At 41.1% G+C, this 125,866-nt stretch overlaps 9 protein-coding genes across 13 annotated transcripts; 3 read left to right on the top strand and 6 right to left on the bottom strand.

Moving 5' to 3' along the window:
- Positions 1–7,673: 7,673 nt before the first annotated feature.
- faf2 (Fas associated factor family member 2) lies at positions 7,674–15,838 on the bottom strand. Its single transcript, XM_078260960.1, has 11 exons — positions 15,731–15,838; positions 14,095–14,163; positions 13,766–13,900; positions 13,361–13,437; positions 13,134–13,272; positions 12,936–13,021; positions 12,605–12,696; positions 9,937–10,114; positions 9,059–9,230; positions 8,762–8,905; positions 7,674–8,394 (listed from the first exon to the last, which is right to left on the bottom strand). Exons 1-11 carry the CDS (start codon positions 15,791–15,793, stop codon positions 8,212–8,214), a joined length of 1,338 nt encoding a protein of 445 aa, XP_078117086.1. The 5' UTR covers positions 15,794–15,838; the 3' UTR covers positions 7,674–8,211.
- Positions 15,839–16,600: 762 nt separating this feature from the next.
- On the bottom strand, positions 16,601–20,800 carry pin4 (protein (peptidylprolyl cis/trans isomerase) NIMA-interacting, 4 (parvulin)). The gene is made up of 4 exons (XM_078260961.1): positions 20,637–20,800; positions 20,329–20,399; positions 18,201–18,320; positions 16,601–16,907 (listed from the first exon to the last, which is right to left on the bottom strand). The coding sequence occupies exons 1-4, from the start codon at positions 20,731–20,733 to the stop codon at positions 16,749–16,751; spliced, it is 447 nt and encodes a 148-aa protein (XP_078117087.1). The 5' UTR covers positions 20,734–20,800; the 3' UTR covers positions 16,601–16,748.
- A 769-nt stretch (positions 20,801–21,569) lies between these two features.
- nek12 (NIMA-related kinase 12) lies at positions 21,570–23,690 on the top strand. Its single transcript, XM_078260411.1, has 2 exons — positions 21,570–22,674; positions 23,491–23,690. Exons 1-2 carry the CDS (start codon positions 21,570–21,572, stop codon positions 23,688–23,690), a joined length of 1,305 nt encoding a protein of 434 aa, XP_078116537.1.
- Positions 23,691–50,582: 26,892 nt separating this feature from the next.
- LOC144525005 (uncharacterized) lies at positions 50,583–52,201 on the top strand. The gene is made up of 4 exons (XM_078261507.1): positions 50,583–50,788; positions 50,934–50,975; positions 51,115–51,243; positions 51,364–52,201. The coding sequence occupies exons 1-4, from the start codon at positions 50,645–50,647 to the stop codon at positions 51,472–51,474; spliced, it is 426 nt and encodes a 141-aa protein (XP_078117633.1). The 5' UTR covers positions 50,583–50,644; the 3' UTR covers positions 51,475–52,201.
- A 2,237-nt stretch (positions 52,202–54,438) lies between these two features.
- LOC144525006 (D(1) dopamine receptor-like) lies at positions 54,439–57,553 on the top strand. The gene is made up of 2 exons (XM_078261508.1): positions 54,439–54,714; positions 55,010–57,553. Exon 2 carries the CDS (start codon positions 55,379–55,381, stop codon positions 56,495–56,497), a length of 1,119 nt encoding a protein of 372 aa, XP_078117634.1. The 5' UTR covers positions 54,439–54,714; positions 55,010–55,378; the 3' UTR covers positions 56,498–57,553.
- A 19,989-nt stretch (positions 57,554–77,542) lies between these two features.
- LOC144524595 (homeobox protein MSX-2-like) lies at positions 77,543–80,022 on the bottom strand. The gene is given in 3 exon segments (XM_078260962.1): positions 77,543–78,729; positions 78,731–78,885; positions 79,513–80,022. Coding segments are annotated over 3 exon segments (762 nt in total). The 5' UTR covers positions 79,826–80,022; the 3' UTR covers positions 77,543–78,435.
- Positions 80,023–97,916: 17,894 nt separating this feature from the next.
- Positions 97,917–99,516, bottom strand: LOC144525007 (uncharacterized). The gene is made up of 3 exons (XM_078261509.1): positions 99,162–99,516; positions 98,701–98,789; positions 97,917–98,356 (listed from the first exon to the last, which is right to left on the bottom strand). Exons 1-3 carry the CDS (start codon positions 99,448–99,450, stop codon positions 98,264–98,266), a joined length of 471 nt encoding a protein of 156 aa, XP_078117635.1. The 5' UTR covers positions 99,451–99,516; the 3' UTR covers positions 97,917–98,263.
- Positions 99,517–102,626: 3,110 nt separating this feature from the next.
- Positions 102,627–112,293, bottom strand: LOC144524596 (cytoplasmic polyadenylation element-binding protein 4-like). Of its 5 annotated transcripts, XM_078260964.1 has the most exons (13): positions 112,166–112,293; positions 111,705–111,826; positions 110,107–111,229; positions 109,880–109,978; positions 109,003–109,096; positions 106,923–106,973; positions 105,823–105,846; positions 105,212–105,388; positions 104,848–104,937; positions 104,618–104,736; positions 103,805–103,919; positions 103,540–103,721; positions 102,627–103,394 (listed from the first exon to the last, which is right to left on the bottom strand). In XM_078260964.1, the coding sequence occupies exons 3-13, from the start codon at positions 111,172–111,174 to the stop codon at positions 103,167–103,169; spliced, it is 2,247 nt and encodes a 748-aa protein (XP_078117090.1). In that variant the 5' UTR covers positions 111,175–111,229; positions 111,705–111,826; positions 112,166–112,293; the 3' UTR covers positions 102,627–103,166. The 5 variants fall into 5 exon arrangements, with proteins under 5 accessions (XP_078117090.1, XP_078117091.1, XP_078117089.1 ...); XM_078260965.1 differs by lacking the exon at positions 111,705–111,826 and having other exon boundaries at positions 109,003–109,093; XM_078260963.1 differs by lacking the exon at positions 111,705–111,826.
- Positions 112,294–118,736: 6,443 nt separating this feature from the next.
- On the bottom strand, positions 118,737–125,539 carry stc2a (stanniocalcin 2a). The gene is made up of 4 exons (XM_078260970.1): positions 125,014–125,539; positions 122,794–122,936; positions 121,906–122,117; positions 118,737–121,666 (listed from the first exon to the last, which is right to left on the bottom strand). The coding sequence occupies exons 1-4, from the start codon at positions 125,150–125,152 to the stop codon at positions 121,303–121,305; spliced, it is 858 nt and encodes a 285-aa protein (XP_078117096.1). The 5' UTR covers positions 125,153–125,539; the 3' UTR covers positions 118,737–121,302.
- Positions 125,540–125,866: the final 327 nt, after the last annotated feature.

A 125,866-nucleotide genomic window follows, 5' to 3' on the forward strand; every position in this document is an offset into this window, starting at 1 on the left:
TTTAAGGGATTTAAAAAAATAAATAAAAAAAGACTAAAGTGTTGTCATACTTATTTCAGTGTAGTATTGTACCTGCATATCAGGCTCTTGCTCTCAGTGTATCAATATCTTAAAAATATATTGTTCACATATAGATACCTTCATGTTAATGTTAGCACTCTTATTTTGGAGTTAATATTTAACAATATCCAGATACCCTATTAAATAAAAAGAACCTCCCATTAAGGCCTAGGTAATGAGGTAACTTTTAATGACAACTGAGAATAGAGTCTTGTAGTCTTTCTGTTAAGAGTCATTGAATAATCTCACAGCTTGTGTGGTGCAAAAATGTGTTCCGATAAGCAGCTAAAATGTATTTAGGATTTGTGATTGATTGCTCCGTAGATGCCATTTATTGTTTACCAATGACTTTTGCTGTGGTGGGATAGTGGTTTACTGTTCTTACTCTCCCTGGCCTCTAGGGGTCCTTGCCTGAACACCAGACTACCCACCCGCCAACAGAGCCTGGGGCATGTGTTCTGTGTTAGGCAGATATTTTGCTTTGGTACTTGCACATTTACAGTTACCTCATTTTTTCCATGTTTGTATTTGGGGGGTGGGGGGGAGAAAACAACTAATATATATTATATATAGGAAATGGTTCTTATTAATGTTATAATTTTTCATTCCATTGGAATCATATTGTTTGTAGCATTTAACATAACTAGTTACTGTATTATATATACATCTGTATACTGTTTGAAATTTTTAAGATTTGTACTTTTTTTAAATGAAAGTTGCTAGTTATGCTTTACCAAGTAGTGCAATCATATTTTTTTTTTTAACTGTTGTGGCTGATTTGAAAGGGTTGTTCACTAATAAATGTATGACGTATACCAATATCACATTTGACTTACTTGACTCAAACTATTAAAGGTTAAATATAAAAGGTTTCTTCGATACTTAGAATCATAGATAACATAATCTGTGACCTTATTTTTGTATAATAATATATGAGCTGAACAGCGAAGTGGCGCTGGGTCCGAGGGGTGCCTATGCTCTGCGAATAGAAGTAAACTGCTGACACAAGCTTCCACCCATATCTCAAGCTATCACGAGAAATTCACACGACGACGACTCCCAAAAATGCCATGAAAAAGTCATGGTATAGTATGTTATAAAAGGTCGTAGTATAGTATGTCATAAAAAGGTCATGGTGTAGTATGTCATAAAAAAATGCCATAAAAAAGTAATAGTATAGTATGTAATCAACAATGTCATAAAAAGTCATACTATAACGTTTTTATGACTTATGACATTGCTATGCCTTTGTTATGACATACTATACTATTCTAGACTTTTTTTATCGTTAAACTTCGTTGATTTATGAGGACTATTCACTACTCAGATCTCTGCAGGGTAAATCCAGACAGCTAGCTAGACTTTCTGTCGAATCATCTGAGTTTTCTGTTGCACGACTAAAACAAACTTGGAACGTACACACGTTCCACGAAGAGAAGTTCCTTCCCGAGGCTATTTTGTAGCATGTCTCCGTCCGGTGCTTAGCGCCGCCCAAGACGATTGGGATTGGTTTAAAGAAATGCCAATAAACCAGAGCACGTTTTTCTCCCATCCCGGAATGCTGTGTGGACTAGCCAGACGGTCTGGCAATGCAAGACTAACTTTTTTAAAAGTCATGGAATGGTTTGTCATCAACAATGTCATGAAAAGCCATAATATAGTATGTTATAAAAATGTCCTAAAAAGTCATAGTATAGTTGGTCATTGAAAATGTCATAAAAGGTTATTGAGTAGTGTGTCAGAAAAAAATGCCATAAAAAAAGGTCATAGTACAGTATGTTATCAATGTCATATAAAGAGTCATAGTATAGTATGTCAAAAAAAATCTCATAAAAAGTCATAGTATGTCATAACAATCTCATAAAAAGTCATAGTATAGTATAATGTATAGAAAAATGAAAATAAAATAAAAACTAAACAAAATAAAATGTCAAAGTCATAGTATAGAATGTCATCAATAATGTCATATAAAAAGTCATAGTATTGTATGTCATAAAATATAAAAAGTCATAGTATATGTCATATAAAGGCCATAAAAAGTCATATTATAGTATTGTTAAGGAAACACTCAGGAGTACCACAACTCATTTTACATACGTGAAGAATGTTCGGGAGACCTTGATGAATATTATTTAATGAACACTCAATTGAGGAGAGTTTAGGATCACAGTGTAGGTGCCGTCCCAACTTCTGAAGCTCCTGTCTTCCTGAAGGTGTATTTAAACTCAGGCTGGAGGCGTTAAGAATAGGGTAAATAAAACCTTAAAGGTAAAGAAAGATATTGCGGGCACCCAAATATCTCAGCACTGTCAAAATGTGTTGTGTTTACTTTCTTTATGGCATTGGCAGGGTGAAGAGTACTGTGTTATCATTCAGGTGCTATGTCTCCCCTCATCTATAGAGGCACAAAGTTAAACAACTCATCTGCCTGGAAAGGTTATGAGGTTAAGGTAAAGAAATGCCATAAAAAAGCCCTAGTATAGTATGTCATCAACAATGCCATAAAAAGTCAGTATAGTGTGTCATAATAAATCATAAAATAGTATGTTATAAAAAGTCATAGTATAGTAAGTCATAAAAATCTCACAAAAAAGTCATAATATAGTATGTTATAAAATACCCTTAAAAGTCATAATATAGTATGTCCAAAACATGTCATGAAAAGTCATTGTATAGTATGTCATGAACATTATAATAATATATATGTATATAATACAAAAGTAATAGTTTAACATTTTATGAAAATGTCATAAGTAATAGTATAGTATGTTATAAAATGTCATAAAAATCCATAGTATAGTATGTCGTAACAATGTCCTAAAAGTTATAGTATAGTATGTGATAAAAATGTCATGAGTCCAAAAAAATTTATAAAAAGTCATGTCATTAAAATGTCATAAGAAAGTCATAGTTTAGTATGTCATGGAAATCTAATTAAAAAGTCATAGTATAATATGTCATAAAAAATGTTATAAAAAAGTCATAGTATAGTATGTCATAAAAATGTCCTTAGTCATAGTATAGTATGTCCTAAAAATATTTTTAAAGTCATCCTATAGTATCTCCTAAAATGGTCATGAAGTTATAGTATAGTATGTCATAAAAAATGTCATAAAAAAGTCATAGTATATATTTTTTCGATGTAGTATGCTATGACTTTTTGTTTGACATACTAAACTATGACTTTTTTTTAATCACTTTTTTGGACTTTTTTTATCACTTTTTCGACATACTATCACTTTTTTGGACATATACTAAGACTTTTTATACATTTTTCGACTTACTATACTATGACTTTTTTATCACTTTTTTGAACATGCTATAATATGACTTTCTATAATTTGTTTTGACATACTATGATATAAATTTTTCGCCATGCTATACTATGACTTTTCGACATACTATACTATGACTTTTTTATGACCTTTTTTTGATATACTAAAGACTTTTTATATTTTTTTTCGAAATACTATACTGTGACTTTTTATACTTTTTTTCGACATTTTATACTATGACTTTATCACTTTTTCGACATACTATACTATGACTTTTATCAACGTACTATATTATGACTTTTTCATCACTTTTATCAACGTACTATATTCTGACTTTTTCATCACTTTTTCGACATACTATACTATGACTTCTTTATCACTTTTTTGAACATGCTATGATATGACTTTCTATAATTTGTTTTGACATACTATGATATAAATTTTTCGCCATGCTATACTATGACTTTTCGACATACTATACTATGACTTTTTATCACTCTTTTCGACATACTATACTGACTTATCAACATACTATACTGTGACTTTTTTATCACTTTTTTTTCGACATACTATACTTTGACTTTTTTTTATCACTTTTTTGAACATGCTATAATATGACTTTCTATCATTTCGCCATGCTTTCTATCATTTCGCCATGCTATACTATGACTTTTCGACATACTATACTATGACTTTTTATCACTCTTTTCGACATACTATACTGACTTTTCAACATACTATACTGTGACTTTTTTATCACTTTTTTTGACATACTATACTATGACTTTTTCGACATACTATACTTTGACTTTTTTTTATCACTTTTTTGACATTCTATACCATGACTTTTTTCCACATGCTATACTGTGACTTTTTAATCACTTTTTTCGACATACTATACTATGACCTTTTTTTGACATACTAAAGACTTTTAGAAGCATGGCGACTTTTTTTATCACTTTTTCGACACACTATACTATGACTTTTTGACATACTATACTATGACTTCTTTATCACTTTTTTTCGACACACTATACTATGACTTTTTGACATACTATACTATGACTTCTTTATCACTTTTTTTCGACACACTATACTATGACTTTTATCAACGTACTATACCATGACTTTTTCATCACTTTTTCGACATACTATACTATGATTTTTTTTTGATATACTATATTATGACTTTTTCATCGCTTTTTCGACATACTATACTATGATTGTTTTCGACACAATATACTATGACTCTCTAAAATGTTTTTCGACATACTATACTATGAATTTTTCGACACACTATACTATGACTTTTCGACCTACTATACTATGACTTCTTTATCACTTTTTTTTGACACACTATACTATGACTTTTATCAACATACTAATACCATGACTTTTTTATCACTTTTTTGACATACAATACTATTACTTTTTTTTAACATACTATACTAAAACTTTTTTCGACATACTAAACTATGACTTTTTTCGACACACTATACTATGACTTTTTTATACTTTTTTTCATGACTTTTTATTTTTTTGACATACTATAATATGACTTTTTTATGACTTTTTTTCGACATACTATACTATAACTTTTTTATCACTTTGACATACAATACTATGACTATTTTTTGACATACTATACTATGACTTTTTTCAACATACTATAATATGACTTTTTTATGACTTTTTTTCGACATACTAAAGACTTTTTATACTTTTTTTCGACATAATATGCTATGACTTTTTATACTTTTTTCGACATACTGTACTATGACTTTATCACTTTTTTGACATACTATACTATAACTTTTTTCAACATATTATACTATGACTTTTTTATGACTTTTTTTCGACATACTAAAGACTTTTTATACTTTTTTTTGACATACTATACTATGACTTTTTTCGACACACTATACTATGACTTTTATCAACGTACTACATTATGACTTTTTCATCGCTTTTTCGACATACTATACTATGGTTTTTTTCAATACAATATACTATGACTTTCTATAATGTTTTTCGACCTACTATACTATGAATTCTTCGACACACTATACTATGACTTTTCGACATTCTATACTATGACTTCTTTATCACTTTTGTTTCGACACACTATACTATGACTTTTATCAACGTACTATACTCTGACTTTTTTATCACTTTTTTGACATACTATACTATGACTTTTATCACTTTGACATACTATACTATGACTTTTTATCAACATACTATACTATGACTTTTTTCGACAAACTATACTATGACTTTTATCAACATACTATATTATGACTTTTTCATCACTTTTTCGACATACTATACTATGACTTTTTTCGACACACTATACTATGACTTTTATCGACATACTATACTATGACTTTTTTATCACTTTTTTTCAACATACTATACTATGACTTTTTCAACATACTATACTATGACTTTTTATCACTTTTATCAACTTACTATACTATGACTTTTCATCACTTTTTTGACATACTATAACTTTTTATACTTTTTTTTTCAACGTACTATACCGTGACTTTTTTATCACTTTTTTGACATACTATACTATAACTTTTTATACTTTTTTTTCAACATACTATACCATGACTTTTTTATCACTTTTTTCGACATACTATACTATGATTTTTTTTCAATACAATATACTATGACTTTCTATAATTTTTTTCGCCCTACTATACTACGAATTTTTCGACACACTATACTATGACTTTTCAACATACTATACTATGATTTTTTATCACTTTTTTCGACACAATATACTATGACTTTATCACTTTTTCGACATACTATACTATGACTATTTTTGACATACTGTACTGACTTTTTTATCACTTTTGTTGACATATGTCTTTTTTCAACATGCTATACTATGACTTTTTCGACATAATATACTAATACTTTTTATCATTTTTTTTGCCATAGTATACTATGACTTTTTTTGACATACTATATACCATGACTTTTTCAAACATAGGCTACTATACTATGTCTTTTTCAACTTTTTTTCGACATACTATATGACTTTTTCCAACATACTATACTATGAATTTTTTCATCACTTTTTTGACTTATTTTAACATACTATTCAGACTTTTTATACTTTATTTCAACATACTATACTATGACTTTTTTTGACATACTATACTATGACTTTTCATCACTTTTTTTCGACATACTATACTATGACTTTTTATCACTTTTTTCGACCCAATATGACTTTTTTCGACATACTATACTATGGCTTTTTCCAACATACTATACTATGACTTATTTATAATTGTTTTGACGTTATACTATTACTTTTTTTCGACATACTATACTGTGACTTTTTATACTTTTTTTTCAACATACTATACCATGACTTTTTTATCACTTTTTTCGACATACTATACTATGACTTTTTATACTTTTTTCAACATACTATATAACTTTTTTCGACTAACTATACTATGACTTTTCATCACTTTTTCGAAATGCTATACTGACTTTTTATACTTTTCGACATGCTATACAATTACTTTTTTCGACACTATTCTATGACTTTTTTTTGACATACTATGATTTTTTTCCCAACATAGTATGTTAAATAGGTGATTACAGCTGTGCCTCAGTGTAGTTTTAATGTCATCATAGTCAAAATAATGTTATTCTAAAACTATCTACCACCTATAATAATAACAAAATTACAGTCTCTTTTCCGTGTTTTCTCACTCATCAAGTCATGGCACTGTAAAGAGCTGCTAACGTGACTCCTTTACCACCAGAAAGTGTTGTACATTCTCAATAAACCCACATTTTTTAAAATGTTTTTAATTTATAGTTGGAAAATTACATCTTTACATGAGCCCATTTAGATGTTACAGGCAAAACAGGCATCTATGAGTAACCACAGGCACAATATGGGCAGACTCGTACTATACTAGATAATGCCACATGGAAAAGCTGTGGCCTCTGTTAAATATTGTATGTTTAAACTTCATGAGCTTGAGGCAGTCTGCTTCACATAGTTACCAACCTGCATTTGGTCATTTTATGACACAGGGGAGTCAAAAAAACTGTAAGGTAAATTTGGGGGTTTTAAATATCTAACTTATGTACAGGTCATGGCTCACTTAAAACAGGGATCACATAATTCCTTTATGCCCACATCCACCAACCTGCACCACGAAGTAATACATTTGCGTTCCACACTTCACAATCGTAGCAATGCCAACCCCCCATTTTAAACCAGTACTGTGCTTGACAATCAGTGGAGGAAACGTGCAAACTTAAGGGCAAAAACGATGTTGAATTAGGACACATGGATCAAACATCAGGTCTTTAACATCAAAATAGCCAAGAATACACCATCATAGAAATCCAACCTTCTCCATGCTGAATCATGTGTGAATCCATAGGTATTAATACAACCTGCCTTCCTCAGAAGTAATTTGGGATATGGTTCTGGTTTTGCACAAAGCTATGTCAGTTTCAGTACATTTCAGTAGATGATTAAATTATTTGCTGCAACAGTTACTGGTGAGGAAGGACAAGAATTAACTGGTAGCTAGTACAGACAATGGAAAACAAACTTCTTTGTCCATAAGGATACAAAGTTGAGTTCAAGAAACATTTATTTGATAAAATTCAAGACTTTCCAGGCTATTGGGAACCCTGTTAACGCAACCAAACAAGGATTGGACTGGATGCAGGGTGGTCAATTTTTCCAGGTTAGGATTTTATCTCAAATGATCCCTTGTGCATAATGGCCATTTAACAAAATAAGAAAAAGAAATTAAAAAAACGGGGGTGGGTGGGCATTGGAGGTAAAAGGGGTTTCCATGTACAGGAGGTATTTCATCTATTAATCGTCCGTAAGGTCCTGAACAAAAAGGACCTCGGATCGGCTGAGTCCTGCCTCTTTCAGTGTGGGAGGGTTGGGCTGCTCTTCAGTCGGAAGGCAGGGCAGGACTCGGCGAGGGAAGTTTGTAATTATCTGAAACTTCTCTGGGCTTTCTTTCAAAGAGAAGAGGAAGTCGTATATTACCTGTGAAAGAAAAAGTAGTCAGGTGAATTGTTAAATAACCACGAGTGGTAGTAGATATAAAGAAATGCTTTATAATGAGATTTTGTTTTTTTTATGTGCTTCATGTGAGATCCATTACAGTATCTGAAAAAAAGATTTTGTTCATATGTGGACCACGTAGCATTAGATTAACACATTTGTAATTGAGGGCAGCAGGAGGAGCTTCCAGATACTTAGCTGTACATAGGACATGGTTTGAAACGTGTGGATTCAATTTATTTGAACAAACTAGTGAATATCATTGTCAAATCTGCTCAAAACCACTGTAAGGTAAATCAGTCAGGGTCAACCGGGTGTGTACACAGGCTCTTGAAAGAGTGGTGCTTACTGTCAGAGACTGCCCAAAGAGGAATCGTCGCTCTACTCGTGTATCATTGGGCAGCTTAAACACAATTTTGACACTTTCTGGATCATCTGCAGGTGGCTCTGGGGGAAGACATTCTGACTTCCTCTCCTTCTCTTCTTCGAGTGTCTGGAGTCACAACAGAAATGGACAACATGATCAAAAAAGAAAGAATTGTAAATATGTTAAGAGACGACCGTCTCTTTAAAGTAATGTATTAGTTAAAGGTCTCCATGCATAGATGGGCATGTACAACATAATAAAGTGGAAAGTAAGACTCACTTGTCGTCTCCGCTCCTCAGCAAGAACACTCTGCCGGACCTTCTCCTCCTCTTGCCTCAGCTGCTCCTCCTCCTCCCTTTTCTTTCGGTCCTTCTCCTGGTCGGCACGAAGGGAGGCCAGGTAGGCCTCGTCCTGCTGCTGTCTTAGCACTTGGGTCTGGTTCCTCTCCTCCCTGAAACAAAGTATGATCTGTCCTTATAAACTGTGAAACTGTTGGGGTATACTAGCAGAGTGTGCCAATAAACAGAGAAAGATTTCATTTAATTGTATTTCATTTAATTGTATACTCTATTGGGGTGGGGGGGGAGTGATCTGGCTGGCATCTCTCCAGCTACCAGTCCACCTCCGTACTTCAGTCCATACGGAGATTTGAAGCAGCGACCCCTCCAGTTCCCAACCCAACTCCCTACGGACTGAGCTACTGCCACCTCACTGCCATTGATTGATTGTTGTCATAAGTGCTTTGGCTGAGTTTGTTTGCCTGGGTTTAAGAAGTGTCCTTCATAGTGCAAGTGTTTATAACTAGGATACTAGTCTGCATACAGATGTATTGTTTCTGCCAGTTGACCTCTGTCTATAGAAACAATGTAATCTGATTAGTAAATATTAACTTTAATCACAGGTGCAATGCTTATTTTGAACTAAGAATCAATGTTTTTTTTTTTTTTTTTTTTTTTTTAAATTGAACATCATTTATATATATTTACATATTTTGGACTGTAACTGTGAGACTGAAAATGAACTGAAGTGCTTAATCACTAACTCCAGGCCGTGACATTTTGAGGTTCAACAATCACAACATGGAACTTCCAGTCTACACCAAAGGAAATGTTGATGGGATGTCTTAAGTCGAGCAATCTATCTATGAATTTATTTACCGTTCAAGGCGCTCTGACATCAGATGGGTCTGGTTGGCATCCATGATGAAGGTGAGCTGAGTGATGAGGTCCTCTGGCTGAATGAGACCCTCGAGTCTGCCCACCACTGTCATCTTGCGGTCCTTCAGCATTATCATGGCCAGGAATGGGTAGGTGTTCTCTCGCAATGCTTGGGACACTAAAGCACACCCAAATATTACACATCAAATCTCCCTGTTTGAGAAACTCAACATGCATCTCTTTCCAGAAACAATCTCCCAGTTACTAAGGATAATCCACAGGACTTGCTTTCCTTTTTAATTTTTTTTTTTTTTATGATTTTCACAGCACACACATATCTCTTAAGTTCCTTCTATTAGGGTGACAGAAGTCTCAATGAGGAACTCAAAACCTGGGACTATAAACACAATAAAAGGACAATCCCTTCAGGTTAAACATAAGGAGGGGCACTTTACCACCTTTCAAATCCACCAGTTTGAGTTTCATACAGGGGATTAGGGCTGGGCTGTATATCGAACTTTTTAATTTCTATCAATATATTTATTATTTATATAACGAGATATAAGATGAGATCATTCTCATTTATATCACGATAGTCTGATGTTGCATTAATGACTAATTTCTTATGTAAAGCCATGATAGTGCATTTCTCTCGTAACCATGCCCCCACTCCCCCGCTGCGTCTGCCCGGCTCACTCACTGACAACGGGGTCCAACAATAAGGATTGCCCGATGCCCTGGAGCCAGTAAAACGTTACATTGGACCAGAAAATACAATCAAGACAGTTGCCCCATTGTGCCCGAGCTCGAAAAAGTGAGCTAGCGAGCGAGAGGCCTGGAGGTGTGCTCTACTCTCCAAGACTTCCTTACAGCAGGAAGACAGAGATAGGCTTGTTTACTTCATAGATGATTGGGTGCTCGATCCTAAAACAACATAAAAGTTGAAGCACAAGATAATATTCTTTGCATCTTGGAGGAAAAACACAACTGGGTTGAGAATGATGACTTGTGTTGTAACGTAGCTCCTTTGAGGAATAGCTCAGTGTGTAGCCTACTGTGTGAGAGAGAGAGCCAGAGAGAAATGGTGGATGTGCTCAGAGCAGACAGCTGTTGGCTATCGGAGCAGAGGAGGAATTAACAGTAAAGCTGTCCCAGTACAGTGTAGGTTTCACTGTTAAGCAGGAGACTAAAACCTGTTATTGTATTCCGTTATAGAAAACAACTGAAGAAATCTTTTTAGTGATAGGCGTGTTTTGATGGGCCGTTTACTTTGCATCGCCATTCAGCCTAAGAATACCGAGATATGATTTTTGGTCAATATGGCCCAGCCCTACAGGGGATGCATGTGTGCTTACATTTGTTAGTGATGCTAAACAGATATTGGTATTCAATCCTACAATTACAATATTGTTATTACCATTGCACTGTACTCATATTTAAATCCTAACATCTCTGTCTATTGACCGATACTGCACTATTCCTTCCCTCTCTTTTGTATATTTTTTGTAAGATTGTAAATTCTATTGTATTGTTATACTGTACACCATTTTTATATTCTTACCGTCAACTCTGTTTTTATTCTTAATACGTTAAGATAAGTTCTGCGCACGTGTTTTACGACACTGCCTGATCAGTTCTTCACTTGCGCGAACACCGGCAAACTTCACAGCTCTATGCACGCATCGGCGTTTGGACATTTCTGGTTACCAGAAGAAAACATTAGACAGTGACAGTAGACCGTTATGATGGCAGAGATGAAGTTTACAAGGTGTTTGCTGGAGTTGCCTAAAGTATCTGTTAATGATATACGGAGGGTCGTCCAGCCATCTGGATATTGAGCTACCATATTATGTAGCTCAATGCTGGACATTTCACCCCAAATTCCGGTCACTTTACTGTATTTGTATAGTATTTGGTTTAGAAGCCTTTATTGGTGATTTGTTACAGTACAAAGTCCTGCTACATACGTACATATATAGCTAGCTATATATGCTCCGCTATGTCGCGTTAGCATGCAGCTATAATAGTTAGCTATGAGTATGCTAACGTTAGATTGTAGTGGAACGAAGCAGCACTTTCTAACGTCAAATATCGCAGATAAAGGCTTCTGAACCAAACACTACACAATTGGACATGTTTCAGCAGGAATGTGACCCGGAATTGGGGAGAATTTAACAACATTGCCAGCTAAGATGACATGTTTACTGCCGTAAGCATGTAGCTACTATAGTGGTATACAGCAGTGGTGGCTGGAAGCGTTGTCATCCCGTCTTCAAAAGGACACTTATGTACGTTTACACTTCATCGCATTAATAATAGACAGTCTATGGTTATTAGTCAAGACGAAGTATTAAAAGTAAAAACATTAACAACACAACAACAACGTCGCTACACGGTTTTGGATCAGTGACAAGTCTCGATTGTTTGTAGCTATGACTATTGTATAATAAAGATTTAATAAAAAAAGTTGTGATGTTTGGTCGTAAAGTGTTTCAACGCATGTGTGGTACAAATCGCACAGGGACATTGTTAGTTTTCTACTACGTAACTATGTGCATGTGCAGAACGGATCGTACAGGTGGTACGGATCGGGTACTGACACCATGTTACATATTCATTAACAGCTTACACAAAAAATAGTGGGTTAAATAGCAATACATTTGCATACCTCTGTAGCCCTCAGGTTTGCTGGTTGAGCATGCCCAAAAGAGCATTCGTGTGTTGAGGAAGGTTACGACCTCTTCTGTACATAACGTGGAGCTAGGAAGTGACAAATCAGGAGCACAAAACAAACAATTTATAAGGGAACAAAAACACAGGTTACACATAAATATACTAATATCAAACTAGAGCTCATGTGCCTCGATAACATAACAACCAGACTGCGGCCTGAGTGAAGACAAATTCAAGCAACTGAAGGACAGAAACCACATGACACTGAGCAACAGCAGGCGCTACGTCTCAGGTGAAGTAGGCAAGTAAGGACATAAGTATCATACCGGCAAAACTGGTCAGTGTCTTGATGATCCTCCCCGTGAAGATACACTAATAAGTAGCGGAGCTCCCGTTTGGCATCATTCAGTGCCTACATGTTTCAGGATGAACACAAAGCAAAGCAACACATCGCAATTTCGCCTTGTCCACCAACTAAAGCAGAAAAAGATGCTAGTAATTGGCCGTCTGCTGTCTGAACTCACCTGGCTGTACGTTCCCTGGTAAAATACAGGGTGTGACCGACCATACTTCTCCTCAAAAATATGAATGAAGGACACAACATCTCCGACAGGGTCTGTCACACGACCACGAGGATCTGGCCTGATGAACCGCAGGGCAAACCTTGAAGAAAAAAAAAAGGAACATTGTGGCGATCAGTTACCTTGCGCTATCCAGCAGCTCAGAGTTTAAGTCAACGTGCTTGAATTACCTGAATATGTCCAGAAGTGTGTAATATGTAAATCTGAAAGGTAGCATTATCAAGTAGTAACTCCATCCTATTAATCCCTGAAAAGAAGAACCAAAACAGTCTATTATATTGAAACAGTAGAACATTCCAAGATATGTGGGCTTTCCTATGTTTTGTGTCATTAAAGTACAATTGAAAATGACGAAATCAATTAAAAAAACGAAACCCCTTAGACTGGACCTTCAAGGATTGGCTTAAAAGTAACAGTCACGCTAGAATGTGTCTTTGTGTCAAGCATTAGCAAAAGTTTTACAGAATATTGTTAGACAAATCCAGTATTTCTTTTTTTTTTTTGGTGAAAATATTTAACATCTCTGCAGACATTTCATCCTGAAACACAAACATTAAAAGAACCGGCAGACCTACCCTGGGTTGTGGCCTTGAGACGATGTAACTATATACTCTATGGTCTGCTGTATTGACCTGCAATGGTCTGGATGGTGGAGGGTTAAACACACTGGGCACTCCTTCTTGCTCATTGAGTCTGTCTTGCACTGCAGCCTGAAACATACATTTAAGCCCATCATTCTTGTGTCAAGTCCTTCAAAACAAACCTTCATAAACCAAAAAGAAAGAAATGACATAACTCAAAGCAAGACAGCACAGTTCACAGATTCTGTATAGTAATAACAATGTAAACAGAGCCATGAAAATCCAATTGTAAATCCTCTGAAACGTAAAAATGTCTGTCTTACCTCTATGTTCCAGTTATGCTGTTCTAATGTTCGACGACATTGGTCCATTGATTCCAAACCAGTTAGGTCCTGTTAGACATAAAAAGAAAGTCAGTCTAAAGGCCTTGGGTTACTCATAAAAGCACAAAGGCAAGTTTGTATAAAGTCAGGGTTTCCTTCAATAGCTTACAGTAGGGCTTGGCGATATGGAGAAAATCAGATATCGCGATATTCTTGTCCTAATACCTCGATGTCGATATTGTGGCGATATTATTGGGTTGACAATTGGTGCTTTAATTAAGAGCTAGAACAGTCTGGCAACACAAAAAATGACATAACTTTACTATAATGCAGCCTTTAAAACCAGGAAAAGACAACACTTCAGCCATTTACGATATTACGATTTCCAAAATCTAAGACGATATCTAGACTCATATCACGATATCAATATTGATATATTGCCCAGCCCTAGCTTACAGGCTACTGGTTTGCTGTGTCAAGTTCTTCATGAAACAAAAGTCAGCAAGACTTGTACTAGGGCTTTGTAATGCCATTACAATATCAACTTGCGAAATAAACACATCGCAAAAGATAATCAGGGATTTTTTTGAATTAGTTATAAGAGTATCAGTCGAAAACTGCACTTGTAACTATCATCCCATTTTTAATGGTGCCTTTTGTGTTCACTTCAATGTGTTCAATAAAATAATGTTGGAAATAAATAATTATAATTTTTTTTATTTCAACAAGCAATTTGTTGTACTTTGGCAACACAGCAGAAAGGCAGAACTCAGTAACGTTATTTGTTTATTCATTTCAAGTAATGTCGTTATCGCGATATACAAAAACGTTATCGCTATCGCATATTTTCCTCATATTGTGCAGCCCTAAATCGTACAAAACTAAACTGTCTCAGCTGTCAAAGAGTTAGAATGAAATAATTAAAGTAACAATACTATTGAGTTGAGCAGAAAAATTAACGTCAACATGCACAGAGAAAAAAAACAGTTCAACGTTATACCAAGCATGATGACGTTACATGTTAGCTAGCACCCAATATGTAACGTTATAGAAGTAAAGATAGCTGGAACAGGCTACATATTAAAGGGGGAGGAAAGTTGCATCACTCGTATCATCATAAAACCAACAATTTAATTCAGCATAGCTGAAAACAGTTGTGTCGCGGAGAAACATCAGTTCGATCATAACTGCTTTGCTAATGCTAACTCGGAGAGCTAGCTATGATGCTAACTCAGCAAGTGTTCAGTAGGGAGCGTCAGTGGACACCTTCCGTTAGCCAAGTTCCCGTAAAGCCAAAACGATATTAAAAACAAGTGATGTTGGTTAACAAAGTGGGATTTGCTATACACCTTTGAGTAAAATATAACAAACGTTAGGTTAGTTCAGTCCACCCATAGCCCTAAAAGTCTGCTAACTAGCTAGTTTGATATCTTAGCTAACGTTAGCTAGCTTTGCTTACGTTAGCTTTGACTCAAGTTGACGTTGACGTTAGCGTTAGGGGGCTGGGGTAAGTTGACTATGCAAAACGCGTTTAAACACGGACAATTCCACCTATTTACAGTGACTCTTTATCAACGAAAGTGTATTAAAATGAGGTTTCAAATGGACACATGTTAGTGTGGATTAGGCTTTCTACCTGAAACTGAAGGAGTTTTTCAGTCTGCGCCTGAGACAACTCTGGCTCCTCTGGCGCCGCCATCTTACCTCGCCAATCATCTAGCAAGGCGTAACAACGTCAGCTGTCTTTTCCTGATGCTGGCTGTGCTCTCAACCTCTGCGGGCTACTGCCGCCTAGCTCTCTGGATGTAACCCGTATGATCACCTCAGAGCTCTGGATTATTATCATGGTCCACAATAATCTATCAAATTGATTGTATTATTTGCATGGACCTTCTTTGACCCCTAACTGTAACCGGGGATGCAAACAAACAATTTGAAAAAAATCTCATGACATTTTATAGACCAAAAACTATTGTTACCTAATTGGTAAATGTCAGTTTTGTTCATATCATTGGTGTTTTATCTCATATTTACTAACTCTAACAAAAAAGTTATTTTAGTTAGCACTAACAGCTGCCTATCTCCAGAATGCAGAATAACCGAAACAGTAACTTAACACCGATTTAATTGATATTTACAGTTTTGGTTTTGCTACCAGAAACACAAGTTATATTTCTGGAATTAAGGAAAACAAGCTAAGACTGAAAGGAAAAACCTTTCTGAAAGACTTTAAAGCAAAGTTTCTAGGAGTGAGGCCAGCACTTTTTTTATTACATCTTTCCCTGTCACTCTCTCATACACACATAAACAAACCGTACGCATTTTGTACTAGTGAAAAAAAATGCATTTATTTGGCCGTTCGTGGTTTGATTCCCACAATCTTTATCAAAAAGAAAATCCAGTGAGTTGTGTAAATGTGAAAGTTAATCTTGTAAGAATATTCCCTCAGGTTGAATTGTCAGTAAGGTGGTGTACATTTGACAAAAACAAAGCTGACACACAAGGGATCATTTCATTTTCTTATTCTTAAACATTCTGTAAAATAAAAAGCAAACGTTGCATTGAAACGGTAAGATCAGGAAAAAAATTGGTTTCACAATATAGCACACTGTAGAATTTGTAGGTCCTAATTCCAAGTGTTGAGCCACCCCATGTCACTTTTTACCCTCTACCATAATGATGTGGTACCCAAACTTTGTCTTGACAGGAGGGTCTGTGTAGTTTGGTTTATCCATGGAACTGACAGGTAGGGCAAATGCTGCATCCTGGAAAGGTCCAACCATCGATCCTCGCGTCATCCACCCCAGATCACCCTATCACAAATAGAAACCTCATGAAAACACATAGTATGTACACCTAATAATGAGTGAGTGAACGTGAGCAAAACAAGGCTAAATGGTTCGATATGATGTTGATATCGTGATATGAGACTAGATATCATCTTAGATTTTGGATATCGTAATATGACATAAGTGTTGTCTTTTCCTGGTTTTAAAGGCTGCATTACAGTAGAGTGATGTCATTTTCTGAACACACCAGACTGTTCTAGCTGTTCTGTGATTTGCCTTTACCCACTTAGTTATTATATCCACATTACTGATGATTATTTATCAAAAATCTCATTGTGTAAATATTTTGTGAAAGCATCAACAGTCAACACTACAATATCGTTGCGGTATCGATATCGAGGTATTTGGTCAAAAATATCGTGATATTTGATTTTCTCCATATCGCCCAGCCCTAGTTCACGGTACTGAAAATAGTAACAACTGCTAGCAATGCAGGAACTTGAAACACTTATTTTTTTATGGCTTCAGTCATCAGGCACAATTAGCAGTGATGTAACGTGGTGTGCTGAGGCTTCGGAGTTTGTGAAGGGCGTATCGAGGCTTGTATCATTTTAGACAAATGACATCATTGATGACGCCCAAAGCCCTAACACAGTTGAGAAATTATTGTTCATGAATAAAATTAATAAAGTCTCTCCTCTACGCCATTTCCCTAGTTACACAAGCAAATTCACTGCCCTCTGACCGGTTAAACCACTGCCACTTTCCGGTTTTAGAACACTAATATTGCCCCTCCTGCCATTATTTTATTACTCACAAGACACAGTTAAGTTATACAATCATAGGCCTACTTATCAGAAAATACACTATTTTGACTATAAATGCTTTACATTGACTTTTTTTTTTTTTTCAGTGTTCAGTCGTTGGCAGTCATTTTTCCCAAGCTTTTACTGGCGCAAAATACAGTAAATCAAAGATGGTTTAGATCATCTGTAAAATATCTGACTGTTTCATACACTCTTTGACCACCAGGTGGTTTTGTGAGCATAAGTCCTTGAGAAATCAACCCTATTGCTTAAAAGCTTCAATGCTTCATGAAGCTTCATCTCACCTTCACTAAAAATTAAGTCACACATAAGGATTAGCCATAAACAGACAGGAAACAATAGAGACAGTTAGGGCTTACAGTCAATACTATGGGATAATTCAAATCGAGAAATAAAAGCCAACACAGGCTTTTTTATAGCTTGATTCAGTTGAGTCAGTAAAAAAAGGGCAGCACAAAAGTAATAACTGATCATGGGTGCATGTTCTTACTCCTTGTCTCGCTTTGTCTTCACTGTATTGTGACGCTACTTCACTGAAACGGACTCCAGCTTTCAGTTTCTCCATTGCCTCCATGCATTTCCCATGTTTTTCACAGAGGATGTGTCGAACCTGGTGAAAAACACAGATGATAAAGGCAGTTAGAATTCAAGGAATAAACAGTGGTTGGGATGCGACCGGTGGTTAAATTGGGCCGGGGCTCTCCGGGGCTCAGCCGGATGTGCCTGCTTGCATCAGTTGCCTACTGGAAATATGTCACATAAAATTTGATGAAAGTGATGCTTTTGAAAACATGATATTTCTGACAATAAATGAAAGATTTTTGAAATGGCATGTCTATTTTGTCTCGGCGGAGCCGAAATGAGAACAACCCGTGCAGCTACCCGGTCAACTAAATAACGCCTAAAGGCCGAGACACACCGACCAAACGGCCGACCCTCGGCAGAAAAGGCAGTTGGGCTGATCAGTCTCCCCAAATTGGTCAAAAAAGTGCCTCGGAACACACCAAAGTGACAAGACGTAATACGTCTCCATAACAGCAGGCGGCGCTAATCTGTATTATTCTACTTCATTTAAGAATGCTTGATTCTGATTGGCTGGGAGGACATTAACCCAGCAGGTTGCCCGCTGACTGAGCACAGCGTCATCAAATAGTAGATCAATACGCCGCTTGTATTTTTTTTCTATCACAGAAATTTCAAACATGAGGTCCACTGTAAAAATAAACCTTGTGTCTAAAATGTGTCGGAAATCTATCGGAGGGTCAGTCGATACATAGTTTCGCAAGCGAGATACAATGTAGCAACTACGTTATTAAACTAACGTTAGTGATCAGATGCAGCCTTGTGTGGTTGCTATAGAAACTAATTAACGTTAGCTACAGTTGAGCTAACGTTATTCGCTGTAGTTCTAAACATTACAGTGTTTTAAAAATGGACGAATTCATTGTCAATTTTAATATATTTGGAGTAGGGAAGACATTTGAGGACTGGTTAAAGAGCGACGAGGACGACGGAATGACAACAGAAAAAGACAAGGCTCCTAAAACTAAAAACCCCGTTAGCAGCGGTGGAAGCCCGGTGCTCGGAAGCTCCAATGGCCGCTACGAGTTCATGTCGCTGACCAAGCAATTGAACTGGTCCTCACCGCCGCATCTCCTCCAGCGACAGGGCTCCGAGCCGGCCACGGCTCGCCTCCAAGCATCAGAGAGCCCCACTCTGCGCTGTGTGTGTGTGTGTGTGTGTGTGTGTGTGTTTGGGTGTGTGTGTTGTAGTAGTAAAGAAAGAGAATGGGAGAAGGAAGTTTGTGTGAGGTGGACCTGGTCACCACAGACCCAAATCTTCTCAGCTGTTACTACTATCATATTCTGCACTCTCTTCATGTGGCACATTATGTTTGGCACATTGTATGGGTCACTTCTTATATCATAACAAGGTAATACAATGTGTAATCAAGTGATGACTGATTAACAGTAATGTAAATGCCCTAATACCTGTTGATACTACAATGATGCAAAGTATAGCCCCCCCACATAAAAAAATCCCAATTTAACCCCTGGATGCAACCTATAACTACTTAAAATCACTGTATTAGACACTGTGCTTAGCGAACATAGATAAAGCATCCCAGTAGTAGATCATGTATAAAGGTTATGAAATGTATCGCAGAGCTCCTATATTCCTTTTCCGGCACTAGCACTTCCTCTTCTCCGTGACCCAAAGCTGATGTTTATGCAGCCATAAAGCAGATTTTCCCAGTAATAGCCTAGAGATAATACAAGATGCTCGGAATATTTTATGAAAACAAACTGTAGCTCTGAATTTAACAAAATGAGTATTCAACTTTTTCACACAATTGCCAGTTGGAATGCCATGCTCATCACATAATGTCAACTGTTCAACTGTTACAGATTTCTAGTGACAAAGATGGTTTATATACTGTCTATGGTCCCAACTCAGCCACTCATCATTTCCCTCCAGCCAACTCATCCAAAAGTGGCTTTGAGGTAGGAGTGAGAGACGAGAGCAGACAACTTTTTGTTGTTGTTGTTGTAAAATCCCCGTTGTGTCACATTTGACTTTTGCAATGCAGCTTTGGATACAAGTGTGATTAAGGTTACCTTGACAGCAGTGCCTCCCTTTGGGGCTTTCTCTTGTTTTTTGTCAGCGTCAGCACTTCCTGAAGCTGCTCCTACACAGTGACGAGGTTAAGCACCAATGACATCACAACAACCGTTAAACCAATGAAAAAGCATAACATACAATGACATTGTAGCGAAGCAATATAATGTAATCGAGTGAATCATAATCACATTTGAAGTGTGTATTAACAGTTGTTTGCTACAGGCTAACGTTAGTTAACGTGGCTGACTTTAAGCTAACAGTTCACAACACGTAATTAACAATTGGCAACTGATGGACCACTGACCTTTACCACCCTTGCCACCTTTTCCCTTTGGTGGCATTTTAGATGAACGTTTACTAAAATTTATGTAGCGATGAAAAGGAAAAAACTGCAATAGCATGCGCTCATGCTATCTTATGGTTAACATGCGCAGAAACCTGCGCTGACGGCTCAAGTGTTTGTTCTTCTTTAGCTAGTTAATGGCAGATTGCACCCACTCAACGTCCATACCGCCACCCAGTGGGAAGTACCAGAGTGTGCAGTCTCAAATGATACAGTCATGCTGCAGTATATAAAATATTGGGTAGTCTAATGTACCTTCGATGTACATGTATTTTTTTTAAAGAAGAAAAAATGGGTCCTACTTTTCTCGCTCTCCTTCCTTTTACGGGCATTTCAAAGTTCAATCTAAGTCTATAATATTGCCCACGCAGCATATTCTAGACCCTGTCATTAAAGTGTATTTCTGTAATGACTTATTTAACATGTTATTTATTTAGCAGCGACATGATATTAATGGCCATCCATCGCTGTAAATGACTAAAATTGTTATCTGTAGTTACTGGACTGATGTTATAATCAGGGTGCCACCATTCACTAGCCAAATGCAAATGCATATGGTAAAATATGCAAGTGGCTGGTACATTTGCTTCACACACCAGCCAAAAAACAAACAAACAATGGTATATTGAATGGCTGGTAAAATTGGACAATTCATTTTGAACCCTGCTACTAAACCTAACAAATAAAGTCAAAACTGTTATTATAATAAACAAACAAACGAGGTCAGAGCGAGGTGGTTACTATGGCAACGATGCTGAACACAAACGCTCCGTGACGTGGCCTGTTAGCCTATGACAGCTGTCTTGTGCGCTCCTTACCTTGACACTGTTTTTTTTAATTTTTTTATTATTGATTTAAAAAGATCCTTTTGGGTCGGCGGCTTCAGATCAAAACATGGAGAAGTACGAGAAGGTGTTGTGTTTGGGCAGGGGAGGAGCAGCGGACGTGTTCCTGATGAGGCACGTAGAGAGCAAGAGCCTGCACGCGGTGAAGAGGATAAAAATAGAGGACACAAGAACAACAAAAACCCAAAGCGCAATTCTCCAAGAGGCTAAGATCATTAGAAGGTTGGAGCACCCTCACGTAGTAAAATGCAGCGACGCCTTTGTGAACTCTGATGGATTCATTTACATTGTGATGAACTACTGCGACGGAGGGACATTAGATGACAAAGTAAAACAGAGGAACCCCGAGGAGTTTTTCACCGAGGATACTGTGATGGGGTGGTTTGTACAGGTCGCTATGGCTTTGAATTACATACACATGGCTAAAATACTACACAGGGACATCAAAACATCAAATGTACTGCTAACAAAGCAAGGCGTGGTGAAGTTAGCGGACTTTGGGATATCCAGAGTAATGACCAACACAGCTGACATGGCCTCCACATGTGTTGGGACACCGAGCTACCTCAGTCCTGAGCTGTGTCAGGATGTCCCATACAGTTCCAAGTCTGATATCTGGGCTCTTGGCTGTCTGCTGTATGAGCTCTGTGCTCTCAGGCCTCCGTTTGCAGCCACAAACCTCCTGAGTCTGTTCTACAAGATCACCAAAGGAGAGTATGATCCCGTGCCCAACATCTACTCTGACAACATCTCCTCTTTGATCCAGAGAATGCTCCGCCTCAACCCAGAAAACAGGCCAAGGGCTGCCTGTATACTTGACAGTGCATATGTGCAATATCACCTCAAGTCCACCAAACACACAGAGACCGACCGTGTTCCTGTGAAAAGCTGTGACATTACAGAAGAAAAAATCACAGACACCACACTACACCCAGATGTTCTAAGTCAGCCCCACCCATGGGAAGAAAACGAACACAACATGTGTTCCAGTGATATGGAGGAGGAACATCATGGTGCTTTGTGTGTTGGAGGACAAAGCCACTGTGACTGCCACTATCCTGAGGACTTTGATGAAGATGAAAGTGTGTCCTCTCTTGAGGAGTGCAGTGAGCACTCTGGGTCGCCACTGAGCAGCGATTCTGCTGAGCCAATTGGTAACTCACGTAAAGTGAAACACCTTCTTATCAGTGATGAAAGAAGCACATAGAGCCTTTACTTAAGTAAAAGTACTCACAACACAGTGTAAAAATACTCAAGTCCTTCGTTCAAAATCCTACTTATTGAAAGGTATAAATGACTCATTCTGCAGACAAATAGAATGCTATTTTATCATACGCATCACTGCACACGTGTAATTTTACTGTTGCAACTGGTCGAGATGGAGCTAGTTTTACCTACCTTACACACTGTACATTTTACAATATATCTTTTAAAAGATGTGGTCGATATACTACTCATTTGCGAAGATTTCAGGTCCATGCTGATGATAAACAGCTAGCTGTGATATGCTCAAAATGATCTTGCAGAATTCAAATATTGGATGCCTCAAAATGTCCTACCGAGAAAGTAATTTTCTTTCTTTTTAGACTTGGGTTAGATTGAACATTTCCTACCAGCATTCAATTCAATTCAATTCAATTTTATGTATAGTATCAAATCATAACTTTAACATAAGTTATCTCAAGACACTTTACAGATAAAGTAGGTCTAGACCCAACAATTCTAGTAATTCCCCCAAGAGCAAGCATTTAGTACGACAGTGGCGAGGAAAAACTCCCTTTTAGGAAGAAACCTCAGACAGACCCAGGCTCTTGGTAGGCGGTGTCTGAAGGTGCCGGTTGGGGGTGTGATGAATAGTGGCAATAATCAAAACTATACAACTTTATAGTGAGAAATCAAGGTTCTTAATAAGTTGTAGCCTATAGGAATTATCAAAACAAAAGCTTTCAATCCCTCTTTCTCTCTTACAGTGTTTCCAGAGGCTCCTAATGTCTTAGAACAAGTTGAGTATCCAGATGACTTTGAGGAAGAAGATTATGAGGATGAAGCGGCCTCAGTTCACACAGTTGCTCCTCCGCAGCCACATGATGATGCAGTGGAGGAGGAGTTTCAGCTCTGCGATGCTGGAGGATTGACAATCACCCTGAAAGCATTGAAAGAAAAGGGCTAAAAACGAATATAAAAACCTTACATTGCAATGGGCCACAATGTGAATAAAGGGACCATAGCAGTTGAACCACTTAAATATCTGACAAGTGCCTTGATCGTGAAGTGTTTTATGCAATTGCTGTTAATAAGGACACCAGGCCTTCCATGTTTGAGAGACATCGTACTGCTGAAATAAGATGTTTTACTGCTAGATGATATTAAAAACACTTGGTGGGGCTAGAGAGAATGAATGTAGTCCTGCTCAGCGTGTGCTGCAAGTGCAGCTGTTCAGTGACCTTAATATTCCTGAACGAGGTTTCTGATTAGCGTCATAAGAAGCGATGGTAATGTTGAATGAATAAAGTGACTGTACCTTTCTATAAATAGAAATTTCTTTTAACAAATTGTATATTCAACACAACGCTTGTACGGTATTTCGAATCACTTTGATTATTTTATTCTTACAGTAAAAAATCAGTAGCCAGGGTCTTAACTGCATATAACATGTCACATCATCATGACTTTCAAAAGATCTAAAATCATCAGCAGGAGGTCCAAGGTAGTTGACATATCTATAGTATTACAGATCCTCATTCTTCATACTGTATGTATTACATCGCCTCAACTTTCTATTTATTATGTTATCACACGTTTGAAATAAGACTAAAAATGAGATAACAGCATGATTTGTCATGCAATTATGTCTTCAAAGGAAGTATGTGGTAGTATATGCAGCTTGCCACAAAGATGGTATGATAACACCTAAAACACAAGTAAAATTAAGTGGGGACATTTGCAGTATAACGGTAGCAAAGGAGATAGATCAATAAGAGGCATCAGTTAACAAAATGCAAGATATAATAAATATGTTAAAAAAAAAAAAAAAAGAAAAGAAGCAGTGAACAGTTAAGGCATAATATAAATACATAAATGATAGCTTGGCCGTCATTCCCCTTTCTTCCACCACCTCCACTGGATGGAGGGGGCATCCCAGGACAGAGCTATAGTTCATAAGTTCAATTATGATAAAAACCAACAATAAGAAAACATTTAGAAACTTAAATACAAATACAAACTGAACTTTAAAGTAAAAGTACACCTACCTACAGGAACAAAGGTGTTTCTAAAATTAACCAAATAAAAAAATGAATATGAAACATTCTTATTGGTTTGCCTTAGATGCTATATTTTCTGTATATTTTGTGGATTTGGATATTGTGCTGTTTCTGATCACTTTATTCATTGCTTTACACACACACGCACGCACGCACACACACACACACACACACACACACACACACACACACACACACACACACACACACACACACACACACACACACACACACACACACACACACACACACACAGAATCTGCCCAGTACAACCTGAACTTCTGACTAATGATTCACTGGGGCTAACAGTCTTACTTTCACCTCCCAAATGTATACTGATGGGCCTGGGATCCAACCAGGTACCTGATGCACCTGTACCTCCCCGTAATGAAGTGAATGCCTCAGTCCCGCAATATGGAAATAAATATGAGTGACAAATTACTGTAAAGGATAAAAACCAACATAAAGTGTCTTGTTTCTCGTGAAACCAGTCAGTGAGCCAGGTTTAATTTGTCACCTGTGTGGATTTACTGGAGCTATTTGTTGACTCAACCAAACAACTTGAACGTGTTTCATCAAAGTTAAAGAGATGTAACAAACTATTATTGTACCTTGTTTTTTCAGTTAGCCTACCTTCTACCTGCATTAGTAACAAAAAAAGGTTCCTTTCCTTGTTTCTCTAATTTTCCTGTTGTGTTTTTTTTGTCCCAGTTCAAAAGCAAAAATTCGTTTATCCCTGTACATGCTAAATTTGAACTCATCCTTAAGCTCCTTTGATTCATGCTACCTTGACTTTCACTAGTGAAACAATTGCACAAACAAGCATGCACACTTTAAATAATGCTTAACAATTTAAACAGAGCTTTAGTCAATGTAGAGGGGCAATCATTCAAGTACAATGATACACCCCAAGGAGTCCTGACAGAGAAAACGCCATGCGGCTTCCAATCTCCCTTTGCCCATAAAAGGACACCTCATTGTTATATCATCACTTATGTAATATACTCTCATATGCTCCTTCCCTTCATTATTAAAGTAATCCTTTTTTTATCCTTAAAATGACGCTGTAGTGACATTATCATGAACAAAAAAGTTACAAAAAAGTACTCTCTGAAGGTATGCACATGCACTGCACACACATAGACGCTCTCAGGTTATTGCTTTGTCATTGTCAGGAAGTAAGCTTACTAGAATTCCCTTTGTGACACAGCAGACTGGTATGGTGTGAAGCAGACTTTACAAGAATCATGTTTTACCATTATCACATTTACAAAACTACGCTTTCAGGTACATAGCTTTATCTTTGAAGTTGATGATGACAAGTTAAGTTTTGAGAGTGGCAAGCTCAAGGTTAAGTGTCATCTCAGCGGAAACGTACAATTCACATTTTATCAGCACACAATCTCTCATGAGTTGACCAAAGTTTTTCCGCTCTCATAGTCAGCAGTCTCAGGTTCACCCACTTACATAACGTTTAGTAGCAACATACAGGTCCAACACACACACACACACACACACACACACACACACACACACACACAGACACACACACACACACACACACACACACACACACACACACACACACACACACACACACACACACACACACACACACACACTTTCCATGAGCTAATAGTGCACACATACCTTCAAAAGTAACTCAATGTTCCTTTGTGCATCTCTACCACACACAGGAGCAACCTGGGGAAATGTTTCCCATATGAGCAGGAAGTCTAACCACCTACATCAACCGTGATCAGTTTGTGACGGTGAGGTCACTGGTCAGTGTTACAGTAACAAGCACTGTGTAAGCATTTGTGTTTGTCCACAGCCATCACCATGGATGGATTAGTGAAGAGGTCCAAGGGAGGCTTTTGAAGCATCAGTGCCCAGGGACCAATTATCTCATACCATCTGTAGATTGAGCAGCCGGCTCCAAGCTTTATCAGGTCTGTGAGTAGACTTACTAACTCAATATTAACCATTAAAGCAAACAGCATTTACATGTACATATAGATAGATAGATCTTTTCTGCCATTGTTCTGCCACTATACTTCCCCTCTATGCAAAGATTTCCATCTTATGCGCGGAAGAACACTGATGTTCCCCTCAGTCCTCCTCAAATTGACACCTGCACACTCATCTGATTCTTCATCCTCTGATCGTGTTAAAGACAAAAACACCCCAACAACTTCCATGATGAGATGATAGCTATTGCAACAGCATCCCCACATTAGATACAGTATGAGTCATGAAGTTGCAGCTCCACAAAGATCTACAATAGCAAGACAAAGGTAATATTTAGGGGAAATGCATTTAGAATATTGTTTTCCTCTAATATCTTGTGTTATCACTCTATTCATCACAGCAGCACAAAAAAGAACTTATCTGACCTGATTTTCCATCCAGTGTAAGGTTATTCACCCATAAAGGTTTGTTTAACCACTACATGCCAAACTTTGGTCAGTTTATAGAGTCTCAGTCATCTCTATAAATAAATTCATTCAAACTCATTCAAACAATTAGCCATTCTTCTGGATAAATCATGGGATTTGTCTTGAGGGTCTGGACAAATGTAAACAATTAAAATAGCTAAATTGGGTTCAGGCCCGGATTGGCTAATCGGGAGCACCGGGAAAATTCCCGGTGGGCCGGTCTGTTTTTTTGGCCGCGAGGGCCGTTGTTGTCATGGCACTGGGTTGAAATATGGATGCTGTCCCTAGGCTGCCAGCACTCACAGCAGCCCCACTTTTTTATTTATTATTTTACCGCAGTCCCACTCTTTTTATTTATTATTTTACCGCAGCCCCACTCTTTTTTATTTAATATTTTCTCGCAGAGTGCAGCCTGCAGGTTAATGATGACGTGATTATCGTTTGACTCCCTGGCCCCACCCCCGACACGGCACATTACAAGTTGCTCAAAATAAAAAAAGTCAGATAAAAATGGATAACAGGAAGCGCAAAGGCGGCGCTGAAAAGGCCAGAATAAAAAAAGAAGAAAGCTTTGGAAACTGACGCGGCCAAATGTTCTAAGCTGAGCACATTTTCCCTCAAAAAAACAAATGAAGACAGCAAGGCCGTTAAGTAAGCTATATAACGTTAAGGTAGTTAGGAGCAGTGCAAGATGCTAGCGACCGTGCAAAACAACGTTGTCTGCAAACCACCGTTCATGTATCAAACCTTTTCTTGTACCTCTTCAGCAGCAGCCGCCTCTAGTCCGGTTTGCTGCTAACAGTGAAGAGCAAGGCCCAGTAACGTTACCAAGCTCCAGTCATGAGCCCAACACACCAGAATGGGCAGGTAGGATTGTCATTCAGAAGAACTAATAGTAATGAAGAGCCATGCTCAATGAAAAATGCCCTGAGATAATTAATGATACCTGATGATTCAGCAATACATTAATGAAACTGACTTGACTTGATTTGAAAGCTTTGTAAAAAGGGGATATTTGTTGTGAGAAATAAATGTAAAAAATGTCATTAGTGTCAGAAAGAGAGCCAGGACCCAGTTGTGAAGAGACTAATGCTCTCACTGTGAAAGACACAGGTAAGCTGCTGTTGTACCATAGTGTGTGAATAAGCAAACATTATCACTGAAAAAAAATGCTTTTCTTACTTAGTATCTTACTTGTTTCCAGTTCAAATAATCTAAATATTGTTAATTCAAGATACATTTACTAGACAAGTGAAATGGCATAAGAAATTATGTCTTGTTTTCTGAAAAAAAACCTAAAAATTAAGTGATTATTTTATTTATTTTTTTTTTTTTAAGCAAAACATCACTTAATTTTGAGGTGTTTTTTCATACTTGTTTAGCATCTTGATGTAAGATTTTTTTTTAGATATTTGGACTGGAAACGAGACAGAAATACTAAGTAAGAAAAGCATTTTTTTTTCACATTAGTTACAATATAACAACTTTCTATGCCCAAGTGTTACTAGTGACCCATTATGTTTTTAATCAAACAATAGTGAATATATAAAGCCCACGATTGAAAGGGAATAGGATAAAAGTAATATGAATTAAGCCTGAATATTTTGCCATTTGGAAATTTTCATTTTATTTTAATCTTTATTTTTTATTTTGTTTTATATATTTGTTTTTGTTAGATTTTTTTCTTCATTTCAATGGTTGGATATTTATGAATACTAATTCTTAAAGAAAATAGATTCTGATACTGTCCTGTTATTTACTGTTCTAATAAATCTTCACTGTGAAGCAAAACTTAGTCTACTGTTTTTGCACTGAATTGGAAATGATGATATTTTTCAAAAATACAATGAATTGCAAGGCTGTAGAGAACAGTGCGCCTATTGCAGACTTATATTCTGAGGTTTTAATTACATTATTTTAATATAGTCAGTCGTGAACTAAAGTAAGTAAACTCCAGGGCTGAAAATAAGTCCCAACCGGCCCTGATTGGGTTTCACCTGTGTCGTTGCAAACAGACAACCTGTTGGGTCTATTTGAAATTAAATACTTAAACACAACATCTGTTTGTGTCTCTTACAGAAGTCCTTAGGCAACACATTCTCACTCCCATCGCGTAAAATACGGACGCTTGGTCAGGTGCCTTTGGCGTTGTTATTGACGCTAAAACTCTCCTTTAGCGTCATATCTAAACGTGCTTTATCTAAACGCGCTAGGTCGGGATGCGTCACTTTTGACGCAGTTAGGTTAAGGAAAAGGTCGTGGGTGGGCTTATAAAAAGGTAAGTTTCCATGACATGCGGGAATAGAACGGGACGGTTGGATTCAGGAAAAGAAGAACGGGACGGTTGGGTTTAGGAATAGAAGAACGGGACAGTTGGGTTCACGAAACGTGACACACGGGACACGATCCCGCTCTCCTGAGTGAATGTCCTGTATTGTTTGACCCACCCCAACGAACCTCCCTATGCAGATTTTCGGGCTTTCATACTACTCGCTACCGTTGTCGCTCTTAATGCTACGTCATCTTCAAGCACCATGTAGCTGCTACTCTCCCCGGTGCGTTCTACACACATACAGAAGGGTGCTTTTTGAGTCGTATCTGACACTGACAGCCACTGCCCAAACGTCCGTATTTTACGAGTTCGGAGTGAGAACGGGTTGCCTTAGGAGATTTATTTCTTGCAAACAAGAGTCTCCAGGAACGACTGGGGTCTTGCACATGAGACTGAAGAGAAATATGTTACATTGCAGCTTATACTTGAAAAGCATTTGTTGTTAAAGGGTGCATGCTAATCATCAAGGTCATCGCGTGCATTGTCATCGCGGTGTGTCGTCATCGCGGTGTGTCGTCATCGCGGCCGTATCGGTGAAAGAAGGAGGAATCGTCTTTCAGTCATGTCTACACGCGTATTTGGATGTCAAGATGGATCGTCTTTTGAAAAAGAAGGTACGCATGATACAGACTCTCCCTGTACATTTGAATTGAGACTTGAACAACGAAATGGCTCATCTATTGCTGGAGAAGCTACTGCTATTACAGATAATCCATTTGCGTTGAATCGGGCTCCCCAGAAAAAAAGACCCCGTCCAGAGATGTATATGCCAAGCATGGCTGATTCCTGTACAGTTGATATGGAATATGGGGGTGATAATGGATATTGTTATTCTATTCGCTACAGTGCGGGGTATGTGACATTAGCTGTTTACACTAGCATTGTTGTGGAGCTATCTAGTAAAGCTAAAACAGAGTGCACACTCTCGGTGAAAGACTGGAAGCTTTTTCGAGGTGTTGTCTGTATGGATCTCGACAATCCAGGATTTCCTGAGGTCGTGTATGTATCGCAATGGGGTAGTTGCAGAGGGGACAATATCTACCGTGTGGAAGCAGACCGTTTCACAAGAACTGCTGAGGATTTTATTTTCCTCAATGTATGCGTAGAAAAGGAGAAGTTCATTGCGGCCAGAGGTCGTGATGATTGGTTGTTAAAGCCATATCCTGTTTCTCACGATGAATGCAACAAGTGGTTTAAAAACGGCTTCTTTATACAATGGTGTGACTGGGAGATTTTGAAGAAGCAGTTTGATACCGTCAATTATGTCATTAGAAGAGACCAGATAAGGAGCTCTTATGAGACCATAAGACAAAAGTTGATTTTCGATGACGGCGGACAACATTCTCTGTCCCTACCCCGACCGCTTTATAGACCTAAAATCGTCAGACACAAAGACTAGTAAAACGGTGGGTCTATTTGTATGTGCTGTTTAATTACAAAATAGTTAAAAATGCTTTTTTTTTGTCTTGTGTTTTATTGTGTCTGTAATGTATGGATCTGTTTTTTCTCCAGAATGTTTGGAGTGGGGGTGTTATTCACTGGAGTCTCCAACTATCCAACATGACTTATTTGCACCGGCGACTGTAACAGGATCTCCTCAATCACCGTCACCATCATCATCATGTATGACCCCCGAACGCTTCCTGGCGCCGCCACATATGTCACCTCCACTACCCCTCTCTTTTTTGATCAGGTCACCGCCACCCGCCCCCTGCCACTATGCATATCAGCTCTTTCCCCCATCGTCTGATGTCATACAACAGATGGATTTGTTGAACGTTTGTTGAAACACTGTGGGGGATGATCAACCGGACGGTCTGGTGTCAGCGTTGTTTACAGACAGTGTTAAAACAGCATCTCTACATCTGCTTAACGTGGTACTTTACAACTACTGGCAGGAGGTGTGTTATGGTTGTCAGATCAACCATCCGAGTCAGAAACATCACAAATGTTTGGGTAGTATCCCAGAGGGTTTCTAAAAATTAAAAAATTAAGTGATTTTGTTTTTTTGTTGTTTTTTGTTGTTTTGTTTGTTTTAAGCAAAACATCACTTAATTATGCATTGTCATCACGGTGTGTCGTTATCGCGGCCGTATCTGCGTGCGCCACTCGCTGGTGTATCTGCGTGCGCACATCGCGTGCGTGGTGAGGATGTCGTCGCGGGAGGGCGTACCTGCGTAGGGGGGGCGTGTGACGGTACATTATTTAGATATGTGAAGTTGTTAAAAACGGGGTGTTGGACCTATGATTAACGGCTAAAAAGATAGGGGTAGGTTTATGTAGGCAATTCGTCATAAAGGGTATGGTTTATGTGCTTTAAAAGCTTGTGTTTCATGCAATCTGGTCACTTTTTCTCCACTCATTTTTTTTAGCTAGTTAGCTAGCTAGCTCGTTTTTCTCCACAGCTGTTTCTCAACAATCAACGGTGTTTTTTCTTTTTAATTCCTTTGGTGAAAGAAGGAGGAATCGTCTTTCAGTCATGTCTACACGCGTATTTGGATGTCAAGATGGATCGTCTTTTGAAAAAGAAGGTACGCATGATACAGACTCTCCCTGTACATTTGAATTGAGACTTGAACAACGAAATGGCTCATCTATTGCTGGAGAAGCTACTGCTATTACAGATAATCCATTTGTGTTGAATCAGGCTCCCCAGAAAAAGAGACCCCGTCCAGAGATGTATATGCCAAGCATGGCTGATTCCTGTACAGTTGATATGGAATATGGGGGTGACAATGGATATTGTTATTCTATTCGCTACAGTGCGGGGTATGTGACATTAGCTGTTTACACTAGCATTGTTGTGGAGCTATCTAGTAAAGCTAAAACAGAGTGCACACTCTCGGTGAAAGACTGGAAGCTTTTTCGAGGTGTTGTCTGTATGGATCTCGACAATCCAGGATTTCCTGAGGTGGTGTATGTATCGCAATGGGTTAGTTGCAGAGGGGACAAAATCTACCGTGTGGAAGCAGACCGCTTCACAAGAACTGCTGAGGATTTTATTTTCCTCAATGTATGCGTAGAAAAGGAGAAGTTCATTGCGGCCAGAGGTCGTGATGATTGGTTGTTAAAGCCATATCCTGTTTCTCACGATGAATGCAACAAGTGGTTTAAAAACAGCTTCTTTATACAATGGTGTGACTGGGAAATTTTGAAGAAGCAGTTTGATACCGTCAATTATGTCATTAGAAGAGACCAGATAAGGAGCTCTTATGAGACCATAAGACAAAAGTTGATTTTCGATGACGGCGGACAACATTCTCTGTCCCTACCCCGACCGCTTTATAGACCTAAAATCGTCAGACACAAAGACTAGTAAAACGGTGGGTCTATTTGTATGTGCTGTTTAATTACAAAATAGTTAAAAATGCTTTTTTTTTTTTTTGTTGTCTTGTGTTTTATTGTGTCTGTAATGTATGGATCTGTTTTTTCTCCAGAATGTTTGGAGTGGGGGTGTTATTCACTGGAGTCCCCAACTATCCAACATGACTTATTTGCACCGGCGACTGTAACAGGATCTCCTCTTTTTGATCAGGTCACCGCCACCCGCCCCCCTGCCACTATGCATATCAGCTCTTTCCCCCATCGTCTGATGTCATACAACAGATGGATTTGTTGAACGTTTGTTGAAACACTGTGGGGGATGATCAACCGGACGGTCTGGTGTCAGCGTTGTTTATAGACAGTGTTAAAACAGCATCTCTACATCTGCTTAACGTGGTACTTTACAACTACTGGCAGGAGGTGTGTTATGGTTGTCAGATCAACCATCCGAGTCAGAAACATCACAAATGTTTGGGTAGTATCCCAGAGGGTTTCTAAAAATTAAAAAATTAAGTGATTTTGTTTTTTTGTTGTTTTCTGTTGTTTTGTTTGTTTTAAGCAAAACATCACTTAATTATGCATTGTCATCGTGGTGTGTCGTCATCGCGTCGTATCTGCGTGCACCACTCGCTGGTGTATCTGCATGTGCACATCGCGTGCGTGGTGAGGATGTCGTCGCGGGAGGGCGTACCTGCGTAGGGGGGGCGTGTGACGGTACATTATTTAGATATGTGAAGTTGTTAAAAACGGGGTGTTGGACCTATGATTAACGGCTAAAAAGATAGGGGTAGGTTTATGTAGGCAATTCGTCATAAAGGGTGTGGTTTATGTGCTTTAAAAGCTTGTGTTTCATGCAATCTGGTCACTTTTTTCTCCACTCATTTTTTTTAGCTAGTTAGCTAGCTAGCTCGTTTTTCTCCACAGCTGTTTCTCAACAATCAACGGTGTTTTTTCTTTTTAATTCCTTTGGTGAAAGAAGGAGGAATCGTCTTTCAGTCATGTCTACACGCGTATTTGGATGTCAAGATGGATCGTCTTTTGAAAAAGAAGGTACGCATGATACAGACTCTCCCTGTACATTTGAATTGAGACTTGAACAACGAAATGGCTCATCTATTGCTGGAGAAGCTACTGCTATTACAGATAATCCATTTGTGTTGAATCAGGCTCCCCAGAAAAAGAGACCCCGTCCAGAGATGTATATGCCAAGCATGGCTGATTCCTGTACAGTTGATATGGAATATGGGGGGTGACAATGGATATTGTTATTCTATTCGCTACAGTGCGGGGTATGTGACATTAGCTGTTTACACTAGCATTGTTGTGGAGCTATCTAGTAAAGCTAAAACAGAGTGCACACTCTTGGTGAAAGACTGGAAGCTTTTTCGAGGTGTTGTCTGTATGGATCTCGACAATCCAGGATTTCCTGAGGTGGTGTATGTATCGCAATGGGGGTAGTTGCAGAGGGGACAAAATCTACCGTGTGGAAGCAGACCGTTTCACAAGAACTGCTGAGGATTTTATTTTCCTCAATGTATGCGTAGAAAAGGAGAAGTTCATTGCGGCCAGAGGTCGTGATGATTGGTTGTTAAAGCCATATCCTGTTTCTCACGATGAATGCAACAAGTGGTTTAAAAACAGCTTCTTTATACAATGGTGTGACTGGGAAATTTTGAAGAAGCAGTTTGATACCGTCAATTATGTCATTAGAAGAGACCAGATAAGGAGCTCTTATGAGACCATAAGACAAAAGTTGATTTTCGATGACGGCGGACAACATTCTCTGTCCCTACCCCGACCGCTTTATAGACCTAAAATCGTCAGACACAAAGACTAGTAAAACGGTGGGTCTATTTGTATGTGCTGTTTAATTACAAAATAGTTAAAATGCTTTTTTTTTTTTTTGTCTTGTGTTTTATTGTGTCTGTAATGTATGGATCTGTTTTTTCTCCAGAATGTTTGGAGTGGGGGTGTTATTCACTGGAGTCTCCAACTATCCAACATGACTTATTTGCACCGGCGACTGTAACAGGATCTCCTCAATCACCGTCACCATCATCATCATGTATGACCCCCGAACGCTTCCTGGCGCCGCCACATATGTCACCTCCACTACCCCCCTCTTTTTTGATCAGGTCACCGCCACCCGCCCCCTGCCACTATGCATATCAGCTCTTTCCCCCATCGTCTGATGTCATACAACAGACAGATGGATTTGTTGAACGTTTGTTGAAACACTGTGGGGGATGATCAACCGGACGGTCTGGTGTCAGCGTTGTTTATAGACAGTGTTAAAACAGCATCTCTACATCTGCTTAACGTGGTACTTTACAACTACTGGCAGGAGGTGTGTTATGGTTGTCAGATCAACCATCCGAGTCAGAAACATCACAAATGTTTGGGTATCCCAGAGGGTTTCTATGCAAGACATTTTGAGCAACTTATGAAAAGACTGTTGACGGATAAATTCATCCCTGTAGTACACCGCTTTCTGGCGATGAAACATCTCCGTGCCGATGGTGCAAGAATCCATGGAGTAGCCGAAACTGTTTTGTACGAGTTGAAATCTGTGGAAGATGTCACAGTCAAAATACAAGAAATGATTGGTGAGGACGTCCTCAAAGTGGCTGAAATTCGCAAGATTGGAGACTGCTGGAGAGACTTATATGAGAGGAAAAAATAACAGTGTGTGGTTATGGGGAACTGTTTACGTGCAATGGGTAACCGTATCAGTGAGAGATATGTGACAGCTCGGTTATCTCGTATTTTAGATCAAACCATTGCCATCAATGTGAATGATGTTAAAAAGTACCAAAGTATGTGTAATGTAGATAGCCTTGATGTGTGTAGGCTAGAAAAACAGATGGATCTTGTTAGAAGACAGTATAGTAAGCCACATTGGTCTGAGTTGATGCAAATGTTGTTATCAGTGCTAACAACACGTGTGAGTGTTGTGGAGACATTTTGTGGAAAACGACAATGTTCGGTATATATTAACATGTATCGATGTGTTCTCTAAGTATGCATGGGTCAGTAAAAACCCAGATAATGGTGGGGTAAATCACCCAATAAATCTGGCCCCACCGTCACAAGTGCCTTTAAAGAAATATTGTGTCAGGGGAGGGTGCCTATGAAACTTCAAACAGACGAGGGAAAAGAGTTCTATAATAAGGTTTTTCAAAGATTGATGACTCAATATAAAATACAACATTTCTCTACATCAAACGAGACAAAGGCAAGTGTAGTGGAGCGTTTCAATCGATCTTTTAAGACACGTATGTGGAGATATTTAACAGCTGTTAACGCACGTAGATATATTGATGTTGTGCAAGATCTGGTGAGTGCTTACAACGATTCACGCCATAGGTCAATAAAAATGGCACCGTCTGCAGTGAATAAAGACAATGAGAAAACAGTCTTTAACAATCTATACAAACTGAAACCCGGAATGGTTGCTTTTAAATTTCAGCAGGGTGATACTGTCAGGTTGTCAAAACATAGGGGTGTATTTAGGAAAGGTTATCAGCAAAGTTTTACAGATTAATTTTTTACAGTAGCTAAATGTGTTGGAAGGACATCCCATGTTTATATGTTAAAAGACACTGACGGGGAGTCATTGACTGGAACATTTTATGAGGCAGAGTTACAACCCGTAACTGTAGACAAAAACAAAGTGTTTAAAATAGAGAAAATAATTGATAGCAAGAAGCTATTCCTGGTGAAATGGTTAGGGTGGCCTGATAAATTCAATTCATGGGTCGCTGAAAAAGACATAGTTGATGTGAGATAAAGCTAGCATGACAAACACTTAAACTAGTCATTCTGATTCGGTAGTGAAAGGATGTAGGTATAATGAATAAGAACGTTTTTTTTGTTACGCTCCCCAGCAATGCCTCAGCCCTAGTTTATCCGAACAATAAAATATGGCAGTGGATTGAAAATTGGCCAAACCGTTAATATTCCAGCAGCCCTACGAGGTAGGCCTCATAGAGATACAGTACCCCAGGATATGGAATAATTTTACCACAGATGATGCTGAGGTTGAAATTTTTGACACAAAAACTAAACAAAAACTATATATATAGAATAGAACTAGCGGTCAGTTGTTATAATTCAGTGGCTAGCATTGTTAAAAAGTATAATATGAGATGCATGTCTAGTATAGGGACAGCTGACATAACCATGAGCTACAACAATATTACAAACAGGGTTTACTTTACCGGCGGTGCGGGGTTTCATTTAGCAATTACAGGCCGTGTGGCCGAGATTCTTGGGTTCATTCCAGACACTGTGTTCGAAATAGATTCCAACCCACGTGTTAAATGAGTAGCCCCCAGACCTGCAGACATCCATGCGGGTCGCTATAATATATTTATTTATAGCGACATAGTGGACTACCAATTAGTCGGTGATAGCCATGTCCTACTACTCCGGTGTATAAATATCTCTGATGAGAGCCGTCGCATGCCCACTATGAGTTACGATACACCTCATTACACATCGCTGTCACGCTCAACTATTACGGACATTCAAATAGATTTACGCGGCGATCAGAACAAACACATTCCCTTCTCATACAGAAAAGTCATTGTCAAACTACATTTTAGACCCGTGAAGCAGCATTAAAATGATGCGCAAAGCATACACCTCAGATGATGAACCAGGCAGGTGGAGAACTCCCTGGCTACATAGGTTCCAGTACGCAATATGGGAATGGTTTAGGAGGCTTGTTCAGAAATCTGTTCCGTATGGCTGTCCCCCTTTTAAAAAAGGGGTTTAATCTAGCTAAACCGCATCTGAAAACTGCTGCCACGGGTATTATTGGGGACGTTGTGTCTAATGTTTGAAATACCATAGCAAGCAGACAGCAGGGAAATGGTCTCATGGTGTACAGTCGCAAACCGTTAAGAAGAAATCCCTCAGGATGTGGGCGTAACCAGGCTGTAGCTAGAAAACGTAAAACCACAACCAAAAACCGAAGAGTCATCAAAAAGAAGACAGCTTCCAGAAGACGCAGAGCTCCGAACCGACGCTCTCTGGTCATAGCAAAACACATATTCTAAATGAATCTTAGGAAGTAATCATGGCGTTCATTCATAATCAGTCGGAAGAGTGTGTGAAGACAGAATTGGACCTGTTTACCGTACCGTACACACAGACATCTATTGAAAAATCAACTTTCCTAGAAATACCGCCATGTCCGCTCTAACAGACAGTGGACCTATAGAATTCAGCTAGTGGAGAAGATCTCTGTACACACGTGTAAGGATTACAAATCCTGACGGCACATTGCTGGCTAATGCAGCTGATGTGGGTTTTATAAACTACCCTGGATGCAGTCTTTTTTCCCCAAGTAGATATAATGCTGGGCGATAGATTGATTACACTGTCTTCAAATACGTACCCATACAGAGGAATTATTGAATGATTGCTAAACTATGGAAAAGGTACACTAGATACACAGTTCAGCACTGGACTATTCTGTAAAGACGCGGGCGGAAAAATGGACGATACATCTATTACAGGCGATAATTTGGGGTTAGAGCAACGGGGGGCCTACAGTGGTGAAAGTCGTATTGTGGAATTAATATCGCCAGTACATGCCGACTTGTTTTTTCAAGAAAGACTGCTGCTAAATGGTGTGGACATTTCACTTAAATTCATCCGGTCAAAAGATGACTTTGCACTAATGACCCCAGGAAATGTTCAATTCACTGTGAAAATAATGTCTGCCAATCTGTTTGTAAAGAAGATATCAGGGTCACCGTCCGTGGGAGCGGGTTCCGGAAGTGTACCTCAAGTCTCACATTGCCTGTCTTAATCAGTGATACATTTCCTCCCCTGCCACCATTGGGTTCCAAATTGAAACAGAACAATGTGTAACCATCACCAAAATCTGATCGTGCTATGGCTAATGATCTGTCCTTCAAATGACGCCCTGTTGATTTCACCATCTCATAATATTCGCAACAATATTGTCCTCTTTGAAAATGTGGTTGAAAAGGTCGGGCAGGGTGAGGTTGTCCATCAGCGTATAGGCCTATAAATTCTGCATCATAGTGTCCGAAATTAAATGGGTTACGTGCATATGAACCGGTGTATAATTCATTATCAACGAAAGCTATAACTACGAATTTAGGTTTCTGCCCTATGAATAAATTCTCTTGGTTACGCACACTCGTACCTGTCGATATGGAGAATGTTTTTACACACTTGATACTTGTTTTGACAATTATGAGGACAGTGATACCCATTCTATTACAGATAGAGTTTCGGCTAAATCAGCTACACCAATTTGACTGATTATGAATATGTGTAGCTTTTGTAAATCATACAAGACATCACTACATTGTTTTTTTTTCACATACAAACACAGCATCTACAAGCATTGTGTACATTGTCAGTATATGACATACTTTCATCATCTTGAAATTGTGTGTGATGCTAGTTATAACTGCACAAAATGTCTCCACAACACTCTCACGTGTTGTTAGCACTGATAACAACATTTGCATCAACTCAGACCAATGTGGCTTACTATACTGTCTTCTAACAAGATCCATCAGTTTTTCTAGCCTACACACATCAAGGCTATCTACATTACACATACTTTGGTACTTTTTAACATCATTCACATTGATGGCAATGGTTTGATCTAAAATACGGGATAACCGAGCTGTCACATATCTCTCACTGATACAGTTACCCATTGCACGTAAACAGTTCCCCATAACCACACACTGTTATTTTTTTCCTGTCATATAAGTCTCTCCAGCAGTCTCCAATCTTGCGAATTTCAGCCACTTTGAGGACGTCCTCACCAATCATTTCTTGTATTTTGACTGTGACATCTTCCACAGATTTCAACTCGTACAAAACAGTTTCGGCTACTCCATGGATTCTTGCACCATCGGCACGGAGATGTTTCATCGTGTACTACAGGGATGAATTTATCCGTCAACAGTCTTTTCATAAGTTGCTCAAAATGTCTTGCATAGAAACCCTCTGGGATACTACCCAAACATTTGTGATGTTTCTGACTCGGATGGTTGATCTGACAACCATAACACACCTCCTGCCAGTAGTTGTAAAGTACCACGTTAAGCAGATGTAGAGATGCTGTTTTAACACTGTCTATAAACAACGCTGACACCAGACCGTCCGGTTGATCATCCCCCACAGTGTTTGAACAAACGTTCAACACATCCATCTGTCTGTTGTATGACATCAGACGATGGGGGAATGAGCTGATATGCATAGTGGCGGGGGGCGGGTGGCGGTGACCTGATCAAAAGAGAGGGGGGTAGTGGAGGCGACATATGTGGCGGCGCCAGGAAGCGTTCGGGGGTCATACATGATGATGATGGTGACGGTGATTGAGGAGATCCTGTTACAGTTGCCGGTGCAAATAAGTCATGTTGGATAGTTGGAGACTTCGGTAGATTTGTCCCCTCTGCAACTACCCCATTGCGATACATACACGACCTCAGGAAATCCTGGATTGTCGAGATCCATACAGACAACACCTCGAAAAATCTTCCAGTCTTTCACCGAGAGTGTGCACTCTGTTTTAGCTTTACTAGCTAGCTCCACAACAATGCTAGTGTAAACAGCTAATGTCACATACCCCGCACTGTAGCGAATAGAATAACAATATCCATTGTCACCCCCATATTCCATATCAACTGTACAGGAATCAGCCATGCTTGGCATATACATCTCTGGACGGAGTCTCTTTTTCTGGGGAGCCCGATTCAATGCAAATTGATTATCTGTAATAGCAGTAGCTTCTCCAGCAATAGATGAGCCATTTCGTTGTTCAAGTCTCAATTCAAATGTACAGGGAGAGTCTGTATCATGCGTACCTTCTTTTTCAAAAGACGATCCATCTTGACATCCAAATACACGTGTAGACATGACTGAAAGACGATTCCTCCTTCTTTCACCAAAGGAATTAAAAAGAAAAAGCACCGTTGATTGTTGAGAAACAGCTGTGGAGAAAAACGAGCTAGCTAGTTAACTAGCTAAAAAAAATGAGTGGAGAAAAAGTGACCAGATTGCATGAAACACAAGCTTTTACAGCACATAAACCACACCCTTTATGACGAATTGCCTACATAAACCTACCCCTATCTTTTTAGCCGTTAATCATAGGTCCAACACCCCGATTTTAACACCTTCACATATCTAAATAATGTACCGTCACACGCCCCCCTACGCAGGTACGTCCTCCCGCGACGACATCCTCACCACGCACGCAATGTGCGCACGCAGATACACCAGCGAGTGGCGCACGCAGATACGGCCGCGATGACGACACACCGCGATGACAATGCACACGATGCGTGCGCAGCTTCCCCCCGGTCGCCGAATCGCCCCCACCCCTTGAAACCAATGCGCGTATCAGTCACACGTGATTGTATCAGTGACGGGCACGCGCAAAAGTGGGGGTATTATAACTACTTGCGTGTCATCCTCTCTCACCCCCTTTAAAGGTCCCATGACATGAAAATTTCACCTTATGAGGTTTTTTAACATTAATATGAGTTCCCCTAGCCTGCCTATGGTCCCCCAGTGGCTAGAAATGGCGATAGGTATAAACCAAGCCCTGGGTATCCTGCTCTGCCTTTGAGAAAATGAAAGCTCAGATGGGCCGATCTGGAATCTTCCCTATATGACGTCATAAGGGGAAAGGTCACCTCCCCTTTCTCTGCTTTGCCCGCCCAGAGAATTTGGTCCGCCCATGAGAAAGAGAGAGACATCATGGCTTGAAAACAAGCGAAGCATGGCAGTTGGTCAAGGCCACACCCCCACCCTCCATCTTGTCCCCCCTCTCTCCTCCTCAATAGCATTTAAAGCTACAGACAGAAATGGCACAGAACAAAGCACAGAAAGCTCATTGTGGGACTGGCTCTAGTGGCTGTAATTCTGCACCAAGACTGAATTTCAGGAAAGAGACTTCAGATACATGCAAAAGGGGCCTCTTTTGCATGAATTACTGCCTCAATGGTTGTAGGGTGAATGTTTGGACATACAAAGCAATACATGCATCCAGCAACCGGAACCGGAAGGTAACGCAGTGTGAGAGTGTAGAGGGAGAGAAGACAGACGGAGGAAAACAGTATTATTTCGAGAAAAATGTTGCACTAGTTGCTTAGTTTTTTGTTTCTTATTAGCCCCCTGGTAGCCTTTAGTCTCTAGAAAGAGCCAGCATCTACGCAAATCTACGTACCTGTGCGTGGAGGACCGCACATTTTTTACGAGTAGTAAACATTAGCTTCAGGCTAACCACACCTGGCGAGTCCCCATTTCCCCACAGGATTTCCTCGTTGCTTGAAAATGCAAACAAAGAAATTTCTGACCTTAGGGAAGAAGTTCATCGGCTCTCAGAGGACTTAAAAACCAAAGATGCCTTGTTAACAGCCTACCTGGACGTTGCTCAAAATCAATCGCTCCAAATCACAACTCTCTTGGCGGCTTTCCAGGATACTGCGCTTTGGGACCCATCTGCCTGCCCACATCCATCCTCTTGCTTGACACTGACCATCAGGCCATCCTGGACTAAAGTGGTTTGCGGCCGAGAGAGAGCCTCAGGTAGGGCTCCATCGCCTCCTGCCCTCAGCCTCTCCAGTCGCTTCAATGCCCTGTCGAAGCCGAATGTCCCCCCGGTAACGGCCGACGTGGTTACCCGGGCGAGCCCCACTTCAAAGCCGACTGACCAGCTGTCGTCACGGGAGAGGACCGCTGCCTCACGGCGAAAACTTCTAAGGGATGCGGTAATCAGACGGTCCGATGGCCTCCCTTGCCTGAACCAGCCAAATGACAACGTTCCTCAAAAACAATCTCTCCCACCGAATGGTAAGCAATATTCCTCTTCTTTTTCTTGTCCATCTGAAACCGATACTGCCTGTTTTGTTCCTGCCACCGGCCATTCACGCCCCCGCACTCCTCGTCCGCTCTTCCCCCCCAACCACAATAATTATTGGTGACTCCATCACCCGGGATATACGGTTTTTTAATGCTATCACACACTGCTTTCCTGGAGGCAAAGTTGCAGACATCCTGGCTAAAGCTGTGGACCTGATACCCTCACTCCCAACCTCTATTAAACGCTTCGTGGTCCATTGTGGACATAACGACATGTCCTATCAGCAGAGTGAGCGCACAAAGAAAGACTTTGGTACTCTCATTGAAGTTTTAAAAAGCACTGGGAAGAAGATTTTTATTTCGGGCCCACTTCCATCTTGAGGTCGCGGAGTATGCCTTTTTAGCAGACTACTCACCCTCAACACCTAGCTCCAGCATACATGCAACATCCACAACATAGGTTTTATTTACAATTTTAATCTGTTTTGGGAACGTGGCTCCCTGTTCAGTAGGGACGGGATTCATCCCAATAGACGCGGCAGCCAGATGCTATGTGAGAATCTGCGGCACGCCGTGCAGACCAAGACCTGGGTGCAGACCCAGACCTTAGATTGACTGTCTGCACCCTGTAAACACACGCACAAGCGCACTTCCCAGTCTCACTCTCCCATAAGCTCTCACTCCTTTTCAAATAACTCTGCTAACCCACAGACCAGCTATATCATTCCAGTAAGAATCAGTAATATCAGTAATCACAGGTACAGCGCTACACGCTCCTCTGTGTTTCCTTTGGAGCAGCCACCCATCCATAATCCCATAACTACGGTGTCTGTCCCCCGACTGAGATCGGTAAAATCAAACGTAAACCAGTGAGGTGCTATACTTAACAACCTAATTGGAGTTAAAACAACCACTGCAACAGAATAGGAGAATCAAATGTGGACTATTAAATATTAGATCTCTGTCTTCTAAAGCAATATTGGTAAATGATTTGATATCAGATAATCAAATTGATCTATTCTGTCTTACTGAAACATGGCTGGGACATGAAGAATATGTTAGTCTAAATGAAGCCACTCCTCCCAGTCATACTAATACTCAAATTCCTCGAGGCTCAGGCCGAGGAGGGGGAGTTGCAGCCATATTTGACTCAAACCTGTTAATCAATCCTAAACCTAAACTTAATTATAACTCGTTTGAAAGCCTTGTTCTTAATCTTCAACATCCAACATGGAAAACAGTACAGCCAATTATATTTGTTGTTGTTTACCGATCGCCAGGCCCGTATTCTGAATTTTTATCTGAATTCTCAGAGTTTTTGTCATGTGTAGTCCTAAAATCAGATAAAATAATTATTGTAGGTGAGTTTAATATTCATGTGGACGTTGACAGCAATAGCCTTAGTACTGCCGTCAACTCACTACTAGATTCAATTGGTTTCAGTCAGAGTGTGCATAAGGCCACGCACTGTTTTAACTACACCCTCGACCTTGTGCTGTCATATGGCATCAAAATTGAAGATTTGATAGTATTTCCACAGAATTCCTTATTATCAGACCATTTTTTAATAACTTTTGAATTCTTACTACCCGACTATACGAAATTAAATAAAACCTTCTACACTAGATGCCTATCTGACAGTGCTATAGCTAAATTTAAGGAAAATATTCCAACAGCATTTAACTCAATGTTGTGCTTTAATATAACAGAGGAGCTTTGTGTTAAGTTTAGTCCCTCCCAAATTGATAATTTTGTAGACGGTGCTACGGCCTGCCTACGGACGACTTTAGACTCTGTTTCTCCCCTCAAAAAGAAGATGATGAAGCAAAGGAAACTACCACCTTGGTATAACTCCCAAACTTTAATTAAAACAAATCTCACAAAAACTTGAAAGTAAATGGCGTTCCTCCAAATTGGAAGAATCTTATTTAGATTGGCAAGACAGTTTGAAAACCTATAGGAAGGCCCTCAGAAATGCCAGATCAGACTATTACTCATCATTGATAGAAGAAAATAAGAACAACCCAAGGTTTCTTTTCAGCACTGTAGCCAGGCTGACAGATAGTCACAGCTCTACTGAGCCATCTATTCCCCTAGCTCTTAGTAGTGACGACTTCATGAGTTTCTTTAATGATAAAATTATAAAAATTAGGGACGGAATTCATCACCTTTTGCCCTTAACTTCTAACGGTTCACTTTTGAATGCAGGAGTGCTAGAAAGAACGACAGGACCTGACATATACTTAGACTGCTTTTTTCCGATAGACCATCAACAATTAATGCTAAAGGTCTTTTCAGCAAAGCCATCTACCTGTCTATTAGACCCCATCCCAACGCGGCTACTTAAAGAAGCGTTATCTGTGGTTAACACTTCGTTACTAGATATGATCAATATGTCTTTATTAACAGGTTATGTACCACAGTCATTTAAAGTAGCTGTGATAAAACCTCTTCTGAAAAAACACACCCTCGAACCTTCCCTTTCTCTCCAAGATCCTTGAGAAAGTAGTCGCTAATCAGTTATGTGACTTTTTACATAGGAATAGTCTATTTGAGGACTTTCAGTCAGGATTTAGAAAGCATCATAGCACAGAGACGGCACTGGTGAAAATTACTAACGACTTTCTAATTGCTGCTGACAAAGGACTTGTCTCCATACTTGTCTTGTTAGATCTTAGTGCTGCATTCGACACTATTGACCATACCATCCTTTTACAGAGACTGGAACATTTAGTTGGCATTAAAGGAATCGCACTAAGCTGGTTTAAGTCCTATTTCTCTGATCGATCTCAATTTGTCAATATCAACGATAAATCCTCCAAGTACGCTAAAGTCAGCCATAGTGTTCCTCAAGGCTCTGTGCTTGGACCAATTCTTTTCTCCTTGTATATGCTTCCTCTAGGCAATATTATTAGGAAACACTCAATTAACTTCCACTGTTATGCGGATGACACCCAATTATACTTATCAATCAAGCCAGACGAAACCAGTCAGTTAGCCAAACTTCAAGTATGCATTAGAGATATCAAATCATGGATGACCTACAATTTCCTGATGTTAAACTCAAACAAAACTGAAGTTATTGCGCTGGGCCCTAAACACCTCCGAAAATCTTTATCCCAAGATATAATTACTCTAGATGGCATTGCCATGGCCTCCAGCACTACTGTCAGAAATCTAGGAGTTATTTTTGATCAGGATATATCCTTTAATGCCCACTTAAAACAAACCTCTAGAACAGCCTTTTTTCACCTTCGTAACATTGCCAAAATTAGGAACATCCTGTCTCAAAACGATGCTGAAAAACTAGTCCATGCATTTGTTACTTCCAGGCTGGACTATTGTAACTCCCTATTATCAGGTGCCCAAATAAAACTCTTAGGACTCTCCAGCTGATCCAGAATGCTGCAGCGCGTGTTATGACAAGAACTAAGAGGGGAGATCATATTTCTCCTGTGTTGGCTTCTCTGCATTGGCTTCCTGTAAAATCCAGGATTGAATTTAAAATACTTCTCCTGACCTACAAAGCTCTAAATGGTCAAGCACCATCATATCTTGAAGAGCTCATAGTACCTTATTGTCCCACTAGAGCACTGCGCTCCCAGAATGCAGAGTTACTTGTGGTTCCTAGAGTCTCTAAAAGTAGAATGGGAGCCAGAGCATTTAGCTATCAGGCTCCTCTCCTGTGGAACCAGCTCCCAGTCTGGGTTCGGGAGGCAGACACCGTCACCACCTTTAAGAGTAAACTTAAAACTCTCCTCTTCGATAAAGCTTATAGTTAGGGAGTAAGGAGTTGCAGTGTTCGCCTAGACCGGCGAGGGAAGGTGTGTAGCAACAGTCATGATGCACCGCCACCCTATCTCTGCTTCTCCCCATAGAAAGCTTACATATACTTAGGGAGTAATGCGTTGCAGCGTTAGCCTAGAACGGCGGGGGAAGGTGTGTAGCCACAATCACGGAACACAGCCTCCCTATCTCCCCTTCTATGCAGCTCTTAGTTATGCGGTTATAGTTTTAGACTACCGGGGTACCTCCTTGGACACACTGAGCTTCTCTCTCCTCTCTCTTTCCATCTGTGTGTATTGGTGTCACAGAAATGCTTGTTACTAACAAAGCTCCGGGGAGCTTATTCCCCGGAGTCCTTATGTTCTTTTTCCGCTCAGCATCATCATCTTGGATCATGATGGCACCTACATCATGGTGGCAGCTGTCGCCGTGGTCATGCCCTACACCCTGCTGTGCCCTATTACACCCTTCTACGCACTGCAATGCCCAGCTTCGACTTGCTATGTCCGGCCAACACCCTGCCACACCCTGTTACGCCCTGCTGTGCTCTACGACACCATGAACTATTATAACTATTACAATATCTTTATTGTGACTATTATTGCCATTGTTCATCATACCCCCCAACCGACACCGTCAGACACCGCCTATCAAGAGCCTGGGTCTGTCCGAGGTTTCTTCCTAAAAGGGAGTTTTTCCTTGCCACTGTCGCACTTACGCATTCATGCATGCTCTTGGGGGAATCACTGGAATTGTTGGGTCCTTGTAAATTATAGAGTGTGGTCTAGACCGACTCTATCTGTAAAGTGTCCTGAGATAATTCCTGTTATGATTTGACACTATAAATAAAATTGAATTGAATTGAATAGATACAGTATTAGGGGACCGCTAAGGCCTATATAAAAGCATCCAAAAAGCAGCATGTCATAGGACCTTTAATATCTGTCTATACTATCTAATATAAAAGTGTAAAAAAAAATGAATCATTACAGTTTTAAGGTGGGCACCCAAGATTAGTGTCACCAATTCAGTTTCAGACCATATCACCCTCTTTCTCTCCCTGAGTTATGGTGTTGAATAATGGCCAAAAACTGTGGCCAAAAACTGAAGAACATTATGATGTCACAGTAAAGTTGACCTTTGACCTTCTGGATATAAAAAATGTCATCACTTCATCATTTTATCCCAGATATCTGTGTGAAATGTTGTCATAATTAGCATATCAATTCTTGAGTTATGGCCAAAAATCAGTTTTGTTAGGTCACACTAACATTGACCTTTGACCTCCAAATGTTTTTTTAACAAGCTTGCTAAATTTTAAATCGCATCACTATGGCACTCGCACTAGGGATTCCTTAGTCCTAAATATATACCATTTGTTAGGACAGAATTAGGCAAAACTACATTTGAATATTATGCTCCATATAAATGGAATAACCTGACGTTTCTAATGAAATTGAACAGCCTGATTTCATTTAATCACTTTAAATGTCTTCTTTATGAAGCCATGTATACTGAATGTACATGTGCACTCTGAGTTGTTTGACAATACTGTAATTGTTTTATGTGTATGTATGTATTGCAACTGTAAACTGTATATTAATTATGTTCAGTAATTTTTATATGTATTGTAATTTTATATGGCATGTAATCAGGGTGTCATTGGAAATGAGAGCTTGCTCTCAATTGGCCCTCCCTGAATAAATAATGGTGATATATATATATATGTATATATATATATATATATATATATATATATATATATATATATATGGCCTGTGAGTAGCTTCTCATGGATCAGTGTTGATTCACTTCACTAGACATAACAAAAAATCAGTACTAGTGTGCTGTGACAGTATACTGCATAAATATTACATATGACTATATATCTCATTTTCACCACTACATTTATCTTGATGTCGATCTGTGATTATGCAGATGTGCATATATATATATATATATATATATATATATATATATATATATATATATATATATATATATATATATATATAAGACTCACATTGGCATGTCTACAAACACCCGACATGTTTACACATGTTAAAAAAATAAAATAAGGTTTTCCAGTGAAACTGTACCAACATGACCAACACTGTTCTGTGTCATTAGCATCGCTAATCCACTGGACATGGGGAATGACAAACTGAACTATGAAATCACACACAGTTAATAGTTACAGTGTAGTCTGAAACATAATTATCAAAACTATTTCTAACCACAGAAACTGTGTGTGAGGGCATTTAGAGACAGGGGGAGAGAACAAGCAGAAGGGTAGCCTATCACAGTTTATTTTACTTCTCAAGAAAGTACTTCCTTTTACTCTAAGAAAGTGCTATATTTTTTTTCACCAAGATCATTTTTAACTGTTGTGGGCAGGTATCATTCGTAATCCGTTAACTGCTTCCTGTTGCCATAAGGCCACATTATGCCACTGTTCATCACACCACCAACTGGCACCGTCAGACACCACCTACCAAGAACCTGGGACTGTCTGAGATTCCTCCCTAAAAGGAAGTTTGCCTCACCACCACCCGAGGTTTCTCCCTAAAAGGAAGATTTCCTCGCCACTATCACACTAAATGCTTGCTCTTGGGGGAATAACTGGAATTGTTGGGTCTTTGTAAATTAATAAATGGTCTAGACCTACTCTATCTGTAAAGTGTATTGAGATAACTCTTGTTATGATTTGATACTATAAATAAAATTGAATTGAATTGGATCACCTCTAGTACTAACTAGTGAATGAGAGAGGATGGAACAGTAGCCTCTTGAACAGTTCACATGGTTAATAATGAGATCACTGACTATTTCTTGATATAATGTCAGCAGAGAGAGTGCCCACTCTCTTACCACACCACTTTCTACCTGGGAGAATCCAGTTGACAAAAAAAGAGTGCAACCTACAGTATCACCGAATATTTATAGATACACTGCATGCATGACTTCTGGACCACGTGCAATAAACTACAGGGGTGCTGTGAAGATGATGATGTTCAATTATTTAGTCTGAGAAGTTGTATATTGACCAGTCCTCTAAAAAATGTCTTACAATATACAGTAATACAACAAAGGAAACTGTCTTATTTTGTGTTTGTCTTATGCTCTATCACTGTGCTGCACTTTTTCATTCTTGGTGACAACAAATACACTGATCAGATTATCAATCATTTCACTGCATGAATGCAGAAATATGTGTCATTTGAGTTTCTGACGTATTCCTTTTATCAAAATAACTCACTCCCTTTATTCTGCCACATGAGGAACATGAGCTGAAGTATATTTTGTATTTGTACGGTTATTTTTTTTATTTTTTTTTTTTAGTTTATTGCACGTGGTCCAGAAGTGATGCATGCAGTGTATCTATACATATTCAGTGATACTGTAGGTTGCACTCACAAACAAACTTGTTGACACACTCACACTTTTTTTGTCAACTGGATTCTCCCAGGTTGATCAGTTTGCCGTAATTTTTGTGTGGTTTGCGTGGTAAGAGAGTGGGCGCTCTCTCTGCTGACATTATATCAAGAAATAGTCAGTGATCTCATTAGTGACCATGTGAACTGTTCAAGAAGAGGCTACTGTATATTCCATCCTGAAAAAAACTAAATTCACTGTACCATACAAATGAACACAGTAATATATTGCTAAACATAACCTCACAATTGAACATTATAAGCTTCAAAATGGCACCATCTGTGTTTTCATTTACAGGTTTAATATCTCATAACAGAATATTGAAGGCCCTCATATTTTTTCGTTCTTTATGTCTAGACCAGCAAGGACTTGCAAGGTAACAAAGTACTTCAATCTAGAGCCCTAATCAGGACTGTCTTCTTACAGAAGGCAGGAAAACAAGATTGTTGCCACACATTCAGAACAAGATTTTTTCTTTTTGAAATTGCTAACTTTTAAAATGCAGCTTGAAATTTTTTTTTTTGCATTTCCAGGTACAGTAGGAGTATGCAATGACATCAGTAACTTCCTCTCTGGCCTCTGTATATAACAAGCATGTGCAGATACCGATCACGTCAGTTCTCACACTTAACACAACGAAGACAAGCTGTTAAGGAACAGAGAAAGACAACGCTGCAGTATGATGAAGTTCGTGTTTGCCCTGGTTTTTCTGTTGCATTTCTGCTTCAGTGACAATGTAAACCTAACACTGAATGAGGAGATTATAAAAAGACTGGATGTCCTCAACGACCTCTACAAACAGAAAAAAGTCAATTTCACATCAGTAAGTATAATGCTTTAATATTATCACACTTGCCGCTTCCCATGGCTTCCCTGTCATGTGTTTCAATGACCGCTAATGTCACAATCTGACCCTTAAAATATCCAGTGCTTAATAAATTAATTAAATTAATTTTCTGTCCTTATAGCCAATGGTGCACATGCCAAAGATGGCTAAGCACACACATCCGGTAAGTATTGCATCTCTTCAAGACTGCAATCTGAATGGTCTAGACCAAGCTTGGTTGTTCTTTTTACGTGCAGCTTATTTTACGATGTTACATGACTTTGTATGACGCCTGACTAGGCCCTGTCATTTTTCCATTGTAGTCTTCCTGTGTGAGTGTCTTTGCCACAAAACTGAAGCACCTTCTTGACTATGTGACGGTACCCAAAGAGAATGAGACTATTCTCCAAGAACTTAAGGCAAACCTGCAGTTTCTGGTCCCACACCCACAGGTTAGCCAACAATGTGTGATTTGAAGTATGATACTGAGTTCTTACTGTCTACTTTGTAACCTCTGCATCAGTAGTGGTACCGAGATATAATCCTGAACCCTCTCTCTGTTTCTCTTCCAGAATGATCACAAATGCCAAAAGGTGCCGATCAACACAAGTTTGCCCGGCAGAAAGCCTTTTCAATCATACACTAATTTCCTCAGGAGTCTGAACGCCTCAAAGAAAAGATGAACTACGGTTTACCGTTTCATGTAGGGCTGTTACAATTGTTATGGATTAGAGTAATTTTAATTGAATGTATTTGATAGACATTTGTAAGCAGTTTCCAATTCAGAAACTTTCAAAAATGGCATTTATGTATTTATCAGTATTATTTATGGTTATTTATTTCACATTGTGCTTATTTATGTATTTATTTATTTATTTATTTACATACAACTGTGGATTTCCTCAGACATTTCTAACAATGTATTCAGCCAATTGGATGGCACAAAAGTAATAGTCACAATGTGAAAAACCTTGTTTCTGTTCAGATTGCGCTGCTGTCGTCAAATAAATCAACTACTTTCATAATTTGTTCTCGCTGAGTATTGTAATTCCTTCACTGCTATGTTTAAAGAACCAATGTTACGCTATTTGCATAAAAAGAGCTAATGTGAATCACTGTCTCTTTTATCTCTTCTACCCATCTGGAGAGATGACATGACATGACATGTTTACATGCCGGCCACACAAAGTTTGTTCTATTAAGGTTTTGTGTGTAATCACTGACCTCTCTGGTTGCTCTCTCAGACTCCCCATCTGTCCAAATCTTGTGTTAATGTTGGAGCGGTCGAGTTTACTGCTCAGCTTTTCTGCTCAATACACTTTTTTTTTCAAGAAAAAACATTGAATTGTATTGTCATCAACTTTCCTGGTTATATCCATTCATTGTTTTGTCTATAAAAGGTCAGAAAAAGTACAGTAAAACTTCCAAGAAACCATGGTGACGACGATCGAAGACTACAAGATATTCAGTTTACCATAACTAACAAAAAAAATGACAAAGACATAACTGCTGAATGCAGAACCTTTTTGCTTGAAAATCCCTTATTGAACAAATTGTGTCCTCTATTTGTTTGGGATCAATACTTGAAAAGCTAAAATTACATCTTAAATATTGAATAAAAAACATTTAGGTATTACTACTTTGTCATCATTTAATAAAATGCCCTATGATCATGTTACAAATATAGTGTTTACTGTCAGAGTTGTTTATTGTTGTATAATTTGGATTAAAGGACAATTCCGGCGCAAAACGAACCTAGGGGTTAATAACAGATGTGTACCCACTCTGTCGCTCTCTGGGACATGTTTTCATGCTAATCGAATGTGTTTGTAGCTTGAAACAAGCTAGTGCGGACCACTGATTAGCTTTCAACGCTAGTATTCGGGACACAGGGAAAGTAAAAACAAATTGCTATTTATACCACTAAAAAGGCTCAAAATATCACCACACTTCAACTGTAGCATAGTGAGGGTCCCTAAATGTTAACCGAAGCATTGAGAACTTTGTAAGTGTACAGACAGTTTATTAAAAAGATAGATTATAAAGACAGTCGTGTTCTCGTATACAGGCGGCCTTTCTAGTGGTATGAATAGCGATTTGTTTTTACTTTCCCTGTGCTCCGAATACTAGCGTTTTAAGTTAATCAGTGGTCCGCGCTAGCTTGTTTCAAGCTACAAACACATTCGATTAGCATGAAAACATGTCCCAGAGAGCGACAGAGTGGGTACACATCTATGCCGCGTTCTATTTACCTTGGAACTCGGTTTTAACGAGGTCAAAGTCGTAAACACGCCCCCTGACCTCGGATTTACGAGCTCGGAACTCAGACAACCTCGCAGTAGCCAGAGTTCAAAATCCAACATGGCTGCCCCCTGTATCAACAGTTGTGAAAAGCTGCAGTAACATAAAGTTATAAGCACTTCTGTCTTATTTGTGTCACTAAATCAGTCGTTTACACAGGCATGTCCAACTTCTATCTGTGGACATGTTGTTACGCGGTTTGCATGCACAAAAAATGGCGTAAGGCGTGGTTATCAACTGGTATTGCTAACAATAGCTAACCAGGCTAGAGCTAATGAAAACAATGAAAATACGACTTTTAAATAGAACGCATTCAACTCGGGTATGATGTCATTCCCAGCCCCGGCTTCCAAATTGTCCTTTAAGGAATACAGAACAGAGGGAGATATGGTAGAGAAATGGAAAAAGGAAAATTCATTTTGGGGAACATACAGTATGTTCTTTCTTATTTCATTATCACTCCTTGAGTCCCATGGCTTGAATCCATCTATTAAGCGTCTTATAGTGTGGGTGCTTGCGAAGGAAAAGGGTAAAAGCTGTTTCTTTTTTCCTCCTGTCAGAACTACTTACATCACTGTAAGGTGACAGCTGGCATGTCACGATTGTTTCTGCATCCCATGATGCTCTGCATGCAATATACCAGCTTGAACTGACTAAAACTACTATGGGCATGTTGACAGACATTGCCAGGGATTTATCGGTCAGAGCAGATAGAAATGGGGACTGTGGCTGAAGGTGACATTGGTCTGCACAGGAAAACTGCCACGGGTCAACGAAGAATGTGTTTTCAATCTAATCTTCTGTCTGGGCATAAATCACTTTTTTGATTAAATCTCATTATAATCCTGCATAGAAGTAAAATCCTTCACAGGTGTGTGTGTGTGTGTGTGTGTGTGTGTGTGTGTGTGTGGGAGGGGGCCTGCAGCTTGATTTCCCTCTCTGACGCAATTATTCTCTTTCTCCATCAGGTGGCCTCAGCGACCCACTGGCCATGCATGTTTGGCCCCTTGTCCTGATTCAGTTTTAACAACTGCATCTTAAATTAGTCAAAGTACACCCAAGTGCAGATTTTAACTTGGTCAAATTAAGAGAAAGCACTGCTGATAACAGGTGGGTTTAAAACCTCTAAACTGTGCACAAGAGGCGACTCAGGACACGCCAGGTGTTGCCTGCAGCTGTATGGTGCTGTCCACTATTGTCAGTATAGCGGGATTGGTCGCGGTCACATCTCATTCCTATGTACTTCACTTTCTCTTGAATGGGACAACGTCAGAGCGCCGGTGTGAGGCTGAAGCCGCAGGAGCGCACAGTTTTTTTTCTTTGGGATTTGGCCGCAGACGCGAGAAGAGACTGCAGGAGGACGCAGCCAGAGCGGTGATGGCTGAGTGACATTTGAGTACTGTGTTTGTGTGTGTCTGTGTGTTGTTTATTTATTAGCGGTCAGCGATGTGGAGCCCATCGAGGATATAATGGGACTGTTCCCTGGTTTGTTTTTGTCGGACACGGAGGCTGGGCGCCCTTTTGGATTGACTTTAGGCTGTGAAGTTGTCATTGAAGCGATGGGACGTTTATTTTGAAACATAAAATCAAGCTACAGCTGACCGCGTCTCTGTGAGTAAGAAGTGAGTATGATGATTAAGATAAATAGTTTGGGTATGCACGTAGGAAGGTGTGACTCGTGATTGGTCATGCCGTAATAATGACATTGCGCTCATGGGAAAATCCCTATTTATTCCGTTTGAAATCCGATCATTAACATGGCAATACACAATATATTTGGCTATGGTATACACATGTAGGATACCCTATAATCAGAACTTACATAAACAAGAAATTAAAATAAATTACTTCAACCAATGTTGCATTTTTATGACAAGAACTATTGGCGTTGTATAATTCATTTCTTTAAATCCGCAGGGCTGCTGATGACTTTTTTAAGCAGGCAGAGGATTCCTAACATTACAGCAGTTTGGGACCTACAAACTGGACAGACAGAAGAGCTCATGACAATCAATACACTGAGGAATTAAGTTACCAACACCCTTTCAGCTCCTCAACTCAAATGATGTCAAATCTAATTTACAAAGTCAGGGAGCAAATGTTCTGCCCAGAGAGGGTTTGCCTCAAACATCTCATCCCTTGTCATTTATCAGAATATACAATAATGGAGATTGTTTGCGATGCTGAAGCACGGGAGCCTCCCAGATTCTAATCCTGTGGATGTAATGTAGCAAGACTCTTCAGCATGACTTAAATGAACTCTCCCCAACCCTCACATGTTCAGGGATGGCTCTCATGAACCTCACAACTGTAATCGACAACGGGTTTTTGGATGAGGCTCCGTCGGGTCGCGTCCTAACTGGCTGTTTCCTTTCGCTGCTCATCCTCACCACCTTGCTGGGAAACACGCTTGTTTGTGCCGCCGTCACCAAGTTTCGACATCTGCGCTCCAAAGTGACCAACTTTTTTGTGATCTCGCTGGCCGTGTCAGACCTCTTGGTTGCCATCTTGGTGATGCCGTGGAAAGCGGTGACAGAGATCGCCGGTTTCTGGCCGTTCGGCTCTTTCTGTGACACCTGGGTGGCTTTTGACATTATGTGCTCCACTGCGTCTATTTTGAACCTTTGTGTGATAAGCCTGGACCGCTACTGGGCTATCTCCAGCCCCTTTCGCTATGAGAGGAAGATGACACCCCGAGTGGCCTTTGTGATGATCAGTGTGGCCTGGACGCTGTCTGTGCTAATTTCCTTCATCCCGGTGCAGCTCAACTGGCACAAGGCCCAAACTAAATCTTACACCCCTCTCACTGGGTCCTCTGGCTCTTCAGGTTTCAATGCTACATCTTACAGCACCCCAGAGAACTGTGACTCAAGCCTGAACAGGACCTACGCCATCTCCACCTCTCTCATAAGCTTTTACATCCCTGTGGCCATCATGGTGGCCACCTACACCCAGATATACCGCATTGCCCACAGACAAATCAGGAGGATCTCTGCCCTGGAGCGAGCGGCCGAAAGTGCCAAGAACAGACACGACAGCATTTGCGGAGACTCCAGCATCGCAGAGTCCGAGAGCTCTTTCAAAATGACGTTCAACAGGGAGACCAAGGTGCTGAAGACACTGTCGGTCATCATGGGGGTGTTTGTGTGCTGCTGGCTCCCATTCTTCATCCTCAACTGCATGGTGCCATTCTGTGAGCAGTCGAGCGGAGGGGAGGCTTTCCCCTGCATCAGCCCCACCACGTTTGACGTGTTCGTGTGGTTCGGTTGGGCTAATTCCTCCCTCAACCCCATCATCTATGCCTTCAATGCAGATTTCCGTAAGGCCTTCTCCATCCTGCTGGGCTGCCACAGACTGTATCCAGGAGGCCACAACATAGAGGAGGTCAGTCTAAACAAGAAATGACTCATGACTCTCTCATAGCACTGACTCATCCTTAATGCTAAGAGTCCTAGCATTCCTGTAGAGGCCGGTCTGATCGACGAGGACGCTGCTCTCTGTGCTGACTCTTAGTGTGACTGAAAGATACGGTGACCCCCACATGTACCCATGTTTGCGTTTGGCGAGTGGCCCGTCCGTGTGCAGACTGTCAGAGTGAGCTTGCCGTGCTCATCGTGGTCGCTGCACTGTCTTGAAGCGGAAGACGCTCCTGAAAGAGGAGAGGGGACTTGGGGATTGAGATAAAGACTCTCCGCTGTTGTGCCGGGGAGCTGGGAGTGCAGTGGTGCTGACCCTCCCCTGGGATAGATAATCCCATGACTGGGCAGCACACACCCTAATGCTGTCAGACACCGCTCTCTTCAATACCATCAAACACACATACACAAACACAACCACTGTCAAAACATGCTCCTCCAAATTCAGTGTAAATGCAGCACCCAGCATGCACTCTACGACAAATTACATGACAGCACACGGAAATACTGTTACTCATTACGTTCACATCCTGTGCTCTGCAAGGAGTCCAGCGTTAAAGCGTCAAACCAAATCATGTTTCTGCATAGATGAGCACGAAGGTAAAGTACATCCACATGTGACTTAATATTAAAGCAAGAATGAAAGCAGATTTGATTTTACATCCGGCTTAATCCATGAATGTTGGGATTTAAAAGGGAAGTGGACACAAATGAAAATGTGATCCGAATTTCTTTTGGAAGTGAAGGTACACAGAATCAAATCATTATAACTTGAAACCAAATTTACTCAACAGACACCTCGTAAATTATTTCTTTCACTGCTTGAAAGTGTTTTCTGGATGAGTGTCTCATATTACTTTGTGTCCTGATTTTTTCCTAAACAACAGCTGATGACCTAATTTAGGGAGAAGGCAATATCTTAACAAAGGATTTGACTATTGTGCATATTTAGGAGCTGATAAAGAATTGCAATTGACTGAATTATGTTTGGATAAATCAGTTTTATTTAGTTTGTTAAAGTGAATTATTAAAGGATAATCTAAGCATGCAACATGGGTCTTATTTTTCTAGGTTTGTCTGTCATTCCTATCAGTAATGATGACACTGTACTCACTAAAGTAATTGCTGACATCAGGGAACACTGATATCATCATGAAACACGAGCAGCCAGACAATCAGACCAGTTGAAAACCAACCCACAGTATAGCCAGATTATTGAAGCCACTATATTTGAAGACAAGATCGAAAATGAGCACACGTAAAATGTCACTAATATTCTTGATAGCACAAGCAAACTGTGTGTCGTGCACTAGGGCTGTCACTCTTTCAGAAATTCCAAGTTAGAACAAATTAGAACTAACACATAATTAGTTTTAATTTAACCGAGAACGCAACCTAATCTTAAACCACGTTGTAGAATAAATGTTCCGTTCATTCAATGCCTCTGCTGCCTTACTTGAGCGACAAGCTAAGGTTACTGTAATGCAGTTGCATTTTACAAAATCAGGAAACAGCCTGACCCATATCCATGATTTTTCAAATCCAAAATGCTTCCTCACATTACAGTTTGCTTGTGTGCTACCTTTTGCCTTAGAGTTTACCAAGGGCAAGAGGACATGCAATGGATTGGACGACCACTGGAGGAAATACAATACTGCCTGTTGCACTTATACACTGCCAATTTTGATTTCAAACACATAATTACAGATTAAATGTTTTCTAACTTCCCATTTTTGGACGGTAGTTCAAATTTAAAATACAAAGTGACCGCCGTAGTCCACACAACTTAAGTAAGTGAAGTACGTCAAAGCTGAATGGAGAAGTCAGTCTGTAAACTGAGAACTGAGGGTTTGTGTGTAACCTGTGGTCTGCTTATCTGACTGCCTGTATTTCTTATCTTGCAGACATCTTTTAAACATGATTTTTTTAGGGCTTTTATTTCCTTTATGATAACTTACGAATGATAAGAAAGATAGAGATAAATAGCACTGCAGATAATAGGAAAAAATATATTTTTGATTTTGGGGGGGAACTGTCCCTTTAAAGAAACAGTTTTAGTAGTAATTTGGGAAATACACCTATTATCTGTCTTGCCTGACTTCCTGGCGTGCCTGGCAACCTCACAATGAAGACAAGACTCCACGAAGTCACTGCGCCCAGTCAAGTAATAGTCCCACACGTAACCCTAAGTCAGTCCCTCCAGGATTCTGCCAATTCACGCAAATTCAACCAATTACCGCAAATTTGGTGCGACTCACAATTTTTACCAATCACCGCAACTTTTCGGCACATTTGACCAATAACCTGAAGTTTCCCGCGACTTCAACCAATCACAGCAGTCCCACGTGCACTCTCAGAGCCAATGACCAAGCGGGAGTGAGAACGGGTTGATCATTTCCTTGTTTTTGATATGAAGACGAGACGTGTGTGTGACTCATTTACCAACAAAACGTACAGCGAAAGACCGTGCAAAACATTTCAGACCGTCCGATACATTTTAACATCAATAGTTAAATAGACTTTAACGATTTAAAAGTCGCTGAAGTTGCTGCCGTTTCAATCCTGGCTGTCGGCTCTCCGCAGCGGGTGGGGCTACTGCTCCATACCCCCCGCGACTGACGCTCGCACACACACACACACGGTGGATGCAGGAGAAAAAGGAGATGAGACGACACAATGACCTAAATTGAGGACAGCTGCGCTCGTTATTGTAAGTGCAATGATAAGTTAAAGTCAGTACTTTATCAAACCGTGTGAATGTGTCCCAGCCCAGGCCAGGATAGGAAAATAACTAACAATGTAAAGATCAACAAGCCACTGACACATATGTTGAAATTTGATTCATTCAATAAATTATTATTTTTTGTCTTAAATCCACCAGCCATTTTCATATTATACCAACATTTGCAGCATCCTGAGTCTTTTTGGTAAAGTTCCTAGGAAATCTCAGCCCAGAGTAGTTTTATTCTCCCCAAAACAAGTTTCCTTTTTATTTTGAAAGAACTATAAAAAAACAAAAAAATCGCAACTTTTTTGCAACTTTCACTGTCTCCCGCAACTTCATTGCAACAAACATACAAAAAAAACATTGCAACTTTTATCGCAATTTTTTACAAAAGCTCCCGCGAAATCAGGCATTTTGGGCCGCAACAATCTCAAAAAAAGGCCGCAAAATCCTGGAGGGACTGCTAAGTATAGTCTCGCTTTGCCAGACCTTCCTCCACCTCGGCGCTGCAGAGGAGGGTCTGGCTAGTCCACAAAGCGTTTCGGGATGAGAGAAAAACGTGCTCTGGTTTATTGGCATTTCTTTAAACCAATCACAATCGTCATGGCCGGCGCCTCGGGAAGGAACTTGTTTTGGTGGAATCTTTTAACAGTCTACGGGTGGAACGTGTGTACGTTCAAAAGTTGTTTTAGTCGTGCAACAGAAAACTCAGATTGGACAGATAGTCTAGCTAGCTGTCTGGATTTACCCTGCAGAGATCTGAGAAAAAAAATCGACCGGAGTTTCAAACGCCAACACAAAGGAAGCCCAAGGCAATGAATATCCGGCCTGAATGAATGAAATCCGGCGGCATTTCTGTCGGCAAACGGAGCAATCCCAAAAGTGGAACGTCGAGGACATAGACTACCCTGAGTAAAACCATAGCTTGTTTTCACACTTCAGATCAAACAAATAACATATAATGAGTAAATAAGTGAGCTTTAGAGTTGCTGGTTTATTTTATTTTTTTACCAAAGAAGAATACACAAGAATTGTCCTATAAAGTGAAGCATTGGTGGACTATGAAGAACAGGGTGCATTGCCATCAACAGTTACCTCTAATTTGGTGTACTGTATTTTGTTATGTGCTAACTTGCGTCATTAGTTAGCTACAGTGAGCATTCATGACACAAACAAAAGCTGTAGGTGTTTGTATTTGGCTAAAAACAATCTTTTTCTGCAGTTGTTATAGAGGTCTGACGAATGAATACTTGTCGTTATGCTACATTCATACTAGTATCATATAAGTGTCTGCTTCAGCCATTTGGAAATATCTCAATGCACAGCTTAATAAAAGTGTGTGTCCAATTCCGTGAAGTCCACTGTGTGGTGTATGTACGTACGTGTGCCTGGCTGTACAACTTTGACCTCCACAAATCAAACATCCTGAAGCACATTTCACACCAGAGTATAAAGGGTAAAACTTAACGGGACCAGCTGTGTCTCACATCCAAAATTTCACTCTTGCGTAACTCTGGTGTTTATGTGTCTGTTCGGTCTGGTGATGTTTTGCCATCATTAGCAAAGTGAAAGGCCCAATCTGAAGACGTGAATAGCCTGGAATAATATAGCAGAGCAACCACTTTTGCCACTTATTATCCTAACTTTTGGCTTTTGTTTCATTCATTCATTGTACTTAAGCTGTTTTTCACCCTCAAGTGATAGACTGAACTCTTGCAACAATACCTACCAACTAGAAATACGTTTTGGTCACAGCTTGAACGAGTAAAAGGTGATTGTAAATGTCAGGTTTTAGTAATTTTGTACATTAAGGATGAACCTGTCACGTAAACTTACACACCCTAATTTATTCAGCTGCTTGAATGGGAGTGAGAGGGAGAGCAGAGAAACGACAAGGACGTGTGATGGATTTTATTTTTGTGAGACTCAGTTTAGTTCACACATTCCCTCTGACATCTGCCAACTAATTCTTAAATGATAAATGAAATCAAAATCTCTGTAGTCTCTGTAGTGCCCTGTCTTCAATAATCAGATGAATTTTAAAGTCTACCATGTAACCATGTCTTTTCATATAAACACTTTAAAGTGATTACATGTCATGAACCAATCTCATTAAACAGCAAGTCTCAAAAGATTTAGAGGACAGATGATTTTAATCAAATTAAAGTCAATGCTCATCGTAAATCTGAAAAAGTATAAATACTGTGATGGTAACTCTTTCTCTGTCTCGCACAAACACATAAACGCAAAGTTGTCCTTTAAAGCCCACTTTCTCTGGGCCCCGGACTGTCCTTGCCTCTGTGAAACCTCCTCAAGCGTGCCACAGGAAGGGAACAGCAATTAATTTGACTGACATCATTCAGAGTGATGGCTGAGGTGGCGACAAGGCAGTGTGTGTGTGTGTGTGTGTGTGTGTGTGTGTGTGTGTGTGCATGTGTATGTAGGGTGTTTATGTGTGTGGCGCAGTGCTCCTATCACCTGCTCCAGTGCGTTATCCAGAGGCAACCACAAAGAGAATTTGTTTGCTTTCGCTATCTTTTTGTTACAGTGGAGCCCGTCAGATTCTCAGAGCGATACTGTCTTTTTAGATTGGCACATCGGAGAAGCGATGTTAGACGTGGCAACTTCAGATGATGCTAATGACTAGCCCTGGGGAAATGATTTACTGAGACAGGGAGGAGAGAGAAAGAAAGGGGCAAGGAGATACAGAGTCTTATGTAAGTAGCAAGCAATGGTTACTTAAAAAGGAGACTCAAATGATGCTCTGTAAATATCACATAACCCACAAGTATCACCAAAGTCAGACTGCTGTCACATCCATAATGAAGTATCCTCTGTGCTCGCATGCTGATTGCTTACAGGCACACCTGGATTTTTAATGTAGTTAATGGTTTCTTTGTCACCCTCCATCTTCAGTCGAGATCTTGGGGAATTCAGATGCAATTAAACAGTTTGCAATAATATGTACAACTCTCCATTAAATGTGTATTATAATTGTGCTAGATCATAATGCATTTTTAATACCTCACACAACACCAGAAATGAATGCACTTTGCATGATAAAAAAAATGCAATTGCTCTGTTTGTCCGTGTCTGCTCTCCTCGTCGAGGTAAACAGATGCTCTATATTCATTTTGAACTGATAGAGAAGGGAGAGATCAACCAGCACACATCCGGCCACTATACTGCAACACACACTCACTCGTCATTTCTGGGAAACCGGTTCATCTTTGTAAAGCGCTGAATGCATTTTGTAAACCAGCGCATTTCATCCAGCGCTTCAAAAATAGACACGAGTTCGCCCTGCATATCTTTTGACCTTTAGTGTTTGTCCTTTGCGGCAATTCCTCTTCCTAGTTTACTCCCGCTCTTCATTTCTCTTTCTTATCACACCCCTCTGCTCTCTTCCTCCACCCTCACTCTGTTTACTGCTTGTGCTGCAGGCCGCTGGCAGTGCCGTGTTGCCATTCGTCACTCCAACTGGCTCCAGTGGAGAGGACAGGCCCTTTGACCCTACCACTGGGAAAGGAGCAAGGCAACGAGGGGAAAGAGGAGAGGGCTCTTCAGAGAGTGTAGGGAAAAATAATGATTACAGAGGACAGAGAGGGAGGGCACAACAAATGGGGACTCCCTGCACTCCCAGCACTTTTTCCACAAGTGAAAGGAATGCATTTGAATATACAGATGCATGGCAGATTAAAGGAAATGCTACAAACACTATTCTCCAAATTATATTTGGTGTTTTCATGACGTTGGTGGTAGAGCACTGTCTCACGTGTCGCTCCAATAAAATTCCCATAGGGGTTAAAGGACAAAACCGGCGCAAAATGAACCTAGGGGTTAATAACACACGTGTACCGAGTAGACCGTTCTCTGAGATTTGTTTTCTAATCGAATGTGACCAGTTTTAGCGCAAACAGCTAATTAGCTTATAACGCTAGTCGTCGGGACACGGGATAAAGTAAAAAGAAATCGCCATTTCTATACCACTAACAAGGCTCAAAATAGCACCACACTTCCACGGTAGCATAATGAGGGTCCCTGCATGTAAACCGAAGCATTGAGAACTTTGTAAGTGTACAGACAGTTTATTAAAAAGATAGATTATAAAGACAGTACCGTTCACGTATACAGGCAGGCGCCATGTTGGGAAAACAGTCACGACCAGTCGAACGACGAACGCCGTGCTTGAGCTATGTTACTGGTTACTGGTTCCACAGCGTTCGACGGTACTGTCTTTATAAACTCGATATAAAATCTTTTTAATAAACTGTCTGTACACTTACAAAGTTCTCAATGCTTCGGTTAACATGTAGGGACCCTCATTATGCTACCGTGGATAGAAATAGCGATTTCTTTTTACTTTACCCTCTGCCCCGACGACTAGCGTTATAATCTAATTAGCGGTATGCGCTAAAACTGGTCACATTCGATTAGCATGAAAACATATTCCCAGAGAAGGGTCGACTCGGTACACGTGTTATTAAACCCCTAGGTTCATTTTGCACCGGATTTGTCCTTCAACCCATGTTCTAGTGACTGTGATCGGATCATATGATTCACTTCATTTTCATCCTCATTTAGTATTCTGTAAGGGTGCATCTGCATCCATTACGTTGCTTCACCTGACTTCCGGTCACATTGACCCGTTTTCAATGTTTGTTTTATATCAGAAAATATAGGACGTAGAAATAAGCGCTGAAAATGTGTAGAAGAAAAATTTAACAATTTAAAACGTTGGAAAAAGCAAAAACAAACTGTGGAAAAAAAAAGGCGTCAAAAACATCGGGTTTTTTTCAAGGTTGACGGGAAGACAACACAAGGGTTAATCAGGCCTTTCCTTTAATTTGTCACCCATCTGTAAGTGGCAGGAAGTGAGAGTGAGTGAGAGAGCAAGAAACGATGCTGTTGCACATAGAGGTACAGGAGAAGCAACAGGCTTCCTTATGAAACGAACATTGCAACTGTTCAGAAAACATCCTCATTAATCCACTTACCTAACTACCTCTTTCATCTGTTTTATTATATACAGGTGCTGGTCATATAATTAGAATATCATGAAAAAGTTGATTTATTTCAGTAATTCCATTCAAAAAGTGAAACTTGTATATTATATTCATTACACACAGAGTGATATATTTCAAGTGTTTATTTCTTTTAATTTTGATGATTATAAATGACAACTAATGAAAACCCTAAATTCAGTATCTCAGAAAATTAGAATATTACTTAAGACCAATACAAAAAAGGATTTTTAGAAATGTTGGCCAACTGAAAAGTATGAACATGAAAAGTATGAGCACGTACAGCACTCAATACTTAGTTGGGGCTCTTTTTGCCTGAATTACTGCAGCAATGCGGCATGGCATGGAGTCGATCAGTCTGTGGCACTGCTCAGGTGTTAGGAGAGCCCAGGTTGCTCTGATAGTGGCCTTCAGCTCTTCTGCATTGTTGGGTCTGGTGTATCGCATCTTCCTCTTCACAATACCCCATAGATTTTCTATAGGGTTAAGGTCAGGCGAGTTTGCTGGCCAATTAAGAACAGGGATACCATGGTCCTTAAACCAGGTACTGGTAGCTTTGGCATTGTGTGCAGGTGCCAAGTCCTGCTGGAAAATGAAATCTGCATCTCCATAAAGTTGGTCAGCAGCAGGAAGCATGAAGTGCTCTAAAACTTCCTGGTAGACGGCTGCGTTGACCTTGGACCTCAGAAAACACAGTGGACCAACACCAGCAGATCACATGGCACCCCAAACCATCACTGACTGGAAACTTTACACTGGACTTCAAGCAACGTGGATTCTGTGCCTCTCCTCTCTTCCTCCAGACTCTGGGACCTTGATTTCCAAAGGAAATGCAAAATTTACTTTCATCAGAGAACATAACTTTGGACCACTCAGCAGCAGTCCAGTCCTTTTTGTCTTTAGCCCAGGCGAGACGCTTCTGACGCTGTGTCTTGTTCAGGAGTGGCTTGACACAAGGAATGCGACAGCTAAAACCCATGTCTTGCATACGTCTGTGCGTGGTGGTTCTTGAAGCTCTGACTCCAGCTGCAGTCCACTCTTTGTGAATCTCCCCCACATTTTTTAATGGGTTTTGTTTCACAATCCTCTCCAGGGTGCGGTTATCCCTATTGCTTGTACACTTTTTTCTACCACATCTTTTCCTTCCCTTCACCTCTCTATTAATGTGCTTGGACACAGAGCTCTGTGAACAGCCAGCCTCTTTAGCAATGACCTTTTGTGTCTTGTCCTCCTTGTACAAAGTGTCACTGGTCGTCTTTTGGACAGCTGTCAAGTCAGCAGTCTTCCCCATGATTGTGTAGCCTACAGAACTAGACTGAGGGACCATTTAAAGGCCTTTGCAGGTGTTTTGAGTTAATCAGCTGATTAGAGTGTGGTACCAGGTGTCTTCAATATTCAACCTTGTCACAATATTCTAATTTTCTGAGATACTGAATTTGGGGTTTTCATTAGTTGTCAGTTCTAATCATCAAAAGTAAAAGAAATAAACACTTGAAATATATCAGTCTGTGTGGAATGAATGTATACATTATACAAGTTTCACTTTTTGAATGGAATTACTGAAATAAATCAACTTTTTCATGATATTCTAATTATATGACCAGCACCTGTGTATATATATATATATTGTTTATTTGTTTTATTTGTTCCCCTCATAAACCTCCAAGTATCAATGTTGATGCTTAAATCATCTGAACTAACTAATATTATCTATATCTATATCTATATCTATATATATATATATATATGTATATATATATATATATAATATGTAGAATATAATATATAGAATATAATCTCTCATAAATTGATAGTTTCCATACTGTGTCATGGAGTGACCTCTACTGGACATGGGCCAAAAATGGAGATGAGTTGACCTGGGTCTTTGCTAAATTTGGCCTGATGAAATCCTCCAGAGAAATAAAGACAGATATGATGTGCCACATACAGTAATTGCTCATATTACACTCATCTCTGGCCTATCACAGACTGTCAGTGCGGCAGAGTAGAAAACATAACTGAAGCATGTTAAATGAGTACTAAATCAAGTCAGTGAAAGCAGATCCAATTATAAAATAAATAATAAGCCTGGTGCAAATGAGGCTGGCGGATGAATAGCGTTTTAAACGGGGGTGATGTCCACTCCAGCTGAACTCCGCAGCTTAGCTGGAGAGAGGTGCTGTCTGGCGGAGACGGCTCTGAGTGGAGATCATGCTATTTAATGATGCCAATGTTAATATGCTCACGCTGGTAGGATGCCCTTCGGGTGAATTGTGACGATGTGAATGCTAATCAGCTAGCTTGGGGGGGGGGGGGGGGGGGAGCAGATGTGTCTTATCTCTTTAAGAGCACAACTTCAGCAGCAGGAACTGACAGAGACAGAACAACAGAGTGATTACTGACAACTATGCAGGGAAACTGAGATAGTTGTCCCTTCCACCTGGGCTTAAGATAGGCCATGGCTGCTGTGTGTCTGGCCCAAGTGTGTTAGTTAACAGTTGTGACCACGAGTGGATTGGTGCTGAGGCCACATCATGTGTGCCAATCGTTCTATGTTATGATTCTATTTATAGCTGGGTTTACAACACCTTTTTTTTTTTTTTAAAAAGGCATTATTGAATGAACAAACAAAGCATGTGGCACATGGTGCTTCTTTGCATGGTTTCAGTTTTCAGTTGAACACCCACATGAGGTGGTGATTCATACAATTTCATAAAAATGTGTCAAAATACAGCTTCTTTTGCTGGCTGAAGTTACTGTGGTCCACACCATCTCTGACAATGTTTGGTTAGCTTTCTGTTTAGGGACTAACAAGATCTCCCTTAAGATGTTTTATTAGTTTGAAGTTATGATGACAGCCAACTGTGTCCCTGCCTCTTTGAAACAAAATTGTACATTTCTCCAGAGAGTTGTGGCTTAATAAACTACATATTCATTTAGACAATGTAGTGTGTTCACACTGGAAAAGTAACAACATTATGTAAATTCAAAAGATGTCAATATGCATTCTAAATATGCTTGTTTTTTAAGTGTGGTGCTGGTAGATACTACACTCCCACAACACATTGCACAAAGGGAATTGGCCTTTGTCAGCTTTCATTAAATGTATACAAACATTAGGCCTCTTTCACACTGGCTGCGTGGCGTGAGCGTGTCAGCTGCGTGGCGTGTCCGTTTTTATTTCGGCTCCCATGTTAACAGGTTAGAGCTTGCACACTGCCTGCGTGACACGCACGTCTCCGGCGCACCGAAACCACGTGTATGCTAGAAAAAGGACCGACTCCTATTTTTCACTCGACACGCAAGTGTATTGGAAGCGTTTCCAGGCAAAATAGAATACGAAAAGATGTTTATTTAAGATGTCATTTTGACACGAATACATTTAATAAATGACATTTTGATGTTTGAAACTCTCTAGGTTTTGACATTAATGCAGATATAAATGTAATTTAAAAAAAATAATAAATAATTATCGATTTTAAAATATTGCACCTGTCAATACAGAACGAAATATTCTGGAGCCTATTTTGCCGTCAATGCTGCCGACGTTGTCTTTGCTGTAATCAAATTAGTATATATTTATGTTTTAACATGAAGTACACTACTGCTTGAGTGCATTTTATCAATGGGAAACATACATGTGTGCAGACAAGGCTAGCAGCAGCAGCGCCGCGTCAGACACGTTTCTGGTGTGCAAAGACATAGAAAACGCCACACAGCCACCACGCAACTGACACGCAACAGAAATGCCATGCTCACGCCACGCAGGCAGTGTGAAAGAGGCCTTAGGCTATTTTAACGATTGCAACAATTGGTCGTCTAATGATCGATTAGTCAGTCGATGGAAAAAAATAATCGGCAACTATTTTGATAATGGACTGATTGTTCAATCAATTTTTCATGCAAAAACGGCAGAAAAAGGCTGTTTTCAGCCTTTCAACTATGGAGATTTCACGCTTTTCTCTGTTTTATATCATATTAAACTGAATATCTTTGGTTTTTGGATACGACAAAACCAGACAAGACACCACCTTGGACTTTAAGAAACTGGGATGGACATTTTTTTACTACTTTCTGACATTTTATTCTCTGACATTTTACAAGGATTAATTGAGAAAATAATTGGCAGATTAATACATAATGAAAATAATCGTTAGTTGCAGCCCTGGACAGGTGGTAACAAAATAAAATATGTAATGATACGGTAAATCACTGATTAAAAGTGAGGGAAGGCTGGTGTAAACATCTGGAATTATAGCCCGGGAGAATAGAAAAGCCAGGTATATTTTTCAGTTTCTGCTCTGTGCATCTGAAAAGGGGATTAACAGAGCGGGAGGGTAGTACAGAAGACCACTCAGGGACAGACATGATCCCCACTCGAGTGATGATACAGTGACAAGCTGCACAAACATCTCCAACAGAGAGACAGAAAGAGCAGGAAGGAGGAGAGGGAAGGGATGTAATGTAAGAACGGAGGGATAGAAAAACGGCTTGAGAGTTGAGGAAGAAACTGGGAGCAAACTGTGAGAGAGGTACGATAAGAAAACAGCTTCAAAGCAGATACAGTCCACTCTCTCCTTGAAGGAACAATATCCCAGAAAGACAGTGACACCTGTGCTGTTGTTTAGTGGCTAGTTGTTAGGGCTGAACAATGTTTGTACCATTAAAAGGTGTTCAGAGGCGATGTTTAGAGAGACTACAACCCTGCTATATTTCTCATGATCTTTCTGTCCGTATGAGAGAAGTACGAGAGATAGATAGAGGGGAGAGATCATGTTAAAATTCTACTCTTTCTTCAGTCAAGCTTAAAATTGAAAATTTGAATTGAAATAACAATGATTAGGGCTGTGAATCTATGGCTTCATGTCTCAGTAGTTCTAATTTGATTGCAGGGTGATTTTTTTATTTTACCATTTGGTTGGAATTTGTAAAATCCAATTTGATTCATTTTTTTTGTGGCAAAAATACACATCAGTCACATTGATACATAATTGCAATGTTCATTCTTTTAAAAGGTGAAAATATATCGTGCTGCCAAAAAAAAAAACCCTCATTGAATAGCTTGACAAAGTACTTTTGGTGGTTTAAAAAACCCCTCTAAACAGCACTTTTACAAAGTTGACTGTTTTTTACAAGCCAAAATGCTGCCATCGTTTGGACTTTATAGGTTTAGCAAAGCATTAACATCACATCTCCAGATTGCTTTCCTTGTCTGCAATGCGGGACATTTTAAAATGCAGCATTTGTACTTCAAAGTGTGCTGACCAAGAGGGTCTTATTGAAGAACAAACTCAAAGTGCTTGGAGATGATGTGAGTACAGAGCCCCATTACACAAAGAAATATGTACACCAGTGTGAGGTGCTTTAATATTTTAAAGCCTTTTCAAACAGACTGTTGCTGAAGCCAAAGTGACTCTTTCTATTAGTCTTGATGCAGGCAGAATTGACGTGTGGTGCACTGAATGAATCATTACCCCAGTAACAAAATAGTGAACAAAGAACAAGACATGGCCAAAGAGGAGAGTCGGGACAACACCGCTTCACTCAGATGATCCAGGAATAGAAACACCTCAAACATTCATTATTGCAGGGGCAGCAGCAGCAGCAGGGTGGTGCTGTGGCTGTAAATTTGTCTTGTTTATTCAATTCCATAGGAGGGAAGCAGTCAGCAGACACAATCTGGTCTATTTTAGGAATGGACTTGTCAAACAGCAGCACAGCAGGAGCCTCTTTTACCCTGTGGAAAGTTCAGATGGGACCACACGAGCCCGAGCAGACACAAACATGCTCACAGGTGCGCGCGCGCACACACACACACACACACACACACACACACACACACACACAAACACCAGAGACACAGCTGGGAGACTGTGGGAACAAGAATTTTGGATCCTTTTTTTGGCTGTAGAACAAAAAACACCTCGGTTTCTGCCACATAACGGATTAATTGCGCGTCACACTCCAACCAGGCCTTTCCTCTCACCTTCAGTGATAACATTAAGAGAGAAACTTAGACAGGAGAGGACAGCTTCTATGTGGCCTCCACCTGACTGCATGCTACTCTATTTGATTTTAATTAAAAGCTGTTTACTTATAACAACCATCTGTCCTCACAGTTCCACAGCTGACCAAATGCTGCTGTGACCTGTGTAACCTGCTGTAAGCCACGTTAGGGCTAACTGTACATGTAACAATGTAATATGACTCCCATAGGAAACATCTTTTTTCCCTGCTGCTCCTCCACACTGAGGCCAAAGGTCAGGTTCAGTTACAGAACAGCCTCCTTGCGGCTTCAGTGTGTGTGTGTGTGTGTGTGTGTGTGTGTGTGTGTGTGTGTGTGTGTGTGCGTGTCAAGGACACCACAGCGAGGTGGATGCTTGGGGGCTTGAATCCAGTTCTCTGTGCGCTCACTATAACCCCCTCATGCCATATTACTCTGTGTGACAGCTCCAGTGCATGGCTGGAAGGACTTTCTAGGAGAGTTTATTCAGCAGCAGTCTTCTTCTCAGTGGACAGATCTATAGCTGTCTTAGTCACCAGTGTCTGATTGCAGGATAACGCAATTCATCCTGTGATTAAAGCGCCAAGCTCCACTCATCTAAAGAGGTCCTTACGAGCTTCACCTCAGCTTCTTTTGCTTCTACTCACACCTCATAGTGTGGCAGCACATTACACAATTATGGACTGCTTTGATTATCTGTGATTGTATAAGCAAATACGCTCATGGTCCTTAGACATATTAACAACAAGTTGGTGGTGTACAAGGAATACATGTTCAACTGTAGGGTTTACGTCAACACTGGGGAGACAGGAAGTGGAGATGGATTTTATTTCCCTGAAGAATATGTTAATCTTCTTTAATTGTCCCATCTGGAAGTCTGCTCCCCTGCGTAGCCCACCTTCTGTTTATCAATAATTCAATATGTGACCAGACAGGGGGTCAAGCCTGCTTTGCTGAATTACATGCTTTACAAGACCAGCTATATAAAGGCATATTTGCATGTATTACATACTGTAAATGTGTACATGTGAATGGAAAATGGAAACTATGAGCACAAATCTCTCATGATGTTTTGTCAAAGCATCAAGCTGGATTTTAAAGCCTGTTAACTTCAAATAAAGCCAACAGGCTTATCTTTACGTCTTTTATCCAACACAGAAAAGATGAACAGTGGCCGGGTTGGTTCAGTGGGTATACTGGGTTCACATATACTGAGAGGTTTATGCCTCGACGCAGAAGTCCAGGGTTCGAATCCGACCTGTGACAATTCCCTGCATGTCTTCCCCCTCTCTCTCCCCTTTCTCACCTAGCTGTCCTGTTCGAAAATTAAAGGCAGAAAAGCCCAAAAAATAATCTATAAAAAAAAGAAAAGATGAACATCTTCAATGATGGTGTAGTATACAACTTCAAATTTCAGAGAGACGATACAATTTCCTCCTATTTCTCAAACAAAACTGGGAACATGCGCACAGCTAAAAGGAGCCTCTGCAGAGAGTGACAACACAGTCGCTCTTTGCCATATTTACCATAACTCAGATATCAGTGTTTAGAACATCTGTGGAATTTAATCCCCTATCGCATGCTTGTGTGCGAATCAGTCTTTGGGTGTATCTGGGTGAATATCTCATGTCGGCGAGTGTGTTATGAAGTTACCAGAACGTACTGGAGGGCTAGATCTCCTTCAGTACAATAGAGGCCACGGGGGGAGATTGATGACTCATAGGATCTCAGGAGACGGAGCGGACGCACAGATCTGTAAAGAGACACGGGACAACGGTGACGGCAACAGATGGCACCGCTCTGAAAAGGTTCGAAAAGGGGGTATAAACCTCCCACGGGGCCATGTATGGATGTCACTGCAGGATGCTAATGATATGGTGTGTCCTCTCTTGAAGAGTCACCTTTAGAACATAAAAAAGGTCTAATCTTAAACTTAGGCTAAAAAAATCTGGAGACAAGAGGACAGTATGTACCGGATGTACAGGACTATAAACAATTACGTCATGCTGTTCTTTAGCGTCAGAGGTCAACAGCAATGTTGAGCCCACAAGTGTTCATCTCAGGCCTTCAAAAGAGCATCAGAGCTCCACAGAAGCAGAACTACAATCAAGTCAGTGCATACAATACCAGGCTGCTGCTTCTGCTGCTGCTTTGTAAGGGGTGAGAACAGTTTTCCTACAATAACTGGGAATTTTAAAAAAAACCCACAGGGGTTGAGTTAGAGAAAGAGACAGAAAAACACAAAGGGTGAGAGAGGGGGAAGTATTTCAAGCCTTAAACATTAGAACTAATAAAAAAAGAATACCATCCTGGAGTGTGTTGTTCTCATTTCTGTGATGTCTTCTACTCCTTGTTGCCATCGGTGCTCCCGATCTTAAAAAAAAACAAACAGCCATAACCCCAGAGAAAGCTTGCTGTCTTATAACCTCAAAGCTAAAGCTTTTTAGGTGTGCCTTTATGTTTAAATAGGTCATGTCGTTTGGCCGACCCACTGACGGAAACATTTCTTGAAAACCAGTTGAAAGAACTAAACACAAGACAGAAACTGCTTGAGGTGGGATTGCTCTGAGAATGATGTCTGCCTCTGTGTTTGTGTGTGTTTGTGTTTTTTTGAGCATGCATGTTTCAGTTGAGATGTTTCAGTTGAGATATTCTGTCAACTTGTTACTGTATCTAGGCTTGTCTCCACATGGTTCACAGCAAAGTCATAAGGTTGACTGGGTGCCTAACTATATACTGAACAGAAGAGCTCTCCAAATTCCATTGTATGATTTGTACAATGACAATACATTCCATCCATCCATCTATCAATCCATCTATCAATCTATCCATCTAGCCATCTATCTAGCCATCTATCTATCTATCCATCTAGCCATCTATCTAGCCATCTATCTATCTATCAATCTATCATCCATCTATCTATCCATCCATCAATCCATCCATCTATCTATCTATCTATCTATCTATCTATCTATCTATCTATCCATCCATCAATCCATCCATCTATCTATCCATCCATCCATATATCCATCCATCTATCTATCTATCTATCTCTCTATCTATCTATGAACTGAGGGGAATGTACATGTTCATAAAGATAAAGAGTAAGAGTAAACTTGTGGAATCTTTTAGATGAGGAAGTAAAAATGTGTTACACGTTACAAAGATTTTAAAAAAAATACTAAAAAGTAGGATGATTAACAAATATAAAAGTGAGGCATGAATGGCGACGTGTATATGAATGGGAATGTATTTTGTTTTGTTTATTTTTGCACGTGTGACAATATGTATATAAATACAGAAATTAATGATAATACATTTTATATAAATTCATAATATCCTGAGGGACTTAAGAATTAAAAAAAGAGAATAAAATAGAATGTAAAAAGGGTAGGTGTAATAAGCAAATGCTTCAACCTACAGTACACCTTTTCGATCAGTATTGATTAGAAACGAGTTAAGATGACACTGCATGAACTAAGGTGACACACAGTTTTTTTTACCATTTATGTTATGTAAGGGATGTTGTGTATTTATGTGATTGATTGAAATAAACTAAATCTATCTATCTATCTATATTCTATATTATGTCTGTTAATAGTCTACCTGGTATGCAACATGAAATATAAGAAATCAAAATGAAATTGAGAAACGTGTTCAGAGATGCACAGCCTGAACATCCACAGCAAAGGTGGAGAATAGAGCAGGGGTTGTTCAGAGAAACACACCTGCTCCGCAGCTTTGAAGACAAGATGAAAGCACGTCCTCTAATTACAGCACTTCGAACAACACAAATGCCAATGCTTCACTCCTCTGGCCTAAGAGGTGTGCCCCCTACCGCTTTATTTCTTTTTTATTTGTCATGTCTCACATTACTGCCTCCCTTGTGCGAAGGGATCCTCAAATGTGTGTGTTTTTCTGCTGTGCGATGAAGCGCGTACTCTATCTCAGTGTTGTTCCTGCATGTGGGTAGATTGTGAAATGTTCCTCCAAATCTCAGTTTTGTCTAACAGGCTGGGACAGGGGAGGAAAGGGGCAGCAAAAAAAAAAAAAAAGCTCTTCCCCTTCTTTTAACACAATGGCTCTGACTGCTTTGTTTTTGCCCTAAAACACACACACACACACACACACACACACACACACACACACACACACACACACACACACACCTAAACGGATTCATAAATTGTGTGAGGTCATGTTTAATCAGATGCCAGTGTGATTAGAAGGCTGCATATTAATGTGAATATCTGCATTTCTCACAATGAAGAGAGAAGAGAGAGAACATTTCAGAATATTTCACTGCATTTATTCTCAATCTGAGCAGAACTGATGCAAAACTGCTTTGCAATGATGCATATATAAGGACCCAAATGCTTTTGTCCCCTGCAACACTGAACTCTAGTAATCCCCATACTCGTGCCATTTACCACCGGCACAATGGAACAACGCATGTGAGTTTCATCTTTTATTCACTCGGGCACTCATGATGAATTAAACAGACATTATCTTAAGAGCCTGTAATATGTAAATCTCTATCTAAGACGATATGTTGTTACCTTAAGTGTTTGGAAATAGCTTGTAAATGCCGAGAATAAGTCTATTAATATGTGGTGGCCAGGACTGAATGGCCTTAATTGTTGAAAACAGTGAGAGGCAACAGATGGGAAGCTGCTACACCTAGTGGATTTAAGACAGAACTGCAAGAACTTTAAGTTAGAAACTAGGCATATGACTAATTATATCTCTTTAAAATATATCTGTAAGTTATGAATAGAAAAAGTGGGATGGGATCTCTGGTTACAATGTAAGAAATGGAGGGGGAAAAAACACAGTCCTCATTCTACGTATTCTAAGGTCATTTTAGTAAAAAATCTCCTCTTTAAGTTAATGGAGCAAGAAAACACTGTCCAGGCAAATAAAAGGAGAGAATTTCGTACTAAAATGCCTGTACATTTGGGTGAATACACACACACTTGATTTGTCTAATTGAATGCCTCATAATATCATCAGCTGGATTTTAGAAAGCATTTTTGCACAGACCGAGGACTGTGGATTTTGTTCCCCATCTCTAACAAGGGAATCAAGTCAGGAAGGAATCTCTTCACAGCTAGTATGGAGAGGAGAAATGATGACAGTGACCAACAAAAATGTTTCAATTTGCATATGGGCATGTACGTATTGTATTAAGATAGACTTGAACTATTTGAACCTATCCTTAAAGCCTATATATATATATATATATATATATATATATATATATATATATATATATATATATATATCTCAATATATATATATATATATATATCTCAATTTCTATATATATATATATATCCTTGCTCTCTTGACTGAGGATTATCTCAGTAGGTATACTTAATAACTTTTCAAAGCATATTTTCAAAAAACTAATATACATTTTTTCAGATTGGCATTTGTATTTTGATTCCTTTTATGTTTTCACTCATTATAAGACCCAACCTCTCTTTCTTTATCCGAGGTCAGTGGCTGTGATCATTTCTTCCACCACGGTTTCACATTGTAAACATCTGAAACTGGAGGCCGGGGTTATTGGGCAATCAAAGCCATTAAGACCTCACTATCAGCTTAATGCCGGGTTTAATTTCAAAATGGAGGGGAGCAAATGGACTGTGAAATATGTGCTAATGGTAACAAGCTTTCCACAAGTTTACAGAGAGAGAGAGAGAGAGAGAGAGAGAGAGAGAGAGAGAGAGAGAGAGAGAGAGAGCGCAACCTAACAATGCATTGTGCTGTTATCACTGAGTCTACACTTATAATTTCACTGAGCTTTGGAGTCAGAACTCAGGGACAAGGACAATTTAACCGCGGCCTGCAAAGGGACAGCCTGGTATAATGTGTAACAAAGTTCACAGAGAGAAATTGAGTTCATTTAAAGTATACAGTTCAAAAATACAGCTCACATCAAGGGAATACATCTCAACCCTCTGTGATGTCCAAGAGCAATGTGAAAACATGTGTTTGTGTTTGCTTGTGGTGAGATGTGCTATTTGCAGAAAACATACATTTTTGCAGATATAATTTCACATGGAACCACCTCACGTGGGCCACCCAGTTGAACATCCACCCACACAATACATACAGTGGATCCCAACGTATTCATACATGTGACTGACCATACAGTATTATATATATACAGAAATTCGACATAAAGTTTCAAAAAGGATACCAACGCACTTTGACTTCAACGTCCAGATGTTGTTTAAGCTCGTCCAGATGTTGTTTAAGCTCCTTTCTTTAAGCTGCAAAGTTTAGGTTGTTCCACACAACTGTTATCTCATTTTTTTGTTCAAAGTGAGTCAGTGTTAAGTGTTTATGACTGATGCACTATTAGGCCCAAATGATTTACTGTTATAGTATGGACAACTTATCAGCTTACATAATGCAAAACACAATCTCTTTTTTTATGACTTCAGAGGCTCAAATCTAAAAAATGGTCTGTTTTTCATACTTTCTTAAGCAGTATATCCGAACTAGGGTAGGAGAGGCGGACAAAAACACCAATCTGCACACAGCAATGATCAGAGCCGTTGCTTTTGTCCAGGGTGGAACTAAACCTTTTATGATCACGAGTTCAAAATCCAGTGGGCTGTATTGATCTTTTTTTTTACAGAATACATTTTGTCATGTCACATAAGGAGAAGAAAACGTGTAAATAATAAAATAAATGTCACACTGTCATGGCTTACTGGGATACTTGAATGTGCCAGAGTTATTGTATGTGTTAACAGTAACACGTGCTTCAGTCAAAAGGTCTGCTGTAAAAAATGTAAGATCGGAAGATTAGAAATGACGGTTGATGTTGATAGTACAGTAGCTGCCCTTCCAAAGGTTATTCATAACACTAAATGTCAACAAAAAAACCCCCAAAAAAACATGGTGGAGCTTGCAGTGCTGTGATAGGAGGAGACGCCTCAGAATATCAGTCTGTACTTGAAAACTGCGTATACATCGGATATCAAGTGTGTCTGAGCGCCACAGAGATCTGCTCACGAAGATTCCTGGCATCGTCAGCATGGTGATTTGTGGAAGAAACATAGCTCCCAAGAACCAGAGAGCATTGTGCTAGATGTGGAGTATACGCACGAGGAGGCAGCTGGAAGTCAGAAGCAGAAGGGCCAGCTGATTCAACTGGAGAGCTGAAACAACCATTAAAGGCTGTGCATCACTAGACAGCTGCATTTGAGCAAGGTTAGAGGTAGCTCAGCAGGTGAACAAGGAGATCAACAAGACAACACAACCCAGGATTAACTACAAGTTTTAATGTCATGTTAAACAAATTCAATATATACTTTTAAAAAATGTAAATATGCACCATGATATAAATGAAGGGCTGTCATGAATAAATGTGGCATTGGGGATAGGGCTGCACAATTAATCGCAATTTTATCAAAATCGCAATATGAACTAGTGCAATATCCAAATCGCAGGGCGGCGCAATATTTGTTAAAGGCAACATATGTGTCAAACCATTCTAAAATAAAGTATTGTGGTGCTGCAGAGACGTCCCGGCCTACAAATTGTATCCTACAGACTACAGAAAAAATCTGTTTGGTACAGATCCTCAAAAAAAAAAGATCATTCCCTCCAATATCGTGAATCATATCGCATTCGCAATATCAGTCAAAATAATCGCAATTAGATATTTTCCTCATATCGTGCAGCCCTAATTGGGGATGCTTTGGCTTTAAAGCAAGCCTGCACTTCACCAGGCCAAAATGTCCTTCTCCATTTGTCACTTCTTATTATTCTGCTCTGTAGTACATACAATATCTCTGCATAATTAAGGCTAACAAGTGAAAATATGATTGCCAATGCTGGATTAATCCAGGGAATATAGCAAGAGTAGGAAAAACCAATCATAAAGGCTACAATAAATACAATCTGGTATCAATATTCTATTCATTATCAGTGAACCCTGCTGAATCAGCAAAGACGGATCTTAATGCCGTAGCCTTGTAAAAGGACATTTATAAATTCTCCTTGTAACTCAAGACCAGTGAACATCACAAAGCTTCAGCTCCACTTCAGGCCCTTAATCAAGTCTTTTATAAGGTGCATGACTTCACGATACACTCTTGTCCTCTTTTTCTCCACACATCCATGTTGCGTTGTCTGTATAACGCTGCTTCCTCTCAGGAGAGGTGGAACAGGCTGTGGCCGACCTGTGAGGCGTACATGGCCAGATGTGCAGCGGGGGAAATGGGGCTGCGGCCATATGAGCAGCCCAGTCCGTAAAGTGCTGCTGATCCAGCCTGCAGGTTAACACTAAGGGGAAAACCTAAGGACGGGAAGCCTGGGTGGAATACAGCTTTGGGCCCGATGCCAGCCGCTATTTTGAGTTTCTCCACCTCGGTCTCCTGAAGCCTCTTGGCTTTAGCTCGCCGGTTCTGGAACCAGATCTTGACCTGGGTCTCGGACAGCGACAAGGGAGGAGGAGAACTCGGCCCGCTCGGAGATGGACAAGTACTGCTTCTGACGGAACTTTCTCTCCAGTGCCAGGAGCTGCGTGCTGGTGAAGGGAGTGCGAGGCTTGCGGTTGGTTTTGTGCTTCCTCAAGGAGCACACTGCTGGACTGAGCTGCCCTAGAGGACAGGGGGAAGATGTGAGGCCGACATTCGGCGGACTTAGGTGTACAGTGAAACTATAGCATACTATTTCATTGATTTAATATCCAAATAACTGAATAAGGGCTGGAAAAAAATGAGATGACTGACAGAAAATGACTTGGCAATTTTGATAATGGACTGATTCATTTATCAAGGAGAAGTGCAAAACTTTTCTGTTTGAGTTTGTTTGATGCTATTTTCCATTTGATGTCACACATTGTTTTATGAATTATTTAGACTCACTGATAAATTAATCAATTCAATTAAATAATTGTCAAGTGCAGCCCTAAACAGACAAAAACCAAAAGCGAGAGAAAATATTTAAAACAATAGAATTGCACTTATTCATAAATAAAAATGTTTATTGTTCTGTCTTTCATAAGCCTATTTCTTGATCCTGTATATTTATCTATTTAGTAGACGTATCTCTCCATAAATGTAGCAGTTATGAAGTTTTCATATCTAAAACACGTGAGACTGGACCCTTCCTTGGGCTATTTAAGGCACCAAAAGACGATTAAACGTTAAACCATTATATAGGCTAAGCCGTAACAGTAAATCCGTATTCATACATCTTTCCAGACATTACCCCGGGTCACTTACGGGGTGGTGTTGACATCTCAATGGGGCTGGACATCCAGGACGCACAGTCCCCTCGTTCCAAAGGCTCTGATTTGATAGATACTAATTGTCGGGAAAACACATCCGGCCTGTGCGGCCGTTCATCGTGCAAAGAGGACTTCCCATCTGTTGTGTCCGTCGCATTCAGCGGCGTCCTGTCCGACATAAGCGCGTCCACGCTGAAGGGCAGGCAGGACACCTGCGCCGCGCGCTTCTCCGGCCGCGGTGCTCCTACATCCTCGTCTGTTGAAAACTCGTCTCTACAGTCTCCAGGGGAACGCATGCTTTCTTTCATTTTTTTCTTTTTTTAGGGCCGTGATCGATATCTAATTCCAATCCAGAAATCGCATACCCTTTTTGTCACGGAGTGCAAACATGCAGCGTCCACACGATGAGAAATTCGGAGTTAAGTTGTTACAAAGTTGACAAAGTTGTGCTGGGAAAAAACTTTTGGGAGGACCTCGGGAATTTCAGTGAGAGCCCGGGGCTGGGGGAAGACTTGTGATTGGACGGCGCGCTTGGGTTTCTGGACGGAATCCCTGTGGTGCCGCCCCCTACTAGACAGCAGGTCAGCTGCACATCAGCCTCATTTAGCAGTAATTATGCAGGGAGAAGATTGTTTCCCAGTTCACAACAGCTCACACGGCTTTAATCATAATTACTGACAGCGTCAGGCCGTGTTTTATCCACTCTGCAAACGCTCAGCTGACATCGAAAGCACGAGAAAATAGTCCTGCTCGATGTCCTGAATTAACGCACGTGGGTTTTTGCATGAGAATGAGGCCTGGTATTTTGTGGAGGAAACCCTACTAACATAAGTAAATCAATCCCCTGTCTACTCCATCCTGCAATTAGGCTGGCGGATTGTCCTGGCTGTCTCTCCGAGCGTCAGCGGCACCGGGATGAAAAGCATCAGTGTGACATCTGAAGAGCTGTATTTCCACCGAACAAAAGCTGACGGAGCTCCTAATTCAAGCCCTAACATACAGGACCTGACACGCAATTGTGAGAGTAATCACAATGGTAATCAATAAGAATCACGGGGCTTTTAAATTTCAAATAACACTTTGGCGAAACCACACACTTAAATGTGAGAGTCAGTTGGGAGATGGATTATGGTTTTGGGCAGGCTTTAAAATGACTGTCATTACATTGTTATTATTAACACCTTGTAATTAGGCCTCTGGAATCCGGTTCTTTTGAGCAGGCTTTAACGGTAATGATGGAAAATTGCTACCTTCCTGAGGTGTGTGGCGCCCGCTGCGATTAGTCCCAGTCTCTGCTCTGACGGAGGCGTCTCGTGCCTGTTTGAAGCTCATACCTGTAGGGCTCCGGAGTATTCGGAAATATCAGGAGAAGTACAACAGCAGCTCTGAACATGGCCCTCTAACCACTCACTGATGGCATAAGACAATGCAGCGTTCTGAAAACCAGCCAAAAAAAGGGCATGGATGTTGAAACTGACATGAACAGCAGGTTTATTGTCATTCTGAGTAAGATTTTAGTGTTCATTCAGCCAAGGGAAAAACATGCACAGCAGCTGATGCAAAATGAATGTGCTTATTGCATGGTGTGTCCTATAGTGTGCCAGATTCTATCTTTACCCTCACGTCTGTCTCCGTGTCTACAAAACGAGTCTCTCTTATATATACACAGATGCCCACACGTTCAAAGGCCACCTGTGAGGTGACTGGGGTGTGCTGTCCAGAGCTCTGTGATCACAGAGGCTGTGTGCCCTCTGTAATCAGCAGGATTACAGTAGCAACAGGGGCTCCACTCCCCCAGCGCCGCGACATCATTAGTCTCCATATGAGGCAGAGTGCTCACACAGCAGGAGATCGCTCTGCTGTGAGTACACATGCAAATCAATAAATGTGTCATTTCAGTGTGCTTCCTATAAGGAAAAAAAAACAAAAAAAAACATTTTCACTTGCTAATCATGTCCTGTTTAAAAGTGCTTTAAATCGTGGCTGGGTTTGGTCAGTGGGTAGAGCAGGCGCACATATACTGAGAGGCTTATGTCTCGACGCAGAGGTCCAGGGTTTGAGTCCGAGCTGTGATGATTTTCTGCATGTCGTCCCCCCTCTCTCTCCCCTTTCTCACCTAGCTGTCCTATCCATTAAAGGCGGAAAAGCCCAAAAAATGATCTTTAAAAACAAAACAAAAAAACTATTGTTTAAAATCAGTAATTAGCACAAATTTCCAAAATACTGTATCACTGCATTTCCCCTCGCAATCATTTCTGGGACATATGTATATGTATAAATAATACAAGAAAAACTAAAATATTCCTTAGCTTGAAGGAATGAGTATAATTCAAACTCTATCTCATCAAGTAAAAGCAGTTGAAGCAGAAAGTAGTAGTAGATAATAGATGAAATATTGTTTTTTTTATATAATGTAGTTGAAGTTGCAGTATCTGTAATAGAAGCAGAAGCGAGGTAAGCTTGGTTGAATTTTCAGCAAAGTGGTACATTAGTAGCCTAGAAATCTAGACGCACCCTAGCAGCAGCACATTTAATTTGCAGCCCGGGTCGTCTAGACACTCTCCGTTGGCTTGCGGGCTGGAAAAACCAAACTCTAGTCAGGCCAATCACATCGTGTATAGAGTCGGTGGGCGGGCTTATGGCTGCTGCTGCTGCTGGGAAAAGCGGTCTTCTGGAAGACTTGGAGTTAAGCTTTTCTTTGAGAAAAGAACAAAGAACGGCATTGAAGTCATTCTTAAAAAAAGGAAGATGTGTTCGGCGTTTTGCCGACCGGATACAGCAAAAGTTGAATCTATCAACTAGCTTCGCTACCTTCTTCGTTGCTCTGGTTGGTTGTAGCGCTATCCTATTGCGTGCAGAGGGAATTTGAAAGACAACCGTTTATCCCGCCCCTCGCATTGAGCCCTGCCAATGGTGAGTTCCCAGACCCAACATCTTGATGTGGGTCTGGCTTGTCAGGCTAGTACATTAGGGGAAGCTGTATTTTGTTTTATTTTGATTATTTATTTAGTATGATCCGTAGAATAGGAGTATTGACACGTTGGAGCTTAATTAGCTTGTCTAAAACATTTGGTAGCCTGATTTATTTTAATTTTTTTATATTGTGAGGGTGATCTAGCAGTGCATAAAGTGTCCCCTTTCATCTTTCAGTCTTTCCTCCAGAAACCAGGAACAAATAGCTTGCTGCTGTCCACTGGTTACTGAGATTTTCCTGCTTGGGTCTGCCTCCACAGACACACAGGGGAAGCTACTGACAGAGCTGGTGCAACCCGACCATCCGAGCAAAGGTTACAGAGTCAGAGTCTCCATATGGGGCAGAGCAGCTGCAGCAGACCCGGAGAGCAAACGTCCTCAGCTCACATCGTTCGCCCCCAAACACCAATTAGCATTGCTCTCTCTTCTGCCTCGCTTCACCTGCATTAGTTCTGTGAGCAACAGTGTGGAGTACGCATACACACATTCACACATAAATGTACATGGCTCAAATGTCTACAGTTTGCAACTGTAAAATCTTTGTTATTGTGAAGTCCTTTTTTTACGAGGATCCATGCACACCTAAGAGGCTACATCAGGGGAAAAAAAGGCTTATTTAGAACCCTTTTATCTGTTTGCTATTCATTTTACAGGTTGCAGACAATCACAAGTCATGCGCTGAATACAAAATACTTAGTGTCTTTAATTAAATATAACCTTCCACGCAATTTTACAAAGTGAGTTTTGCGACTACTTCCGTCATGTCGTTGTTTCCAGGACATGCTTCATCATGTTCAAAGCGGAGTTGTTTTTTTGCTACACACAGCAACCCACAGACTGTTTCACTGTTGCCATCGCGGGCCAATCAAGACTGAATCAATATTTCATCCGAAGACAGTTTAAATAAACGACCCATAAACAAAGAAAGGCATAACCACGGACAACTTTGAGATAACTGATGTGTAATGTCTTTATAAGTATAGGGTAGGAAGGAGTACAGCTAAAGTAAAATGGGCTCTTAAGATGTTTTCTTAAATCTAAAGAGAGGAGTTTATTTGGGGTGGATTTTGGCCTGCATGGCTTCAGATGAGCCCTGCGTTATGAAGCTGACGCCCACCACTCCCACAACTGTTTATTTACTGAAGCATGGTGGTCACAGTGTCCTTTCTTTAACTGCAGTCTTGTTCTACATATTAATGTATATGACTGGACCTCTCTACTTTGCAACACATTTTCAACATCATAACAGCATGGCTCCAGAGTGCGACCAATATGATTTAAAGACATTGCCATACAAAGGAAAATGGAGCTACAGGGCTTTAGCACTATCGCAAATTAAACTGAGGTAGCAAAGGTATATAAGTACAATAATGCTTTTTATATATATATATATATATATATATATATATATACATACATACATACATACATACATATATACATACAGGGTGTGATTTGATATACTGTATATTATATACCTAAAATAGAAGTATTTTAAACTAAGTAACGCGCTGTAACGTGAACAGTCTATACACGGGTTTCCTGTTTACAAACATTACAGGGTGCGTGCGCATACCAGGGGCAGAAAGCCAGATTGGTGAGCTGGTCCGCTACTGCAACAACCTTAAGTATTGAAACTTTCCTTATTGTTTGTATATAACTGCTGACTCAATAAAACGTGATTTTAGTTGGATCTGTTTGTCTGTCTTTAATTTTGCAGTGTTACTGTGATATATATGTATGGCTATAATTATCATTTTAGGCTAATATAATAGCCAATCCTCCCGGGAACCATCACCTTATCGTGGTGGAGAGGTTTGTGTGTCCCTATGAACCTGAGGGCTGTGTTGTCTGGAGCTTTGTGCTCCTGGTAGGGTCTCCCAAGGCAAAGTGGTCTCAGGTGAGGGGCCAGACAAAGAATGGTTCAAAAATCCTATGAAAAATCGAGGAAGGGATGAAGTGACCCTGCCCGGAGGAAGCCCGGGGCCCCCGTCTGGAGCCAGGCCCAGATGGAGGGCTCGTCAGCGAGCGTCTGGTGGCCGGGTTTGCCACGGAGCCCGGCCGGGCACAGCCCGAAAAAGCTACGTGGCGGACATCTCTCCATCCCATGGGCCCACCACCTGTGGGAGGAACCGCTGGGGTCGGGTGCGCTGCCACATGGGTGGCAGTGAAGGTCAGGGGCCTCGACGGACCAGACCCGGGCAGCAGAGGCTGGCTCTGGGGGACGTGGAATGTCACCTCTCTGTGGGGGGAAGGAGCCGGAACTTGTGCGGGAGGTGGAGCGCTACCGGTTAGATCTGGTGGGGCTTACCTCTGGAACCATACTCCTGGATAGGGGTTGGACTCTTTTCTTCTCCGGAGTTGCCCAGGGTGTGAGGCGTCGGGCGGGTGTGGGGATACTCACAAGCCCCCGGCTGAGCGCCGCTACGTTGGAGTTTAACCCGGTGGACGAGAGGGTCGCCTCCCTACGCCTGCGGGTTTGTGGAGGGGAAAACTCTGACTGTTGTTTGTGCATATGCACCAAACAAGAGTTCGGAGTATTCGGCCTTCTTGGAGACCTTGAGTGGAGTCCTGCATGGGGCTCCAGTCGGGGACTCCATAGTTCTGCTGGGGGGACTTCAACGCGCACGTGGGTAATGATGGAGACACATGGAGAGGTGTGATTGGGAGGAACCTGCTCCTGATCTAAACCAGAGTGGTTGTTTGTTGTTGGACTTCTGTGCTAGTCATGGATTGTCTATAACGAACACCATGTTCAAACATAGGGATGCTCATAAGTGTACTTGGTACCAGAGCACCCTAGGCCAAAGGTCAATGATCGATTTTATAATCGTTTCATCTGATCTGAGGCCGTATGTTTTGGACACTCGGGTGAAGAGAGGGGCGGAGCTGTCAACCGATCACCATCTGGTGGTGAGTTGGGTCAGGGGTGGGGGAAGACTCTGGACAGACCTGGTAAGCCCAAACGGGTAGTGCGGGTAAATTGGGAACGTCTGGAGGAGGCCCCTGTCCGACAGACTTTCAACTCACACCTCCGGCGGAGCTTTTCGTGCATCCCCGTGGAGGCTGGGGGCATTGAACCCGAGTGGACAATGTTCAAAGTTTCCATTGCTGAAGCTGCGGTGAGGAGCTGTGGTCTTAGGGTCTTAGGTGCCTCAAGGGGCGGTAACCCACGAACACCGTGGTGGACACCGGTGGTCAGGGAAGCCGTCCGACTGAAGAAGGAGTCTTTCCGGGATATGTTATCCCAGACGACTCCGGAGGCAGTTGCAAGGTACCGAAGGGCCCGAAGGGCTGCAGCCTCTGCCGTGAAAGAGGCAAAGCAGCGTGTGTGGGAGAAGTTCGGAGAAGACATGGAGAAGGACTTTCGGTCAGCACCAAGGTGCTTCTGGAAAACCGTTCGCCACCTCAGGAGGGGGAAGCGGGGAATCATCCAAGCTGTGTACAGTAAGGATGGGACGCTGTTGACCTCAACTGAGGAGGTAATAGGGCGGTGGAAGGAGCACTTTGAGGAACTCCTAAATCCGACTAATACGCCCTCTATGGTAGAGGCAGAGCTGGAGGATGAGTGGGGATTGGCATCAATTTCACTGGTGGAGGTTGCTGAGGTAGTTAAACAACTCCACAGTGGCAAAGCCCCAGGAATTGATGAGATCCGTCCAGAAATGCTTAAAGCTCTGGGTGTGGAGGGGTTGTCTTGGTTGACACGCCTCTTCAACATTGCGTGGAAGTCTGGGACGGTGCCTAAGGAGTGGCAGACCGGGGTGGTGGTTCCCCTTTTTAAAAAGGGGGACCAGAGGGTGTGTGCCAATTACAGGGGTATCACACTTCTCAGCCTCCCCGGTAAAGTCTACTCCAAGGTGCTGGAAAGGAGGGTTCGGTCGATAGTCGAATCTCAGGTTGAAGAGGAACAATGCGGATTCCGTCCTGGTTGTGGAACAACTGACCAGATCTTTACTCGCAAGGATCCTGGAGGGAGCCTGGGAGTATGCCCAACCAGTCTACATGTGTTTTGGGGATCTGGAGAAGGCGTATGACCGGGTGCCCCGGGAGATACTGTGGGAGGTGCTGCGGGAGTACGGGGTGAGGGGCTCCCTTCTCAGGGCCATCCAATCTCTGTACGACCAAAGCGAGAGCTGTGTCCGGGTTCTCGGCAGTAAGTCGGACTCGTTTCAGGTGAGAGTTGGCCTCCGCCAGGGCTGCGCTTGTCACCAATCCTGTTTGTAGTATTTATGGACAGGATATCGAGGCGTAGTCGGGGTGGAGAGGGTTGCAGTTCGGTGGGCTGGGGATCTCATCGCTGCTTTTTGCAGATGATGTGGTCCTGATGGCATCATCGGCCTGTGACCTTCAGCACTCACTGGATCGGTTCGCAGCCAAGTGTGAAGCGGCTGGGATGAGGATCAGCACCTCTAAATCGGAGGCCATGGTTCTCAGCAGGAAACCGATGGAGTGCCTTCTCCAGGTAGGGAATGAGTCCTTACCCCAAGTGAAGGAGTTCAAGTACCTTGGGGGTCTTGTTCGCGAGTGAGGGGACAATGGAGCGGGAGATTGGTCGGAGAATCGGCACAGCAGGTGCTGTATTACATTCAATTTATCGCACCGTTGTGACGAAAAGAGAGCTGAGCCAGAAGGCAAAGCTCTCAATCTACCGGTCAGTTTTTGTTCCTACCCTCACCTATGGTCATGAAGGCTGGGTCATGACCGAAAGAACAAGATCCAGGGTACAAGCGGCCGAAATGGGTTTCCTCAGGAGGGTAGCTGGCGTCTCCCTTAGAGATAGGGTGAGAAGCTCAGTTATCCGTGAGGAGCTCGGAGTAGAGCCGCTGCTCCTTTGCGTCGAAAGGAGCCAGTTGAGGTGGTTCGGGCATCTGGTAAGGATGCCCCCTGGGCGCCTCCCTAGGGAGGTGTTCCAGGCACGTCCAGCTGGGAGGAGGCCTCGGGGGAGACCCAGGACTAGGTGGAGGGATTATATCTCTAACCTGGCCTGGGAACGCCTCGGGATCCCCCAGTCGGAGCTGGTTAATGTGGCCCGGGAAAGGGAAGTTTGGGGTCCCCTGCTGGAGCTGCTACCCCCGCGACCCGACCCCGGATAAGCGGATGAAGATGGATGGATGGATGGATAATAGCCAATGTTAGCAGCAGGGTTAGCTACCCCTGAATGTACCCCTATGGTTGGTTTATGCCTTAAAATAATGGCCAGGATTTCCGGGAAAAGGTACGATATGTGTGTCTCCATTTCAAAACATCACTGCAGGTTGACTGTTTTTAGCAGCAGAGGTTGATTGTGGGCAAGAGGGCGACAACACTGTCGTGGTTAGCTCGCCGAAACTCAACTGCCACTGTCTCGGCAACGTTAGCTAATGTCCGTTAGCATATGTACAGGCTAATTATAGCCAGTTAGCTTTGTGTGTAACGTAATAAAAACCCACCCATCTCGTAGGAGCTAAGCTTAATATTTCATTCAATAAAATTATGGTACAAAAGGAGCACTAACGCTACAGGTCTTATGTTGACAACGTGGACGCAGATATAAGAAACTCCGAAGGCAGTCATAATATTTACCTAGCAGGCTAGGCTAACGCTGTTGCGCTAACGTTAGCAAAATATCGGCGTAGCTTTAGCTAGCAGTCTAAACTTGTCTCGAGTCCGGACCATAGACAGTTAAAGGTCCGGACTCGAGACAAGTTTAGACTGCTAGCTAAAGCTACAGCCCTGACAGGTAGATATCACTTAGCTGAACAACTGAACAAGCTGCAACTTTTCAGATTGAGACAATGGGAGCCTGAGTCTTGCATATGACCCCAATCTGCCCTTCTTATGGCTTGAAGCCACAACCTCCGCCAGGTTTTGGCAAAAGCATGCTTCCCCACTAGGTATGTTAAACATCAGGCACCCATCACTGGCTCTGTACAATTAACCACGCAACAACTCCTTGGCATTTTGACTTACGCTATGCTGCTACTACTATTAGCTACACGAAACACGTCTTCTTTCTGCCCCCTGGTTGCGTGCGCAAGCAGTGATGACGTTGCAGAGAAATCCATGTATAGTGCGATAGAACGATAAAATCCGAGTGGCAGTTGCTGGTTGTATTTCACCGCTACAGAGATCCGGGACGCCGGCTACCAGCGGCAGTTCTTTAGCCGCCAATAGGTGACTGGGAGCTGGGCACAGGCACCGCCAGATGACGGTCCTTTCAGGGGCAGTGGTAGTTGAGTTTAGCCAGAAAAAGTGAGTTTTAAGGTAGTTACACACCAACCAGACGGCCGGCAGTCGGACTGATCAGTCGGGTCCCCGAGGTCCAAAAAGTGCCTCGGAACACATCGAAGAGACGCCGACTTGAGCATACGCTCTGCCCGTGCGCGAAACGTAATACGTCTCCATAGCAGCAGGCGACGCTGCTTTGTATCGTTTCCATTAACAAACTGATTGTTTCCCAGAAAATGAAAACCGGCAGCTGATTGGACGAACGCGTCACGTGGTTCTTTTTTCTCCGGAAATTCACAGCCAGACTGTCATGGCTTGACAGCTCACGGCTTGTTCAGAATACGATCTCATATTGTACTAAAATAGTTCACTGAAACGTGTTTCTTAAAACATTTTAAGCGAGAAATAGGCTTCATTTCAGATCGACAAAGGTTAGTTTAAAAGATTTTCGTCAGATTTTGAGCGGCTCATCCGTTCGCCATTTCCAGGTGAGTCCCGACTGAACATGTCGGGTCGGCCAAAATGAAGGCCGACGGCTCCTCGGACGGACGACGGCACGGAACACACCGAACAGACTCGAGTCACCGACCTCGCCAGACATTCTCCCGGCCGATCTGTGTGTCAGCGCCCTTAGGCGCCAAAACGACTAGTTAAGTTCAGGAAAAAGATCGTGGTTAAAACACTCCCGAGGAACGAACGAGCGTTTCCTGGGTGAAATAATTTAATTTTTTTTCACCACGAAGGGAACTCCGCTCTCCGCTGTGTTTTATGTTGACACCACGTTGTGCGATTTCATTTTGAGATTATTTTCCATTAAATATTGAAGTTCATACAGGCTCTTTTTGCCTGAATTACTGCAGCAATGCGGCATGGCATGGAGTCGATCAGTCTGTGGCACTGCTCAGGTGTTAGGAGAGCCCAGGTTGCTCTGATAGTGGCCTTCAGCTCTTCTGCATTGTTGGGGCTGGCGTATCGCATCTTCCTCTTCACAATACCCCATAGATTTTCTATAGGGTTAAGGTCAGGTGAGTTTGCTGGCCAATTAAGAACAGGGATACCATGGTCCTTAAACCAGGTACTGGTAGCTTTGGCACTTTAAGCAGGTGCCAAGTCCTGTTGGAAAAGGAAATCTGCATCGCCATAAAGTTGGTCAGCAGCAGGAAGCATGAAGTGCTCTAAAACTTCCTGGTAGACGGCTGCGTTGACCTTGGACCTCAGAAAACACAGTGGACCAACACCAGCAGATCACATGGCACCCCAAACCATCACTGACTGTGGAAACTTTACACTGGACTTCAAGCAACGTGGATTCTGTGCCTCTCCTCTCTTCCTCCAGACTCTGGGACCTTGATTTCCAAAGGAAATGCAAAATTTACTTTCATCAGAGAACATAACTTTGGACCACTCAGCAGCAGTCCAGTCCTTTTTGTCTTTAGCCCAGGCGAGATGCTTCTGACGCTGTGTCTTGTTCAGGAGTGGCTTGACACAAGGAATGCGACAGCTGAAACCGTGCGTGGTGGTTCTTGAAGCACTGACTCCAGCTGCAGTCCACTCTTTGTGAATCTCCCCCACATTTTTTAATGGGTTTTGTTTCACAATCCTCTCCAGGGTGCGGTTATCCCTATTGCTTGTACACTTTTTTCTACCACATCTTTTCCTTCCCTTCACCTCTCTATTAATGTGCTTGGACACAGAGCTCTGTGAACAGCCAGCCTATTTAGCAATGACCTTTTGTGTCTTGTCCTCCTTGTGCGAGGTGTCACTGGTCGTCTTTTGGACAGCTGTCAAGTCAGCAGTCTTCCCCATGATTGTGTAGCCTACAGAACTAGACTGAGGGACCATGTAAAGGCCTTTGCAGGTGTTTTGAGTTAATTAGCTGATTAGAGTGTGGCACCAGGTGTCTTCAATATTCAACCTTGTCACAATATTCTAATTTTCTGAGATACTGAATTTGGGGTTTTCATTAGTTGTCAGTTCTAATCATCAAAAGTAAAAGAAATAAACACTTGAAATAGATCAGTCTGTGTGGAATGAATGTATACATTATACAAGTTTCACTTTTTGAATGGAATTACTGAAATAAATCAACTTTTTCATGATATTCTAATTATATGACCAGCACCTGTGTATATATATATATATACTTATATATATAAAAAACATGGCTCTTGAATGCAAATATAATCAATGCAGAAGACATTAGGTCTTTAATTTATTTTAATGCAACTTGCAAGGACAAATAGCTTCAATCTGAGAGGGTAATTATCTCCTGGGATGCTGAAACTCGTCAGATGTGTTTTCTCATTATTGCTTCTTCAGGCCCTTCATTCAGTGCAATCATTACTTCATGGTCAGTTGATGGATCTTTCAGCGCTTCATTGTGTTTCCACACAAATTAAACTAATCCTCTGACTGACGAAAGCACTGCAGCTGTACGGTAAATCCCCATCTCACCACAAATTACAGTTATGCAAATGTGCATGTGATACAGTATCTCCATGTCTGGTAGCATGCCAAACATTTTAACGTTAAAGCTAACTACAAGACAACTATTCAATAATACGATCTCACAAACTTAATCGCTCAAAAACCTCTTCCTGAAAATGAGCTGCAGCTTCATAAAGTCACACGTGTGCATCTTCAGTTGGGACATATTAGTTGTCATGAGATTAAGATCACAAGTTACAGAAATAGTACACACACAGGCTCAGCGTTGCATATTATAAGCAAATGGGGAAGTAACAGCAACTTCATGCCACTGAACTCTTTCTCTTACATATGCAAGTATGTAGCCATTAGTACTGCCTGAGCCAGAAAACATGGAGACAGAAAGTAAAGTACATAAAGTAAACCAAGTCCTCAGCTTGCTTTACACTTGAAAGCCACTTTCTATTCTGTCTCTAACCCCTGTGCATGCAAAAACAAGCCCCATCTGCAGAGAGTGAGAGTGGCGCCTTCCACTTGGCTGTGCTTGCTCCTCCAGGCAGAGTGTTTACACCGTAGTGTAGCTACAACCAGGTCATCCACCGGTGAAATATCACCTTTTCAAAACCATCTTGCCCTCATTCGTCATGGCCTCCAAAGATGATTTTACAAAATATTCACAATTGCTACAAATTAAAAATATCAATCCAATAATGAGTATAACGGTGTATCTGTGCTGTGCCCTGCTAGGAAAAGCATTACCTATGATCTATTGGCTGCTAAGACTTTAGAACCATTTTCATGATTTACAACAAGACGCTAAGTATTACAATAGAGTCAACCTTCCTCTGCCGCTATGTTTCATCTCAACCAAATATCCTTTTACACATACCTTTTTATACTTTTTACTAAGCTATTAAAATAGTAAAATCCTGTTCATACATTTTTTTTAATTATCATACAATAATTTGGTGGCCCTCCTGCAGTAACTCTGAGGACCCCTATGGGTCCCTGTTGAAAGATCTGTGGTTTAGATGTTGGCCATTCAAAGAAAAGAGCAGTTTGTAAATGAACCCAAGTATTTATAGTGATTATAATCCAAAAAAAAAAAAAAGGAAAAACATTATCAACTTCATCTAATCACCTACATATTCACACTGATTGAAAAATGATTAAAGAAAGCATGAACTACTTCTTTTTAATTGTGTGATCAATCATTGTGCTGTATTTGTTTACCATGGTTTATATTTTCAAGTGTGGAGGACAGCCTGGTTTGTTAATACGTCTTCGGTTGCTCTGCAGTTGCCTAAAAGAGTCACATTAGTTTCACACTTTACAGTAGTTTGTTCTTGGCATGCAGAGGGATGCCGCCTGTTGACTCAATAAAGACTAAAGAGAAGTTGTTTTCCTGCTAATTTTAACACCATGAACTCTGTCTGGCAATGAGCAATAATACATGCTCTTAAGGAGTTGGTATCTTTATAAAACACAGGAGGCACCATCATCACATTGTGGTTTAACATTAAATTAAACATTAAATGCCATGGTGATAATTTGTCTTGATAGTCCTTTAATTCTTTCAGGGATGCATACTTTTATATTAATGAATGTGGTTGCTTCTCCTTACTAGTTAGAGTAGGGTTAACAGAATAGGCAAAAAAACGAGAATTTGCAACAGCATCTTATGTTAAACATTTAACAGGAAAGGTGTGCATTCTTTTGGGGATCCCTTGTCTTTTCCTATAGCGCTGCCATTGGGTCAAAATTTCCTACATTTTTGTTTATCACCAAATATCTGCAATACTAATGACATTCCTATCAGCCTCATCTGTTCTTAGTGTTTAGTGCTAATTAGCAAATGTTAGCATGCCAGCACGCTAAACTAAGATAGTGTACTAGCTAAACATTGGCATATTTGCATTGTCATTGTGAGTGTGCTGTGTCTAAGTGCAACCCCACAGCGAGGCTGTAGACTCTTAGTCTTGTTATACCAACAGTGGATGAAATTACTATGCGTAATGTGTGAGTGGTGACTCATGGTGACAAACAGACAATTATCATATTTGGTAGTCCCCCCCCCAGCTCTCTGGAGCATTTTAGCACCTTTTAAATCATTGTTTTGGTTTTATAGGTGATAATATGTCAATGTTGTGTAAACAGCTTGATGAGTTGCCCACAAGTGGCAGATTAAGTTCAACGTTTACTCTATATTTCTGACAATCATTAAACTCATTTATCTGTATTAAAGAAAGGTAAATCCAGGTATAGTCCATTTTTATTTAAAGGTTAGCGAAAGAAGACTCCCCCTCAGTCATTCTCATCTCTCTCTGCGGCTTCTACTCTGTGGGGCATTCACTATGAAGCGTGATTTGTGGTTCTGCGGAGGTTCCACGCAGAGCTTTCGCTGTAGCCTACACAAGTAGCCTGAAATGTATCTTTAAGAAGATAGCAGGGCCGGCATGTGTGTGTGAGTGTGTGGTAGAGCGAGTGAGAGAGTGACGGTGATAAGCTACGGAGCGAGTACCGACTCTAGAGTCATAGTGAGAGAGAAAAAAGTGCCTCCCTGTGCTTTTCATGTTGTTTATTAAAGTGATGGTTGAATGGTTGATGGTTGATATGAAAGCTTATGGGGGGTTGTTTGGCTCAAGGTCAAGGTGCAAAGCAGCCTAGGGTGAAATTACTCCGAACCATCACTTTAAGAAGGAGAACCAGGAAATAAGTAGGGGGGAAATGCAACACTACCAAGCCACGGCCCAGCGACATGTATCGCCACGATGTGTAGTTACATTTTCAAGAGATGCACGGCCGGCTACAGCTTAGGGTCTGTGCCTCCACGTAGATTTAATGCAGAAGCATTAATCACGCTTAAGTAGTCAAACCATGTATTGCCACGATCTATCTTAGCCAATCATATTGTTGCCGTCAAACTAAAACCGTTCTCTTCTGCTGCTGCTAGTTGTCTCTCCTGATTGAAACTGTGTTCTGTCTGTTTTGTTCTGTGATCAAACTCATCTAGAGGTTGAAGACAGTGCAACTAATCAAAAAAGGTGACAGTAGGATGTGACTGAGTAAAAAAAAGATGAGCTAGCTCGCCTGCTGGTTACATGCCAGAGTCTGCAGTGTAACAACACAGGCTTAAATCTGCTGACATTACTATTACTATTTCTTACGTTGAGCCATTTCAGTCAGGATGTGGTACAGTAGGTGTTGAAACATAATGAATCATCCATCATTCTCAGTCTCAGAAGCACCACCATACTGTTATCTAGGTTGCCAGAATTTGAATAAACTCAACACGCACTCCAACCTCAGACAGCTGCTTAGAATCCAAATAGAGGCTTTGAATTTTAGAGCAGCAACAGGAGAAGGCGTCTTAACATAAACATGAATTCACAGCTAGGCCCAAACAATACTTAATACACAACATTCTTTATTGCTTTGCATTACATTTTACAGCTCAGTTTCTTTTACGGGTCTTCTCTCCACCACTGTTTCTGCTGACTACATTACTTTCTGAACAGGTCCTGTGCAACCAAACTTGTTTCCAACTGCACAACATCCTGGGGCCTCTGTCCATGTAAACAATGCAGCAAACCGCCGGTCAACAGGCTTCGCAGTGTGGTCTGGAGGTACAGCTGCCACAGTCTGCCAGTCTCCGTTCAGACCGCAGCTCTGATTAAAAGGCCTGTTTAACTGCTAATCACCAGCCCAACAGCCATTTATCCTCAATGCCGTAAAAACACTCTCAATAAACCGCCTGTTTACTGATTAAAAAACCACCACCTCTATTTGCTGCAGAGTACGCTAGCCTGTGATCTTCAAGATTTGTTTCTGAAACAGAATTTTCAATTTTCAAAATCTAGCATGGTATGATTACATTACTCTAGTACATCCAAGCTGCTTGTAGCTGTATATAACACAATATTAAAAGGGACTAATGGGCCAAAATCGTGTTTTTAAATAATATGTTGTTCAAACCAGCTGTGCAGGTTTTACTACAGGAACCTTTAGAAAGCAATTAGTTTGAGAGCGCATTTTTTCATCAAACTTGTTTTAAATCAAAGGCAGCAGGTGCAGCTAAAACATGTTTAATTAAAGGATTTTATGCTAAGGTGCTAGGTAATGACAAAAATAATCACATTAGTGACCACAGGAGCCAGGACAACACAGCAATGTCTCAAATGCAGTAACTGACGGTGTCAGTTATCTACAGTATATGAACAGCCTATAAACACTGAAAGGCTACGAAGAAATGAGAAAGTGTTAAAAATATATGCTATTACACGGCTTAGGCGAAGCGCCTAAGGGATTTTGCAAACCCTCTAAGCATATGAACATAAAAACATCGTAGAGAGCATCTCGACGGTTTGCTTGTTGCCTTCTGCACATGTGCCACATGAAGGCTAGCGTACACAGTGGCGCTAACAGTGTCACAGCAGCACACACACCATGCATGTTGCACATACAGCGGCAGCTTCAGCGCACACGTTAGCAAGTGTGCGGCGGAGAGAGAGAAGGAAAAGTTAGCAGTAATGTTATAGCTGTGAACGTAGCAGTGCGGTCTGTGCACAGTTTATCTGTCGGTGAATAAATGCTACAACTCCTGTGCTTTTGCTACGTGCTGGTTAAAGTGAAGGGGGCTAGCCACGGAGCTAGCGACAACTTCAGCACAGGCTCACTAACTTAAGGCAGGGTTGACCTTTAAGCTGGACCAGCTACTTTCATTTTAGTGACTTTTGCTTTTGTGATCTCTCCCTCGCAGCAACCGACAACCACTAAGCTTTATGCAAATAATTGCCTGATGATGTCACTGATATGCAAATGAACGCATGACGTCATTTGCACCTAAGTGCTCTAAAACCCAGGGAAAAGCCTGTATAGACCTCAACAGTCCCGCCCACAGCCGACTCCGGAAGTAAAAATCCCATTGATTTTCTCCATAAGGATTTAGAATATCAGTCATAATGTCTAAACCATCTAAAGTAGACTAACCCCGAGCTACGTGGTTGTGAAACGAAGGTTTCTGCTCCTGTAGAAGCTAGAAGTCCATATGAAATCAATCTTGCTTTAAGAAAACATGTTTTATCCGCAATTTAATGGAGAAAAACTACACTACCCACAATCCTAAGCGTAACAGCAAAGTCTCTGATTGGTCCAACTCGCTGTTACCATAGAAACGTTTACCGTACCCGCGAAACCACGAACGGCTAGAGCGAGCTTCTACCAGAGTGATAGAGAAAGACATGGCTCTGGCTTCTACCATTGAAGTCTATGATAGTTTCTGTACACGGTCTTGTACCTTTGCCTTTTTTGCCATTTTCAAAATGTTTTTTTGTGCTGAATCAAATGTGTTATGCTCACTATTCATGTCGTAGCTGGTTGGCTTGGTTCCAGACTTAAAACTCTATATATAAGCAATTTTCGAAACGTGAATGAAACAATTGAATGGGGAAAAACACTTCCGGAGACAGAGCCGAAAAAAAGTAGGCGGTCACTGTTGAGCTCTATTCACAGCTGTTGTAATTATGGCTCCTTCACTAACAACTTCTCTGGTGTATATTAATGCACGTACTGCACTTTCAGACGCAACGCTTCCTTGAGCTTTAGTGAGAACTCTGATAAGGGCCGCCATGTTGTGTTTAGAGCAGAAAAGGGTAAAGCAACTGGCCTCTAAACACAGAGGCAATGAGGCCCATCAATCAAAACATTAAGAAACTACAGAACAATTTAAGGTAAATTGTCCGTGAGTTACCAGCAATTATTTTACTGTTAAAAAAAAAAAATCACAGCCATATGCTGCTCTCAAGTTGATTTTGTAATATAAATTCTGATAAAAGGAGTAAACCTCTGGTGACACATTCATCGGTGAAACGGTCATAGTTATTCAATATTATTCACCACTTTTTGTTTACTGATGAAAAACGCTACAAACTGATTGAACAATGACAATAAAGCCAGTTGACTTTATTAATATCAAGAATTTGTAACTGTATCTTGTAACAGCGGCTGACAATGAGCAGCTGTTTGTAACCATTCACGCAGCCAAATAAGGTCAGCTTTTAGGACAATCTACAATCAACTAATTAGTCGTATGGAAATATTACTAAACTCATAGAATCACCACACAAGCCACTATTTGAAATGTAAAATCTAACTTTTTTTTTGTGTGTGAAAAATATAATACTTATGCGCACCATTAAAACAAGGATGATGTACCACCCACGAGTACAGGCATTCATTTGTTTCCTGATGTTAGTATAAAATTGGCTGATGAAATGTCTGTGAGTGGGGTGTAAACAGGAGTGAGCCTACAGTATGAGAGTCTATAGTATGACTGAAAACTATCACAGCAGACAATGTTATTAGAGGAGGTGGTGCCCTCTGGTGGATAATTAAGAGACATTTATCTAAGATAATTTAATGCCAATTTCTACAACATGGTGTACTATGGATGGACTCAATATCATAAATAACTGTTCAATCTCATGCACAACACAACTTTATGACAGTATTTAACAAAGTTGTTGGTAGTGTTAGAATACTGGTACCGTGTACATCATATTTTGTCCATTCATTGTAATTAAAGGGGACAAAGTATTACTTACAGTATGTACACAATAGAATATAATATAATATATCATTATATATACTATATTGCTCTGAAACAGCCTTACACTGAACAGTAAAAGCTTTACAGAGGCAGCGTGTGCTGCAGTGCCTCTACACTGGACTGCATTGACGTGTATCTAACTTGTGTAACAGCAGCGAAAAATCTTAATTTCAATACATCATGTAAAAAAACGGACTAATTTGAATACAAATTGCACATCGATTTGAATATGGACTCTTTTAATAAAACAACGCTGTTACTTGAACACTGTAAAAGACTGTTCTCTATGGCAAATACATTGTTATGCAGATTGCTTTATGATCTCACAGCACATTAGCAATGAGCACAAATATAGATGAACCACCACCGTTTGCCTTGTTGTAACATTGGTTTTCAACATCCTATGCTTAAGGAACTATCCACTTGTAAGAACTTTGATGTGGAGAAATACTTATGTCTTTTAGATACAGTAAGGTAAAGGTAAGCGACCTGCCATGGTTGTGGGCCATTTCAGTCAGTCATTGCAGCCTCAGTTGGCCTGGCTGACTGTGACCAGCCTCTGCCTGATGAGCTGGTTCTCCTCCAGCATCTTGGAGATGGTCCTAAGAACTGCAAGCTTGGCCTATCCAGGACAGGGGACACATTCCCAGGAAAAGAAAGAGGGAGTTATAAAATATCTTGGTAGTCTGGGTACAGAGGATACAATGTACACGTGTGTCTGCATGGTGGACGAGGATAAGTAGGCTCTACAAAGTTTTCGACTACAATTGTTGGTTGAACTTAATAGCGAAAGCTCAAAGGGAAACTGGTTCTCTTGAAATTAAGTTACAGTCAAATATGCATACATGGTATGGCATAATTCTGGATATTTTAGTGGGTCCAATAGAATTATGGAATTTACATGTTATCATGTTTCAATTTTGTTGTTTTTTATTAAGTTGAACACAAAACTGTTCAAGGGCCTACCTTTTCCTTCTGGTTTATTGCAGTGCTGGTGGGTTTTTGGGTGAATAAGTAAACATCTCCACCAACAGAGTCAGAATTAGTGCCAGCACCTAAAAACAACACATACATGTCAATATAAAGCTTCTGCTGACAGTTAGCTAAGTCTAACGTGCACATTATGCAGCACTAGTTCATATCTTATTAAGGCTGAGTTATGAGTGTGATATTTCATTGTCTAACGTTAGCTGGCTACACCCATGATCAAGATCATTTAAACCACAGTCATCCAGTTGTAAGATTCTGACCTTTGAAAAGGTATTTGTGATAATGCGTCTGTGTGGTTAACTTGAGGTTTTATGAAATAAAGGGAATTCACTCCTGTGCACAGCTGTCTTGCAAGTTACTGCAAGACTGCTAGCTAGCTAGCGTTACAGCTAACCTAACTAGCTACCATTAGCTGACTCATTTAGTTAGCTAGCTACCTCCTTGGCTCACAGTGGTCTTGATTTTATTGGCGGCGGCCTCTACCATCCATCTCGGTGTTTTGTCCTTCTTTGTCGCCTTCTTGGACAAAGTGCTGTTGTTGAGTTTTGGAAATTTGACTTTTAAATGGAACCGACTTTTTTCACCTCCGACTTTGACTTTACACCTACTGTTCCCGCCCTTGTCCCGAGAGGGGGGCTCTTTCGGGTACATAGTCTTGTCTTGTCGTGGTTCATCTCTTTGACTGGAGCCAAAACAAGGGACATACACGGTCCTAACTGGCGGCATATTTCCCCCTCTAAACTAGAGACTGACAGAAGACACAGAATACACACTTGCTGTAGCCTTGGCCAACTGTCTGGATCAGAGACAGAGACTGTACTACAGACCTAGACTGGACTGGACTGTTTTTCTTTTTGGGAGTCAGCCAGCAGGTGGCACTGAGTACTATCCGGGTAACGTCGCTTCCAACCAACAAGCAGTTTGTGTCAAAAATGTTTAATTATACATCCATGAAAAATAAATACATCGTTACTAGGTGGTGCTTATTGTATGTAGCTTAATCTATTAACAATGCATCACAATGAATAGCTCATCAGAAGTCTTGCATGTCAAATTTTAATTTGTAATGTAACTAGTAACTATTTAAATGTAGTAGAGTAAAAACTACGTTTCCCTCTGTATATAGAGCATGGACTGTAATTATAGCTCGAATATTTCAAAAAATATAAATAAATAAATAAAAATACATGAGGTTTAGATGGAGGATTAAACCACTATGTATTTGGAAGACCTCCCTGTTGTAATAAGCATTTCATAAAGTGGTATTGTGTTTTTATGTATTAGTGTTATAAAATCTCATGACATTTTGTTGCTGGGGCTTTCATTAGACTAGAAAAGGTTTGTTGGGACAAAAGAGGAGGTGTAGGCGAGCTAAATAGCACTCACCAAGGCCTGAAATAAGCCTCAGCATATAAATACCTCTGACCTGATTCAACATAGCCCACCAGATGTGCCAAAAGAATTGCTATCACACAACAAATGGCATCAGGTGCAAGACTCCCATTTACTAGAAAACCTTTAGGGGGCAAACCAGTTAACAAGGGCTACTCAGAAAATACTAAAATAAAAAGGAGAAAGCCTTCATTCTTAAATCAACATTCGGCATATCATTCTTCCTCACAGCTGTTTTATTCGTTCAACAACTCACATTACAAATACTTCAAATGTATGCATACAGTTACAAACAGTTGGCAGCAAATGAATATATGACATTAGATCTTTGTTTTTACTTCAATACTACAAACCAACTATAAAAACTGACGTCTGTATTGTAGCGTAAATTAATCAGGAAGAAAATATAAAAAATTGGAACTTACGTATAAATGTGAAATGACTTAATAAAAATCAAAATGATATCAGGTAAAAAAAATAAAAATAAAAAAAAAGTTAATAAATATAACCTTCCCAGCATACAATTAAAAACTATTGAAATTTTGCAATCAATACTAACAGACATAATCATTATTCTTTTCATCTGAAAATGTGGAGCACAATACAGCAATTAGAAAAACTAGACACATCAACGAGTTTAACACATCACCCCAAAAATATAACAAAAATCTGATCAAAATGATAGTTATACATTTCAATTGAAAATATAGCAAATGCTAAATACATTATCGACCTAGTATATACAATGTTTTCAATCACAGTAGCATAGTAGTAGCAAAATAAGTAAATAAGCACAAAACTAATGTTTAAAAATAAATTCAGGTATAAATTAGTTTTTTTTTCTTTTTTCCTTGCAGACATCAGCATGAACAATAGGAAACAAATAATGTGTAAATGACTGCATGGTTCGTATGGATTAAATGACTTACACTGCGGCGACTCGGTTCTGGAAAGAATAAGTATTGCACATAATGGCTCAAAGTTAACTTGCAACATTAAATCACATTCAGGTTATGTCCCAAAGCATGCCACATCACAAAGGGGGTCAAGTGATCAAGTCTCCTCACCTCTGTCCTACTGAGTGTCCTCTACATTACAAAACACATCCAAAGTGTTGTCACTGTGTAGATTGCATAAACATCATATCTGTGTAAGGAAGGCAGACTCCATCATGTAAAGAGAGGCTACAAGAGAGGTGATCTCAAAGAGATAAGGAAAAGAACGTTAAAAAGGAAAAAGGAGATCTAGTGCATTACATTAGGTCCTGCATTAACGCTAGCCATGTTATTTCTGTATTACATTATGCATGCCAAGAATAAGTAGAACTTACAGGCAGTCCCAGAAAGAGGATCTAAATATTCAAACAGCTGATATCCACTCCGGTGATAGAAGGGAACATTTCACATTGACCAAAGCCAAAACATTTACCCTATGGATAATCTTATGGACTACACCTAGGAGCAGAATATCAGAATATATTTTCAAGACTATCAAAATCAGTTTAGAAAGGTCTTGTCATGCCTTAGGATCCTGTAATTAGGTTTATTAGGACAGAGGAGAATCCATATATGACTGGCTAATGATAGCCTTATTTCTTATTTTTTTTTAATTTTTTTTTTTTTAAATCTACAGAATCACACCTATGCACCAGACAATTTCAGATTTACCAGCACTTAAATATATAAAAGCTAATTGAAAATTATATTAATATCATTCATTTTCTTTTTTAAATTAAGTTTACCATAAATGCAGATCTCTTAGTAACAAAGGTACAAAATTATTTTTCACCAAGTGAAAAAAATGAGGTATTGCAAAAGGAGTTCTCCCATCTGTGAAAAAATGTGCCTAAAATGACTATTGAAAAAAATATTTAGAAAAGTAGTGCATAATAAATGTATATATGTTCATGACAAAATAATCAGCTATAAAACACTGTACAAAAATCAGCAGGCCATGTATAAAATAATATCTTTATCTCTGTGACAGCAAATTCTAGCTACTACCATATCCAACCACAACACTTGTGATAGAAGCTCCAGTCATGGTAGAGCGTGCAGTGGTACACCATGAGGACAGCTCAGGAGACTGGACTGTGCGTTCCCATTAGTTTGTACTACATTAGCATGTTAGCTTCCAGTGCTAATATCCCTGACAATATAAAGTGAGCAAATACTACTGTCAATACCTGAGCCCTGAGGGCTGTGTCTTTATTAGCCGACACCCACAAACCGAAACTCCAGACAACTCCAGCCTTTCCTCCGCCGAATGACAAGAGGACACAACATTATCCTGAAAACCCCTCAGATCAACATTGGATTTGATGATGTGTTTTTTTTTTATTTATTTTTTTTAGGCCAATCTTTGGTTTGCCCTTTCTGGTTACAAAGTGTCGACTTCTAAACCAAAACCTAGAAACTCATGCCAGCAATCAAAAAACGCATGTGCCAGACTGAGGGGAGATTTTGTTATGTGACGTGGCCTGATGCTATACACTGAGCTTCTTGAAAAACTCGATCGTCCGACCGTCTGAAACAGTTTTGCCTCCTCTGTTCAACCCAACCATTTGCGCTCAAACCTTTGGTAAATGGTACAGTTGTTCTCTAATCCTGCAAGCGAAAAAATAAGAAAATGCACCCTTCTTAAACTCAACTTCCATAGTTAGTATACTGATTTAGGTATGATGAACCTCACTTAAATTTTATGTTACTCTTGACAACAAATGTAAGCAGCTTTGCCAGCTAACACGAAAAGAAAGTACAGTCAAGTCAGAAAACATCTAAATCCAAATCTAATGCATCCATATGCTCATGCACACTTAAAGTCAAAACATAAATGGGATTTCACTCTCTTCTTAGCATTTACTTCTTTTAGAAGGCCCAATTAAAAAAGAAACTAAAAAATAAATTAAGTCGTTTTGTTTGTTTTTTTTAAACTTAAAAAGAAAAGTGCATTTATTTTTCATATCGTAGCCCGTACCCTTCCCCTTACTACCCCGTTTCTTTCAATCCCTCCCCGATTCTGCATCGTCCCCCGCCCCTTGCCCTCTCGCCTCAGTTCCAGCGGAAGGAGATGTGTCGCGGTCGGTCCCCCCCCTCCTTCACCAGCGGCTTGTGGAACTCGCGGCCGGCCCGGGAGTGGATGGCTGCCCAGCAGTACTCGCAGTAGTACTGCAGACAGGTCACGTTGGCGCAGAAGAAAGGAGCAAACTTCCCCCCGCAGCGGGTGCCCTGGCACTCGTCACACAGCTGGTCGTCCAGGACATATGGCTTCACTTCCACCTGAGATGAAATGGAAGACAGGAAAAAGTGTGTCAAAATGGAGGTCTAAAAAAAAAAATCAGATAGCTTTCAATTCATATTTTATGAACATCGACTTTTTTTTTTTTAAGACCTGAATAGGAAGCTGCTTATCAGATGGACTCACCCGTTTATCAATCTCCCCGTGCTGCAGTTGAACAAATCGGGCACTAATGGCTGCAATGTAGCTTTGCTGATTGGAGAAGGCTACTCGCCCCGCCCCTTTTGGATACTTGAGTTCAGGGTCTGTGTCAATCCCAGCGTAACACACTCCGCCATACAGACGGTCCATGATCATAGCCAGCTCCACTGGAAGAGCAATACACAATACATGGGATCAAAACAACTCCTGAGAATGCAATACAATTCAGGGTCACACAGCACACACGTACCTGCACGTAGGGGACGAGGGACACCCCCTACGAAGATAGTTTTCCTCGGGTCTAATGGCTGAGAGCCGTCCATTACAAAGTCACTGTCGTTGAGGTTCCAGGGCCGAATCTGGACCTACAAGAAACGAGATACAAAAGATAAAACAGCATTAATTTCCTCTCAGTCATGCTCTACTCCTTTGTGAGCAAGATACAGTTTGGATTGTGAAAATGAAAGGGGCTTGCTGCTTTGTGTAATATGGATTAACATATTTCTTTGGTTCAATCGTACTGCTATTGCAGGATATTGTTGTTGTTGGTGGTGGACTGTGGCAGGGGATTTTTACCAGAAGCCTCTGAATGACTGAAATACTGTAGATGAACATACTAGTGAGTTCACCATATCTACATTTCGTCACGTTTTGTGCTGCAGGGCTCAAAACTGCCATGTCTACGTAAGAGTTCATAATATAACTGAACAAATAACTAACTAAACAAACTTTACAGTTGAAGTGAGACTTCAATTGTGAATTTTTGGTACCTCACATTTTTACCAGTATATTTTTCAATAAAATATTGCATTGGCCATGAGTAGTGCACTAAACCTACAGTTTACATCTGATGGATTACCACGACAAAGCTCTTATTTGGACAGACAACACAAAGGAAGCTGTACTGAACTTTCCAGTTTTCTGACATACAGTGGCAAGACACACTAAAACAAAGGCCGCTTGTGCGAGTCTATGATTTCTTTGAAATTGAACACTTAGTTTTGTACTTGCTGGGCAAGACAGATAGCAAGCATGTAGCAGCTAAACCGAACAAACCACTTACGGGCTTGTCTTTGATGGTGGGACTGGAGACACACAGGTAAAGCTTGCCATCCTCCTGAATGCAGGCATCAATCAGGGCCTGAACAGAGCTCTCGTCTTGGAACAGCAGGAATGCATATCCTGGATAGGTTTGACAAACAATGAGCGTGCACAACCAGCAGATACACATCATCACAGTGCTGTAGAGTCAAAAATCAGTCAGAAATATAATGTTCCACTGGTTTGACTCACCTTTTGGTGGGAAATAGGACTTGCTCTCCGCCTTGTGAGGCCAGTCAACAAACAAGTGACCAAAACGGCGGAAACTGGCAGTAATTTCATCTGAAAAAGTGAACTCAAATCAATCAATAATGGCATTTTGTGCTGCTTCAAAACAAAAATTAGACTTTTGAGTTGCATATGCAGTATAGCTGAAATGAGGCACTGGAGTTGTAACAATACCACATTTGTGATATTAGCACATTTACAATCAAGTCTCACAAACTATAATAAAATGTAAAATTATGAATACCAAGAAGTTCCAATATTGAAGCTTTGTTATAGCCTTTTTTTTTTTTTTTAAAAAGCATCATCTGTAGCCGTAACATGTCTTTACCTTCATCTATGTCTGGGGGCAGCCCTCCAACAAACACTTTGCGCGAATATCGCTCCACGCGTTCACCATTGAGGTGGGGGAAACAGTGGGCCGAACCAAGGCCAGCGAGCCCCTGGTCACCAGACTCGTCCTCTCCAAAAGAGCGCTCATCCTCCATGGGGAACAGGGACGAATGGCCTATTGGAGAGTACCATCTGGATTACACATATTGGCTCATATACACCAGCTTAGGGTTTTGAAAATGTATAAATATACAATGAGAAGGGAATTTGATCAGCTGTAAATACATCAATGTCAAGAAATGCATACAAAAGCAGCCATTGGGCGCTAATTTTGATGACGCAATAAAAAAAAAGCACGAGTATTAACACTACTAGGTCTTGGCAGGCAACATGGGAAGGCTTTCACGTACTGCAGAAAGCGGAGCTTAAACCTGGACAATATTCAAGGCAGAACAATCAGTGACACTGAACAGCCAAGCAGACAAACGCAGAGGCAAAACCACAAAGTCATCATTTCAGGGGTCATTACTGCTTTTTACTAAAAAAGAAAAAAAAAAAAAAAAGGAAAAAATTCACACTGAAGCAATCAAGACACATTCACATCTTTACCTCGTCTTCTGCCATAACTTCTCGCTGCATGTAAAACAACACAAAACACTCTTGAAATGGCTTTTTGAAGAAAGCACAGAATAAAAACAGCAAGGAAAACACTGGGCAGGGCTTGGAATTATGTTAGATCCTTCAGCTGAAATGGGTACTGTTTGAATTTTCACTAGCCAAAATGCTATTCATCAAATGTATCCATTTAAAGCTTTAGTGCGTAACTTTTTCACATTAATGAACGTCTGTTACATTCAAGCCATTGCCAAATGAGTTGCTACAAAGCTAATTAAGACTATCAGCGTCACACAGCGCTCTCTGTGCATTTCTCAGTAAGGCCATGTTCAGAATACCTTTTCACCAGTATCCATACACTGCAATGGATACCAAATTGGTATCAATTGGTTTTGTATAAACTAGAGAGAGACAACATGGCATGTACTTGTACCCGACAGTCATTAAATGCCTCATTAATCACTTATGCATGACCTGCATTTTTACTAAGATTGTGCAACACTTTCAGTAACTCCACACGGGACTGACGAAACGGTGCGAATCATTGTATTTGAAAATAAAATGCTCATCACTATGCATGGAAGAAATGGATGACTGGATTTTTATTATCACTACAAACATGAAGGCAAACTTACAAACGAACATCATCTGCCTCTGACAGCATACTTGTGCTGGGATTTATTTCCTCTTTGCAGTCTCTGAACCTTCCCGACAACAGTATTTATTTCCTATTTGAAGAAGCCGGTCTGGTCTGGTCTGCTTTTAGTCAGCCATTTTGTGTGTCACAGTAGTCTACCAGAGCAGTTTCCAGAAGGATCTAAAACAAGTAGCATGACTTAAGTCATGTTTACCACTTGTTTTATCTCTCAGTGATGTTATGTAATGGCCAGAGGGTTGTCTTTTGCTTTTTATTTCAAGTCACCTCACCGAATTCCTACCAACTAGGTTGAAATGGTTATGAAGGACTGAATCTCGATTCTTGACTCGCATTTAAAAAGTACTACATTTTTTTCTACATTTGGCAGACATCAATTTCAAGCCCTGACTCCTGGTACAGCACTGCATATTTGTATGCATGTCATTTACATACATACCATTCATAGGTAGAGGCCCGTCTCCACCCTGGTGAGAGAAGCTGTAGCGTCCTACATGACAAAAAAATAAACAGGAGAGGCCTCAGAACAGCATGTCAACACATTTAACTCCTTAACCTTAATGTATACATTTCTCCCCAACCCATTGAGGTTATGTTGGAATGGTTTGGGGTAATGTATTCCGTGTCTATAGGAAAAGGACCACGATAGCACCCTATTGGTGGAAGTATGAAGAAATCGGCACACAAATCATATAGTGCCTCAAATCAGGGCTGTAGTACTTGAGTCCAGACTCGAAACGCTTTTCTGTTGTCTCGGTCTCGTTGGTATTTGGACTCGTCTCGGACTCGCCAAATATTCTAGTTGGTTTCGACCGAGTCCAGGGACTAATATGCTTTTGTTCTGAAGTAACTTCCTCCTTCAAAACAAAAACCATTGATGAAGTGCGCACGTTCAGAAAACAGGTATTGGTTTAATTCAAAATCCATCTAGAACAGGTATCGAGATTGGTCGCCTGGTATACGCCTGACTGCATCATATACCTCAATCATCAGGTATCAATCGTTTGCATTTTGGACACAACAGACACAATGTCAGCGAGCACCTTGTACTATGAAGTCTTCAAGTATCAAGTTCAAGAATGGGGACATTTCCATTTTAAGTAAATAATATGGCCTAATTTGTGTTACTCACATAAATTATGAGCAGGTAAGCGAGTGGTCTTAAAGAGGATTCTTTTTTTTCCTGTCTCGTATCGACTGTCTCTCATTTGGACTCGATCTTGACTAGTCCTGGTCTTGGACTCGACTACAGCCCTGCCTCAAATGTATTTCAGCTTAGTCTTACGTGTACACTGTTAGTGTAAGATCATATGCTAGAAAAATACTGGAATAAGTCCAAGATTGTGTGTTTGACTTTCAAATTATTTACGGATTTTATCATTGAAGAAGCTGTATATATATAAAAAAATAAAAATAAAAAAAAAATAATTAAGTTTCTAAATAGAAGGTACATGCATCAGCTGGCCCAGATTAGCGTCAGCTGGCTATGATGGAAAAATGGTTCTTTTACGATTGACTGTAACAAAAACGGAACTGAAATGTTTTATTAATGAGAGTTTGCTGAGATCAAGGAGTCTCCACAGCAACAAATGCTGCAGATGATTGTCTTCATGAGTTACGGAGACTAAAACGCACCAATGTACTGCAACGGAAGAACTGTAACTGATCTGAGCGGGTCTCATTAATGATATGTCCATACACCAGATTAGATGGCGACATACGTGTAAAGTTTCTGTACCGATGTGAAAACACGCAGCCATCAAAACAGAAATTCACCTAAATAGTAATTTTTGATTTTGATGGAAATCAGGAACCATCAGATCAAAGAATCTACCCAGACATGCAATGCCGGCTTTTGGTACTTTCTTGATCCTCACTGCTGTGGGCACATATTTGTTGGTACTTAAGTTAAGAGGTATTGAAAGTAGATAGCCACCTCTGCTTATACTGCATTTAAAATCATATTCTATTAAAATTAAGAGGAAAAATGACACACAGGGAGATATATTGGTACTGTCCAATAGCAAAATAGCCGAAGTAACATTATATACCTAGTGCTGGGTATCTAACCTCAACTTTTTAGAGTGGCAACAAAATTGTGCTTTTAGCATCCTTTTGGTGTCATTACCAAAACTCTGGTATGATATTGGCAACCATATTTACAGAATCTGAATGATAGCCAACCCTACATAACACTGCACTATTTTTTTTTGTGTGGTGCCATTAGTGTTTTAGTTATGTGGTGTTGCAAGACAAAAAGCCTTGCAATCATAACAATATATGCAATTGTATTGAGAAAGAAGTGTAGTCACAAGTAAACACACACCATTTTTGGGACCCAATAAGCAGCATGCACGTTCAAAGTCCTGCTGTCAACACAATCAGTTGTGAGCATTGTGAGATTAATGGCCAATTTCCATTTGCTGTCAAATACGAGCAATAAACGGCTGTATTTACCTACGGCCAGCAGTGAGGGGAAAGTATCCTTTCCTTTTCTACTGTTAAGTGTGGGAACCAACCTTTCAAGGAATCCTGCTCAGCCCTCATAATGTCAATCAGAGAGTTCTCCAGAGAGTGCATACTGAAACCATCAAAGGACCGTGTTCTCTCCTGCTGAAAGAGAGGAAGTAAACAATAAGCTTCCTCACTTCTTACATCACCATCTAAAAGCCGCACAAGATGCAAGAGCCCTGACATAGTTTGCCATGATGCTAATAGCTAATAAAAACTGCAGAGAATGTTCCCGTAGAGACCTTCAGCGGAAAGCACTGTAAACAGAGAATGGAGCCCAGAGTATGTCACACAAAATCACCTGCATATCTCTGGAATCCCATCACATCTTTCCACTGTATCTGATATAAGAAGATATGCTACTTAAGGATGCATCCTTCCACTTGGCCGATTTCAGATCAACACAAATTCTAATTGAATAGCCCTAAGGTAAAAAGATATACGTATTAGCATTTGAAACAATTCCAAGAACAAAGAAAAGCTATGGTGAGGAGTAATACAGAACACAAGTGAGGGTGCTTCACTGTGTATCTAAATGGGCCAAGAGCATGCAAAGCTGCAGTAGAGCACAAGACTTCTCAAATCAGGACAAGAGGAAGGCCATGTGATCAGAGCAGATGATAACACTGCTCTCCTTCAACGTTATCTAGATAAGACCTAAGCACACACACACAATAAGTTTCAATTCATTTGTTTAGCTGGCTTAACTGTCACGCATCCGGTGTTGCTCAATGGCTTATTTGTTGCATTTGATACACACGAGTGTGTTTAATAGGATTAATATCATTTGCCTCTGGGAGGACACACAGTAAATGTAGTTCTATTAGGCATCACGTCAAGCAAATATCTAAACACCAGCCTGAGTATTACCTGTGATATGCTCACCTGGAAAGGGTAGACACTGTCACTGCGGCTCATGCTGTCCTCCACCCAGCCCTTGTGATTGAAACCAGAGCTATTTCTGGGGAACTTCTGAGAAGGAACCTGTAGGACAGTTGGATGAGTTGTATACAAGTCTACTGACCAAATGCATTGAGTACCGTAATATCAATGAATGATAAATAACAAAAGATGTATTAGTGTTTGAGATGAGTCACGACAATCTCATCTACCTGATTGTTGGGGAAGGACTTCTTCAGCGGAGAGATGGAGTTAAGACCCGTCATCCCTCCACCTACCCCCCGCCTGTACTCTCGGACCCCCTGCGTGCCTCCCCAGCCACCATACCCACCGGGGCTCCAGGAGGTGGATGTAGGAGTGGAGGTTCCCTGGTAGCTTCCCCAAGGTGAAGGGGGCTTGCTCTGGGCAGGAGCGAGGTGGGGCAGCTGGGTGAACGGTCCGCTGCGATGGGGATGCGGAGGGAAGGAGGGCTGGGGTGGATGAGGGCTAGCTGGGGAGCGCCGGTGCTGCTGTGGGACCCCCTGACCATGGGGGTGGTAGTGTTGGGGGTGAGGAGTGGGTGGTGGGTGGTGCTGGGAGACTGGTCCAATCTGCGGGGAGAAACTACCTCCCGCTCCAAAGCCAGGCCCGGCATGGTGGGAGAAGTTCTGGAACAGCAGGGGCGGTCCGTTGGCGTTGGAGCCAGCCGGACCAAAGAACCCTCCGACGTCTTCCCCAACCACTGGAGACTGAGTGGATGGGACAGCAGCGGACCAGTTGTTAAAACTGGTCAGAGAGGATGAGGAGGAGGTGGATTGTGCACAGCTTGTACCCATTCCCAGGCTGTCCTGGTAGTCGAACCCACTTAGCACAGGGGACTCCATCCTCAGCTTCTCCTTTCCCCCACTGCTCTCCAAAGAACCCTTCTCCAATGGGCCGTCTTCAGGAAGAGCTCCATCGAGCTCTCCTAGGCCTCCCCCACCCTCCTGCTGGCCCGGGGACAGGGCCTGGGGCTGGGCCTGGACCTGAGACTTCTCCTGCATGTCTTGGAGGTCCAAGGCCTTGGACTTGTCTGACTCCAGAATCTCATCTTGCATGTTACTGTGTTGGGCTACGGCAGGGAACAGCCAAGAACTGCCTCCATTGGTAGAGCAGGTGTTGTTTACGAAGGAAGGGGGGCTGGGGGGGTTGGAGGGGTGGTGAGGGTGCTGGGGTTGAAGATGAGGAGGGATCCTTACAGGGAAAGCAGATTTGTTACCGCTGCTGTTCTTCACCAGAACTCCAAACCCGTAGTCCCCCATTTAGGACACCCAGTAAATCTTCAATTCACTTTTGGCCTTCACCGTCTTCTTTATCCTAATATGTGGGTTAAGGAGGGTCAGGGAAGGGGGGAGGAATGGGTGACAAAAAGCATAAGGCTGTTATACCTCAAGTTGATTTGGCCTCTACAATAAATAAAATAAAAACAAGCCTCGCCATACCCAATGAATGTGCTTGGGCTGCACCCTGTCTGGTCTTGTGATGCAATCAATGAGATTCAATAATTGACTCGCTTGGCCATGGATGGCCTGGATGAAATATAACACTTTCATAGCAGGCAGGCAACCACGGAAAACACCCAGCCTAACCAGCGCAGGCAGCTAACAGCCTGGGCTGGTGAAGCTTAAAGGTCGTTGCTTAGCTAGCTGCGAGCTAACAGCTGCTCCGCCACCTTCCATGTGCCCTATTAATCATGCAGATCCCAGCAGTCAATTTTAAAAAGTACGTTTATGCATTACAATGCATCCGTGAACGCACAGGCGTTGTGGTGACTTGTAGCATGGGCACTTACCGAATAATCTTCCTTTTTCAGCAATGACCTCCTCATACGCGACCATTTAAATGCAGGAAAATGTTGATGACGTCTCTTGTCTGTTCTGAATCTAGGGTAGTTCCCTTTACCAAGCCGCTAGGCTAGGAAAATAGCCGATACCGCAGAGACGTAACAGTTAGCATATTTGCAAATCAGCTGGGAAGCAATGAACGAATTCAACGGCTACAACGACTCTCGAAATTTCAGTAACGTCCACGACAGCTTTATCAACAACAGGACGACGGAATTTATGAGTGTTTAGAAATGGTGTATGGCTCTTTAGACGACCTCGTCTGTTTCGTGTCCTGTTTGTTCAATGTCACACAGCCTACCAAACCTTGTCATCATTTTTACACCTCGAAATAACGTAACGTAACCTCGACGGCTGTTCTAATGTATCGACAAACATGTGTATTCACTGATATGTCGGGCATAGCTACCTTCAGTTCGGCGTCATGACCTTATCGTTTAGATGTTGACATATTTTAGCGTTTTCCCTTTTTCTGCATTTCCTAGGCAGCCGGTGTAAATGGTCTCTTCTCTCTTCTAGATGACAGCTGGACCAGTCGGGAGACACTTCCGTCTACAAGCCCCGCCCTGCCATCAGCCACCAGCCACTGTGTGTCAGGATTTCCCTTCAGAGGCACCGCCCACTTTGTCTGAAATCTGACATTTGATTGGATTATTGTCGTGAGGTCACGCCCATAGTACGCCTTCTTAATGAATGGCACATGCACTCAGGACGTTCTCCTCCCAAATAAGGATGGCTTGAAAATAATGGGAGGAGTTGATGTAATGTAAGGAAAATACATTAAATATCCAGACGAAATTTCTAACTAAACCCTCAACCAAGACTAAAAAAAAAGCTATTTAGAGTATTGTAGGCCAATGGAGTGCCATGGTTTAAAAATCCAAGGTTTAGTATTGGTATTTGCATTTATTCCAGATGAGTTAATTTGGCTAAGCACATTTTTTTTTTACCTCCACCTAAGCCTACAGCAATTGTCCGAATAAGTATGTTGTATAGATAGATAGATAAATAGATCATTTCATTTGATATGGTTGGATATGGTATAACCCAGTCCGTAGCAAAGTACTGCAATCTCATTAAAATAAGCTGCTGCTATTTTCAGCACATAATCAAGCTTGAGAGCTCGATTTATTTTACATTGGTCGGTGCTGTGCTCGGACCATACCATCATATTATACTATGTCACTTAGTTTAATACAGATGCCATCTTTAGGGAATACAAAATATTCTCCCTCATCTGATGTCTACTTGCATGCTAGAACCTCACATAGACGTGCTCTCTCCTTTGCTGTAGCCAATTCATTGAAACGTTAATGATCCTTCACCAGGAGAGGAAAGAGTATCCTTTTGAATAGAAGTTCTCCTGCTAGACCTACAGTATACATTGCTCAAGTGGGAGTACAATTACTTGTGTCAAAGCTACTCAAGCTAAAGAGAACATCATACAGCTAATTGTGGTCACTATAAAAGGGCATAATATGAGGTCTTGTCTCATATTAACAGGAATACTTGAACAACAAATTCCTGTGCAGTTCTGTAATGCTGTTATGACTGTTGCCTTATTAAGGAAAGGCACAATTTGAGTACTTTGTACAATCCTTCATCAAAATGAATATAAATAAAGGCAAACTTATTGGTTTTACAATGTACAGTTTCAGTAGCTTTCCACCTCAGTCAGAGTAGTATTTACTGCTTGCTTATTGAGTTAGTCTTGTTAACATAGTGTTCCTGTCCCCCAAGGCAGATCCACCCTTCATTTGTATCCTGTAGTAGTATCAGCCACATCACCCCACCCCACTCCTATGTGCAGCAGGGCCTGTTGGAGTGGTTTAACAACACACACAACAATGTGTCTTCAACGTTTGGGTTCTTAAAAAACAAAACTGCTGGTCCAGGTGTTACTGGTTTGATATAGTCCCAGGCCAGTATCTACTAACTCAGTAAACCATTGGTAGCTATGGCACTCTGTTGAATTATTACCAGTTAGTACAGTGTGTGCTTGTGTAAGGTTGAGTGTCTGAAAGTGTGTTGTTGCGATCCACCATCTTATGCTGCTGCCTGCTGTAGGTCTTTCGAGGCTGACAGTAATTTGAGCACAGTGAGTTGTGTCAGCGTTTTCTTCCTTGAGAGCAACATGCTCTGTATTCCCCAGTGAAACTGAGCCTTGCTGATTAGGTTCCACTCATTTTATGCAGCTAAACAGTTATTCAACACAGTATATAATATTATTGTTGTACCAACTTAAGGTAAATATAGGACATTCATCTTTCTGAGGCCCAACAGGAGACAGAAGTGGGGTGCACCCTTTCACCCTGAATGGTTCTTTAATGATTCATCTATGGAACCTAGGCACCCAGTCATTTATTTATTTATTTATGGAGCACAGGGTAGATGTTCACAAAGCACCCGAGGCCTACTATCTCAGGTTTCTCTGCCCAGAGGCGCAGTCTCTCTCTACTGCTCTGCCTCCTCTCAGATGTAATCGCTACTGCCTCCATATTGATAGAGCTCCGTTGCCATACCAACCATGCAAACTGGGAGATTTCTAATCCCATTGTTTGGCCAAGAGGTCATCCATCTCAGACTCAATGCATTGTTACAACAGGCTGAGTGTGACACAGCATAATTTCTACCACATGTGTGAATGTATCTGCACTCTGTGGCCTTACTTATCAGCTGCCTGACTATAGTGTGACGCCAACAGCGTGCAGGCGACAATGTCAGCATACGGTTTAGTGTTGGCACGTAGCTCGCACTGACCTTTTCAGCTGTGGGCAGGGGAAAAAATAAATATATATTCAAACATTTTACTCGCTCCCTACACTGCGAAGGTTGATTTATTGCACTACGTATAACTAGTGTTTGATAACGATGCCAACGTATTCAGAAAATAAATTCATTTGGAATGTGAAGATAGATACAAATGGAGTAAGATGCAGTCTTCCTACCAGCAATGTCTTTTCTGTCTTAAAGGTCCCATGACATGGTGCTCTTTGAATGCTTTTATATAGGCCTTAGTGGTCCCCTAATACTGTATCTGAAGTCTCTTTTATATAGGCCTTAGTGGTCCCCTAATACTGTATCTGAAGTCTCTTTTATATAGACCTTAGTGGTCCCCTAATACTGTATCTGAAGTCTCTTTTATATAGGCCTTAGTGGTCCCCTAATACTGTATCTGAAGTCTCTTTTATATAGGCCTTAGTGGTCCCCTAATACTGTATCTGAAGTCTCTTTCCCGAAATTCAGCCTTGGTGCAGAATTACAGCCACTAGAGCCAATCCCACAATGAGCTTTACTTAGTATGTGCCATTTCTGTGTCTGTAGCTATTGAGGAGGAGAGAAGGGGGGCAAGGTGGAGAGTGGGGGTGTGACCTTGACCAACTGCCACTTTGCTCGTTTGAAAGCCATGATGTCTCTCTCTCTCATGGGTGGGCCAAATTCTCTGGGTGGGCAAAGCAGAGAAAGGGGAGGTAACCTTGCTCCTTATGAGCTCATAAGGAGCAAGATTCCAGATCGGCCCATCTGAGCTTTCATTTTTTCAAAGGCAGAGCAGGATACCCAGGGCTCGGTTTACACCTATCGCCATTTCTAGCCACTGGGGGACCATAGGCAGGCTGGGGGACCACATATTAATGTTAAAAAACTTCATAAAGTGAAATCTTCATGCCATGGGACCTTTAACAAGCAAAAGTTGTAGTTTGAGAATTTCTTTTGCTATGTATCACGTGTATAATAGGGAGTCAGATTAAAGGAGTGCCCATATAAATAAAATGGATAGAAAGGACATTGAGGTGTTTGACGTGGTCATTTGACTAGTACAAAAAAATGGCGATTTTCATTAGTTGCCATGGTGACAATACACACACTGTAAAGTGTGTTGCAGCTCGCTGGGAGGAGAGCGGGCCAGCGCAGCTCAGGAGATGTTTTCCGGAGCAGTGGGGACTGAGTAGGAGGGACCGTTAGACCCAGCAGCAGCGAGTCAGCGGGCCGTTAGTCTATATCCACTACGTTCCACTTCCGGAATTGCTCTGGTGCCACCGGAAATTCCGACGGATGTCCCTCTTTTCGGCCTAGATGTCCCGTTACCTTCCGCTTTCTTTGTGTTAGAACTTTAAACTCCAGTCGATTTATGAAGAAATATGGTTAACTGCTCCTCAGATCTCTGCAGGGTAAATCCAGACAGCTAGCTAGACTATCTGTTCAATTTCCATCACAAAATGCTGTGTGGACTAGCCAGACCCTCCTCCGCAGCGCTGTGAAGGAAGGTCTGACAATGCAAGACTAGTGGACCAAACCAATGCTGCATGAAAGCACGGTGGAACCAGCAAGCCTGCCAGCCTGCCAGCCTGCCAGCGGACAGCCAGCTAGTTAGTAAGATAGCTTGCTAACTCCATGCCCACATGGCACACAGGTTACTGGAAACGAGCCGAACAAAGTTGTCATCTGGCATCTCTCACTGATTTAGCGGCTGACTCTCACATGACACTGCTCGTTTTGCCGCAAAACCTCGCCTCTGTAATTTTCTGCAAGTCAGTTTATACGGAAGTTTATGCAGAAGTTAGTCTGTTGCATGGCAACGGTACACATAAAAATGGCAGCAGCTCTGTTGATTTGAATAGGAATGTTCTTTCCATCCATTTTGTTTCTACGGGCGTACTATAAAGATGGGGGAGTCACAAGAGACAGACTTTAAAAAGAATGGTTAAAATCGAAGCGGCAGAGGATATGACATCCTGACTTTTAGACCCTCATCTGGGTAAAACAAAAAAAATGCTGGATTTCGTATAATGCAACTTGATAGTGTTTTTCATGTAAAATGAGATGACCCTTATGACATCATCTGGTTAATTTTTTCAAACTTTGGAACCACAGAGGACATTATTGTGTTCACAGGAAGAGTAGTACTCGTGATGACTAATCCTCAGTGGAGTCCTCCTTTAATATAAAACTAGTATTAGATCAGTTATTCCTTATAAGATTGTTTGGAGACAAAGTGTCCCTGTGTAGTTCCTGTAATCCAAGAGAATAGGGGCTTTCTGACCGGAGAGATTTTTGCAGTTCTTAGAACTAAACGAATTAAAACACTTTTTTCGTCGTGTTCCGACAGGAAAAATTTGGGGATTTTTAAGTTCCTCTGGCCGCAGTAGGGTACTTTTTTAGCTCCTACTCCAGAGCAGGGTCTTTTCCCTTTTCCTAGATGTACTTGATTGGTCGAACGTATAAGCCACGCCCACTGCCAACTCGGAACTTGCAGACAGAGCAACAACCAACAACGGGACATTTTTAACAATTTTCACCATCTTATTCATCATTAAATTTACTTCTGACAACGTTTTAGGCGAGAAATGAACTGTTTAGATTTCGAATATAGGCAGTCTCGCAAAAATTTATGCCGAATTGACAATTTGCTTCAAAGTTTTCGGAGTTGAGAAGCTCCATGAAGTGAGGCGCCTGCCCCTTCCTCTAGCCTGTCGCTCGGCCAGTCATGCTCAGAGACCTCGCTGTAAGCTGGAGGTCTCTCAGACCGCTCTCGTAAATAAGAGGCTTTTATTTCACCGTTGACGTTCGTTTGTTTAAATATCACAACACATGTCCATCATAAGATTAACGGGAACCTGTGGTTAACTGTCTTTTCGGAGTTAAACTCCACAAGCGTGTCCTGCGGCTCGCCGGCCGTCTCTCTCACACACACACACACACACACACACACACACACACACACGTCCACAGCGCAGCAGGCAGAGGCGGGGTCTGTTCCGAGTATAATAAAGCCACGTCTGTGTTGACCAAAACATTACGTGAATTACTACAAGAATGGACGGAATGCTGCTTTGTTGTTGTTGTTGTATGTGGCGCTAAGGTCTAGTGACGATGCTATAAAGACCGTTGCCGTGCTTGCGTCACTCCCTTACCCCTCCTACCAGTCCCTATGGCCACTTGGCCAGTGGGAATGCAAACGGAAAAAAAGATTTTGGGGGAAGAGTAGTTCATAGAACTGCTTAGAAGTGTACTTTTCCTCTAAAAAGTACAAGTACTATCCGGTCGGAAAGCACCTAATAATAGGAAATTAGGACACTTTAGATTCACATTTTGAATCAAAATCTGACAGATCAAATGCTTTATACCTAACTATTCATTTCAGCGTTCACAACATTTGTAGCTTCAACCAAGTAACTCAACTCACCCCAAATCAAATACTTACAGTACATCACCTGCTCCCATCAGCTGCATTTGGGTCGATAAAAAGATAGATATCACCACCCAGTGGTCATTTGGTATCACTACACACTCAAGACAATTCGTTTAGAGCTGTGACACTGTGGCAGAATACATTGAACTACATAGGTATGCATATTACATGATATGTTATGTGGCATGTAGCCTTTCTTCCCTGCCACACTGCAGGCTAAATAAAATAAAGTAAAAAAACAAAACAAGGGCAGGATTTGTGTGTCCAGTTCCCATACATGGCTAGCGCAAAAGCACCTCAGGACACTAAACTTGCCCCTTGAATTACTTAAAGCTCCAAAACAACAGTTGGAGGTCTACCTTTCAAATCAGAGCACTGTCTAAATGTTTAGTGAGGCAATGTACACTGTTGGGTCAACTCATAAAAACTGACACTCTGAACCACCCCAAGCATTGCATACAATCCAGGGCCGCTGACGTAAATGTTTAGGCCCTTGCAATAGGGAGGATATTTCCAGTCCTTGAAACTTTAAACACAGCCCATATTTCACTGTCAAGAAACGACGCGGCAAACGAGAACAGGGTGTCTTTTAACTTGTGTGTATACCTGATACGATGAGGCCTTCTCTGCTAACCTGCTTGTTGAATGTTTTACCACTGAATGTTTCGTCCTCTTGCACGAATTCTTCATCTGATGCTGTGCCACAAGAACGTGTTTGTCATTGTGCCACAATTTTATACTACTTCAATGTAAATAAAAATATATATTGATAGACGCAACATGTAGAAAATACAGACAAAAATATTTTAATGATAACAAGATACATCTGACTTCATGAGTCGTAAGATATTTATAGGATCATATGCTCAATGTCTTACAGGTGGGTTACAAACTTCTAGACCATGTTCTGTGAAAGCAGAGTCTTTGTGCTAAATGGAGAAAAACACGTAACATGGTGATGGAGCACTAACAATACCGGAAACATGGTTAGTTTTATTTTCCTCTGAAGACATAAAGAAAAGCCATTCAAGCCACTACATTATTACAAAAAGCCATATCAAACCTAATGACAAGAGAGCTGAACAGATTGTCACTTTACACACATACAGTACATTCTCAATAGGATTAGCTTATGTCTCATGGTGGGATGTCACAGGAATCCCAACTTCCACAACAGAATAAAAAAAACAAAAGCCTGAAAAGCCTCACTGATGATTCAAACCCTCGGAGCTTAAAATAGTCTTTGAATGATTGGTATTGGGAGAAAAACACTGTGAATACAACAGGAAAATAAAACAAAAACATTAAATGAGCCTCAAAATCTGAGCAGGTTTTTCTTTTTGCACCAATCGCTCCCCAGCATGTGGTGTAGTGTGCTAACAAACTGCACTTCCACAGCTAAAAGCGTGCGACTGGCCTGAAATGGTCAAAAAGCCTGTGTTTGTGACCTAAAGGAGAGAACGAAGAGGAGTACTAGGAGAAGTTAATATGGAGTGAATCATGACATAAAAAAAAAAGTTGTCTCACTCCATTTTGCTCCACTCCTCTCTGCCTCTCTGTGTTGCTGGCTCTTGGCTGTGGCCCAGAGGAATTCTCTGGTGGCCTCGGTAAATATAACATTTAGAATAACAGCGCCAGAGCCCCCGTGTGTGGACTTAACCCAGTTCCTGGTTACTTGCTGCGTTGCCTGTGGCTCTAACGGGTAGAATAACAGGCCTTCATGTCGCTCCTGACCTAGGTAAGGAACCAGAGAGGAATAAGGGCTAATTTAGAGGGGCCAGAGATATCAAAGGTTTCTGTCAAGCCTCTTTATTGCCCACTGGGACACCACAAAAGGGTAACATTGATCTGAAGACGGAGCTCAATCTGGTCCTAAGGAGCAAAAGGCTTGGTTTTACCATACCAGCGTTGGTGAAATGAAATATCCCAGTAAGGTCTGATTAGAGGGTGACTGCTCTGGTAACCCGTTTTTTTTCCCTAACTGCAGCGGTCCAACACAAACTGAAAATCATCCAAAGTGCAAAATCTAAGACTTCTGTGGCTCAACATCATCATAAAATAGCTCAACATTAAATCTCCCCCCACGACACAGTATCATCCATTCACCTAAATCACAGAGAAGCGGTCACTGTGGACAATTACAAGTTTAGGCACCTTGATGTGTGTGATTTTACACGTGAAAGGACTCGATTGAACATCCTCTCTTTGCTGCAGTTCACCGATACCTAACAGTTAGATGGAAAACCAACTCAAAGAGAATGTATAACAATTTGCCAGTTCGATTCTTAAAAGAACAATGACATCTCCTGAAGCTTTAAACATGACATGACTCTGTAATGTCACTGAGACACAGCTTCTGATTAACAATGAATGAGAGCGACGTGATACTTTCTGCATCACGTCAGAGTTGCACTCATACTCATGAAACAACACGAGTCCGTGTTCGTCTCCCATTCATTGCTGCCTAGACAGCAGTGCTCGATGACATCAGAGATCAGTCTTGGTTGAGAGACTTATCAATACATACACACGTGAAATAACTGTCCATATTCATAGTATTACATTTGCATCCTCTTTAGAGTGGATTTTCACTTTAAGAATGCACAAGTTTGTTGGCTTCGTGGCCATCATGCACTACAATTCATATGTGCCAGAACTGGACTTGAAACCTGTACAATTTGTATTTGATCATCAAGTATCTATAATTATAATACACATTCCCACTTTGAAACAAAAATGGTGTATGTTACATATCTACAGACCAATGTGTGATGGGTGCAATACTGTGGAGGGAACAGACAGCACACCATATACTATGTCATGTATAGCATATCAGTATTGCATATTGAAACTATATTTATACATGTTTATATAAATATAGATAAGTATATTTCTATGTACATTTTGATACTTCAACATTGCATACAGAATAAAATAAATAATACAAATATAATCAAATCGTACAGTAAGTATGATTTGAGAAATGCTATATTAGAGCCAAAATAGTCCTAACAGCTGAAATAATCATGATAATAACAATTATTAGTTAATTTTTTAAAAATCGTGGCCTACAGTCTGGCATAACAGTACAAGCTACACCACAATTACCCTGCAAGTGTACCATGTGGGACTGCTGGAATGACTAGAGAGGGTGGAATAAGGACAGGAAAAGTTGGGCTTGTTTCCTTCTGCTCAGTCTGTCTGGGAATATGTGTGTGTGTGTGTGTGTGTGTGTGTGTGTGTGTGTGTGTGGAGGGGTGTGAGTAGATGTTGTTGTGTGGAGGTGTGCATAAGTCTGCAAGTGTGGTTTTTAAACGTTGTAGGGGGGTCAAAGGTCGGGGCAGTCTCCTGCGCTTTCACCTCCGGATGTCGGTGGCCTCTGGGTCTTCCTGCTCAGCCACAACTCCAGCCTCTGGACTCTGGCGGCGGGGTCCCTGGCTGCGATTGCGTGGGTGAGCGTTGAAGCCAGCCTTAGCGGGTTTGTCCTTGTCACCTTGCCGCGGAGGGCGAGGGTGCTCCGGCTCAGGGTGGGAGGGCAAGGGGCGGCGGTGGTGTTCGGCGGTGGAGCCGGCGGGAGACGGGGCGAGGGAGGAGCAGAGGCTCAGGCTGTCGCACAGAGCCCCCCAGTTCTGCTCGCACTGTAGCCGGACGCTCCGTGTCAACGCCTCCTTCACCTCCTCTCCGCAGCTCAGAAGAATATTCACCAGCTCCACATATGGGCTGGGCAGAGAGAGGGCAGAGAACTCACATGAAGCTTGTGATTTCATGTTTGGAAGCACAAAACATCTAGGTCTAGGAAACGACAGGAATAAATGGGATGGTACTATTACTATACATGGAGGAACAGAACTGGATTAAACTGGCAGAAGAGTCCAGGGAAGGTAAACAATCAGAGATAAAAGAGAAGGGACAGGCTAGAGAAAATATATCCAAGCATGCTGTCCAGAGCAGCCACTTACCCTTTAGGGAAGAGATCTTGGAAATGGATCATCTCCACCATGACGGCCACATTCTCCTTAGCAGCAGAGCACAGGTTGTGTTTGATATAGCACTCTCTCTGGAGTTGAAACACCATCTCTTTAATGGACACACACTTCCTGCTGATACAGCTGAACTTGTGCCGTAGCCCATGCGCCATACATTTCAGAGCATCCTTGATGAAGGACTTCCCCTATTAACACACAGAGACACAACTGTTCTCAACACAAAGTCCCTTGAAGTTGTTGAAACATGAGAGTTCACACATCAGCCAAAGAAACCCTGTTGGCTATGACTGTTACTTTAACTTCTATATTACTTACACTTAATAGTTTGGGTACTTTGAAGATGTTGCGCACCTGTTTCAGCAGTATTTAGGAGTGTATGTGCAGTTGCACTATACGCTTTGAATATAGAATTTGGCATGAATAGCAGTACATTGTGTTATTCTGCTGCTGAAATCTGCCAACGATTCCTAAAATGTGACCCTATATGTTAAAACCCCAGTCTGGCTTGGCTTGGCAGGGCTTTAGCCTCTGTATATATGGAAAGGGAGATAACTAGGCATCTGGCCAACTGGCTCATGACTTTTGGTCCTATAATTGTATTATAAGCACCAGTTCACTCAGGGAAGTGAACTTCCCAAGAGAGGAAAGACATTATGAGATTAGTGTACGTAAGTATGATCGTACTTCTAGGAAAAGTGATATGTTTTGAGGTATGCAGAGGGAATTAAAAAGCACAAGTTAACAAATCTGTCCATAGATGACGAGTGTGCAGCAGCGAACCAGTGAAAAAGAAAAGGAATGTTGCCTCTGGTTACACCTTTTTTTTTTTTTTCAAACACATAGACTAGACTAGTTTAGTACCTGAGAGTCAAATTTGCCAGCGTTGTGCAGGAACGTCATGCAGATTTCCTGTAGCCCTCGTATCTCGCAGGAGTTATTCTCAAAGCACTCAAACACACCACAGCCGACATCCCCTGCACTCACCAGGCAGTGCTGGATCTCAGCTGGAAAGAGAGAACAGGTTAGGGGGAGGGACCTTATCATCTGTTCACAGCACAGACAGCAGCAGATTGTTACAGGCGTGTTGGCAATAAAGACCGTACGGCTTGAAGGCACAACCCCACTTCAGATTGCTGCACAAATCACGAAGCTGATGTGGCGTATAACTATTTCCACAGACACAGGCGGTCGCTCGTGTGTTCATGACCAAGAGTCCGAGAGAGAAAAAGGATGCAGGGCGGGTGGAGGGTGGAGAGGGGGTGGGGGGGAGAAGTCTAATTTCCCAAGCTGAGGGGTTCCTGCAGAGGAACACTTGGAGACAGATATTACTGTGTCATTCTGCACCACAATTCATCTGCACTGCCTAGCATTGAGATGGGATGGTGCATTGCAGATACAACCTTGACTACTTGTGGGTGAAACACAAATGCAGTCCTTTCTATTGTCTGTCAACTAAATGTGCATCAACAAGTCTCTCGTTATTGCATTCAAGGATAAACTGAGATTGCACTGAAATGACAACATTTAAAAGGTGCATCATTAGCTACATGAGAGGGTACAAAAGCAGCAATGCAGGCAAAAAAAAAAAAAAAACTTGGGGAAATATAAAAGTATATGTCATGTGAATACATAATATCAGCTCCCACACACCACTTGCTCGCTCTCAAGTGTCCCTTTCTCTTTACTGTGGCCATGAAAGACAGAAATTACCATGTGAAAGTGAAGGTCTCTCTCTTTTAACCCCAAATTGCTGTCTATGAGCATTTATTATGAGACCTGTCACAGAAACCTGTCACAGACAAACTGCTGCTCAACCCTATGTGACATCGTTTTACTCTTATGTTAATATGGCAAATTGCAGGTTAGGTTGGCAGCCAACAGGCCATACACAGCTTGGCTATGAGAAACCAACTGTTGACTTAAGTAAAACATAATTACACGCGTGGTTTGCCTTGAAGATGATTACTGATGGGCGTAAGAACATTTTTTTCTTCAGTCGGAAGTGCGCACCAGTTGCGCAAAAAAAGACAGCAAATAAAGGATTGAATGAGACTTATTAGAAATCACGCTTTGTCAACAAAGGCCCTCTGTTGTGGGGGGCAGTATTAGGGGGAAAGGGAAGAGCTTCTGCGGGGTTTGTATGCACTGAGTTGAACTTTAGTGCGCAGGAAAAGTGAGCCGCTGTCAGCAGTGCTTGTTTTGGCATCACGGGAATGTGCTTGGATCGTACGAGCTTGGCTGCAACGTGCATTGAATTACACAGTGGTGTTACCAGGGTCTCTGCTGTGAAACCTTCATTGGAGTTTGTCCCAATGTTACAGTGTGGAGGCAAGATAACAATTACCCTGTAATATTTTGACACAGGTTCACACTGTGGGTCGCAAGTCATGCCGAGTACGAGGAAAAATCAGCCAGTAGCCTATAAACGACGTTTCAGAGAAAAGGGCAGCAGTCCAATGTGGTGTTAGCTCTTTGATTTAATGAGGCAAATACCCGTTTGTCTTTTCATTGTATTTAAAAGCAATATTTCCCGAAAGGATTGGTTCAAGAAATACACTCCTGCTCGCCTTCAGCGCTGACCAACCAACCACGCTACTACAATCATTACTGCTCTACTAAGCTGCTTGAACACATCACTCAATATTCATTTGAAGAGATAGCCTGGACAACATTTGCAAACCCCAGATTTCTAAAAGAAAACCCCTTAAACTGTTACGCGGCACACGCTTTTAGGCTCCACCATGCAGCGCGCACGCACACCTAGATGCCATGCCGTATTCATTACCTATTACCTTGTGCCATTCTATTAATAGTTTACTTACATATTGGATTTCTGTCTGAGAGTATTTACAAGATATCGTCTCTCTGAGTAATTGAGTAATCGAAAAGGGTCACTCTTTCTTGTGCACCATAGCCGGCATTTAAGTTAAAAGCAGCGGATTGCTCAAACCGCCCCCAGTATGGTTTAATTTGCAGGCACAGAAAACACGTGTACGGACAATCCCCGCAGGAGATGTGCGAGCAGTTGCATCAACCAAGAACCTGCACATTCTTATATCTACTGCCACTTCTAGTTCTTACCTGTATTCTGCAGGGAGAGGCGTCCTTTCTGGCTCGCAGGCTTCTCTGGGAGGCTGTCATGGATATCAATATTATCCGATCCTACCACTTGCTCCAGCACTGACAAAACCAGCAGCACCACGGCCAGTTTGACCAACATTGCGTCTCCGACAGTGTGCTCCGATTCCCAGCAAATATCCGGCAGTGTGTGTGCGCGCGCGCGCGCGTGTGTGTTTGTGTGTTTGTGAGTGTGTGTGTGTGTGTGTGTGTGTGTGTGTGAGAGAGAGAGAGAGAGAGAGAGAGAGAGAGAGAGAGAGAGAGTGTGTGTGTGTGTGTGTGTGTGTGTGTGTGTGTGTGTGTGAGAGAGAGAGAGAGAGCGAGAGAGCGCGCGAGAGAGAGAGAGAGAGAGAGAGAGAGAGAGAGAGAGAGAGGGAGAGTGAGTGAGTGAGGGTTCGCCTTGGATCAGTGATCAGCGCAGCTGCAGCTTGGTGTCTTTTGGGGCAGCTGTGGGACTGAATGCATGAGCTGGAAGGGATGCTGCCTATATTTCTCAGAGCCCCGGGTGTCAATTTGGATGAAGGAGTTAAGCAGGTGTTGTCGGTTGGGGCTTCACAACCAATGAGAGACGCAGACATCCACGTCCAAGGTTTAAGGGGAGTGTCTAGTGGAAGTCTTTTGAAAGTCCCTTTTTTTGCAATAAAACTGGCGCTATAAAGCAATATTCACGAGCAAGTTGACAGTGACAGCTTTCGGGTGATCAAGCAGTGTTTCACAAACCCAAATCTACACAAGTCAATCATACAATGTCCAATATAACTAGTGGACCTCCAATAACACACATATAGGCAATCTTTCAACAGCTTTTATGCTTTGC

The sequence above is a fragment of the Sander vitreus genome, chromosome 10 (genome assembly GCF_031162955.1).
Source record: "Sander vitreus isolate 19-12246 chromosome 10, sanVit1, whole genome shotgun sequence".
NCBI lineage: Eukaryota > Metazoa > Chordata > Actinopteri > Perciformes > Percidae > Sander > Sander vitreus.

Excerpts from the sequence above, each read along its gene's own strand:
- faf2 (XM_078260960.1), bottom strand. The coding sequence starts at position 15,793 with ATGGCGGCGCCAGAGGAGCCAGAGTTGTCTCAGGCGCAGACTGAAAAA. Across the intron at positions 14,164-15,730 it reads AAAAACTCCTTCAGTTTCAG|GACCTAACTGGTTTGGAATC; the intron begins GTAGAAAGCCTA and ends TATGTCTAACAG. Across the intron at positions 9,231-9,936 it reads ATGTCAGAGCGCCTTGAACG|GGAGGAGAGGAACCAGACCC; the intron begins GTAAATAAATTC and ends ACTTTGTTTCAG.
- pin4 (XM_078260961.1), bottom strand. The coding sequence starts at position 20,733 with ATGCTATTGCAGTTTTTTCCTTTTCATCGCTACATAAATTTTAGTAAA. Across the intron at positions 20,400-20,636 it reads AGGTGGCAAGGGTGGTAAAG|GAGCAGCTTCAGGAAGTGCT; the intron begins GTCAGTGGTCCA and ends GTCACTGTGTAG. Across the intron at positions 18,321-20,328 it reads AGGGAGGCACTGCTGTCAAG|GTTCGACACATCCTCTGTGA; the intron begins GTAACCTTAATC and ends GTTTTTCACCAG.
- nek12 (XM_078260411.1), top strand. The coding sequence starts at position 21,570 with ATGGAGAAGTACGAGAAGGTGTTGTGTTTGGGCAGGGGAGGAGCAGCG. Across the intron at positions 22,675-23,490 it reads CGATTCTGCTGAGCCAATTG|TGTTTCCAGAGGCTCCTAAT; the intron begins GTAACTCACGTA and ends TCTCTCTTACAG.
- LOC144525005 (XM_078261507.1), top strand. The coding sequence starts at position 50,645 with ATGATGAAGTTCGTGTTTGCCCTGGTTTTTCTGTTGCATTTCTGCTTC. Across the intron at positions 50,789-50,933 it reads AAAAAGTCAATTTCACATCA|CCAATGGTGCACATGCCAAA; the intron begins GTAAGTATAATG and ends CTGTCCTTATAG. Across the intron at positions 51,244-51,363 it reads TTCTGGTCCCACACCCACAG|AATGATCACAAATGCCAAAA; the intron begins GTTAGCCAACAA and ends TTTCTCTTCCAG.
- LOC144525006 (XM_078261508.1), top strand. The coding sequence starts at position 55,379 with ATGGCTCTCATGAACCTCACAACTGTAATCGACAACGGGTTTTTGGAT.
- LOC144525007 (XM_078261509.1), bottom strand. The coding sequence starts at position 99,450 with ATGCCGCCAGTTAGGACCGTGTATGTCCCTTGTTTTGGCTCCAGTCAA. Across the intron at positions 98,790-99,161 it reads GACCACTGTGAGCCAAGGAG|GTGCTGGCACTAATTCTGAC; the intron begins GTAGCTAGCTAA and ends TGTTGTTTTTAG. Across the intron at positions 98,357-98,700 it reads CAATAAACCAGAAGGAAAAG|GCCAAGCTTGCAGTTCTTAG; the intron begins GTAGGCCCTTGA and ends TGTCCTGGATAG.
- LOC144524596 (XM_078260963.1), bottom strand. The coding sequence starts at position 111,174 with ATGGGGGACTACGGGTTTGGAGTTCTGGTGAAGAACAGCAGCGGTAAC. Across the intron at positions 109,979-110,106 it reads AGTCCTTCCCCAACAATCAG|GTTCCTTCTCAGAAGTTCCC; the intron begins GTAGATGAGATT and ends ACTGTCCTACAG. Across the intron at positions 106,974-109,002 it reads TGAGCAGGATTCCTTGAAAG|GACGCTACAGCTTCTCTCAC; the intron begins GTTGGTTCCCAC and ends TTTGTCATGTAG.
- stc2a (XM_078260970.1), bottom strand. The coding sequence starts at position 125,152 with ATGTTGGTCAAACTGGCCGTGGTGCTGCTGGTTTTGTCAGTGCTGGAG. Across the intron at positions 122,118-122,793 it reads CTGGCAAATTTGACTCTCAG|GGGAAGTCCTTCATCAAGGA; the intron begins GTACTAAACTAG and ends GTGTGTTAATAG. Across the intron at positions 121,667-121,905 it reads CAAGATCTCTTCCCTAAAGG|CCCATATGTGGAGCTGGTGA; the intron begins GTAAGTGGCTGC and ends CTCTCTGCCCAG.